Source organism: Zalophus californianus, chromosome 15, assembly GCF_009762305.2.
Source record: "Zalophus californianus isolate mZalCal1 chromosome 15, mZalCal1.pri.v2, whole genome shotgun sequence".
Classification (NCBI taxonomy): domain Eukaryota; kingdom Metazoa; phylum Chordata; class Mammalia; order Carnivora; family Otariidae; genus Zalophus; species Zalophus californianus.
In genome coordinates, this window is record NC_045609.1 from 72044353 (window position 1) to 72170516 (window position 126164).

The window sequence follows — 126164 nt, forward strand, 5'->3', positions numbered from 1 at the left end:
TAAAATGAGGTGGATGTGGGAGGCTAGCTTTACCCTTGATCTTGAGTGGACCCTAGAGGGCCTTTCTGAACTCAGAACCCCCCAAGGCCACTTCCTAATCTCTAATCTCTTGAAAAGGCTTCCATCAAACCCATGCCTTGCTCTCACCTCCCGCAGAACTGCTGTGACACAGCCCACGTGAAGGGATATTATGAGATGGTTTCTGTGAAGGACCTGAGTCGAAGGCTTATGGAACTGAATTTTAATTCCGACAGCACAACGTGTGAACAAACATTACCACGCTGTAATGCTCTAAATCTGTTGCTTAATTCCTTGTTTCTCTACGAGTCAGAAGCCCGATAAACAACTTCTGCAATGTTCCAACAAGTACTTTGTCATTGCAGAGATTCTGAATGATTCATAGTCTTTCTGCTGATCCCAACCACAGAAATACTTTCTGTCTAAAGCATTAAACCTGAAAATCCATATCTCTCAGGGTCACTGGAGGCAGCTGAGAAAAGAAGAGATGCTTGAGGTCATATCCGGAGCTGAAAACTGGCTACCACAAGATCAAATAATAGAAATAGCATTTTTCTACTTGGGGAGCATGAACACGGAGGGTGGGAGTTGTACACTTGTTTTCATATGTATCTTCATGTTGCTTCCGATTTCAAAGATGGAGGGAAGGGCTTACTCTAGAAAGGGAGTGACTGTCTCTTTGGGAACAAGTTGGTCTGGAAATAGAAAGGGGGCCATATTCCTCTCCAATGACGCCCTCCACCAAAGATGCTTATTTCCTGAGTAAATAATCATCACCCTTTCTAAATCTGCACTTATACCCCGTGTTAGAAAATAAGTGGTAGGATAGTCCCTCAAATGTGCGTGGGTGTGTTAAGTGTTCAAATCTGTACCAAGATTTTATGAACAGGATACTCCATGCTCTGGTCCTATATATAGGCAGAGGAGCAGGGCACTGCCTGAGCGGGAGGATGGAGAACGCTGCTTGCATTTATCACCCAGGCCCACACGCCCACACCCAACTGTCACAGAGCCTGAAATGCCTACCATTAGAGTTGCTACTTTTGGTCGAGGCAGAGGGCTTCAAGAAAACCCTTGCTCAAATATAAATATAACAGGCAAGAACTGTTCCGTGACACTCAGTTGCAAGCAGCATCCTATTTCTTTATTTTTCTATTGCAAATTAAAGAAGGCTGGATGGTTTTAAAAGAATAGAATAGGGAACTGGGATTCGTAACTTGACAGTGGTGAAAGCTGGCAGACACCACGTCCACCAAGTGTTGAAGGCTGACATGATCAGTGATGTCACGTGGGTGTTGTGGACCCTCTGATGAGATATGATGTGATGAGAAGAGCACTTCACCCTTGTGGTATTCTTCCCCAGATCCCACAACCCCAGTCCAATCATAAGAAAAATATCTGACAAACTCAGTTTGGGAGACATTCTACAGGATAGTTGGCCAATGCTCCTTAGGATCGTCAAGGTCATGAAAAACTAGGGAAGATAGAAAAGCTGTCAGAGACTGGAGGAGACTGGAGAAGCATGCTGATTAAATGCTATGTGGTCCCTTTGATTGGATCCTGGAACAGAAAGAGGACATGAGTGGAAAAACTGGAGACATCCAAGTAAAGTTTGGGGTTTAGTTAGTATAATAGAATGTATAAACCAATGACATTAACTCTGTGCTGTCTTTGCAACATTTATGTGAATCTGAAGTTATTCCAAAATAAGGTTTTGTAAGGGTCAGGGAGAAGTTCAATATCCATTTTATACTTCGGGGCTCCAGTCTTGGGCTGTAAGGAACCCTGGGAATTTGATAGTGTCCTAAATAACTCTCAAAGTCTGGGGTCAATGCTCAGCTGGTTCGCCTTGCATCACCGTATATACAGTTGACCCTTGAACCTTGCAGGTGTTAGTGGTGCTGACCTCCCACACACACAAAAATCACATCAAACTTTTGATTCCCCCAAAACTTAACTACTAATAGCTTATTGCTGACCAAAAGCCTTACCGATAACATAAACAGTCAATTAACACATATTTTGTATGTTATACATATTATGTACCATATTCTTACAATAAAGTAAGCTAGAGAAAAGAAAATGGGTGGCTCAGTGGGTTAAGCGTGTGCCTTCAGCTCAGGTCATGATCCCAGGGTCCTGGAATCGAGCCCCACGTCAGGCTCCCTGCTCAGCGGGGAGCCTGCTTCTCCCTCTCCCTCTGCCTGCCGCTCCCCCTGCTTGTGCTCTCTCTCTCTGTCAAATAAATAAATAAAATCTTTAAAAAATAAAAAAAGAACTAAAAAGAAAAGAAAATCCTAAGGAAGAGAAAATACGTTTACAGTACTGCACTATATTTATTGAAAAAACCCCACGTATAAATGGACATGAGCAGTTCAAACCTGTGCTGTTCCAGGGTCAACTGTACCTGTGGGTGCGGTCCACAGCCGTCTGTCCAGTGCTGCAGTTCCATCCGAAGTGAGCCTTGCTTGCTCCATGAGCCCAGGCCAACTGGTCCGGATGCTGGCAGGCAGTTAATGCTCCGTGTGCCACTCCTTGCATGCCAGGCTCAGTACCGGGGGACACTTGCCAGGGCTGTCAGAGCCATGCACAGAAGTACCTGATTGGGGTGCCTGGGTGGCTCAGTCATTAAGCGTCTGCCTTCGGCTCAGGTCGTGATCTCAGGGTCCTGGGATCAAGCCCTGCATTGGGCTCCCTGCTCGGTGGGAAGCCTGCTTCTCCCCCTCCCACTCCCCTTGCTTGTGTTCCCTCTCTCGCTGTGTCTCTCTCTGTCAAATAAATAAAATCTTTTTAAAAAAAAGAAGAAGAAGAAGAAGTACCTACCGGATCATTCCCTGGCTTCCAGGTGACCAGCCCATGTCCAGGGTGTCACCTTTCATGAGGTAGTGCCTGCAGACTGGGATGGGCCTTCACCATTTCAAGACCTCGCCTCCTTCCCTCTCCAGCCATCCTTAGAGCTCCACCCCCACCACCCTCCCCTTCAACCCTCAGAGCCCTCGTTATGCCAGTGGGTTGAGTCCTGTCTCCTAGACGGTTGAAAACAAAGGCATCTAATGCTCCCCTGAGACAGAAGTCCAGACATCCAGAATGCAGAACCTGGCCCCTCTGTTGGGAGAAGGAAAAAATACCTCTCATTCTTTCCTGATGAGTTTACAGCTGAGAAAAATAGGCATAGTTCATTTTCAAGCTGGTGATTCTGCCACATTAAATGTTCAGTCTACGGCCTTGAACTCACACGTGGAGAGTGACACATGATGCAGTAAAGGGAAGAAATGGCACCTGGTCCCGTACTGCCCTCCACCCCCCAGAGAGAGATGCAGAAGAACAAAAGGATGGATGAGTCCTTTCCCCAAACCGTCAGCAGGAGCCCTTGCCAAGATGTCAATGAGAATAGCCAACAGCAAGTACTGTGGGTTCTTTACTATCCAGGACTACTCCAAGGTGACCACTCAGCATAGAAATAAGGCTAGCTGTGTCAGAAGGAAGAGAGCCTGGAAATGTATGTGAGAATTGTCTCTCTTGGTATGAGTCTACACTATACCGCCCTGTGAGGCTTATTATCCTTCTTTGGAGGTATGCATGGACTTGCTCTAAAGGTCAAGTCACAGAATCAAGAGCGCCTGCCATGCCCATGGCAGAACTGGAGACAAGGCGACCCAGCCTTGAGGACTCAGCATCTGGACCACCCAGGTGCTACTCCAGACAGAACAACACCAACCTGAGCAAAAGCAACTGGGGTGCATTGGGGGTGGGTAGTTCCAGAGCATGAGGCCCCTTCCATCCGATAGGGTTGGGTTTCCCAAAAGAGGTTGGGGCAGGGGGGAGATTTGCGTAGAGATCTCTGGAGAAGGAGGAACATCCTGAGAACCAGAGGAGCCTGGTTAGGATCTGGGGGCATGCTGGCTAGGATGGTGGCCACTACTCCAGTTTATAGATGTAATAGAATTGGGCTGCTGTTTAGCAAAAAGAGACTCAAAATGTGTTTTTGTTTCCTCCTTCCGTCAGGCATATTAAATAAGCCCATCTTACATTACTTCGGAGCCTCAGAGAGTCAGAAACCACTAGCAAGCACGCAAAGGTTTGCGAGTTAATTATAACAGCCTTTGCTAAGTTCAGCCTGTGGTTTTCCTCTCATAATGAAATGTGAAGAATGGGGGAGGCGAGCTTTGTCGTGTGTTGCTGCTAATGTTTTTAACCAAGGATCTAAGGCTGTTTGATTTTTTTGGCTTCATAATGCCCATTTCCAGTCCCGTTTTGGACATAAAGCAAAGTTGGAGTCCAAAGAAAAGGAGTTTCTGGGCTGCAAAATAGTCTGTTGGTCCAAAGTAAGAAGTGAAATTCCTGAGGTCCCTCTTCTTCCCGTTCTTTTGAGTTGGTTTTTTTTCATTTTCTTGATGCTTCTTGTTTTTTCTTCCCGCCTTAGTGCCGGAGGCCAGTTTCTGCCTCAGTTTATCAGTTGTTTTGTGGCCCTAGATTTCCTATTCCTTCTTGGCACTCTTGTCCTTCAGAAGGGGTATGGGCACCAGAAAAAGATCAAGGTGTTGCCACTTGGCTCTCGGACACCCAAGGAGGGTGTAGCTCCATTTCCCATCTTGCCCACGCCCCATCATATGACACTGAAACCAACAGACAAGGGGTTCCCATGGCTGACATAGCAGACTTGGGCATTATGCTCCTCATTCAGCTTTGAAGTTTCAAAATCTGAGAGAGAGAGATCAAGGGTGGTGATGGTATTATTTTACCCTCTATGGACTAAGGGCATTCTTCAGCACAGGTCGGGAATCCCTAGTAGTAAAAAATACCAATGCAACTTTCTTTACACAATGACAGGTGCAAACTTTTCTGGTCTCTGTGCACTCGTGTGTGTGTGTGTGTGTGTGTGTGTGTGCGTGTGCACGTTGCGTGTATGTGTGTGCAGTGTGTGTCTGGCCCTTGATTTTCACAGAACCCACGTTTGCCTCACTGTATCAGATGTTCAGCCTCTAAGACTGACAGAATCTGAATTTTTTTCCAGCCTCAGTGCAACCCATGTGGCCCAGTCTCAAACCCAGGATGACCTCCAACTTCTTCTGAACCTTCAGACCCTCAACAGCCTTCTGTGATTGAGGAAGGAAGAGTCGGGGGGGAAGTTGTTGAAGGCAAGAGATATATTTTAGGCAAAGCTCCCCAGAAACTACATAAGAAGACAAATTAGGAGTCTTCTCCTGCTTAATGGAATTTCCTATAAAATCCATCGAGCCAACTTGCTATTTTGCATCATCTGTAGATAATGGATTACACTAACCCTGTGCCCAACGGGGTAAATGATTAAGTGAAAATGGAGTCATTAGGGTGGCCCTAATGCAATATGATTGGTGTCCTTAAAAGTAGAGGACATTAGGACACAGAGAGCGAGGAAGACATCAGGCATGTGCTCATAGAGACAGCCAATGGGAGGCCCAGAAAGAAGGCGGCCATCAGCAAGCCAAGGAGAGAGACCTCAAAAAAGAAACAAACCTACCGGCACCTTGATCTTCGGCTTTCACATCCAAGACTAAGAAAATAAATTTCTGTCATTTAACCACACGGTGTGTGACACTTTGTTAATGGTGGCCCAAGCAAACAAAGACAGGCTCAAGGAGGTAAACCCCCAGTGAAAAGCACAGTGAACTTTAGGCCACATGCCCCAATGTGAAAATCCTTTATCAAATAAAACAATTTACTTAAGGGGGAGAAACCCTGCTTCAGAACTGCTGATGTGTAATGGGGCTCTGATTTACTTACTATTTCTTCTCTGTTGAATTGCCCAAGGGGTTATGCACACAGACACAAAGAATGTTCCTTTCATTTCGGGTGCATTTGGTTCAATTCGTATTTACAGTAAAATGTTCCTTTGATCCTAGGCAGCACTGGAAAATAATTCAGGGTCCCCTGTTCCCACTCTCTGTTCGCCCCAGAGGAAAGCTAAAACGTCCCTCCGTATCGGTCTTGATTTACCCAATATTCACATTTCCTATTTGAGACACACGCAAAGCAGGACATTCTGAGAAAAACTCGACTTCTTCACGTGGACCAAATTCCAAATAAAACAGACCCTCGACTCGGACTCACTGCCTTTAGGGGTAACTGAAGGGCACTGCCCCCCACTGCCCAAGCAGGGGGGACTGTTTGCTCCAAGGGGCCACCTTTTAACTTCTCTTCTTATTGCTCTCCCTGCCTCCCCCTTACTCTCTCAGAGCCTGGAGTACCCTCTCTGTCACTTTGCATTCTGAAACGGAAGTGAAATCCGGGTGGGAACAATATTTTGCTCAACAAGCCCATTTCTCCTTTCCTCCCTGCCTCAGGAGGGGACACTCACCAGGTCTCCACTGGGGGACACTTCTCAAAGCAGAGGGTACAAGAGCCCCTCAGTCATGAAGACAGTTTTGCAACTGGTGGCCCCGGAGCCAAGCTTCTATTTGGGCAGAACATATCCCCTGCTGAAAGGGCTAGAATCTGTCACTGCTGGGGGGCAAGGGAGACAGGAGGAAGGACGCTGGAGGATTTTCCCAGCAGGCGGAGATCAGGCACTACCTGGTTAAAATAGTAACTGCCGAAAGTGGTCGTGACATAATCCATGTGTGCAGCCACCGCGGGGGGCGGGGGGGGGGGGGGAATGTCACATTCTGGATTTCCATCTCCGCTCTTGCTAAGGGTGAGCCTCCATGATGATTTGTACCCTGCCCGGTTCTAGAACCAGACCCAAGTGTTTTGAAAGTGCAGGTTCCTGTTCACTAATGTACGTGCCACATATTGGCTGGATTTATCAAAAATATGCCTTGGGGCGCCTGGGTGGCTCAGTCGTTAAGCGTCTGCCTTCGGCTCAGGTCATGAAACCCGGGTTCTGGGATCGAGCCCCGCATCGGGCTCCCTGCTCCGCCAGAAGCCTGCTTCTCCCTCTCCCACTCCCCCTGCTTGTGTTCCCTCTCTCGCTGTGTCTCTGTCAAATAAATAAATAAATAAATCTTTAAAAAATATATATGCCTTGGTGTCGTCTTTGGGATCATTTTTACAGTTTTCAGGATGATCACTGGGTCTTTGTCAATACATGCCCAATTGGCTAAAATTCAAAATCAATAAAGGCTAACCTCAAACCTGTGAGCTTCATGCCAAGTGGAGTCAGCATCTCATACAGACTGTTACATGGGGGCTCTCCCCGCTCTTCCAGTGGCAAATTTAAGTCTGTGGGTCACCAAGCACCATGAAATGAGGTGCGGAGACCCCGGAGTGGGGGGGCGCTTCTCCATCTTCTAAAGAGCCCCCACCGAAAGGTGCACTACCCCTTCCCAATGCAGCACAACAGAGTCCTTAATGGGAAAAAACGTATTTTTCACTCACCGTTGAAAGCAAGTTTGCAAATTTCTGGGTAAGCCTCAGTATTATTCTCAAAGCTCCAGAAATGTACCTAGCTACAAAAGTAAATGTTACTTACACGAAATGGAAATGGCTCCTTGAGAAAATTTCCCCCACTAACAAACGAGAAACCATCCAGCACGGGAGAGACAGAAATGAGAGTGACTTTCTTTCCAGGGAGGAAAGCACGGAGCGGAGACCAGGCTCCCAGGGGCGGGAAGAAGCGTGGTCAGCATCCGCGTGGGCTGCGCGGGACCCGGGCGACGGAAAGAGACGGGCTCTGCGCGCAGCCAGGGGAAGCTGGGGCTCTAGAAGGAGAAAGAAGGCGCAGGGCAGTGATTCCAGCCGCACGGGGAATCTGCGAGTGACGACCTGGGAGGGGACAAGGACTCGCAGGCCCGGCTGAATGAAGTGGCTGGAGGCTCCTAGGGGGAGCTGTTCCGACTCGCTCTCCACTTCCATGGCACCTTTCAAAGCCCAGCCTGGACACCTGGTCACAGAGATGGGAGGCTCGGAAAGGAGGGTGCGGCTGTTCCCCTACATTCCAGCTCTCCAGCCTGCGCTTCCCGCCCCCGCCCCCCTTGACAGTGGGCGGCTGGGCTGCTTTGCTGCATGGGTGGCTGTTTCCAGTCACCCCTTATGGGAAGCAGGAGGAGCCCAGCACCCAGCTCCCGGCTTACCAGGGCAGAGGGTTCTTTAAAGAAGGAAATGAGTGTTCAATATGTTGGGTAATAGAATTTAAATTTAAAAATAAGAAGAAGAAATAAAGAAGGAAATGTATGTGGACTTAATTTGGAAGCCCCTGAATTTGATTTGTCCTTATTGGAAAGCTGGATTTTTCTCTCCCACTTTCTCCCCAAAGCCAAGAAACAGATCCTTTGCTGGAAAGCTCCACTCACAGAGGGAGCGCATGGCCACTGAGGTAATCACTTGCAGAAGGGGCTGGATGGACAGAAAACGCTTTACCAGCATCTCAGCTAACATCAGAGGTTAGCGGCTCATCAGTAAGAGAACATGCCTGTGTCTGGAGAAGGCCCTGACAGATCTGACACCCACAGAGGGCTTCAGACAGAGGTGGGAGGAAGGGGGTCCTGCGGGAGGACACACTCTTCGTTGCCACCTCTGAACTCAACTCCTTCCCACCTCGATAAGGTGTCCTTTGAGACAGTGAGGTCCTGATCATGCCTCTTTACATGAATCCTTTTCAGGCCACATGCCCTGCTGTCACCTCAGCTGGCCCTGCTCCAGTCTCTAGTCAGGATCTGCCATGTGGAAAGAGAGGGGGAAGACTTGATTCTTAAACCAAGGGCCTCAGTTAGCTCTTTGGTTTCTCTCCAGAAATTAGAACAATTAATCAGATGGTTATAAATAATAGAGGGAAAGTACTGTTATTATTAGCAAATTACACTGAATATAATATTATTCCAAATCAAAAAGCAAAACCTGCTGGATTTCTGCTTCATGTGGTGGTGACATGATATTACAGTAGCTCTTTTTCCAGAAGGAGATTTCCTCTCCGCTTATAAGGGCTGCTTGATCGAACCCATCCTGAACTTTCTCCAGATACAGTACAGCTCAGCTAGACCCCAGGAATAAAAAGAACGCCTTCCAGCTCAGACTCAGGACCTTATCCTTTAAAAAATGAAAAATAAGACCGATTGATTAAATCACCCAAGTTTAGTCCAAACGGGCCTCCCAAATTTTGGAGCACTAGGAACGATGCTCAGTATCCCAAAAGAATGATTTCTGAGGTTAAAAAGTTAAAGATTTAGATAGAAATAGAGTGGGGGAGGGGGCGGTTTGAGAAGTGGATCTGCCTGATGTAAGGAGGAAAAACGGTGTCCCAGTGGGCTGGGCACGTCCTTGTTAACAAGTGTCCTGCAACGTGCCTGCAAGAATGTTGCCCTTTCTTCCCAATGTCCAGACTTGAAGATAAAGTTTTCAAAGGTTGGAAAGCCTTTGGTATTTTTGGTTTAGGGCTTTGGGCAACAGTAGAATTACAATCCTGATCTGCTAGATGACTCTAGTGCCTGTCGTCCAGAGCCACAGACTCTTCTGGAGGCTGAGTATGTGGAAGGGCAAGGACTAAAAGTTCACGTTCCAGGAAAGTTCTCTCAGGATCCTGCACACGGGCCACCCTCTCAGTGGTGAGAAGGAAAGGGGGGGTGCACCAAACTGCTGAGGTGATTAGGGGTTTCATAACATTCCTCTGCCACCTAGTGGCATTTAGAGCATAAACTTAAGTCCCACAGAACTTTCTAGGAGCTTCTATGAGGACTAATCTGCAAGGCTTTGATGAATTATCTTTATTTTTTCAAATAAACAATTTCAAAAAATACCTGGTGAGGCCCATCAGAGAGATCAATGAGACTGGACTCTGGGTCTGTGCTGGTGTGTTGGGTGATGAGCCCAAACCGCTTCACCAAGGATACTGTGCCTGGTATCTTGTGGTGGGTAACAGCTCGTTCTTTCATGATAACGTGATCCACAGCACAAAGACTGCACACACACACACACACACACACACACACACACACACACACATCCTTGTTATCTTTATCCCTAGACGCAAGGAGTTCTACAATAACTCTGTGACTATGCCTTTACGATTTGTACTTTTTTGGGAATTCTTTTATTAAAGATAAGGCCATGTCTTTAATTACATCATGCCATTTGCATGATTGCAGCCTTTCGCCTACTGCCTATGACCTTGCGTTGTTTCCAAGTTTGGAAGAACCATGTTCAATGCCGATGTTCTGAATTCTCCACGTTACAACAGCTAACATTTGTTCAGTGCTCACTCTCTGTGACAGTGCATGGCGCACCCTATGCTCATTATCTCATTTGAATCTCATGACAACACCACAATCTCTCTCCCGTCATCATTTTGCATATGAGGAAACTGAGGCAGTTAGATCAAGAGACCAAACCCAGGTGGTCTGATTCCAGAGTGTACACTCTCTTACCCATTTCACCACAGCTTCCTTCAAGTTCATATTAGATCCCTGCTGTTGGAGTTTTTGATGGTGCAAAACTTCTTTTATTTAATTTTTCAGGCTGATCAATTTGTTTGTCCAAGGGTGTCACTACCCACAAATATAAGGTCTTGGACCATAAGAACACCAGCTTTAGTCCAGGAGATGGCTGTCCTATTTGCATTGCCTATCACGTGATGTCAAGGACTTCCTAGCACAAAATCAGTAGCCTGGGAATAAACAACACATGGAAAGACTTGTTGCACATTTCTGACAAGCAAGTCTGGCTTACAATTTGCCAGAACCATTCCAGGGGAAGAACTTGTCAGTGGGAAACAGTGTAAGGACCTGACAACGAGCCCATCTCATTTGATCTGAAGTTGAACACTGAGCCCCTTGTATGCAAGCGAACAAATTAGGAACCTAACTTCACTGATTATTAAAACCCATTCTTTTGACAAAACTAAATAAAATAAAAAAACAAAAACAAAAACACAAATAAACATCAAAACTCAAAACTTTAAGCAAAATGTGACAGCATAAAAATAATACTTCAATTGGGGCGCCTGGGTGGCTCAGTCGTTAAGCGTCTGCCTTCGGCTCAGGTCATGATCCCAGGGTCCTGGGACCGAGCCCCACATCTGGCTCCCTGCTCCACAGGAGGCCCGCTTCTCCCTCTCCCACTCCCCCTGCTTGTGTTCCCTCTCTCGCTGTGTCTCTCTCTCTGTCAAATAAATAAAATCTTTAAAAAATAATAATAATACTTCAATTTACACATTTTCAAGTGCACATAGAATGGTTTTTTAATGATTTGACATAAACAAAATCATTCAGTTTTGTGCTTTCCAATTTTTTAAAGCCACCCAAGGTTTTAATGCTAAGTGTCGCTAATTCTGTTAGATGTTCTTGTCATCTCAGGGTGCTCCTTAAATCATCTGAAATTCATTTGCATTTAGGGAAAGTACGCTTGCTGAGGATAAAGTAATGAGAATGGTCAAAATTAATAAAATTAAGGGGAACATACTCCAGAAAAACTTGTACATCCATCATTTGAGGTTAAAGTTTTTTTTTTCAATTTTCCTCTTTAATGATTAGGTACCAGGCAGTAATTTGTCACATTCATATGATTAATCTATAGATCTCTACTTGAATATTTTTTGTACCTTCTGTGTATCATTTACAAGAGATATTTGATCCATGTCCATTAATTGGTTTAGAATAAGAAATGTCAGTTGGTCAGTAACTGTACTTGGCCTTGAAATCTTGAGTCTATCTGGGCAATATTTTTATTTTACAATATGTAATGGAATTTAGAAATGATAAACCATACTCCCGTCCTACCCAATGAACATTAAAGCTCAGAGAGCTTGTATAATGGGTGTTGGCAAATCAATCAACCAAAGTAGTTAACACAAAAATCTTTTCTGTGTCATTGGATTTTTAGCAAAATTTCTTCCAAGGGAGTTTTTTGGTAGGGGAAACAAAAATTTTTCAAATATAAAAATATATTTATAAGTAGAATATATAACTTAAAAGTATAACTTGAAGCCATCCTCAGACAATGTTGTTTTCTACTATGTATTAAAATGTGATGACAAAGCTCACTTCCTTTCAGTTAAAATGTGGCCAAATATCAAAAGGCAGTCCACTACCAGGACAGGTCTTTGTCTTTGTGGAAGCCAATGTCTACTTCCATATCCTTCTAGCTAAGAAACTGGCAAGGAGTAGAAAGCTTTCCTAGAGACTCTAATACATCGGCAAGAAATACATGCCATTTTTGTATATTATAATCCAGATGTGGTATATCCTTTTTCAATCACCTGCAGAGTAAATTGTACCTTAGGCTGCGCAACTTAATCTGAACTACCCAGAGAAAATGTGACCAGTACAGAGATTTATTGTGATATTGTTTATGTGCCTGTGTTATTTTTTCTTTGGCATTGTGTAGTTGGTCTTCAAACTGCTTAGACAAATAGTAGTTAAGAGAACACTGAATAATTTATCATTCATTCACTTACTCGACAACTGGTGGTTGTGCGTGCTTTTTTGTGCCCTGACAGTATTAGGACTGAGGATCCTGATGATGAGGGGATTTGGTGTCCTGGCTGAGAGCATACACTCTAGTCAGGTGGCCTGGGTGCAAATTCTGACTCTGCCACTTGCTAGCTCAGTGACCTCGAGCACGTTACTTAAACTTACTTAGCTTGTTCATCTCTAAAATAGGTTTTTTGTGGGGCACCTGGGTGGCTCAGATGGTTAAGCGTCTGCCTTCGGCTCAGGTCATGATCCCAGAGTCCTGGGATTGAGTCCCGCATCCGGCTCCCTGCTCCTTGGGAGTCTGCCCTTCCCTCTGCCTCTCTCTCTCTCTCTCTCTCTCTGTGTGTGTGTGTGTGTGTCTCTCATGAATAAATAAATAAAATAGGGTTTTTTTGCATGAATTAAATAAGTTAACAAACATGTTATCTAAAACAGTAACTGATTTAGAGGAGTATGTGCTATTTTCATTAATACAGCAATGAATTAGCACATTGGAGGGGAGGCATTTGCCGCTGCCCTTGTGTAAACCATCAGAAAAGATAGGTGTGAAATTGCTCCTAGTCCATTGTCGAGGGTGTTCGAAGGCTAGTGTTGTCATATTTATTGATTTTATTAAAATTGACCTGTTCAGGGCACCTGGGTGGTTCAGTCAGTTGAGTGTCGGACTCCTGATTTGATCTCCGGGTTGTGAGCCCGAGCCCCGTGTCCGGCTGGCGCCGGAGACTGTTTGGGATTCTCTCTCTCCCTCTCCCTCTGCCCCCCACCCCCTCTCACACGTGCTCTCTCTCTATAAAAACAAACAAACAAAAAACTAAAATTGACCTGTTCAAGGCCACGATCCATACCTCCGAAGCTCTGATCTCACATGAATCTTTTAGGGTAGCGCATGCGCCCTGGGGTATGTAAGGTGCCCGTAGAATTGGCTTAGTTTGATCTGCCTGATCCATGTCTTCTCAACATGCCCTGTTCTGTCTGACTCCAGTTTAGGCCATTTCTTGGAGACACCACCCTTGCTAAGCACCATAATTTCTCACAACACTTTTCCATTAGGCTCACATGCTTCCTAGATTTACCCAGACTCTGGTCCTTTCCCCGTGTGGTCCTTAAAAAAGCAGTGAAGTGGAAGGATGCTCCGAGTGGTGTCAGAGGCCGGATTTCCTAACCCGGCCCTGTTAGGTCTTTTAGTTTTCCCTTGGTCCCCGCAGTCTAGATCCAAGTCACCTTAGTGTCATCTTGTGTGTTACCTTATTCTTGGTACGCCGGCTCAGTAACTGAAAGCAGCTCAAGCAAGTACTCCATTTGACATTGGGTAACAACCAGTTTCCAACTAAGAAAAAACAGATTCCTCTCTTTGGGGTAAAGTATTTTGAAATAATTTCTCAAATTACTTTGAAATTACACTTAGCCTGAATTTATTGCTTCATGCTAGTGTTTTAATCTTTACTAACAATGTCCACTGTTGGTATTCCCAGTATCTAGAACAGTGCAAGGCACATTCGGTAAATATTTGTTGAATGAATTGAAGTGTAGTGGGCATGATTATGTAAGGTTGGAGATATAAGGTTGTTGTGAAAAGAGATGAAAAATTACATCAAGGGTCCCCTGATATGAAGAAGATTCCCTGAACTAGATCCAGAGTAGAATTTACTCACTCATTCACACATACGTGTATTCATTTGATAAACACATAAAGTACTTAATATCTGCCAAGCACTATTACAGGTGATTTATACATAGTAACTAATGTAGCCAATACTTCCTCTCTTTAGGGCCGAATAATCAGATCTTAGAAATTGAAATGAAGTTTGAAAAACAAGAGGTATATAGATTTCTACGGGTATATGGGAAGAAATGTGTAACTGATTACTTATTTCATAGTTACAACAACTTACTGCGTGCTTACTCATTCTAGCAGGCCCCATGCCATATGCTTTATATAATAAACTCCTTTCATCCGCACAGCAAACATATGCTATAGGTGTTTTTACAGATATGAAAACTGGCTTAGGGTTGCTGTAGGTCCAAAGTCCAAAGTCACAATTCGAAGAATTTGAACCCACATATATCTGATTGCAAAGGTTTTGCACACTTGGAAATCATCTGTTTTCTTATTTATTTCTTATTTTCTTTCTTCCTACTCCCACCCTCCACTAGACTGTAAGCTGTACCCATTGGCAAAAAAAGCCTGTTCTTTCACTGCACCGGTCTAGATCAGTACCGGGCATTTGGTAGGCCCTTGAGAAATATTTGTTGCATGAGGAAATAAATGAATGGACTCCAGAGTCTTGCACGGATGCCACACTGTCTTCCTAATACTGCCAGTTTCCAGCAAAGTAATTTATGATGATATACAAGTTTATTTTCCCAATCTAAATTTTTATTAGCTAAAACATATACTTGATATTAGAGACCTCCTTCAGACTTTTAGAAACCAGCCATGTTGAAAGAACTTGGGCTTTGTGAAGGCATACAAATAGCTAATAGAGACATGAAAAGGTGCTCAACATCACTAAACATCAGGGAAATGTAAATCAAAACCACAATGAGATATCACCTCACACCTATCAGAATGGCTTTTATCAGAAAGACAAAAAATAAGTGTTGGTAAGGATGTGGATAAAAGGGAACCCTGGTGCACTGTTGGTGGGAATGTACATTGGTACAGTCAATATGGAAAACACTATGGATGTTCCTCAAAAAGTTAAAAATAGAACAACCATATGATCCAGCAATCTCACTTCTGGATATATATTTCCCAAGGAAAATATAATCGAGATCCCATGTTCACTGACACATTATTCACAAAGCCGAGGTATGGAAATAATCTAACTATCCATTGATGTACAGATGAATAAAGAAAACGTAAAATTCAGTGGAATATTATTCAGCCTTAAAAAAGAAGGAAATCCTCCCATTTATGTCAAAATTAGATGAAGCTGGAGGACATTATGCTAAATGAAATAAGCCAGACACAGAAAGACAAATACTGCATGATTCCACTTACATGTGGAATGTCAAATAGTCAAACTCGTAGAAGCAGAGAGGAGAGTGACGGTTGCCAGGGGCAGGTGGGGAGGAGGAAGGGAGGAGATGTTGGTCAAAGGTTTCAGTTATGCAGGATGAATGAGTTCTGATGACGCAATAGCCATGTACAGCAGAGGGCCGATAGTTAACAATACTCTGTTGTACACTTGCAACTTGCTAAGAGGCTAGATCTCAGATTAAATCTTCACACACACACACACACACACACACATACACACACACACAATGGCAACAATGTACAGGTGATGGATAAGTAATTAAGCTTGATTGTGCTGATCTTTTCACATCGTATACATATATCAAATTGTACACCTGAAATATATACAATTTTTATATGTTGATATCTCCAGTTGTCTAAAAAATAAAACTGATATGAGCGTAAAAATAAAAAGGATAGGGTTATTGAAGACAGGCCAACCTGGGATTAAGTCCTGCCCTACCTTCGCCATAAGTCCTGGAGGGATGGCTGCTTTTCGTTGGAGCCCCAGAGACCAATCTAATCCCTCTCTGCCAGACACAGTGCTCTTATCTCCCCTGAATCCTCCCTTTTCCGGGTTAAAAAAAGACCTTATTCTTTTCAATCATTTCTTAAGAACATGGTTTTCAAAGTCTTCCTCTGCTGGGTCATCTCCTCTGATTAGTCCACACATTTCAGTGTCCCCTTTTAAAAATAATGTCTGTGCTTGGAGCCCCTGGGTGGCTCAGTCGGTTAAGCGTCTGCCTTAGGCTCAGGTCATGATCTCAGGGTCCTGGGATCGAGCCCCGAGTCGGGCTCCCTGCTCAGCAGGGATCTCCGTCTCCCTCTGCCCCTCCCCCCACTCATGCTCGCTCTCTGTCTCAAATAAATCTTTAAAAAAACCAATGTCTGTGCAAAATAAATGTTTGCTAGGATATAGAGCAACTGGGACTCTTATGCACAGCTAGTGGGTGTACAAATCATACAACCACATTGGGAAATTTGGGTAGTATCTACTAAAAATAGACCTGTGTGTATCTTGTGACTTAAGTATTCTAGTGCCGGGCATATGTGCACTAAATATTCATCCGTTTGCTTTGCCACAGACATGTACAAGCATATCATCGCAGCTTGGTTCCTAGGAGCCCCAGACTGGAAACTCCCCCAAAGCTCATCGATACTAGACTGGATAAATTGTGATATAACCACACAATAAAATACTATACAACAAAGGGAATAAATGACCTACAACAATACCCAGCAACACGGATGATCCTTTAAACAAAATGTTGACTCCAAGAATACCTCCTGTACGAGTGCATCCATACAAAGGCCCGAAAAGTGAGGTAAAATAAATCGATGCTATTAGAAGTTAGGACTGTGATCCTTCCAGGATGGGTCATGACTGGGAGCAGGAGGAGGGGTTTGGGGTGAATCAGTCAGGATCCAGTCGGGACCGAGCAAGCACTGGGTGTTGGTTACACAGCTGTGTTTGGTTTCTAGCAATGTCTTAACCTGTATACTTAGGATATGTGCACTTTTCTGAAAGTATTATTACTATGCCTCAATAAAAGAGGTTTTTGTTGTTGTTGTTGTTAATATAATGATTAGTTAATATACTAGTGTGGATGGGACCCCAACCTGTGGCCTTCCATTAAAGCAACTTTTCTGGCAAACTCAATCACTCAGTTTATTGTGTGTGGCATTCAAGGCCGTTCACAGCCTGGCTGCTATTAGATAACTTCCTGAGGTCCCTTCCATTCCTATGCGTCTCATCATTGCTTGATAAATGTTGAGGATGATAAAGGTTGGCCATGCAAAATTGACTCCATCTTGCTGTGCCAAGCACATAATCCAGATTAAGTTCTAGTCAAACAGAACCACTAGCTATTCCTTCTACACATTTTCTGTTCCCACCTCTGAGACACCTAGCATGCCCTGAGCAAAAAGGCATGGTGCCTTCTTCCGTCTGGATTCCCTAGTTTTCCTTCCATATGTTGCGACCTATCCATGAAGGCCCTTCTCAGATGATGCTGTCTCCTCCAGCACGAAGCTGGTCCTCTCCCACCACCCTCTGTGCTTAGACGCTGGTCACTTGCCACCTTGTTCCAAGCAGGGTACTTACACTCCCATGGTGCTTTGCTCATAAATAATGATACTGTATATATTGTTAGATGACAGAATGAGAAGCAATGATATCTTTGTTAAACATTAAGCTTCTGAGTATCAAAGTCAACCTCTTGTCTTTGTGCCTTTTCAGGAGGTTGTCCAACGTACTTCACTCTCACCTTCAGTCTGGGTCCAGTCAGGAGAGAGAAACAACACAGTAGGTTCAGCCAGAGTTTAATACGAAGAATTATTACCTATGATAAAAGAGTAAATATAAGAAAATTCTAGGTGGTACACTAGGGCTCAGGGAGAGTACTTGAGGAAGCACAAACCTGGAAGGGGTTCAGACCTTGCTGGGAAACATGTGGTTCAGCCCACCGGGTAGCAGAGATGTTCACTGGTTTGGCCAGGCTGGAGCTGGTCCAGAGTCGCCGGGCAAGCAGTAGATAGGCTACCCTCCGAAGTGCTGGCAGGGAAGCAGACAGCCAGCAACCAGTGGTGTGGACGTGCAGTGGCTATGCTGCGTGTGACTGTGACTCTCTGGACAAGTAACTGTGTGTAGCCATGCGGGGGCTTTAGTTTCCATGTCAAGAAGGCCACAGAAAGGTTATCACCAAGTGCTACAAGGTTGCAGAGGGATGGCTGGGGCAGTCTCCACCCGCCGTCCTCCCAAGTCTGAAACTCAGCCCCTGCCTGAAACTTCCAGAAGCCTCTTCTTCCTGTAATGTGCCTCCATTGTCCTCTACTGAAGAAGCTTGACACCATGCTCATTTAAAAGGAGAAATGGTTACAGGAATTCTCTTGTTTATCACAGAGCAGGTATTAAAGAATGCATTGGGATCTGAGAGGCAATAAATCAATAATCCACACATCTTCCACCTCAGAACTTCCTGAATGCATTTGGTTTCAAGGATGTACAGAACCAGGAGGGTGTGCAGATTAAATTCACCGTGTTTTAGGCACCATCAGGGGCAGCAGAGTCTGGAACTGCAAGAAAGAGGCTTATTAACGTGTGACCTCAGGTCAATCACTTTCCACCCGAAGGCCTTTTTCCTGATTTTCTTATGAGGGGTTGCACCGGGTGGGTGGTTTGCAACCCAGGCTACAGTGAGCTGAGAAAAACATAGGCAGTGTTTCAGAGCTACACTCATTCAGTTTAAAAGTTTGAACTTTTCAACCACTTTTTTTAGTGATAAAGCATCTTGTCTTTTATGATATTATGCTGATAAGTGCTCATTCTTTTTGATCCCTACTTGGCAAAATAAAAGTCAATCAGCTCAGAATTTTGTTTTTGAAATTTTACTAGTCTGTGGAACCTGAAAATCTGGTCACTCTGGGACTGGATGTTCTGTCTTGGAGCACTTTTTCATCTCTGGGATCTGTGCTTCTGAAAGGCCTACCAGTCTTTCCTGCTCATCGCCTACGTCTCAAGCAGGCAGAAGAAACAGAAAAGGGGTTCCCTTCAGCAGTGGTAAATAAGGGGTCCATCACAGATGATTAGCACGGCCCCTGCACAATGAGGACTCACAAATACACAAACCAATTCATATTTTAAAGATATTTTGTAAACCCTAAGGCAGCAACGAAAACATTTTAAAATGAGGCGTAACTCAGAAGCCAACTGTAGTGATATAATTGTATCATATAAAATATTCAATTAATTCAAAGGGAGGCAGAACATTTAGGAAAGGATGGAAAAAAAAAAAAGAGTTTACCTGTGTGTCTTGCTGAGCATCATGGCCTAGTCTTAGGGTCCGCAAACAGCCTGTTCTACCAAAACACAAGTCATCTGCTTCGGGAGTATTTGAGCTATCTAGACTGCTTTGAAAGCACCGCAGAACCTCAACAAGGGTGTCTTCTGGGGGCGTCTGGGTGGCTCAGTCGTTAAGCGTCTGCCTTCGGCTCAGGTCATGATCCCAGGGTCCTGGGATCAAGCCCCACATCAGGCTCCCTGCTCAGCGGGGAGCCTGCTTCTCCCTCTGCCACTCCCCCTGCTCATGTTACTGCTCTTGCTGTCTCTGCCAAATGGATAAATAAAATCTTAAAAAAAAATAAGTAACTATCTTTAAAAAAAATAAAGTCTTAAAAAAATAATAAAATCCATCGGTGGCATTTGGGCTTGACAGCTTGGGCACACGAGAGATACCAGTAGCCGCTATGACGTCAGAACAACTTGTGAGATTGGATCATCCAGTTTCTCAGGAGGCACCGGCAGCTTGAGCATGGGGAACATCATCCCACCACAGAGCCCGGCTTCCAGGCTTCTGCTTCAACGTTTTTTTGAAAGTTGGTGCCTTGGAGCTTAGAAGACACTGAACCTCATAAAAGTAGAGAAAGAAGGTAAGAAACATTTCAGGCAAGCACTCAAAGCCCCTTTTATCCATAAGTTTTGAATAAAGTATTATTTAAATGTTTTTTTTTGGTTTTTTTGTTTTTTTTTTTTTTTTTGAGAGAGAGAGAGCACGTGTGAGCAGGGAGGCACAGAGGGCGAGAGAGAATCCCAAGCAGGCTCCATGCCCAGCGCAGAGCCTGACATGGAGCTTGATTTCACGACCCTGAGATCATGATCTGAGCCAAAATCAAGTCAGGCACTTTCCCAGCTGAGCCATCCAGGCGCCCCTAAAATATTTCTACGGCAAAGTGAGTTCTGAGTTCCAATCAGGATGCCAGAAACAGAGTCTTTCTGGCCTGTCTCAGCAGGGTCTCCCTCCAATCTTGTCCTAAATTCACACAATAACAATACACAAAATCCAACAGCACCCTCCATTGATTGGCACAGGCTCCTGGGGACCTGGTTTGTGGGGAGATGGGATCTAAGGGGGCTCTGGTGGAAGAACAGACACTGAGAGTGTTTCCCCCATGGGGAGGGCAGAAACAGCTCAAACCTGCAGCAAGGGCAGCCAGGGTGATGGGCATTTCCAGGTGACTCACCTAGTCAGAGCTTATAAAAAGAACCCAAGAAATGACAGGTAGTGTGGCAAGTTTAACTGGTATTTCCTGGGACCAGCAAAGTCGGAGGGTGCTGAAAATACACACAAACACACTACTTACTGCCCTTGGGCCTTTATTTATTAAAAACAAAGACTATAGGGTGAAATTGTGTAGAAAACCACTCGTGTATTTAATATATTCCCCACGTTAATGCAACTAGCAGTTGACTGTCAGTAATGTTTTTTATTTCAGTGGATCCTAAATGGACAATTGAACTATTCCTGCAATGTATTAATGGTAGAGATTCCTCTCTGGAATATAACATCCTATCTCTTTTTTTGGGAGTGCAGTTAGGAGGGGAGATAGCCTATCTGGCAAACAGCGTGACCTTCGGGCAATCAAAAAGTAAAACAAGGCTGAAAATTCCTCAGAAATAGCATACTTCTTAAATGCATGTTTAAAAAAAAACAACCACCAAGAATCAAGTCTCTTACATATAATGTAGGAATTAACAGGGCATCTCTACAGAGGCAGGAACGCCAAGTCTGGTCACATTGTTCTCAATCATTAAAACCTCATTGGTCCTCGTCAGACACAGGTATCCTCTTAAGCTTCTAGTCCTAATGAAGTGTGTCCTCATTCTACATTCATTGACTGGAGCAGTTATTAAGAACAAAACAGACATGGATATAAATTCAGCAGAATGGTCTTTCCAATCTCATGCCTGAGGGTCCACTGACCAGTTAAGAACTACAAGCCAAAATAAAAAATAAAATAAAAAAAATACCCACCACAGCCAGTATCCCTTTCCTTCACTCACTCTCTTCCTGCCTACATTCCTCTCCTTGCAGACAAATCCACAGGCTACCAGAAAGCAGACTATTGAGGACGTCACATAAGCTTCCTCTATTCTTTTAATTCTACTCTTATTCCAAGGATCCTGATTTTAGGGGATTCTTTCCAGTAGTGAAGTCATGAAGGTATGTGGCATAATTTAAGTGTGCTAGAACTTGAGAGAAATGGAAAACAACACGGCATGATGTGAAATAACTACCACACACGTTAACTTCATGAAATTAATGCCATTTCGATAGGTTTTTATTGAACATATTAGATCCTTATTATTAAGGCTAGGTAATTTGGGCAAGTGAGTACATGGATTTGTGGAAAACATGAATATATTACTGGCTTATCAAGTTCAATGAGAAATTTTCACACAGGCATGTGAAAATGTCCATGTGAAAACAGGCATGTGAAAATCTGCCTTTTGTAAAAGGTCAAATTTTGTTACCAATTAAAACACAAATTTGAAATAGAACCTGGCATTCAATTTAATCTGTTTACTATTGTTCAGTGACTTCTAATAATTGGTATAATAAAGATAATTGTGGAAAGCAAAAATCCCTAGTGTGATTTAAAAAGAAAATCCAAGCAATCTGAAGCAGCCTTGCCAACAGTCTGGAGAATCAATCTGTCTAGCAAGTCGTGTATGTAAATAAATAATCAGAGATGCTACTAAAATACAACTTAGTAAACAGGCATTACCTATTTAATAAGTACAATATATACATAGAATTCTCTTGAAAAGCTTCATTTTATACAGAAACATATTTACAAAATGAACAGTGTAATCAAATTAAAGATTATCTGTACAATGCACACGTATATATATATATATATGAACTTTTGGAAGATAAACAAGTTTCATCATTGTAGTCAAAATGGACAGCCATATGCATTTTAAAAAAGGAATCCATCCCAGAAAATACATCTTTAATATACAATTATATTTTTCATTTATCCTCCTGAAAATTCTTCATGTTTGGATACTTTTTCAATTATTTTCTCTTGTTCAGAGCCTTGAAAAATTTCAGGTTTCTAGTGCCACCAACTGGTGTTAAAAATTAACAATCTTAGTGTCAAAAAAAGATTGTTTTGTTTTAAAAAAAGGATATTGAAAAACAGGCTACTAGAGTCAACATTCATAAGGCAAACTAACCATACTGAGTAGCAACATGACTGATAAAAATATTTTCACCACAGTAGCATTTACAATATTAATGGTTTTTAATGTTTTGGTTTCTTTCTACCAGTAAATCTTGGTTTAAATTTATATGCAAAAAATCTTTAGAAAATAATATGCTGGTAAAACAAAGTTTAGGAATATACATGAAAACATGATTAGACTCCTCTTTGTGAGCATCAAGTAGGCATTAACAATTTACTAAAAGGGCAAAAATCAAGTATCTTTTTACGGTCTTTGATTTTTTTTTTCTTCAAGAATAATTAAACATCAAACTGTGACAGTTAAGAGAATGCACAGACCATCGTGAGACCATCTGCTCTCAGCATACCCCAGAGCAAGGATTCATTTCCCAAAGCTTCATGCCACAGTGAGATTTCTGGGCCACTATATGCACAAGTCGATTAACCTCCTTCCTTCTGCGGCAGGGGCTCAAAGAGTGGCTCCTACCGCCTCCCACCATTGTAACTAGACCACAGTGCCATGAGGACAGCATGAGCCCTGTCTGATTTGTTCACCAATAAAACCACAATACCCCAGATGCTGCCTGGCAATAGCAGGTTTTCAATACATGTGTGAATACTAACATGCTGGTAGCCTGATAAAATTTAATTCAAGATAAATCACTTTAAATGGTGATGAAGATAGAAAGTTAAAAAAAAAAAAAAAAACCACACACAACACCAAAGTTCAAACCCATTTCTTTGCTCAAACCCACTATTCTCAATCCTTAACACTGAGCAGGCTAAAGTTTGAAGTGGTTTGGGAAAAAAGGGAGTCACAGTAAGAATTCACTTCAAAATTAAAACCTAGAAAAGCATATGCAGATGTACACACACAAAAAAATAATTTCCTGCTCAAAGAAACCAAAACAGTGCTAAGTAGCCAAAACAGCCTTTGATGTGTATAACTAATAATGAACATATAAATTTTGCCCCAGATCTCAGGTTTATCCAGACCATTTTCCTTTTCTAGACACCCATTCTTCTCTCCATACATTCAATATATTAAGAGTAGAAGACCCTCTAAATCCTTACATTAGCAGCTTTTTGTGATTGGTATAAAGATCTGACATATGCACATCTTTGCACATTACTTTGCTCAGGTCTAATCCATACACAAGAAGATACAGTAGAAACTGAAGAACAAAAGGAAAATAAAAGCATTTTCTTCAAAAATTTTCCATAGCTTGAAAAATAAGTCAGAATGTTGTTTATAATAAACAGCCTTCCTCTAAAGTAGTGTCACCATTTGAGTTCTCCAAATGAATGGTGTAGCACACATGTTAATATTGGAACGTTTCACTTTTGTATGCAATAAAATGTATATATTTTTAGAAAGTGTATAGACATAGGACACTATAGATCTGATCACTACTTGGTCTCCATTCACACATTTTGTGTCTTGGAAGAAAAAACAAATATTGTAGTGTATGAATCTCCATTACAGAAGAAGTCATGAAATTTAGTTATGTTGGCTACTCTAAGGAGTCTTTAGGAATATCAATAGTATGTCTAGAAAAATGGGAAAATAATTCAGATTTGTTTGCACTTACTCCCTCTTACTTTATTTTGATAAATTATTATTGGTAAAAAGAACAAGACACATTATGGTACGACTAACACTTGTTATAGCTATTTTAAAAAGGTGTTTTTGGACTTATATTTCCATTTTGAAAAGATTTTGTTTTTGGATGGCAAGATATAACTTGATTTACAGAAAAAATAAGATGCTGCATTAAATCCTTAGTAAAAATGCAGTAAATGATCTTTTTAAACAATGTTGATTAAAAAAAACGTTAAAACACATTAAAGGGATATTGCCACCATGAGCCCAACTTTTAGAGCCATACAATTCCTTAAAGGTTAATTCATCATCCCAAAGCTTACTTCTCTTAAGGAGAGAAAAAAGGATGCAAAAATCTAAAACAAAAGTGACACTTGTGGCAACATCTGCGTATTATCCAAGGTAACCTATTACAGAGATGATCCGAATATAATGAAATGTGAAAAGCCACACTCAGAAATGATAATAAGTTACAAATTACAAGAGGAAGGAACAAAATTCAATGATGTAGAAATACTGATACTATGACTGGCAACATTTAAGTGCACATCTTAAATAAATATTGTAAAAATCCATCAGGATACACAAATTTGGCTCTAAAATTCCTTTGGTTACAGAGATGTAATTATTTTGTATTTTAAATAAATATATTGAAACACATCACATTGGGGACTATAAGATCACTCCACTGGAATATATAATTATATAATGGTAAGGAATGGTACCAAATGAAATGGTTAACAGAGCCATATGCTGGATCCTCTTGGGAAATGGTTCTTCATAAATATCTTAAACATTTATCTTTACATTTCATGTTAGTAAAACTAAAGTATTCCAGTTTCAAAGAATTCATTATTCATCTCTCTGCTCTAATGACTAATCTATTTCACATTTTAAAATACAACTGAAGTCCACAAATCTAAGTGAGCATGTTATTTAAAATCATATTTTGTGTAACTGAAAAATAAAAAAACTCAACCTTAACTCAAACAATTTGAATCTGAAAAAAACGTACCTAGCACAGATAAAGAAACCTGACAGAGGCATGCAATGTCTGATAACTGCTAGCTACCAAGCGCTGGCTTTCCTATTAGCTTCCATTAAAATTAAAAGATTTAAGGACTCACTGGCATCCCTAAAATACAGTCAAATGTTATACTGGAATGTCAAACAAAATTTTAATCACTTTAGTTTTCTTCATGTTGGAGAAATAGCATATTACTGAATGATTAACACGTGTCCTTTCATGCATAATTTTAAAAAGCTGAATCATTTTTGACATAATATAGTTTCAAAGGAAGAAATATGGAGAAGGGGTTTTCAAAAGCCCTTGCAAAAATGTTCAGCACTTCATAGGACTATTAGCAATTTCAGTTGTTCTGATTCAGTGACAGGCTGTCACTATACAAATACAAATTTCATCAAAGCTCATTCTCTTACAGTATACACAGCAATGCATTTGTATTGTAAAAGGATACTTTTTTATACAGATGAAGCAAAACAATTTTTTACTGGCTGACACACAAAGCAGGGAAAATTTTCCAACAATACTGGGCAGTGGCACCTGCTCCTTATGTGGCTTTTGTGTTTAGTGACCAAGAGCTATGTGTTAGGTTTTCTTCGTCCTCTGTTCTAGTTCATGCTGGTGTTTAATAAGACGTTCTATTTCTGTTCCAAGTGTTTGTAGATTTTCCTTTACCAGTAAGAAAAAGGGGGAAAGAAAACAGAACCATTATCATAAGTATATAGATTCAGTTTGAACTATTTTTGCTTAAATTTTGACACTGAAAGGGTGAGGATTAGTCTTCAGTGCTCTGTGGCATAAACCAGGTGCACAGCAGTTTTCAGTAAGTAAGTCCTGTACATTTCAGAATCTTTACTGAAGCTACAGCAAATTTTAGTGCATAGATTTATTACTAGATTTACAACTTTATTTACTAACTCTCAAGGCCCAAACATAGCACAAATAGAATAGCTGGGTCGGGTAAAAGCTGCAAAAGTAAAGCTGGAAAATACATTAGAAAATGAATGCCTTAAACTTAAAATAGAGTCTCAGCGATTGATTATAACTAATTATACAGGTCAAAGGCCACCCACTGCAAAATAAACTGTCTGTACAATAGCTAAGCTGATTTTTTGCTCTTTCTTCCTTTCCTTCCTAGCTTAAAAAATTTTATTTTTCAAGAAAAACACAAAAATTTTATCTCCAGGTAAAATGGCTACCTTGCATTACAGAACTAGTCCATTTACAGGCTAGCTCACACTATGAAAGAGGCACCATTATGCCATGCTTACTTACTGGCTGTAAGTAAATGAGAAACACAGATACCTTCAAAGTAATATTTTTTAGTAATGTATCCTCCAAAACAGCCTGTAATTTTCTGTTGATCTCCAAAGAGAGGTCCAATGTTAATCCACTATCAGCTGGATGGGATGTATATAAAGATGCCATAATGCCGCCCCGTCTACTTAAATGGACTTTGTTAAAATCAGATGCCTCTGAAGAAAGTGTGCCTGATTCTTCCCGTAAAATGTAACTCTGAATTATTCTGCAAAATAAAATGACACTGTCAGTTATATACTTGCAGAATTAAAAACATTAAAATTTACAAGAGTCAACTAATCATAAGCATGAAGATGATTAACATAAAACAAGTACCTATTAGGTTAATAACAGTAATGTTAGAAAATAAATTTTCTTATTCACATGGTATCTTTTTTTTTTTTAAAGATTTTGAGAGAGCGTGTGCACCTACAAGCAGGGGGGAGGGGCAGAGGGAGAGGAAGCAGCGCAGACTCCCCAGTGTGCAGGAAGCCGGACTTGGGGCTCAATCCCAGAACTCTGGGATCATGACCTGAGCTGAAAGCAGATGCTTACCTGACTGAGCCACCTAGGTGCCCCCAGATGTCTTAATCCCATTTTTGTTTAATATGGTATTTACATTAAAGATGTATAAACATTGTTTTTCTATTTCTTTCCTTATTACTTTAATCAAAATATTTTAAATTTTTTAAAAGAGTTTATTTATTTATTTGACAGAGACAGAGCATAAGCAGAGGGAGCTGCAGACAGAGGGAGAGGGAGAAGCAGGCTCCCCGCTGAGCAGAAAGCCCGATGTGGGGCTCGATCTCAGAACCCCAGGAACATGACCCTACCTGAAGGCAGACACCCAACCTACTGAGCCACCCAGGTGCCCCTAATCAAAATATTTTTGAGCAATTTATTACGCCATTTCAGTTAATATTTTCTATTTTCTTGTTATTAAACTTAGAACTTTATTCATTTTTTTAAAAAGATTTATTTATTTAAGGGTGCCTGGGTGGCTTGGTCATTAAGCGTCTGCCTTTGGCTGGGGTCATGATCCCGAAGTTCTGGGATCAGGCCCCACATCGGGCTCCCTGCTCTGCGGGAAGCCTGCTTCTCCCTCTCCCACTCCCCCTGTTTGTGTTCCCTCTCTGTGTCTCTGTCAAATAAATAAATAAAATCTTAAAAAAAAAAAAAAAAGATTTTAGAGACAGAGCACGTGTACGTGAATGTATGTGCGAGCAGGGGACCGGGGGTGGGGGGAGGTGGCGGCACAGGGCTCAATCTCGAGACACTGAGATTACGACCTGAGCTGAAATCAAGAGTCAGACTTAACCAACTGAGCCACCCAGGCACCCCTTCTTTTTCTTTTAAAAGTCATGGGCCAACTTTTCTCTAAGCCTAAAATTATTTCAAAATAAAAATTAAAAAGTCATGGGTAAAAAGTTGCAATATATAAAAAAATACATCTTAAAAGAATATGGTATTTGTAAGAGGAATTTTGCACAGCAATTTTTTTTTCCTTTTTACCAGGTGAGGAAGGAAGGCCCAAGCCCCAGAGAGCCCAGCTCCCGGGAGGGGAGAACAAGCCACTGGAGGGATGAAGAGGAAAGATCACAGGCTACAGGGTCAGGATGGAGAACCCGCAGGTGAGATGAAAAAAAAAAAAAAAAACAACCATGCCAGAGGCCAGTTAGCAGGGGGACAAAATAGAAAACAAAAGTGCATGAAAATACGTCTCATAAACGTGACTGAGAAAAAGTAAGGTTTCAGAGTACCAAAGCAAAGAATATTAGTGCAAATTAAACGTGTATGGAACACACTGCACGGCAGATTCCAGGCTGTGCTGACCAGGCATCCCGCCCACCTCACGGAAAGCCAGTACCCCCTGCTCAGGGGCCAGGACGCCCTGAGGCCCCCAAGGTCACCGTTCAAAAGGCCAGTTCTTAGCTCAAGGCCCCTGGTGCCCAGCTACTGGGAGCTCGAGAAGCCAGTTTTTGACTTTAGGTCACACTGACCTAGTCCCAGGGGGCCCAGATCCCCAGCTCTTGGTCTGTCACTTACTGGATTAGTGGTGACTCTGGAACATTTAGTGATTTGACCTGAACACCACCAGTTAATTTATTTGTCCGTTTTAAGAAATCAATGAAAGTTTAAAGTCATAGGCACAGAATCTTGTACTTGGCAGGTGCCCAATAAATTACCCACTATATCCTACCCAACAGGAAAGATAATCCACAACCCCATATCTCTCTTAGAGCCACAGTCATGAAAATCAAAAGCTAACAGAGTGCTTTTATTAAACCCAACGTTATTTTAGTATCCTAAAAAAATTAAGATCTATTGAATTCTAGATCACCTTAAAGACCTGTTTTCTTTCATCTCTGTATTCCCAAAACCTAGAACATAGTAAGTGATCAATAAAAGACTGGGAACTGAACGACTACAATTAAGAATTATTTTTTGAGGGGCGCCTGGGTGGCTCAGTCATTAAGCGTCTGCCTTCGGCTCAGGTCATGATCCCAGGGTCCTGGGATGGAGCCCTGCGGGAAGCCTGCTTCTCCCTCTCCCACTCCCCCTGTTTGTGTTCCTCTCTCACTGTCAAATAAATAAAATCTTTAAAAAAAAAAAAAAGAATTATTTTTTGAAAGATTGGCTCTTGATATGATTTTGAAAACAGTAACTTTACCATATAAGTAATGATATTTCAAACACAGATTGTGTTATATAATACATACTTTGTTTTTTTCCTAATTTCTTCCACTAACTGTTTGATATGATCTTCCATAAATTCTATCTTTTCATTTTTCCGGGCATGTGCTTTTTGCAGCCTTACGATCCTCTCAATCAACATGGCCTTGTCCACTTCTGGAAAGTTATCCACAGCTCCTGATGACCCGGTATTTTCTGGAGATCGATCTTCTGCACTGCTTCGAGCATTGAGGGACCCTGAAGACCAAAAAAAAAAAAAATCAGTTTAGGTACTGTATTCAGTCTAGAGTCATCTGCTAATGTCACATATTATTTCTTCTAGTATAATTTGCAAATATTCGCTCTAACAGAGTCGGGCACAGAATACAAGGCATACCTGGCCTGAGTTCTTATTTCGGAATACATGAATGACCTAAGTGCCAAAGGGCCTATTATGTCTCTCAGGAACCGGGTGAGGAAGCAGCAATAGAGAAACAAGAAACTCAAGAAAAAGTCAGAATAACAAGTCTGAAATGAAACTGAGAGCCAGAGCCAGAGCCAGAGCAGACAGCCCACAGAGTGGGCTCAGCTCTGAGGCCTGCCCCCCGAGGATCGAGTCCTACTCTGCCACTTTCTAGCTGCGTGATGCTGGATAAGTTACTTAATTCTGTGCCTTGGTCACTTCATCTTAAAATGGGCAGATTAGTATTCACCTCATAGGACTGTTATCCTCATTTAAATGAGTTAATATATGTGAAGTGCATATAAGTAAGCACTCAGTAAATATTAGCTATTACTTTTATTAACATCAGTGGAGAAAAATTTCTGATCCTCTCTACCCTACAAACATAAGTCTTTTTTCAACTCCATTTTGTAGATTTAAGACAGTAATATACCCTATCCAAGGTCACGCACTAATAAATGACAGACCTGGGTTCTAAATACCTATGTGTAGGGGCACCTGGGTGGCTGTCGTTAAGCGTCTGCCTTCGGCTCAGGTCGTGATCCCAGGGTCCTGGGATCGAGCCCTGCATCCGGCTCCCTGCTCCGCGGGGAGCCTGCTTCTCCCTCTCCCGCTCCCCCTGCTTCTGTTCCTTCTCTCGCTGTGTCTCTCTCGGTCAAATAAATAAATAAAATCTTTTAAAAAAATAAATAAATACCTATGTGTAGTTTCAACCCATGTTCTTCCTACTATGTGATCTTCCCACTACTGTAATAGTTGATGTGCAACTCCTGGGAGGGTGTGTAGTGTCATGGCATGCACTCATTCTAGAGTCTGAGAGTTCTGTCACTGTGGATTTGGGGCAAGTCATGGAACCATTCTGAACCTTCGTTTCCTCATCACTAAAATGCGAATTGTAACACCTCACACAACTATTCTCCAGAGTAAATAATAAGCTTAAAGTGCTTGGCATGATTCCTGGCACTTTAAAATGACAAATACACTGATATTTTGCTAATTACCATTTCCATGATGATATCAATCATAATTTTATGGACTCTATTCATTTTCTCTTTAGACCACAGGCATATTTCATGGGAAAAGCTAAAAGATTTAAACATATGTGTATATATAAAAAATCTTAAAATATAATGATCATTTCATTAGTTTTCAGGTGTTAAAAGTAACATAAAAGTAAAAAAAAGAGAGACCATATTTTTTTTTAAAGATTTTATTTATTTATTTGACAGAGAGAGACACAATGTGAGAGGGAACACAAGCAGGCGGAGTGGGAGAGGGAGAAGCAGGCTTCCCACCGAGCAGGGAGCCTGATGCGGGGCTCGATCCCAGGACCCCGGGATCATGACCTGAGCTGAAGGCAGATGCTTAACGACTGAGCCACCCAGGCGCCCAAAGAGAGACCATATTATAACAAATCTCTCTATATATGGATGGATATATCTAAATTTAAAAATGGAAGAGGAAATTGTCACAAGGAATAAAGAAGATGCAGGTAAGATAATAGGAGATAGGGAGACAGATCATCTAGAATCCCATGACAAACATGAAACCCTGGGAAATGATGAGAACTTATTTAATTGGAAATAATACCACTTTTTATAACTCAAAATGGGAAAAAAAAATATCAACACTTTTTAACACAAAAAAATGTTAGTTCTTTTTACAATCAGTCACTAGATAACAACTGAAACCAGAAATTTTTTTACCTGATGAACTAGAACGACTCCCCATGCTGCTGACTTCTTTATCATAGCTTCCATTCTCCACCTGATCTAATTTTCTTCGTGCTACAGGGAAAAGAAATTACTTGTGACAATTATCATGACCATTTGCCCCACTATTTCTGATTTTAATTGCTAAAATCGCTCAGGCAAAAATGACAAACACAAGAGAAATTTGTGGAATACATACTTTAGACAGGAGGGCTATAGTTGTCACTCATATAAAATGATATCTAGAAATGTACAGGTCAAATACAAAATACAGAGAAACAACACTATGATGACATCACTTAGGCACAGTGACTTAACATTCAGAGTCCTGATGGATTTAGATGACCTCTACAATACCAGAAATTTCCCTTCAATTATAGCTTTAAAAACAAACAATTCTTATAGCAAATATCTGAATATATTAAGTAAATGCTAAATCTCTTTTATCTTAATACTATATTTCACCCAATAAGTAGTGAGAATAGTAGAGATTAGGAAGTCAGAACACATATCTTATTCATCTTTGTATCCAAGCACATAGCACAGTTTAAATTGTTTAAATTTTTAAACGAAAGAAATCTGGGTTCCAGTCCCAGCTGTTAATCATTGTGTTCAGGTCGTTCATAACCTATCTGGGTCTCAGTTTCTTCTAAGATGAAGGGTTAGGGCTCAATGATCTCTAAGGTAGAGAGGTCTACAAAATGGGGTGCAGGTACCCTAGATGCTGCACAAAAAAACTCATAGCACATATACGGAGAAAATATTAGAATTTCCATTTATACTTACATTTCATCTGATCTTTGAAAAGACTGTTTTTAATTTTTATTTTTATATTTATTTTAATCAGATTCTATTTTTCATGTTTTTTAATGTAGTGATACATGTTTTAAATTTATAAATATATATAAATCTGAGAACAAATGCTTAAATACTTTTTACTGATTGGAGTATGTGATCAAAAAAGTTTAGACACTACTGTCCTCAAGTATATTCCCAACTCTCACATTTTAGGGTTCTGTGAATAAATGTCCTTTAGCATAGAAGATGTTATAGACTATTCATGGAACTCCAAGAGGTTTAGCGATTTGGTTTATAAACATTAATACATTAAAGAGAACATCTAGCACTAATCAGTGTGGTAGAACCTGATGTAAAATATTTTTTTTCTATAAATCCTTAATGACTAAAAGATGCAACATTAAGGTCTAAGTGTGCAAGAATTTTATACCTTGCTGGAGTTGTTTGGTAAGATCTTTGACACTGAAGGCATGTTTACGTCTTTGGGTTACTAATTCATCTTTTAGTTCTTCGACCTGGGTACTCAATGCTTTAACTTCTGTTTGTCTACAGGTGAGTTCCGCTTGCAGAGTCTGGACCTCCTCTTTTCGCAGTTCTTCCTCTTTTGACAATCTACTTTCCTAAATATTAAATGAGATCAAACAAAAAACACCAATTTTAACACCTGTTTGTTTCCATTACTGCTCACAGTTTAAAACCTGAAAATTCAAGGTCCTTGATGGTAGATTCTTCCAGAATTGCTCCTTACCACGTTTTGTTTCCTGCACTCCTCAAATTCCTTGTGTGGGAATGCAGGGGCATATTAATGTATTTGCCATTTTATACATGCAAAACAGTCTACGTCAGAGGTCTCTGGTTATTTTGGACTAACATCTCAAATTATTTTTGAGTAACCTGAAGACACTCTGATCACTTAGAAATATTAAACCATTTTTAAACTATAAAAATCTAGAGATTTGAAATACTTTAAAAAATATATAGTAATTCCAAGGGTGCCTAGGTGGCTCAGTCAGTTGAATGTCTAACTCTTGATTTTGGCTCAGGTCATGATTTTGGGGTCATGAGATTGAGCCCCGTGTCAGGCTCCATACTCAGCAGGAAGTCTGCTTGAGATTCTCTCTCTCCCTCTCCATCTGCCCCTCCCCCCCAAAATAAATAAATCTTAAAAAAAAAATACATATATATACACACACACACATATACGTGGTAATTCCAGTTCCTAATGACAAAAACCATGGTTTTCTTATTTTCAAAAGTGAAATACTTTTTCATAAACACTTTAGGAAGGTATTTTATTATAAATGATATAAATAGGAAGGAAAAAGGACACTTTAAACAAGTTAGAAGGAAAAACTGACACTTCTCACAGCATTTGAAATTACCAGAAAATCAGGCCAATAAAAAAAAGAGCTCAACTTTAACTACCAGTAGGTTTATGCTAACAGGAAAATTTAATTTGTGCTTCTTGTATGTCACTTTAAAAGTTAAATGTAGGGCACCTGGGTGGTTCAGATGGTTAAGCGTCTGCCTTCAGCTCAGGTCATGATCCCAGGGTCCTGGGATCAGGTCCCGCATCGGGCTCCCTGCTCAGAGGGGATCCTGCTTCTCCCTCTGCCTCTCTCTCTCTCTGTCTCTCATGAATAAATAAATAAAATCTTAAAAAAAAAGTTAAATGTAAATGTATACTTACCAAATTAGTATTTGTCTGTTTCATTTGTTCACATTGGCTTTGTAACTGACTTTCACTACAGGAAAGTTTATCAAATTGTGACTGCAAAGAATTGGATTCAGATTGGAGTTGCGCATTCTTACTAGTGAGCTTTTCTGTAAATAGTAGTAACTCAGATTCTCTTTTCCTACTGCCTTCGATGTCTTTTTGTAGGTCATGAATCAAAGAATTAAGACTTTCCACTTCTTCCTTCAAATTTTCAACTTCTTGTTTACCTCTAAAAAACAAAGTTTATACTTAAGAAAAAAACTACTAAAAGACATTACATTAATGGTTTGGGATTTTCTTCAAATAAAATACTTCATAAGTGTACTTTTATTCATTCATCCAAATTATTTATTTGGATTTGTAGGACTACCTAATATATGCTAGGAACTAAGACCTATGAGTACAAGAAAGACTGACATGGGCCCTGCTTTCAAAAATTTCCATTAAGTAAGGAAATTACATGTGTGATAAAATATTTTTGATGATGAAAAGCACACAGTGGGTTGCCTAACCTAGTATAAGTGGTGTTTAAACTAATACAGTAGGGGCTAGCAAACTTCTCCTGTAAAAGGCCCAAACTTAAACAATTTAAGTTTCTCCGGCATATGGTCTTTGTGGGAAGTGTTCAACCCTGCCGCTGCAGTGTGAAAGCAGCCATGGATAATTCATGAAGGAATGACAGTAGCTGTGTTCCAAGAAAAAATTATTTACCAAAAAAGGCAGTGGGCTGGACTTGGCTCATGGACCACAGTTTGCTACTTCCCGATCAGAAGAAAAAGTAGGAGTGAGTGAGACAACAAAATATGTTCCAGGTAGAAGAAACAGGATGTGCTAGATCTGGGAAGGGAACAAGAATGACTTTCTTGTTGGTACTAACAAACACATGTTCAACACTGATGAGGATAAGGACAGCACTATATCCCCAGCACTTAATACAGCGCATGCACATAGGAGACAATCAACCCACATTTGTAAACAACTATTGCTGAAACCCAAGAGTGCAAAAAGAGAAAGCACAGAGGGAGAAGCAAGGTCACTAATGATCTTCAAGCCATGCTGTGGCATCTGAACTTACTGGGCAGTCCTTGAGGCAATGGGAAATCACTGAAAGGTTTTAAGATTTCCTTTTTAAAAAGACTATGCTAACTACAGTATAAGAAATGGACTGTAAGGGAAGACCAAAAAAAAAAAAAACCCACAAAAAATAAAACAAAAAAACCAACAAAACCCATTTAGAAGCTATGGCAGCTTTCCAGATAAAAGAACAATGACATCACTGGTGGCGGTGTGAAAAATAAATGAACTTGAAAGATACTGAAGCATGAGCATCAATAATACTCTGTGACTGGTTAGATGTATGAGGGGAAGGAAAGGAAACCAAGAAGGATGCCCAGGTTCCTGGGCTGGAAAATCATGTGGATGCTCCACTCATCACTCATCTCAGGAACATCAGAGGAGCATATTTATGGGTGGGATGGACAAATCAGTTTGGGACATTTAGTCTAAAAGTCTGAGGTACCTTTGACACCTGTATGTCTGGGCCTGAGCCAAAAGGGCTGAAGATAATGACCTGAAGGTCCTACAGCATACTGCAGCAATAGCTGGGCCACTCAGGGTATGATAAAATAGTAACAAAAGAGTTTTATGACAAGGAGAAGGCTGCCAAGGAGACTGAGAAAAGGAGTAGCCAGAAAGTGGGGAGGAACACCAAGGAAAGCATGATATGAAGCCAAAGGAACACAGCACGTCAAGAAAGATAATGGGCTTGCGGCACCTGGGTGGCTCAGTTGGTTAAGCGTCTGCCTTCGGCTCAGGTCATGATCCCAGAGTCCTGGGATCGAGCCCCGCATTGGGCTCCCTGCTTGGTGGGAAGCCTGCTTCTCCCTCTCCCACTCCCCCTGCTTGTGTTCTTTCTCTAGCTGTCTCTGTCAGTTAAATAAACAAATAAAATCTTAAAAAAAAAAAAAAGAAAGATAATGGGCTTAATGGTTTTAATACTGAAAATTCAAGCAAGGCTTACTCTCGGAAGTGTCTGCTAGATTTAAGGAGGCATTAGCAGTTTTTGATGGGATGTTGGGGTAGAAGCTAGACTGAAGTGCAGAGGAAAAGGAGGAAAGGCAGAGGCATGGAGGAAGAGTACCGATGATTCTACAAGGATGTTTGGTTGTGAAGGACATGAAAAAGGTGGGGGGACATCACAGTAGTTTTGACGTTTTTAATATTGAAATGTAGAAAAACAAAAAGTAGAGAGAGGTAAGAGATAAAGGATAAAGAAGAAATAGTCCAGAAAGATCCTGAGAAGGCAGAAGAGCATGGGATCCACAGAAGTAGAGAGAATAATTCAGTTCAGAGGGGAACAGGAACATGTGTTCTGTAATAACAGAAGGAAGAGAAAGAAGAATAGCTGCAGATGAAGGCAAGTTCACCGAAGAGACAGAAAGAGGTTGCGAGAACAGTTACCTGCAGCTCCCACTTCTCTTGTGAAGTAAATAAGAGGTAATCACCTGCCAAGAGTAAATAGTGAGGAGAGGGAGACTGGAAGTGGGAACAAAGAAGGAACGTCTGGAATAGAGGCTTTGAGGTGGGGGAGAGGCTGTAAATCGGAACATATGGCAGGATTAGAGGTCACTAACATTTCCAGTTGAGGTCGCAGCACCAACCTGGATGATGGTAAGGATTTTTGGCAAGACTGAGCAGCAGTCACTGGGTCAGTATCAAAAAGAAGGTATTTGGATTAAGGATGAATTTAGGCTCTGCCAGGTGACGTCATGAGTAGAGTTTAGCTAAATGGTTTTACAATAAGCCAAGGAATAATGTCAGCTCCTAACCTTGCACTACAATACACACAAAGATACAGATGTACATATATATCTACCTTTTAGAAGTAAGTACTGTAGGTAGCATAATTTGAACACTAAAGAATGGAGTAAGAAACTAAAATCCATTCTGTTTTATAAATTGCCACTTCCAATATTTAGGGAATATAAATTTTTAGAAGCCATAATAGGAACTTCAAAGATAATCCAAGAAAGTTCAAATGAAAACAGGAATTTTAAATTTTTTAGCTAGTAAAATTACAAAATTATTCTTATTTAATGTAATAATTACATTTAATAACAGAATCTTGAGATAGAATTAAAAAGCCTATTGATTAGCATAAACAGAAGTTGCTTGGTTTATACCTTTGATGCTGCTCCTGTATCTGATCCACAATTTTCACTTTGTCCAATAAATTCTGAATTTCAGCTTTTTGGCGATTAATAATTTCTTTATATTTGGATAACTCATCTTCTGTTCTTAATCGTTCATCTTCTAGACATTTCACCTATCAAAATTCATAACCAAGTTAGACTATAAACAATATTTTCTTATTCCTTAATTTCTTAATATAATGATTATATATTAATAATCCAAGCTAGGGGCTCAGTTGGTTAAGCGTCAAGACTCTTGATTTTGGCTCTGGTCATGATGTCAGGGTTATGAGATCAAGCCCCACATTGGGCTCCGCACTATGCATGGAGCCTGCTTAAGATTCTCTTTCCCTCCCCTACCGCTCCCCCACCCCTCACACGCTCGCACACTCATTCTCTCTCTTGCTCAAAAAAAAAAAAAAAAAAAAAAAAAAATCTAAGCTAAGTTATAAGGATTAATGTGAGGAAAATAAAATGGGACATCAGCAATGTTAGGGTTCAGTCTCAGATTTCTCGTGATTTAGTCACAGGAGTTTTAGCATGTCACATTATTTTTGCTGAATCTCCATTTCCTCACCTGAAAACAAGATATACCTTCCCCACCTACCTCAAAGAACTGGCACAGGGAACAAATGGAAAGGTACATGAAGGACACTTTAGAAATTATTAAATGATGGCAAATTCAAGGTGGTTACTTAAAAGCCTATTTCTAAAGAAATGAATTAGATATACAATGATATTTCACATTCATATTAAAAGGGATACTATTTTTACAATGAAGACTATACTAGACTGTTAGAAATTAAAACTGCACAAGACTACCCAGGAGAAATATAAAGTCTATTTTCTGTCACTTACAGTTCTAAAGTTCAACTATCTTTCCAATTAATTTGCTGATAAGACTGCCTTACATTAGGGGCCCAGGGATAAGTGACAGAAACAGGGAATGTGCTGTAAAATAGGAATGTCTGGCAAATACTTCAAAGGGACCAAAGTGGAAGACATTATGTTTTCAACAAAAGAATCCATTTTATTGCTAGGAAATCAATATTCTACTCCTCTGAGTTCTTTCACTTTGGAATGAAAGTGTTTCCCCAACACTTAAAAAAATTAGGAGTCCAAAATTAAAGATATTTACCCTTCCTCTGAAATCATGACTAGAGATTTCCTTACCTTTGTTCTCAGTGTTCGTAGTTCATCCATACCCTCCTTAAATGTCCTCTTCAGCTCTTCCAGTTCTTTTATTTTGGCATGATGCATCTTTTATAAAGTTTAAAAGAAACCACAAGTCATTATGTATTAAACAAGACCTAAAATTTATTGCCTTATTCCTTCGAAAAGGCCTTCAAATGGGTGACAGTACTCATTCTTTCTCTCGCTGTTATTTATTGCCCAATCCAGGGTATGGAAAGAGCAAAGCCACTCACCTCTAGCTGGTCAGATTTTTCTTGCATTTGTTTTTCGAGTTCTCCTTTTGTGACTCTAAGCTTGGCATCAAGCTCATTGGATTTAATTTCTTCTGACTCCTAATGGGAAGGAAATGAAAAAAGTATGACTGAATTTTTAAAGTTTTATACTTTGGAAAGTGAAGGCTTTGGCAGCTAGGTTTACAAATTGTGAAATGCATACCTTAGGTATCTAAAAATGACTGTACTGAAAGATTTTAAATATGTCAATTCTGTACGAACAAGAATAGCCCTTAAGATATGTAACATAATACACAGTGGGTTTTAAGTTATACATTTCCTTGTATTCTTCGTTCTGATATTTTTTAGTGTTATTTGGTTAAAAACATCTCCAATAAGATCTCTAGTTAAGCTACAAGTACTTTAACACAGGAAATAACCTGTCATTTATTTACCTGTCCTACCAAATCCATTCCACACTTCAAATATTACAGATACAAAACATTAATGAAGCAAGAGTACTGATATTTGGTGCAATTTTATTACTAATTTGAAAAGTTAAGCATACCTGATATGTTTTTATCATATCCTGACAATTTTTCCGTATCTGATCAGCTTCTTCCTTTGCTTGAGTTAACTTTGTTGTTGTTTCTTTGAGTTTATCTTTGGTTTCCTGCATTGACAAAAAGATAGTGTGAGATAAAGAAAAGATATATATTGGTCTCTGCCCCAGTCCCTGACACAAAGCTCCTAAAACCCTTGTAATTTCCTAAGTCATAAGAACACTAGGAGCATCTCTTGCTGCAGTACCAATTTTGACCTCTGTTCCTGACACAGAGTTCTTGAAACTCTTGTAATTTCCTGGGTGACAGGAGTGTCTTTTGTTCTAATGAGGCACGTCTGGGTGGGCTCGTGGATGCGGGCTGGTCACCAGAAAGACCAAGTCATGATTAGCAGTCTGGAATCCAGCCCCCAAAGAAGGCCTGAAGATGGAGCTGATGATGATCATTCCTTCATAATGAACCCTCCATAAAATCCCAAAATATGGGGTTTGGAGAGCTTCCAGACTGTCAAATACAACCACACCAAGATGGTCCGCAAGTCCACAGGGACAGAAGTGCCTATGTTTGAGACCCTCCCAGACCTCACCCTATATAGCTCTTCATTTAGCTGTTCATCTGGATCCTTTATCATACCATTTAATAACATGATAAACATAAGTCCTTCCCTGAGTTCTTTAAGCAAATCTTCAAACCCAAGGAGGGGGTCGCTGGAATTTCTGATCTATAGCTGGCTGGTCACAAGGGCACCTGGGCTTGTGGCTGGCATCTGAAGTATGTGCGTGGTGGGGGGCTGGGGGGCCTTCTTGTATGACTGAGCCCTTAATCTGTGGGATCCAATGCTATCTCCAGGTGGATGTGTCAGAGTCAAGTGAAACTGCAGCGACACCTAGGTGTATCACAGAGAATTACTGTAGTGGGGGAAAACCTCCACACAACTGGTGACCAAAGTGTCAGAGGTGAAGTGTTCAGTGTAAAAGTAAATGAGACTGAAAAGGAAGAAACACACAGTAGGGAGAAATGGGTTCTTCCCTACACTGGAGAAGGAAAACAGTTTGTCCTTCACAGTGACAAGGTTGGGCCCAGTAATGTGATGAATGGTAAGGACAATGACCAGAGTAGTCCTGGCAGTGCCATTGAGGGGTTAGATACTATTCTAGAAATAACTTTATGCTTCTGACAAAAAACCAAAGTGGACTGTGCAGTTAACTGATAGCCACTAAATAAAGTTAAATTTGATAGTTTTCAGTAAATCACTCAAAGTAATTACTAACCTGGTAAGACAAGAGGAACAAAGTGTTAAACAGCTCTCTGCACACACATAAAAGACCATTCTTTGCTTTCCGGCCACGGTGTCTATTCAAAACTGTCTTATAGGTCCGTGCTACAGTTTGGTTTCTGTTCCTAACCATTCTCCTAAAAGAGCAATTCTGAAGGTTTGTAGGGACTACTCTCTCATCAATTACTTTCTCTCATTTTCTATTCTTGACTTACCTGCTCCAGTTCTGACCACTCCTAATTCCCTGGATATCCTTCCCCTGTTTCTATTACAAGATAACATACTATTTTTCCCTTTCCATTGCTGTCTTTTCTGTCTCAAATGGCTTTCTGCTTCCTGTGGCGATTTTCCAGATAAAGCCCTGCTCTGCAGCTCTTTTTCCACAGTTCTTCAGATCACCCATCCAGTCCCATGGCCTGAGCTACTGTGGATTTGAAATCAGGGTTTAGGTATCACCTCCTAGTAGCTGCCCTTCAGAAAAGGGTAGAAGCTGTTATCTGCCTTCCCATAGACAGAGTCCAGGGCATTCCTGGATTAGAACAACTGATACCCTGTTCTGTAGATTACATGTTTCCTCCACTGAGGACACAGCTTCTGGACAACACCTAGCTTAGTACTTGCCACATATTAATTGTTCATGTAATATTTGCTGAATCTATGAAGGAATCACTAATATAAGCCTTTTCTCTAGGGAGGCTGGTCTTCCTAAACATCAAATACTCATCTCCCGTTTTTCCTTTTCTCTTGCTCTTCCTCCACTTGGAATGTTTCTCTTCCTCTTTTGAACCAACTAAATTGCATCTATCTTCACACACTACTTTTATGTCGTTTTTGGATAAATCTATCACACAACTAACTACTTAGCTATATACTTCCAGTGGCTGGTCTTTTATTAAGAATTTGATTTTTTTTTTTTAAGATTTGATTTAATTGAGGGCGCCTGGGTGGCTCAGTCGTTAAGCTGATCCCCAGGTCCTGGGATCGAGCCCCACACTGGGCTCCCTGCTCTGCAGGAAGCCTGCTTCTCCCTCTTCCACTCCCCTGGCTTGTGTTCCCTCTCTTGCTGTCTCTCTCTGTCAAAATAAATAAATAAAATCTTTAAAAAAAAAAAAGATTTGATTTATTTGAGAGAGCAAGCGAGCTCAAAGGAGCAGGCGGAGGAGAAGAGGGAAAAGGAGAAGCAGACCCCTGCCGAGCAGGAAGCCCGATGTGGGGCTCGATCCCAGGACCCTGAGATCATGACCTGAGCTGAAGGCAGCTGCTTAACTGACTGAGCCACCCAGGTACCCCAAATCCTATATGGTTTTTTTCCCATGTCTTATCATCAATAACTGAAAAACCTTGGTGCACAGTAGGTACTCACTTCACTCAAAAAATAGCAACTGAGAGATTCCTATAATGCTAAGTAATTATTAAATAAATAACCAAATAAAAGAAAAATTTTGGTTAAGAGACTACATTTCATTTATTTAGTGAGCACCTGCCATATAAGGCATTCTTCTAAGCTTCGAGGAAATATTACTGTAAGAAGACTGATAAAAATCTCTACTCTCATAAAGCTAGTATTCTAGTGACCACAGGTAATACATAAAATACTAAGTAAAAATATGTTATATTAGATAATGATAAGTGCTAAGAAGTAAAAATAAAGTGAGGGCACAAGGGGGTTTGAGGGGAGGTACGCAAATTTAGAGAGCTAGGTAAAGTGTCACTGAGAGGTGACGGATGGGTAAAGACCTGAAAGAAGTGAGCAAGAATATTTGCTAAGGGACTGGATATGGTGACTGAGAACTCAAGGATAAGGGTGAACTGCCATTTCTTGAGATGGGGGAGCAACGGAGGGCAGGCACATTATCCACTCCATTTCAGACATGCTCAGTTGAAGATGCCTGTGAGTCACCCAAGACATCAGATGTCAAGTAACCACCTAAATATAAGAATATGGAATTCTGTATATAAGTTATAAATCTAGGAATCTCTAGTTTTCTATGCTATGTTTCCATGTATGTTTTTAAAGTTTCATGTTTTTCAAGTTCACTGATCTTGTCTTCTGTAGCAGCTAATCTTCTGTTAATTCTATCCAATGTATTTTTCATCTCAGACATTGTATCAATTCGGCCTTTTCACAATCTTTTATGTTTTTCCTTAATGTATTCAGACTTTTAATCTATCTTCTTGAATACATGGAATATATTTTATAATAGCTGTTTTAACACCCTTACCTACTTCTTTCATCTATGTCATTTCTGCCTTTGTTTCTATCAATTGATTTTTCTTTTCTTCTCATCATAGGCTATATTTTCCTGCTTCTTTGCATGTCTGGTAATTTTTTATTGGATACCAGACATTGTGAATGTTATGTTCTTAGATCCTGGAGATTTAACTCACTTGAATATTTTGGGCTTTCTTCTGGGATACCATTATTTGAAACAATTTGATTTGAGGCTTTCTTTCAAAGCTTTGTAAGATGGGTCCATAACAGACTGTAGTCTCAGGCTAATTAGTCCTCACTGCTGAAGCAACACCCTTCTGAAGGCCACTGGATGCCCTATTATGTTAAGAGGGCTTTCTCTTGGCTGGAGGAAACATGAACAGGTCCTATTAGCCCTCTGTGAGCCCTAGGAACTGTTGTCCCTACTCCTTTCTGATAGTTCTTTCTCCACCTCTAACTTTCTCATACATATATACTGATCAGTAAGTAGAGAGCTAAATGAAGAACTGAAGAGAACACACTGCAGATCTCCAAATCTTTCTCTTCTGTGGTACTCTGCCCTCCTTTCAGGTCTTTACCCATCTGTCATCTCTCAGTGACACTTTCCCTGGCTCTCTAAATTTGTGTACTACCCCTCTTTCCCCCAAATTTCTGACACAACGTGTAATATACAGATACCAAGAAATGCTTGAAGAACAAAGTCAATTTTGGAGTTGTAAACAATGAATGATAAAATTTAATATTTTTTACAATTTATAAAATTTAACATTCTAATTTAATATGTAAATCACACAAGGAACTATCTTTTCACAATCACCAAATATTCAAGCTCAACCTATCCCACAGAAATCACTGAATTAAGCTTTATGCCTCATTACCTTTATTGCATTTGTTTTTTGTTTTTTTTTTTAAGATTTATTTTAGAGACAGTGTGAGTATGCACACACATGCACACACGCAGGGGGATGGGGCTGAGGGAGAGGGAAAGAGAGTCCCAAGCAGACTTCGTGCTAAGCACAGAGCCTGACGTGGGGCTCTACCTCATGACCCTGAGGATCACGACCTGAACTGAAACCAAGAGTCAGTCACTTAACTGACTGAGCCACCGAAGTGCCCCTGCATTTGCTCTTAAAACTGATTCTAATAATTTTTCCACTGCATTACAGTACTTACCTTGTGTGAATCCATTTCTGCTTTTAATTTGTTTTGTGCCCATTTTACTTTAATGACATGAGAGTTGATATCTTCCTTTAATTTGTCAATTTCTCTGGTGAGTCTAGTAGTTTCACTTTCCTAAAACAATATCAGTAGGTCATATTTTTTCATTTAAACAATCAACCAATTATTTGTGTATCTTTTATAACTCCTCAAAATAATCAATTTAATAACACTATATTTCAGAGGTTAGCATATTATGACCTACATAAACCTAATTCAAAGTTCAAATGGTAAGAGAGTAGCAAAATCCTAAATCCAGTCAATAGACATAAAATGATTAACATATTTCAAACAAATGGATATGTTGCAAGTACATCTTTATGATTCTTGTCAACTGGCTGGCATTAAGGTGAAATACAAATTAATTTTTTCCAGAATTCCTGAGAACAATGACAACATTCCTGAACTAAAAGTTAATTTAAAAAAATAACATTGATTATCAAGAAATGATAACTGACTAGAAATAAGACCATGCCATGAGCCTGCTAGTTAACAGCAAGGACTCTGAATAGCTCAGTAATTAAATTTCTTTGGGCAGCATCTAAAAAGAACATGTTTTTCTACAAGAAAAATATAAATTCTATTCTATGATAAATAAGTGTTACATAAGATTCCAGTCAAATTACATAGTTCTCGCTGAGAAACTATTTACATCTTGAGCCTACTATGTACGTATTTTACCAAAATAAAATGTTCTTTTGGAGCAGGAACTCATTTCTTCAACATACAGATATTAAAAGAAGGTTTTAAAAAAATCTATCAAGAAAAAGTTATTTAATAAACATGTGCCAATATTTCATTTTTTTCCCAGCAAAACCTTTTTGCCAACAGGTAGTGAGATACTAAAGTTACTAAAGCATTCATGTTCTTAGAAGGTAAACTAACAAAAACAACTTTATGTTAAATAGTGACTTCAACCACATTATCAGTATTTGATTAGATAAGGAAAAGCAAAAAGAATAAATTTCAACTAAAATACACCACAAGTTATACCTTTGTCTCATACAGCTGGTGCAACCGTCCTTTCTCCTGAGAAAGCTGCTTAATTTTGTTAGTGTTTTTCTCAGATTCTTTATTCGCATCTCTGAGTTTTCTTTCAAGTATCTCTTTTTCCTTTCGAAGATCTAAAGATTCCTTCTCACCTCTTACATACTTCATTACCATTGCTTCTTTTTCCTGGCGTGCCTCTTCACATTTTTTGTTGGCCTTTGAAAAAATATCCAGCATTAATAAAAAATTTTTTTAAATCAAAATCAAAATAAATCAAAACAAATAATAATTTTCCATAATATTACCAATGTATTTTTTTGGTTTTTGTACATTCCCAGGACCTATATCATGACATTTTTTAATGAAAGGAAAAATTCAAAATTATAGAAAAATGATACAGTAAACAAAATATCACTAATATTTGTGTTTACCCCCTTTTTTTTTTTTTTAACTTCAGCTGACATAGCTGCCGCTTTCTGTTTACTCCTCCAGATCCACTTTCCACTCTTTCCTATCCCACCCTGTGCTTTGGGAAGATGACTATCATGGACCATATCAACAAGTTTCCTTTGCTCCGAACTTCCAGTCAGCCAAAAGGTGGCACTAGGCAGAAGATCAGAAGTACAGGCCAAGAGTGAGATCTGTCTCCTCCAGAATCACAACAGGCTGGCTGAAGGCCAATGCTCAAGTCAGGCGCCCTCACTATACGATTAGCCCCTCCCAGTAGCACTACCTGTTACCTCTCCTTATTCCTTTAGCTCAAGTACCCCAGGACCCTACATTTTCCCTTTGGGCCCCCTAAACTTTGTCTATACCTTTTGTAAAGAGTCCTTTTATTAAATTTTCAAATCAGCAGTTTCTGTTTTCTGCCAGGACCCTGACTGTATGGCTGACAATTCCTAAAATCTAAAAATCTTAGCTCCCTTGCAAAAAGTAAGTAACCATATGCTAATTAATCATTTGATTTTGGGTATATGAAAAGCTTTGTAAATTATTTCACTTAATGAGGTGCCTGGGTGGCTCAGTCAGTTAAGGGTCAGGTCATGATCTCAGGATCTGGGGACTGAGCCTGTAGGCAAGGCTCCCTGCTCATCAGGGGATCTGCTTTCCCTCTCCCTCTGCCCCTCCCCCTGCTCGTTGCTCACTCTCAAATAAATAAAATCTTTAAAAAAGAAAAAATAAAGTATTTCACTTAATAAAAAATACCTAATTGGACTAAGTGTAACATCTAGACACACTTAAATTAATATAAGTTGGTACTCCATATTCTGAAGTTTTATGCAATGAAACTTTTACAGATAACCCTTCATTTAAGTACATTTAAATTCACAATTTGCAAATATGATGGAGCACATACTAATGTTATAAAAGACAGAACCTTAAACTTTAGGGATTTTCAATGGTATCTAGTGGTAAATGCCAACCAATACTATAACTGAATTGAAGACGATATAATGTTGTGGGGTTTTTTGTTTTTTTAAGGATTTTATTTATTTGACAGAGAGAGAGAGACAGCGAGAGCAGGAACACAAGCAGGGGGAATGGGAGAGGGAGAAGCAGGCTTTCCGCGGAGCAGAGAGCCCGATGCGGGGCTCGATCCCAGGACCCTGGGATCATGACCTGAGCCGAAGGCAGATGCTTAATGACTGAGCCATCCAGGCACCCTGAAGATGGTATAATGTCAAGACAATGTAGGAAAAGTTCCCAACTCTGATGAAAAGTAACTGACAAAGAATGTTTCATGAAGTTCTGGTACAGGTGATAAGCACATCTAGTTGACACTCAGAATACTATACAAATATTTTTAAAAATTGTCCCATTGGGATTATTTTTTTCCTCACTGAAATAGCCTGCTAATTTTCAAGAGAAATTAAGGGAAACATTGGAAGAGGAAGGTCAGAGATCCTTGAGGATTTCACAATGTAACTGTGGACAAGGACTGAGAAAATTGGACTGAACTGGTTAACAGAATTAGCTATATTTTTTAGATAGTTGAATAACTGTCCTTTAAAAAGGTAATTAATGATAATGTCAACTTAAAAAGAAGTCTGGTTTCATAAGCTGATGCTTAGACAACATATTGCCTTTTAGAAACACGAAGAGTAAGTTGTGGCTTCTGTCCCAGAAGAGCTCACTACTTAGTAGGATCAACACAGAAACAAAACATTTATACAACACCACATTAACAACATATATACATATAATATATAAAGAAATGTGCAAATGCCTAAAGATATAAAATAGCATGATTTTTTGGAGGATACCAAGACATTTTGTAGGATTTATATTTGGTGTGTTGGTTGGATTGATGAGTAAGTAGTTATGAAGTGGACTGGAAGAGATCAAATCTTCAAAGAAAGGCTTCTCTTATCATGCTAATGAGTTGAGATTTTAGCCTATAGGCAATGGGAACCCAAAAGATTTATAAATTGGAACCTTTTTATTAAATGTCTGTTTTAGTAAGATAACTGGTGGCAGGATGGAAGCTTCACTGAAATTGAGAGATGAGAAGCAGAAAAACCAGAAAAGAGACAATTAAAATAGATAAACTATTACAAGGTTCTTGACTACAGCAGGGATGTCCTGTTAGCCAGTCATCCATGAATCAGCTGCAAAGGCATAACCTAGGGTGCTAAAAGTTCAGGTTTCTAGGTCTCAACCCAGACCACAGCAGCACTTGCTTCCCAGAACTCCTGGGAGTATTAAACATGATAAAGTAACTACTACTTAAGCTTCCATAAAAAGTCCATCTACTGTACAGATAAAGGAAGAAGAGCCGGTAAGTCTTCGGATTTGACCAGTTTAAGATGTTTATCATTGACTTGGATGAACATAAAGAAAGCATGAATAAGATAATCAATAGGATTCAACAGCCAGTTAAAATTAAGATAAAATGTAAGAAGTTCTGCTTCTTGAAATATGGCAGATAAACTATCCCCATTCAAAACACCAGACGTTTTAGATGAAATACAACAAACACCATTTTTTAAAGATTTATTTATTAGAGAGAGAGAGAGAGAGAGCCCGCGTGCACGTGCGGGGGATGATGGGCAGATGGACAGGGAGAGAAGCAGACTCCCCACTGAGCCTGAAACCCACTTGGGGCTCCATCCCACAATCCCATGTCCCTGAGACCACAACCTGAGCTGAAACCAACAGTCGGGCACTCAACTGACTGAGCCACCCAGACACTCCACAAACATCCTTTTAATAAACAGTTGAGCTCACAAGAAAGTATGAGAAAATCCCCAGGGCCAAAGAAGCTAAGAGGAAGCAGGAATCCAGAATGGTATGCTAAGCCTGAACTCTTGATTGCCCTGTACACATTTCCCAATACCAGGCCATGCGGGGATAAAGGGAACATGCTGTAAAGTCCCTGAAAATCTGTAAGTCTACCACCCTCTTGTAAGTTTGAGGTTCAAATTCATTCTACCTATCTAGTCCAAGAAATGGAAAAACCTCAAGCTATAAAATTAAACTGGGGAACGTACTGTGTGTGCATATGTGTGCACGTGCACACTCATGTTGGGAATCTATTCCTAAGTAAAATTTACTAGGTTTGGTGACTCTACGTGAAGGATAAACTAGTGTTGATTTTACTATTCTTTCACCTTTTTACAAGCTTGAAAACTCTCAAAAAATTGAGAGGAAAAGGTAGGGGTAAAAAGGAATGAAGCAGATGTAGAAATATTTAAATGAAATAATCTCCAAAATCTACATAATACCCACCTCTTAGCGTCATTGTGAAGATTAAATAAACTGTAAAGTGCTTTTTAAACTGGCCTGGCACATAGGTAAATCTCAATATATTAGCTACTATGAATAACTTCACCTAGGGGCACCTGGGTGGCTCAGTCGTTAAGCGTCTGCCTTCGGCTCAGGTCATGATCCCAGGGTCCTGGGATCGAACCCCACTTCGGGCTCCGTGCTCAGCCAGGAGCCTGCTTCTCCCTCTCCTGCTCCCTCTGCTTGTGTTCCCTCTCTCACTGTGTCTCTGTCAAATAAATAAATAAAATCTTTAAAAAAAAAAAAATAACTTCACCTAGATTCTTCACCTTTATAGAGGAAACAGTTACATAGTAGTGAATGCAACACGTTGCCATTTATTAAAAAGGGGTGGAATGGGAGGAGGAAGTCCCAGGAATACATACATGCTTGTCTGTACAACAAACATTTTGGGAAGAATACACAGGAAACTTGCATCAATGGTTACTTCTGGGAAAGGGAAAAATGGAAGAAAAGGTTTGGAAGAAGACTCATTTTTTACTCTGAGTTGTTATTGCATATATCCAACTACTATTTTGTTTTTATTCTAAAATATAATAAACTACAGAGAATATATTGTTTAAAAAGCTTACCAGACGGTTCTAATTATCAGCTTTGTTTGAGTCTACTAAAAACTGACATCTTAAGGTCTCATCCTCTTTCTCTTCAATTAGTACAAAAAGTTTGGGAACTAATAGCATAGGTTTTAAATGATCATGTTGAAAAGAATCACAGAAGTAAAGGTTGAGGATACTGCTTCCTAAAGTTCTTCCAGAAAGCTACCTATGCTAGTAGCTCCAGGGCAGAGAGGACAGGGTCCATCCCACTAACCGTGTCAGCAGTCAGTCAACACTTGCTGATTCAACTCACCATAAGGACCAACAGTCAGGCATGGTGCTAGGAAATGAAGATGACTAAGATTCCATACTTGAAAGTTCAGGGGAGCTTGGGTGGCTCAGTTGGTTGAGCATCTACCTTTGGCTCAGGTCATGATCTCGGTCCTGGGATTGGGCCGAGAGCCTCAGGCTCCCTGCTCAGCTGGGAGTCTGCTTCTCCCCTCTGGGCTACACATGCCCCCCACCCCCAGCTAGTGCACCCACATGCAGCTCTGTCCCAAATAAAATTAAAAAAAGAAAAAAAAAAGGAGTTCCAGTAATAATAATACAAAAACAATACTTAAAATGATCTCTTCTGAACTCCACATATACCAACTCAAAAAGATGATCAAGGTGTATTAAGTAGGAAAAAAAACCCAAAAAGATACACAGTAAGATTCTAATCAAGTAGGAGGAATAAGTATATGAATACATACACATAAGCTTGTGTGACTTATACATGTATATGTGGTAAAATACCAAAATTATCAATAATTAGGGTCGAACAAGGAATGGAATACCAGGGATTTGGGTGTAGGAAGAGAGAGGTACAAATGAAGGAGGATTTTCACTTTTTGTTCTGTATACTTTATTTTTATTTTTTAAAGATTTTGTGTATTTATTTTGACAGAGAAAGAGAGCGCGCACACACAACCAGGGGGGCAGCAGAGGCAGAGGCAGAAGCAGGCTCTCCGCTGAGCAAGGAGCCCGATGTGGGGCTCAATCCCAGGACCCTGGGATCATGACCTGAGCTGAAGGCAGACGCTTAACCCACTGAGCCACCCAGATGCCCCTGTATACTTCCTTAATTTACTAAAAATGTTTTTGTAGTTAGCATGTATTTATGTATTGCTTCAGCATTTTTTAAAAAGATAATTACCTATTCTTAAGATACCACTGATACCCAAAATAGTCTAACAGATTAGTTTATATTAAACAAGAAAGTCACCAGAATATAAAGTTAATAATGATAATGATTTGAAAAATACCTGTTCCATCCGATGGGCCATCTCTTTATGCAACTGCTGAACTGCATTTTTAGCTGCAATGTCTTGAGCTACTAGTTTATCTTTGGAAGTCTTAACTTCTTTACTGAGTTCTTCTATTCTTGATTCTAACTGTAAAGAAAATTATTTCCAGATTTTTATAGCTATACCAAACAGACCACCAACTCTTCAAATAAATATAAACAATGAAAGGGAACATAGAGAATGCAATGAATATACTTCAAACAGAAATCAAAAGTAAATGTTAACAATGTTTCTAAAACTCATTAGAATTAAGGTAGTATAAAGCTGATGCAGATTCTGATAAGATGTATATGGTAAGCTCTAGAACAATCACTCAGGAAATAACTCAAAAAAATATAGTGAAAATATGAAAGAAATTTAAATACTATTTACTTAATGCAAAAGAAAGCAGTGAAGGAGGGATAGAGGAACAAAACAAACATGAGACAGAGAAAAGAATGGCAGACATAAATCTGTCAATAACATTAAATGAGATTGTATTAAATAATCATATCAAAAGCAGAGACTGTCAGACTGGAGTAAAAACACAAGATCCAACAATATAGACTGTAAGAAAAAGGATGGAAAAAGACACTGCAAGCAAATAACAACCATAAGAAAACAGGAGTGGCTATACTAATATACAAAATAAACTACAAAATAATGTTACCAGAGAGAAATATTTCATAATGATTAAATGGTCAATCTATAATAATTCTAAATATATATGTACCTAATAACATAACACTAAAATACATGAACCAAAAACTGACAGAAATGAAGGAGGCAATTCATAGTTGGGAGACTTCAGTACCTTTCAATAATGGACAGAATTAGAAGATTAACAAGGAAATAGGAGACTTGAGCAAAACTATAAAACAACTGGATCTAACACATCTATACAGCATTCCACCCAACAACTGGAGAATACACATGCTCATCAAGTTGTTCTCTAGGACTGAATATATGCTAGGTCATAAAATAAACCTCAATAAACTTAAAAGATTAAAATCTTATAAAGTATGTTCTTCAACCATAATGGAATGAAACTAGAATCAGTAGCAGCAAGAAATATCAGAAATTCACAAACATATAAACAAATATGTAAACAAAAACATTAAACAACAATAACCAATGGGAGAAATCACAAGGAAAATTAGAAAATATGAAGAAATTAGAAATATAAAGATACAACATACCAAAACTTAGGGGATATATCTAAAGCAGTGCTTAAAGGGAAATTTATAACTATAAACACCTATATTAAAAAAGAAGAAAGCTGTCAAATCAATAACCCAAACTTTCATCTTAAGGCACTGTAAAAAGAAAAAGCAAACTAAACCCAAAGCCGGCAAGAAGAAGGAAATAATAAATATTACAATGAAAATTAAATAGAAAATAGAAAACAGAAAATTCAACAAAATGGTTCTTTGAAAAGATTAACAAAATTGACAAACCTTTAGGTAAAAAAGAGGGTCGGGGGGGGGGAATCAAATTACTAGAATGGAAATAAAAGAAGGACATACTGACCTTACAGAAATAAAAAAATTGGCCATTTTAACATGGGTGAAATAAAAGGACAATTCCTAGAGAGACACAAACCACCCAAACTAGCTCAAGAAGAGACAGAAAATCTGAGTAGACTTATAAGTAAAGAGATTTAATTAGTAAAAAAATAAACAACCAAAACCTACCAAGAAATATTCAAGCCCAGGAGACTACACAGATAAATTCTATCATATATTTAAAGAATATCAATTTTTTTTTTAAGATTTTATTTGACAGAGACACACAGTGAGAGAGGGAACACAAGCAGGGGGAGTGGGAGAGGGAGAAACAGGCTTCCCACGGAGCAGGGAGCCCAATGATGGGCTCGATCCCAGAACCCCGGGATCATGACCTGAGCCAAAGGCAGACACTTAACAACTGAGCCACCCAGGCACCCCTCAATTCTTTTTTAAGACATTATTTAAGAAATCTCTATACCCAACATAGGGCTCAAACTCATGACCCCAAGATCAAGAGTCACATGCTACTGAGGCAGCCAGGTGCCCTGAATTAATACCAAATCAATTTTTCACAAACTCTTCCCCAAAAAAGAAGAAACACTTCCTGACTCATTCTATGGGGTCAGTATTACCCTGACACCAAAACCAAGAAATCACAAGAAAAAGAGCTATAAGACCAGTATCTCTTATGAATATAGACAAATTCTTTTTTTTTGTAGAATTTTATTTATTTATTCATGAGAGACAGAGAGAGGGGCAGAGGGAGAAGCAGGCTCCCAAGGAGCAGGGAGCCCGATGTGGGACTCGATCCCAGGACCCCGGAATCATGACCTGAGCCGAAGGCAGACGCTCAACAATGGAAATTATAGTACTAGCAAAACAATCCTGCAATATATAAAAAGAATTATACACCATGACCCAAAGCTATTTATCCTAGCAATGCAAGGCCAGCTTAACATCCAGAAATCATTTAATGTAATGCACCATATCAACAGAACAAAAACACACTACCACTTCGTTAAACACAGAAAAAGCATTTCAACTCTTTCATGATAAAAACACAGAGCAAAGTAGGAATAAAAAGGTACTTCTTCAACCTGATAAAGAGCATCTATGAAAAACCCATAGGTAGGATAACTTAATAGTGATAGGCTGAATGCTTTCTCCCTAAGATCACGAACAAGAGAAGGATATCCATTCTTGCCACTTTTATTCAACACCATATTGGAGGGTCCAGACCAGGCAATTAGATAAGAAATGAAATAAAATGCACTCGGATTGGAAAGGAATAAGTAAAACTCTCTATTTGCAGATGACATGATCTTGTATACATAAAATCCTAAGGGCTGACTACTAGGGGATATGGGGTTTCATTGTGGGGGTGGGGGTGGTGATAAAGTATTCTAAGATTGTGGTAAAGGCTGTACAACTAAAAACCATTAAACAGTACACTTTGAAATGGGTGAATTGCATGGTATTTAAATTATCTATGAAGGTGTTGAAAAAAACCCTAAATGTTAGCTTACAGAATATGCGTATTTTCCTTATGACAAAATTACCTAGAGTGACACTGTCCAATAGAATACAAGCCATATGTGTGATTTATATTTTCTAGTAGGCACATTTTAAGAAGCAAAATGTGAAATGAATATTAAACTTAATATATCCAAAATATTATCACTTTGATAATCAACTTGAAAAACTGACAGATTTTACTTTAGACCAAGTCTTCAAAATTAAGTATTTCATACCTACAGCGTTTCTTAATTTGGACTAGCCACCTTTCAAGTGCTCAAAGGCTTTATGTGGCTAGTGGCTGCCATATTGAAAGGTGGAGATCTAGAGATAAAACTAAGAAAAAAAAATCCTGCTATACTGGCTAGCAAAAGAAAGAATCCAATTTTCTCCTTAATAAAGGCCCAACCACTAACAAGCTTATGAAAAGAACAGCCCCGGTTCTCTCCCATTTATTCAGTCTGAAGTTTCTGGTCACCAGCAATAACCTGCCTACCAAAATGTGTCTTCCATCCATTATTAAGCCTTCCCTCACATTTTAAAATTCTAAGTTTGGTTTACTGTGGTATAGCTCTAAAGCATGTAAAAATCAGGATTAAGTAAAATTTACAAATACAATCACCCTCCAACCATGTAATGGTGCATTAAGTATACCAAGACATAAGTGAAACTTGGTTTAGTTTTTTATTATCGATTGTTCATTGTGTTTTTTTTCATTATATAGTTTTTGGTGAAGGATGAGACAAAAGGAAGGACTTTTAAGGCTAAAATGCTTCTAATCCTATACACAGAAGAAAAAAAGCAGCTCAGAAAGATAAAGAGCAGCTCAGCTTTGCCACTAGTCTGAATATTCACTTTGTTGATCCATATATCAGAGTTCATGTTTAAAAAATTTTAAGGGGCACCTGCGTGGCTCAGTTGGGTTTTTGGTTTTTTTTTAAGATTTTTATTTATTTATTTGACAGAGAGAGAGACAGCGAGAGCAGGAACACAAGCAGGGGGAGTGGGAGAGGGAGAAGCAGGCTTCCCGCTGAGCAGGGAGCCTGATGTGGGGCTCGATCCCAGGACTCTGGGATCATGACCTGAGCCGAAGGCAGACGCTTAACGACTGAGCTGGTGGCTCAGTTGGTTAAGCATCTGCCTTCGGCTCAGGCGATCCTGGAGTCCCGGAATCGAGTCCCGCATCGGGCTCCCTGCTCAGCAGGGAGTCTGCTTCTCCCTCTGACCCTCCCCCTTCTCGTGCTCTCTCTCTCTCTCTCTCTAATAAATAAAATTAAAAAAAAAAAGAATTTTAAAAACTTTTAAAAGGAAAGAAAATGAGGAAAGACAAACTGGGGAAGCCAGCTAGCCAGATAAAATCTGAAGCAGGAGAGCCAGTCTTCCAGTGTAGTACACAATAAGACTGAGAATGGAATCATCTTAAACGATAAGCTTAGAAATATTCTAATGCTAGATATAAACTCTTAAGGTATATGTTGCTTCTTTTAAGTGGTAGAAAGTCTGACTGCCAAATCAAATCTTTTTTCCTCAGATTTCTATTATATATAGAATACACTCACACATATCCTAGAAAAATACAAATTTACATAAAAGAAAAAATCAGGCTATGATTCCCATTTCATAAAAAAGAATGCTTTACATACCAAGCAATCCTCTGCAATTAAAATACAATTTAGCTTACAGAACTTCAATTTATACACAAATTTTCAGGAATGTGTTTATTTTACAAATTGAAGTATAGTGTTTAAAGATTTTTGTCTTTTTACCTGTTTAATTGTACTCATATGCTGCTTCTCTGTTTCTGTTCTCTTTTTTAGTTCTTCTCTTAAATTGTCTTTTTCTGAACAAATGTCTAAGATGAGCTCCTGATGCTTCTTATTTTCTTTAATTAACCTAAATATAAAAAGAGCAGTATAAGTAAAACATAATTAAAAATGGAGATGTGAAATAGGATGTTTGCAGATTATAGATACTTATGATCAATACATCAACATTCCTAAGTAGTCCTTTTGTAATGATATATTATACTTTATAAAACATTCTCTGGCAGTCAGGCTATTAACTTCTTCCTAGGAATCTGTATATTTAAAATCAAGTGAAATATAATCAGATAAAGAAAATCACACTCTTTTAAGTTTACCACTTTGGGTAACTCAGCTATGCACGTCATCCCTTCAGTATCTGAACTCCTCCAGATCAGTCCTCCAATCAGTTTTCTCAATCTGAGGCAAAGCCCTTCCAGGCATTTGCCTGAAGACGTTTTTGGTTGCCACAACAGGGGTGGGGCTTGCTATTGGATTCTTTTGGGTGGAGGTCAGGGATGTTGCTAAACCTTTTACAAGGCACAGTACAGTCCCACCACCACCAAAGAATGATATGCCCCCAAATGTCAACAATGCTAAGGGTGAAAAATCTTTAGATTTTATGAATATTTCAATGATATTCTAAAAATAGTTACAGAAGAAATTTAAAAAATATATAAAACAAAAAAGTTCAAGGAGAAATTTCGAGTCCCCTAGAAAAATACAAATAAAGCCTTAAAAATTACCTGTGTAGTCTTCAGAACTATAAAATATGACACGTAACAAGGTTAACAGCTAATATTTTGGAATTACTAATAGCAATAGCTATTACTTAACACTCACTTCACAATTAATATTTACTAAGTTTAAGTGCATTATTTAATATTCAGGTTTATGAAATTAGTAAGTCTATGAAATGTTTTATGAATTAAAAAAAAAAAACTTGAAGCCCAGCACTTGTTCCAGGTCACACAGCTAGTAAGTGGTTGAACTGAGATTTAGACCTAGGTCTAGTTCCATAGCCTAGGCCTTTCTCCTACTTTGAAGATCACAGACAAATGCTTACTGGGTACCTACTATGTACCTATACTTTTCTGTGGGTTGAAGTATGTCAGCAAACCATCCCTGCCCTCATGGTGTTTACATTCAAAGGGAGAAAATGAAAATAAACATAATATCAGGCAGTAATCATGTCCTATTAAGAAAACTAAAGGAGGGCAAGAAGACAGAGAGCGACTTGAGCGGTGATTTTATTTTTTTAGATTTATGTATTTGAGAGAGCATGTGCGAGCATGGTCGGGGGGGGGGGGGCACGTAGAGGGAAAGAATCTCCAGCTGACTCCCCATTGAGCCCAACAATGGGCTAGATCTTACCACCCTGAGATTACCAGTGGAGCCGAAGCCCAAGTCAGGTGCTCAAGCGACTGAGCCACCCAGGTGCCCCTTGAGCAGTGCATTTAGATAAGGTAGTCAGGGTGGGCCTCTCTGAGGAACACAGGACCAAAGCAAGGAAGCAAATCATGCAAATGTTTGAGAAGGAGAAAAATGCAGCTTGCAAGTTTATTCAAGCCTTTTTGGCAGTGGTTAAACTTAGATTATTTGATTCGGTGTACACTCAAGTTGTTGCAGAAAACTACCTGCAGCGTAAGAATCCTAGCTGTAGTTCACAAGTAAGGAATTTAGAGAGGCAGCAAACCCTCAAATTGTCACATCCAATGCACAACTAACGGTTCTTAATTAAGAATTCCGGTTGGGACCTTGGACAACACACTGATGTTAGAAAATAGAACAATGGATGTATATACAACATCTGGAAATAGATGCATGCATGAAAATTTAAGCCAAAGGAACTGAAAGGCAGTTTTCTTTATAGAATATTAAATGAAGGCAAAAGAAAAAAAAATTAGTGTTCTAGAGGTAACCTGAGTCACAATTATGCTATTATGTGTATATAACAAAAGATTAACTTATTTAAAATAGTATCTAATATTTTTATAATGCCTTAATGTCTATAAAACAATTCCGTCAAGTATCGTCCCCTTCAGAGATGACAAACTTTGATTTAGAGAGGTTGATATGAACAACAAATCAGAATTTGCAAGTGGAAGTGGGAATCTTCCAACTGCAGGCTTCTGACCAAAAACTGTGCTTACCCCAGTCTACCATGCTGCCACAGTTCTGACAGGATGTGGCAAAAAAGAATTTTCTATTCTATTCCTAATATTTTGATAATGTTAACAACTTCTAACTAGTTCATTCAGATAACCACATTGAAAAATCTTCTAAAGCCAGACTAACTAGGCTCAGATTTTAACTGGGGCATTTAGTAGCATGTGACCTTGAGCAAGTTTCTTAATCTCTCTGTGCTTTAGGTACCTCATCTGTAAAATGGGAGTAATAGTTCATACCAGAGAGGACTGTTCTGATTCCATGGATATATATATAAAGTGCCTGGCACATAATTAACAGCATATAAATTATTTGCTATTATTTAATGTACAACATCTTACAATTTACAAGAGAGGCATTAAAGTGATGAGTCCAGATCTAAGGTAAGTGGGAAGAGGCATCAAGGACAATCTCAAAAAGAAATAAAAGATCTGAAAGAACAGGTACAGATAGGAAAATGAGGAAGTTACCCTAAAAAAAAAGTGGTAAAAGCACTAATGGGGGGCGCCTGGGTGGCTCAGTTGGTTAAGCGACTGCCTTCGGCTCAGGTCATGATCCTGGAGTCCCAGGATGGAGTCCCGCATTGGGCTCCCTGCTCGGTGGGGGGGTCTGCTTCTCCCTCTGGCCCTTTTCCCTCTCGTGCTCTCTTTCTCTCTCTCAAATAAAATCTTAAAAAAAAAAAAGCACTAATGGTTTAAGTTCAAAACCACATAGTTATTCATAATAGCAGCATTCCAGCAAGGATATGAATAAAAGTAGCAGCCATTAATTTTGGAGCAGTATTAAGGGCTTTGAGTCTCAAGAGGTATTTGTACACTCATGTTCACAGTATTAGTCAAAATGTGGAAGCAACCCAAACGTCCATTGACAGATGAATGGAAAAGCAAAATGTTATATACATACAATAAAATGTTATTCACCCTTAAAAAGGCATTTCTGATAGATGCTACAACGTGGATAACCCTTGAGGACATCTGCTAAGTGAAATAAACCAGCTGCAAAAAAACAAATACTATGATTGCACTTTATATAAAGTAACAATAGGAAACTTTAGAAAAAGAAGTAGAGGGGCGCCTGGGTGGCTCAGTCCTTAAGCGTCTGCCTTCGGCTCAGGTCATGATCCCAGGGTCCTGGGATCGAGCCCCGCATCGGGCTCCCTGCCCGGCGGGAAGCCTGCGTCTACCTCTCCTACTCCCCCTGCTTGTGTTCCCTCTCTAGCTGTGTCTCTCACTCTCTCTCTCTCTGTCAAATAAATAAATAAATAAATCTTTAAAAAAAAAAAAAAAAAAAAGAACAGTAGTTGTCGGGCTGATGGCAGGGGAATATGGAGTTGTTTAATGGGTAGGGAGTTTCAGATTTGCAAGATGAAAAAGCTATGCAGATTGGTTGCACAAAAATGTGAATAAACCTAACACTACTGAACTGTACACTTAAAAATAGTTAAGATGGTAAATTTTATGTGTATTTTGTCACAATCTAAAACAAAAAATAGAAAAAAGGAAGAGTTCTGGATGCTTAAGAGATTAAAGTTCACTGGATAGACCAATGAAGGGTAAGCTGGTTTGGGGAAGACTGATTTACTGAGTAAGAAAATCTAGAAGAATAAACACTAGAAGCAAGGAGATCATTAAAAGCCAGTTACAGGGGCGCCTAGGTGGCTCAGTTTGTTAAGCATCTGCCTTTGGCTCACATCATGATCCCAGGGTCCTGGGATGGAGTCCCGCAGCGGGCTCCCTGCTCAGCAAGGAGCCTGCTTCTCCCTCTCCCTCTGCCTGCCTCTCCCCCTGCTTGTGCTCTCTCTCTCCCTGTGTCAAATAAAATCTTAAAAAAAAAAAAAAAAAAAAAAGCCAGTTACATATCTAGCAATTGTTGGATTATGGTATATTTTTTTCTGTCACCCTCCTCTAGTATAGAGACTTCCTCCTCTGCTTTCTCTACATACATACCTCCCATTCCAAATTTTTTTTAAAGTATCATTTAAAAAAAAGAATCAGTCTGTATTTTAGTGAAGGCTAGCATGTTTCATTTTCCTTTCTTAAACGTTACAAAAAACTACCTAGGGGCATCTGGGTGGCTCAGTTAAATGTCTGCCTTTGGCTCAGGTCATGATCCCAGGGTCCTGGGATCTGCTCCCTGCTCAGCGGGGAGCCTGTTTCTCCCTCTCCTCCCTGCTCAAGCTCTAATAATAAATAAAATCTTAAAAGAAAAAAAAAAGACAACCTAAACATTTGCAACACTTAGATATAAAAATCTGGAATAAAAATACAGGATGATATAATACTATTAGAAAAGGATAAAATAAAATTAAACTATTAAAATAGAAACTAACTTCAAAAATCCAAGGGAAGTCTAAAAATATGTTAATTACTGATAACCAACTCTTCTCTAAATTTTAATTTTTAAAACCAATGAACTTACAATGGGAATTTTAAGAAAATCTTTTTAAATTGTAAGACTTCTCATTTTCTTTTGAATTTCTCATAGTTTTAACAATATTATGCTCTACATTCTTTCAAAACTGAAAAACTTGAGTTGTCTTTATAAATATTTCCAGATGTTTAATGAACTCACATTAGTATTTCTTTTAGGCATATATTAAATAACTAAACAAACTTGACATTTGCTCAATTACTCAGTAAATACATATTTGTTGATCAACTACAACAGGCATGTCTATTGTGGAATTAAGAATGGACAAGATGATAATTTCCTTTAAAGAATTCAATCTTTAATCCCGGGAGGGGAAGAAAACCCCCCAAAATTAAAAACTTACTTCTTTATGGTGTGCTCTTGCTGTAAATACTTCTCTTGCACACACTTTTCAAACATAACTAATGCATGTTCTCCCTTATTCATTCCATTTGGTACACGGTGTTCTTCCACAAACTCTGTAGATAAGAGCTCAGATTCTATTTCTTCCAACAAATTCTCTGACGCTGAAACGTTCTTTATTTTTGAAATAAGTTTTTTGGTGCAGTCTGTATCGTAGGGACTTTCTGAATAAGTCTTTTGATTTGCTGCTTCTGTAAATGTAGATGACCTTAATTCCGCCAATATTTGTGTTACTGTCTGTTCCGTTTCATTTGTTTTTGAAATTTGCTTTGTAAAATCTCCACCAGGAAAATTACCTACTTGTTCAGAATTTTCTGGGCATATGTCTGTTTTAGCACAAGAATCCTCACCTCCACCATGATCCTGAATACAATTTTCCTGTGCTTCAATTTGATTATGTTCATTAGGCTGACATGACCTCTTATCAAAGTTTAATGACGACAGTTTAGACTCATTTTCTAAGCTGCTGCTTTCATCAACAGAAAATGAGTTGCAGAAGTCTTCCTTTAATTCAAATGTTTTCCCAATATTTTTATCAGAGGAAATGGAGGCTATGTGCTCTGTCTGTGACATGCTGATTGACACCACTTCACTCTGCATTTCTTCAAATCTGTTCCTGATCTTCGTTTTACATCTAAAAAAAGTCAAAACATCAAAATTTAAAAAAAATAAAGTTTTTTAAACCAAGACCTCATATGTATTTGCACAAACTCCATGATGTGGAATAACTGAGGCCACAAATTTTGCCACTAGTAACTCTTTTAAAAGACTTTCTTGGGGCGGGGGGGTAACAGAAACCAAATAGGACAGACAATCCAAGTGTGCCACTATCAGTAGGGTCCTACAAAGTCTTACTCTTTCCTCCTTTAATTCATTCACACAACTTCACTTCAGCTGCAGTTTGGCATTCCTCAGTCACCCCCATAAGATGTTGGGTATGAAATATCTACAGTTTAAATTGTTAGAGTTCAATTGTTTAGAATTCTTCAGTCCATGAGTGGCAAAAGACCATTTCAAGAATCTATAAGAAAATATGGGGAAATAAGATAGCAGTGGAAACACTAGAAGAGAAAGATTATAAAATACATATTAATGATGATAAAAATTTACTAAGAAGGAAAACTAAATAACAAAACACAACTATCTATAGCCCAGGCACCTAAAGCTGAGCTAAAAGAAGTCTGGGTGTTAAAGATCCCTGACACGAATTTGTTTTCCATCCAGGAAAAAGTCCAGGAAGTACCATGGTATCTCCAAACATTCTCATCAAGAATAAACAATGTTCAGTGCAACTCAAATGGAGCTCATATGCACTGCCCAGGTCATAAAGGAAACACTGATTAGTTCAACAACTAAAATACATTTTTATGCTGTTTATTATGATGGTTATTTCAGCTAATTTCTGAAAATTAGTCAACTTCAAAAATTATCCTAAGACAGATAAATATATTCCAGCAGTCTTGATGAAAAAAACTTATCTTCTTTCATCACATATCAACAAAGCACATATAGGGTTGATGAGTTATCAGTGTCATATAAGGTTGGATAAAAAAGGGGGCAGATGAGAGCTTTGAAAAACTAGAAAAGAAATAATTTCAGATGGAAGGTGTACTTATGGAAAATAAAACAAATATAAAATTTTTGAATAGAAAGATACATGTTTTCATCAGTCTGTGATAAAAGTCCTGGTTTGGGGGGGCGGCGGTGAAAAAAGGTAAGAGAAGACTGTCAGGTAGAATCCTCAGAATGATATGCAGAAGTGAATTTTATGACAATAAATCATGATAGACATGTATACTTTATTATACTATAGTTTCTAGCACACAGTAGATTCTCGGGTATTGAATTAAAGTACAGAAGTGATAGGATAAAACTAGTATTTGAGGAACATTATTCTAGGAATGCAGAAAATGGGGAAGAACAATTCTAAGAAAGGAAGTATACAGACTTCCTCCTCTGCTTTCTCTCCCTTTGGGCCATCAACTAGTATAGACATTGACCTTAATACTACAAATTACTAATCTGTATATTTCCAAACAACCAAATAGAAATTATCATTATCTTGTTGGATATGTTATGTTATATACAAGACAAAGCCCCTACTGGTATTAAAGGCTTGATTTAGACAATACAAATTAATGCAATAAGTTAATAAAAGGCCTCATAAGCATGCTGTATCCCAAAATCAAGGACAAAGTAAAGTAATTCTCAGATAGGGGTATTAGACTATATAGTTCTCCCTAAAGTAAGTCACTTTAAGATATAACTTGTGAATGTGTCACTGAATTTGAAATCTTATTAAGAAATCTAAAAATGGTTTTAAACATCATAACCAATGTTAATAGCAACGGGCCAAAATAGATAACAAAGAATCTATTTAAATGAGAATATATAAAGGGATTATGACTCTCTAGCATAAAGCAAGTAAGAAGAAACTATCACTAGGAATGTGTGCCATGCTTTGTCAAGAGAAAACCACCAAATGTAAAGAATTATCCTTTTATCCAGCTTTCATATTTTCCATTCAGTCTTCAACTTTATTTTCCCTCCTAGAATTCAACCACTTTGATAATTTGAACCAACAACTCCTAACTGATATCCACATTAGTTACTTTCAGTCTTATGTTCTTGAGTTACAGATAACAAATTACCTGTTTGCCTTCGCTCTATGTCCACATGAAAATCTTCACCTGAATATAGACATTTTGAATGGATGTTCCACAATAACCTCAAACTCAAAATGGCATAAATCCCGAAGCAAATTATAGCTCCTATAACTGAGCACTCCCAGTAAATCCTTTTGTCTGTCAATGGTATTTTTTTTTTATAGATTTTATTTACTTGAGAGAGCGAGCGAGCACAAGTGGGGCAGAGTGGTAGAGGGAGAGGGAGAAGCAGGCTCCCCACTGAGCAGAGAGCCCGACGTGGGGCTGATCCCAGGACCCTGGGATCATGACCTGAGCCGAAGGCAGATGCTTAACCGACTGAGCCACCCAGACGCTCCAATGGTATCATTTTTCTTAGTCATGACTCCTTCCTTCCTTTGCCCTCATATTCTTTTACCAATTTCATGTCTCCAATCATACCCTCCTTTCTACTGCCACTGTCCCCTACCTGTAACCCAATCCAGGTGTAATCACTTCATACATGGAACATTTAAAATGCTGGTTTCTCAATCTTACTCCATGAAATGGGCAAGTGACTTGAGACAGCACCAGGTCAAGTGTCACCCCATCCAGAGAAGGGGTTGAAGTGTGTACTACAATGGCTCTGCCAAGAGGGAACAGGAGATCCCCCATGAAGTGGGCTGGCCCTCGATGGCAAAAGGGACCAGGGAGCTACAACACTGCCCCTAAAAAATCCACACACTACCTCCACAGAGACCTCCAACAAATGCAACCAGACGAATCAGACTGAGGCCAGGGCTATCTCTTCCCTCTTTAGAGATTCCTGTAATAAGAATTCTGCTTCCACTGGCTGGTCTTCTTCCCCCAACTCCAAAAGGGCTGGCTAGAGAAAAAAAGAAGGGACATATTTTAGAGCCAAATTACCTCTTCTTTAATCCAAGCAGCTGTGAACTAACACTTTCAACCTTTCTTCAGGTAGAACAAGGAGTTTGTGATTAATGTTTTTTGTTTTTTTTTTAAATGATTGAAACCTATCTTAATTTCTTGAATAAATTTTCTCTAGTAATCAAAAGTGGCAGAAAAATGACATCAAATTAGTACAATAGGGGACTATATTTCAGAGGGAAGTGGCGTTTTACACAGTATGATGGGAGACCCAATAAGGAAAAACTAAAACCATTTTATGTTTACACTTCAGAGTTGCAATTCCTCAGTAAACCAATCATACTACTTTTCCAGTCTTCTCTCTCAACACATTCCTAAAATCCTAGGACTTCGCTATAATCTACTAGTCCCTGACCAGTCTACTCAAGATTCCTCCAATCTGCACATTAACATTTCCATGGCTTTGCTCCCACCTAGAACATCCTTCTCTTCAGTCTATCCAGAGCCTAATTATACTTAAAGGTCCAATTTTAACGCCTCATCTTCCTCCAAATTTTCTCATTGTAAGTACAAAAATACTCTCATGTAAATGAAAACATACTGCATTTGTACTCATTAAGCACACAGTCACAGCCTCCCCTGTGACACTTCTGAACAGTCTTTTAAATGATCTCTCTACTGGCAAGGAGGAACATCACTCTGAACTGAATCAAACCTCTTAAATCTCCAGCAATAATGATAATAAATCAACAAATATATTCTCTACTACATTTGCATTCATTCTCACAAATGTTAAATGCTGTTCAGTTCTCAATGAAGGTGGGGTCCACTGGGTTTATACAATGATCTGAGACTTGTAATGTGCAGAATAAAAGTTTGTCTCATTCTGCTGAATACTCGTCTAGGTTAAAAAAACAAAAACAAAACAATAAGCCCGTGTTTATGATTACCTCAGTTTAGACTTTTATATATTATCCTTCTGTAAATTAAACTAAGTTTAACTTCAAAAGACAAGTACTTTCTATACTGTTGATCAGTAATATGCCCCTGACCTTTGAAAAAGTCTTCACATAAATTTTCATCTGGTAACCACTTAGCTTGCAAACTGAGTTTTCTGATGCTCAAATGAATACTAGTTGGACACAAAAGGAAAAGGAGATGGGTTAAGGGAAATCTATGTGTATATATACAACAAAGCAATCACCAAAGATTAAGTAACTGTAAAAGATTGGTGGGGGGAGGGGCACCACAATGAGTTTGATTATATCCATAATTAACCAGGTAATAAGAGGGGGGAAAAAACAGTCAGCTGAGTCCTCTTGTGGGCCTCCAGTTGGCCATACAGATGTGGGCCAATGTGGTTGTGTCCAAGTTTTTCTTTGGGGGACAGGAGTAGTTGTCATCAAAATTACTGAGGATCCAATAGCCTAAGAGTAGTTTAAAGGGAGAGGATATAAAACTAGGCATTTGTTTACAAGACTGTTTTAAATAAGTGCTCATACAAATCAAATCCATGTTCACATATAAAGATATAGATTACAACATCTATTCCTTTTTTGAGGTTAAAAAAAATAACAGGTTATTTGACTTTTTAGCAACTCTTACTCATTAGGGGAAAATACTATATTTAACACTTAACAGTCACAAAATTCCTCTCAGTTTAAGCACTTTTTTTCAGAGTTGTTTCTGACACAGTACTACAGGACCAATTCACACTTCAGTATCAGAGAAGTGAGAACTGGTTTCGCTCTTACTGGAGCTCATCAGCTGTAGGCAACTGGTCAAGAAACATTTATTTGCCTTAAAGCCAACCATTATCCTCTGTTTTATTTCTTAATGCAAGAACTCACATTTCTACCAAATTATTTCCATATTAAGAGCCTTACAAATAAAAACACTGTCTTTAACAGTTTTTAGTACAATTACTTTTTTCTTAGTAATTAGCAGTATAAACAATAAAAAAAACAGGCTTACTCAATAAACTGCAAATACAAATGAATCCAATCCACAGATATTTGGCAACAGTTTATCAAACAAACAAGCCTCATAGAAAAGTACCAAGTTACAAATACATTTCCGAACTATTAATTCATACACCAAACATGTACTGCGCATATTATGTGCAGGCACTGGTCTATGCGTTGGGAACATGGCAGTGAAGAAAACATGCATCCGTTAGGGAGTTTACATTCAGGTATAGTGGACCAATATATATAAAAGCTCTATGTTAAAAAAAAAAAAGCTCCATCTTAAATCTTTTACTCTGTGTGTTTACAGCATTTTAATATGAACATCTGTCAGTGTTCCCTCAGAAACTATGTAAGATACACATAAGTGTTTTAAAGCCAACAAAAATCTGGCTCAGTTCAGCATAAATATTATTTACAACAAATTTTTAAGTTACAAACTATACCATATGAATCTCAAACACCACCTGTATATTTCTTAAAATCATGTCCACTAAGATACGAAAGTTGAGTCTGTGAGAGCACTCCTGTTCTTCACTATAATGGTTTACTGTCCTTTGTAGGCCAAGTACATTAAAAGGTTTTTCACATATTCCCCAAATAAACTTTAAAAGCAGCATGAACAAAAGAATAATTTATCTGACCAGTTCTAACAAGGTTCTGATATGGCAATTAAAATCAGAAGCAATAAATTGCATCAAAAATGCATCCATAGTCCAACATAATCTGATCACGATCCCAAGTGATTTTTGATGGAGGTTACCTTTAAAATACAAACATATTCCTGAATAAAGTTTTTAAACAAACTAATAGAAAGGAACCTGTGTAAGAAACATGAAAACTGGGACGCCTGGGTGGCTCAGTCATTAAGCATCTGCCTTCCGCTCAGGTCATGATCCCAGGGTCCTGGTATCGAGCCCCGCATTGGGATCCCTCTCCCACTCCCCCTGCTTGTGTTCCCTCTCTCGCTGTGTCTCTGTCAAATAAATAAATAAAATCTTAAAAAAAAAAAAAGAGGAAACATGAAAACTGTTTCACATGATGAAAATATCAGACACTGAAGTTAACAGGTGAATTTATGCAAATCAGATTAAAAACTAAAAAAAAAGACTAAACTAGCAATTTCAAAGAACTCTAAGTTCTATCAAAAGGGAGAAATATTTTGTATGGTACTCACATTCTAATTAAGTTTGTAGGTAAAATTTAACCTTAATGAGTTTCCTTTTTGTGAAACATACCACTAGATTTTAAAAGTTGCCATTATTCTACCAGTTAAAAGAGTATGAAGCCAAGGTCAATTATCCCTGTGGGGGTTTGTTTAGCTTTGCACCTAAGATTCAAGGCAGAGTAATTTTTACAGTTATGTGCACCACATTCCAAAAAAAGATGTTAGAAAGACAGACTCAAGGGGTGCCTGGGTGGTGCTGTCGGTTGAGTGGCTCGTGGTCTCAGCTCAGGTTGTAATCTCAGAGTCCTGAGATCAAGCCCTGCATAGGGCTCCATGCTCAGTGCTGGAGTGGGCTTGAGATTCTCTCCCCCTCTCGCTTTGCCCCTCACATTCCTGTGCTTGCTTGCTCCCTCGTGCTCTCTCTCCTAATAATTAAACAATCAATCGTAAAAAAAAAAAAAAAAAAAAGACTCAGGGCAACAGACGCAGCAGGAGTCCACCCCCCCCCCCACAAATAGTACCAAATCCTGTGACAGGATAACAGGAGAAAAAGAAATTATGGTCCATCAGGATTCCAGGAAAAAGAGGTAAGTGGCCATACCATCTACCACATTATCAAGTTATCTGTCATATTATCAGTTTACTCTTAGACAATGCAATTTTATAACTCTATTAAGTTTTAAAGGAAAAAGTTCTTAAAACAGAAATCTTACTCTGAAGCTATCTGTAGAGCACTCACTATATGAACTTTAACGAGTCTCAGGAAATACAAAAAGTATTGTCTAATATTTTCCCAAATCTGAAAATTAAAAGAAAAAAAAAAAGACTGACCTATAGTTTCCTTTGCAAAAAGGAAGACTAATAAAAAAAATTAAAGGTAAGTTGTAAGTCTGCCTTCTATTAAGGGGTTCTGGTTAATGTTCAAATTTTGAAACCTTACCTTTGGCCTGCGTTCAGTTAATATGGTATGATATAGTTTACCAAAAACATTATTCATTAGTACTTACTACATAATCATCCCTACAGCAGACTATCAGTTCATGTGTCTTAATGGACAAATATACTCACAATCCAATAATCAATACTTTCTTTGGTGGGTTTAATTTTGACTTTGTGTCTATTGTCCCTTCATGTCAATATTTTTCCTTTTACTTACTTAGTCCAAATAGATTTTTAAAATTTCAGTAGCTAAAAAAGTTCAAGAAGTCTGAAAAAATGTAAGATTAGAGGGTTATTTGTAAATTTAAATGATCTATCCTCCTACTGTTGCCCTGAAACACTAAATATAACATTTACAATACCCTAAGCCCAGTGAATGTTCATGAGAAATTCAAGAATCAGCTTTATTTTTTTAAAGATTTTATTTATTTGAGAGAGAGAGAGAGAGCATGAGCACAAGCTGGGGGAGGGGTAGATAAAGAGGGAGAAGCAGAGTCCTGGCTGAGTAGCGAGCTCCAGGCTGCTTTACTCTCAGGACCCTGAGATCATGTCCCAGCATAAATCAGACAGCTGACTTAGCCACCAGGTGCCCCTCGGCTTTATTATTTAAAGCCAGAAATAAGGGATAAAAGAAAAACCTAAATTTTATTGAAAGAAAAAAAGCAGACCTTGAGGTAAAGGATTCTTTCACATGAAATTGTTACATGAATTTGGAAAACTAATACAGATTACTAATCATTCTTCAAAGAGAAAGATGATTTTTCTAAATTTCTAAAAGAGGCTGCTTCGACCTATTAATCTCTTAAGAGTATTCTGAAAAAAAAAAGAGTATTCTGTACTGTTTTACCCCACTTGCTGATGTCAGCATGTAGATGTAAATAGACATTTTTAAACTGAATATACTAAGAAATTGCCATCAGCTATGCTATCATTGAATAGTACTAAGGGACAACTCTTGCATTTACGAGTGAAGGAACTAAAAGGTCACAGAGTAGTTACTGTGCTATACCACTCCTTTCATGTTAGCAGTAAGACTCTGAAATACCAATGACACTCTCTGGAACCTTCACTGTTTAAAGAAACCTCTAGGTTTATATGCTGGTATTCTGAATTTGACAAGATTTCAAAAATAATAACATCAACATAAACACAATCCATGCATTTCCAGGGAAAAACACAAACACAAGCCAGGCATTTCCAGGTAGATTCTTGAGTATATGTTTGCCTACTACAATGCAAAAAGGAGTTTTAATTCTTTGTAAGATTTGTGAACTACTCAATACCTTTACTGAATTTTAAATAAAATGAAAAGAGGCCAATCATCACTTTTCTATTTTTGCAATGATGAATAAAAGTTGAAAAGTAGCTGTACAGAGAAAAGACTTCACTCAAAAGGAGATAGTTCAGTTTCACTGTCAATGTCTCTTGAACCTTAATCTTTCCTACAAGATTACGCAAATATGAAGGTGTAGTTTGTAGTTAGGAAGGCTACACCCACAATCTGCCTACCTACACATTAAATCTTTTTTTTTTTTTAGTGACTACCAGTACACCTTTTGAAATACTGTTCCACTGATTTACTGCACACTTTTCTTACAAAAACTTCCAGCCTATCATTTAGGAAGAAGTAAAAACGCTAGGCATCAAGGAACATCACAAACACACACACGAAGAAAACTGCCAAATGCCTGGCACTGCATACACCATTATTTTTACTATACTAATCCCCACAGGTAACAAAACTATCAAGTTAAAGACGCAGATTCTAATCCAGATGCTCCGACTCTAAATCCAGGCCTCTTTAAACAAAACCAAGATGTGAATATTAGCTACAGTTGTTAAATTGCTAACAGCTAAGCATTAATTACACCTGCGCTATCCCCCGGCTTGCTGCTGGGGGACACGTAAGAGGCTTTCCCATGTTACAAGTTTGACCAAATTTGAAATATCCTTACCAGCCAAGGTTTATCAAATGCCTGACGTCCTTGGAAGAAAGGCAACAAAAAACCAATAACAGTATCTCTCAAAACCAAAATCCCAAAGAACCATCTTTAAGTTACTTAAAATCACAGTAACGGAAGAGTTTGTAAGACGGCAAAAAGTCGCCACAACAGTAAACATAAAACACACACACACAGTCAACTTGAAAACGGAAAGAGAAATAGGCAACTGAGTGAAAAATAGCCGAGCAGGTGGGGCTTAGCTACCGTTCGCGGTGGGAGATCAGGCAATCGGCCCAAACTAAGCTGCTCTCCAAGCACCGCTCCGGAGGCGCGGCCCCCGATGCCCGCTGATTCCTTGGCCGCCTACTCTCCAGTCAGCCCGGGACCTAGGGAACAAGGCAGGGAGGGGAGGGATTCCTAACTCCGTCCCCCAGCGCACGCCGGCCTCCACTGCCCGCGAGAGACGCCAGGCGGAGAGCCGACCCGGGACCTGCAGAACCGCGGGGGAGGTGGGTAGTCCCTCCGCGCCGCCACCGCCACTGCGGTCGGCTCCCGGCTCCCGTCAAGCACTCACCCCACTTCTCCGAGCTTCAGGCCGCACCCCTAACGAGGCCGCTGAAGCTCCTGCTCAGGGCCTAATTTCTCCATAGCGGGGTCCGGCAGACCAGGAGGCGGGGGGGGAAACAGCGACCACGGACAAGCCCGACACCGCGCTCCCTCCACCACGGCGTCCCCAAACCCCCGCGGAGCTGACACATCAACAAAGATGGCGGCGACGCTGAAGCCAGCCCCACTACAGCTGAGGGGGTGGGGCTCCCTGAAGGAGCCAATCAGCGAGGCGCGGGCGGTGTGACGCGACGCACCTCGGGGCCAGGGTAACCGGTCTGCAGTGGGCGGGGCCGGGGCCGCACCGCCTCTTGCCTCCACAGCGCCTCTGGGCACCCACGCCCCGACTGACTCGGCTAGCCAGCAATCCTGCTAGTCCTGTCCGGTCTCTCAAGCCACTCCCACCCTAAGCCTGTTCTTTCTTTCTGTAGGACGCTCTCATTGGGTATAAACCCACCTCACTCCCTGACTCTTCTCATATTAGTCAGGGGTATAAAGCAATAAAACAATTCGAAATTGTGACTTCCCAACTCTGATGCGCAAACCTACCTGACGTAGGCGGAATTAGCAGGAGGAGCCTACCTGTCCGTCTGACAATTCATCCCTGGGAGAGATTCCGGGGGTTTCCATAACACCGCGTTCGTATCTTCAACCTGGCACACACTGCCATTGTTTAATAATAAACTGTTCTTTTAAAAAATAATAATAATAAACTGTTCGTGCGTTCGTCCCTGGCACCAGGCTGTGAGCGCCTTGAGCGCGCTAAGTGTCCTCTCTCCCGGTTCGCAGTGTGGGGATTGACATGCAGGAGCTACTCAATAATTAGCAACAAAAAGTGTATTGGAGGAAAAAGTGTGTTGAATACAGTTGCCTAATCGGGTCCAGATAAGTAAGGGGAACAGTTTCAATCTGCGAATTGAAATCTACGCTGTCCAGTGATGTTCTTTGGTTTAGGACTTCCTACTCACAACTCATGAGTGAAAGTAGTTAATTCTGTCAAGGTGTCAACGTGAGAGTTTGTAAAGCAAAGCTTGTTCCTGTTCTGTTAAGCTTCTTTGACACTAACACAACTGCTAGTGTCAACTTCTTTGACACTAAAAAAATTCAACATTGTGTCACTTTGTTCCTCTTTCCTTTTCAACAGGAAATGGCACCTCTTTCCTTAAATGAAAATACTGCAGTGAAACACACTTTGCAGTTAAAGTGTTTTTGACAGTGAAGTAATAAATTGTTAAAAACAGTCAATCGACCAAACATTCCTAGTGAGATCTATTTTTCCAAGGGGGAAAAAATGTAAGCCTTTTTCACAGCTTATGTTGTTAGTAATAACCTTCACAGTGTTATTTCTGAAGTATATATTAGTTTAAAGCATTTAATTATGTTTCTGGATACCACGATTTTCATTATTAGAGAAAGGAAATACAAATACAAAATCAAAGAAATTAAGTAAAAATTCTGCAATCCTAAATTTGAATTTAGAAATATCAGTATGAACTCATGGTATTTTTTTTTTCTTAAAAGTGACCACTGAAAAGGCCTGGAATAACAATCAGCACAATACACACCCCTATCCTCCATCATTTCTAAATATAATTTCCAACAAAAAGTAATTTGGACTCCCCTTGGGAATCAGGGACTGATTCTAAGTCTGGAGCAGGAAAAGTGCAAGAAAGTCTAAGATATGTGTATCAGAAAGCAAAGAAGAAAAATAATAGGAGTTGTGTCAAAGACTCAGGAGACAATTCAAAAGTGTGCCCACTGGTCAAAGGACAATTTAACATTAAAAATAATAACAACAGCATTTGAGACTCTTCTAGTGTGTCAAAAATTAATGTGTGTTGATTTTTTTAAAACATCACCAGTCACCTTTGGAAGATGCCAAAGAATCATCACAGTCTGAAAACTGGTAAAAGAATCAAGCATCCTAACTTTCCTGTTAACAAACTGAATCTCAAATAGTCAATGTGGGAAAGTTCTTTATAGAATTCCAGATAATAAATGCAAAAAACAGTATCAGCAGTTCGCAAACCCTAATGAAATAATGGATCTAGGTAACAATCATCGGTGAATCTAGAATCCTTAGACAAAAAGCCAGTGGAAAACTTTATAATGGGTAGATGGGGCTGACATAACTTGAAACTGCTAGATCAATTTTAGTATCCTCCAAAGAGAAACAACTAGATATTGTCTTCTAATGTGATGCTATAGAGGCACACAATACCACCTGTGAAGTATACTTGCCAGAGGGGATATGCTCACAACTGAACTTAAGAAAAACTGCCATTACTTCAATTTAAAATTATAAGAAAAGGATTAAAAGGAAATATCTTTTTAAAATACATCACTAAATACAAATATAGGATCTTGTTTGGAGCCTGATTTGAACATACCAATTATTAAAAATCATTTGAGACTCTCTGGATATTTTAAACACTAATTTTATGATATTAAGAAGTTGTTAAGAAAATGTTAAATTGTTAATTGTTAAGTTTTGGTGCTGCTTTTAAAAGTTATTATCTTTTAAAGATAAATATGTATAGATAACAAGATATAATATCCCCAAAAGTAAGTAATAAAAAAAATCCCCCAAATAAATAAAAACAAAAACAACCCCACATTGAGAGCTCCCAATGACCAAAACTGGAAAAATTTGAGCAAGGAAGTGAGGTAGTGTTGGATTATAACCCAAAGTATAAAATAAACATGAGTTCATAATAATACATATACAGTATATATGATCAAATATATTAATAAATGGAGAAGAGACAAATCTCCTATGTAAACAAATTTGAAATAATTTCGGTATCTGGCCCTTAAGGAGGGGGAGCATAACTTCTCTTTCTTAGGTGTAGACTGTGTATAATAACTTTCTTCCAAAGTGTATAATATGCAAAGGGAGGGAAAACAAGAGTCACTTTAGAAACCTGAAGAACACTAGTCAGGTGGTAGTGTCTTGAGCATGTTATAAAGGTGTGTACACAAGTTGTGTCTTTCTGCAATGTCAGCTTTATTCAATCATAAAGTAAGGTTAATACAATTGAAAGCAGGTTCAGGATCCTAAACTCAATGACATTTCACTATGCATTTAATTTGGCTTCATACACATCACACAAAGTACAATACAAAGTTATGCAACAAACAAGATACAATAAGGGTAAGAACTTAATGAATCAGTGACACCTGGGTGGCTCAGTCGTTAAGTGTCTGCCTTTGGCTCAGGTCATGATCCCAGGGTCCTGGGATCGAGCCCCACATTGGGCTCCCTGCTCAGCGGGAAGCCTGCTTCTCCCTCTCCCACTCCCCCTGCTTGTGTTCCCTCTCTCGCTGTGTGTCTGTCAAATAAATAAATAAAATTTTTAAAAAAAGAATTTAATGACTCAAACCAAGTCAGTCTGAGCACAGTTATGATGAGGACTTGGTCAGGTCTAGGCCAGCTCTAGGCACTTACTGATATGTTCAAAAGTGGAGGATCTCTCTTATGTTCAGAGATCAATCAGGCACAGTCCACAGCAGTTGCCTTTTAATGTGGTCAGATGAGGAAGGGTCAGTGTCTAGAGAGTCTGGCAGTTTGCTGTAGAAATCCTCTTTTTACAAGAGTTTAATCAGTCTTGTGCCTTTGCAGGCCTCTTTTGGCTCTAGTGATTATCAGCTCCTAGTTCTTCTAGGCCTTATGGTTTATAGTCCTTAGTACTCCCAGTCTATACTGGTTTTGGTGATATTTGGTCTTAGCTGCAATATCCTTGGCTTCTTTTCTGATTATATCACTACTTGACACGAGTGACACCGTCCTGCTCCCTACAGGTGGAAAATGTCAACTGTCATGAGTCATTTTCACAGGATGTACACTTGATATGGTGCTATATAAATGGCACTTTACCTCTATAGCCTTCCTTCCCAAAACCCTTAACTCCAGTCTTATCATGAGAAAAACAAACTCCAACAGTGGGGCATCTTATAAAATGCCTGACTAGTACTCCTGGAATCTATCAAGATCACCAAAACAGGGAAAGTCTGAAAAACTGCCACAGCCAAGAAAAGCCTAAGAAGACATGACAACTAAATGTAATAATGTAGTATCCTGAATGGAATTCTGGCTCAGAGAAAGGACAATAGGTAAAAACTGCGGAAATCTAAATAAACTCTGCACTTTCAGTAATAATATATCAATATTGGTTCCTTAATTGTAGTTAATGTATCCTACTAATGTAATATGAATAATAGAGGAAACTGGGTATGGTTAATCTGGGAAACTGTAGTATCTTCTCAATTCCCAGTTTTTAATCTAAAACTGTTCTAAAAAAAAAAAAACCTATTACAAAGAAAAAAAGATTCAAGTCAGAATTTGCTTCCAAACAATGGGAGAAGTGTGTGGGGGGACAGATGCAGACAAGACTGACAGTGAATTGACAATGTTGAAACTAGTTTATAAATACATGGTGGGGGGTACAATTTTTCTCCCGAATTTGTCTGAAAGGTCCCCAGGCCCCTCCAAAAAAAGGTTCACAAATATTTGAGAGGCACCAACATATAACCAGGTGTGCTTAGTCAGCGAAAAAGTGATCACCTGTGTTTACTTTTCAGGCAGAGGTAGCGGATTATTTTGAAAAACCCTGTGAGACTTTAAGTGGTAAATGCGACCTAAGTGACCATTACCGAGACCCGGTCTGCGTCTTTGAGCTCGAACTCCGTCCGAGTTCGCAGGGCCACATTTCTAGAAGCAGCTGGAGTAACTATATTGTCCCAGCGGAGAAACTTTGCGAGCCTGGAACCCTGGGGTACAGCGCCGCCCCCCGCCCCGAGGCACAGCGCGGCTTCCCCCGCGCGCAGACGGTGTGCGTGGGCGTCGCAGGGCGCACGTGGGAGCGAACTGCGCAGGCGCCACGCTGGCGCAGGGCTAGCCCTTGGAGGTGAGGTGAACGCGGAGAGCGAGTTTGGGAGGCGAGGCTGCCGGGCACGGGCGGACGCCACCACGGCCAGCCTTCAGAGACGGGTCGGGGTCAGCGGCCCTTTTGGCTCCTACCAGGTCAGGGTTCCCAGGCGCGTGGCAGGGAGCGAAAGGGACTCTGTGAGGGCTGCGGGGTTTCGGTCGTTGGGGACCGGACGTTGGGCGCTGGACGTTGAGGTCGGGCGTTGAGGTCGGGCGTTGAGCGGGCACCAGGGGCCTGGAAGTGGAGAGGGGATGGAAGGGTTGGAGGAGCCCTTGGCGCCTTGGCTGGGGAAGGGCAGGTCTAGGGTTGAAGGTTGTGGTGGGGGAGGGGCAAGAGACGTGAGAATTGAGCCCCTGGGGAAAAGGAGCCCTGTAGTAGGTATGGAAAATGGTACCTCCAGGCACGACTCTCCAAAATGTGAAGTCCGCTGGCATCCCGATAGAGGAGCTCTTTGGTCTCTGAAAGAATCTAGTTTGTGGATTCAGTCAGTGCTTTTGTTTAACTCAAAGCTTCAGTGCGAACAACACTAACACAGAAGAGACTTCCCCCCTACTTCCTACCTTCTGTAGGAAAGGTGGATGCACCACGGCTTTGGCTAGGTACGGGTAAACCAGCACTGGTTCACGTTGCATGTGTTTGTAGCGTGTTTGCTATGTGCCAATTGCATTTCTTGGCACTTGGGTCCCTGCTATAAATACGTTGGCCCTGTTGGCCTCTAGAGAATGAGAAGATGCTTCTAGGTCCCTTGTTGAGCCCTCAGGGTATTGAATGGGAAGTGGCATGGCCTAGGAATTGGACCTGGATTTTCAGCTCTGCTGTGTAAGGGCCCTCGCCCTGGGGGGGTTGGCAAGTTACTTCACCTGCTCCTGTCTGCCTTACTTACCTGGAGGAATAAAGGAAATAATGCTTTAATTCTCAGATTATTTCAGTATGCAAAGTGCTTACACATGAAAGGAAGACATTCTTTGCGGTATAAAAGTAAAGTTTAATAGCTGCCTCCAAAGAACTTAGTAAGCACCGGTCACTGTGCTAAGTAGTTTACATACATTCTGGAATTTAATCATCACAGTTAAGAGTTATGAGGAAGTTACTAAGATAGGCCACATTTTACAGAAACTGAATCCAAGAAAGATGAAGTGATTTTGCCTGAGATAGCATAGCTAAATGAGGAAGATGAGACTCTGCTCAGATTTGGGTCTGACCCACTTTAAAGCTCATGTTCTGCTGAACCATTGAGTTCCATAGCTTTAAAACTGAATGTTTCCTTGGGTGTTGAGTTTGATAAGTTCTATAGATTTTTGGATTCTAGCCCTTCAGCTGATAAAGCACTTGCAAATATCTTTTCCCATTCTGTCGTTGTCTTTTGGTTTTGTCAACTGTTTCCTTTGCTGTGCAAAAGCTTTTTATCTTGAAGAAGTCCCAGTAGTTCATTTTTGCCCTTCCCTTGCCTTTGGCGATGTTTCTAGGAAGAAGTTGCTGCGGCTGAGGTCGAAGAGGTTGCTGCCTGTGTTCTCCTCTAGGATTTTGATAGATTCCTGTCTCACATTTAGGTCTTTAATCCATTTTGAGTTTATTTTTGTGTGTGGTGTAAGAAAATGGTCCAGTTTCATTCTGCATGTGGCTGTCCAATTTTCCCAACACCATTTGAAGACACTGTCTTTTTTCCATCGGATATTCTTTCCTCCTTTGTTAAAGATTAGTCGACCATATAGCTGAGGTCCATTTCTGGGTTTTCTGTTCTGTTCCATTGATTGATGTGTCTGTTTTTGTGCCGGTACCATACTGTTTTGATGATTAAAGCTTTTTTTTTTTTTTTTTTTTTTTAATATTTTATTTATTTATTTAATTGACAGAGAGAGAGAGAGAGAGACAGCGTGAGAGGGAACACAAGCAGGGGGAGTGGGAGAGAGAGAAGCAGGCTTCTGGCGGAGCAGGGAGCCCGATGTGGGGCTCGATCCCAGGACCCTGGGATCATGACCTGAGCCGAAGGCAGTCGCTTAACCAACTGAGCCACCCAGGTGCCCCGATGATTAAAGCTTTTGGTAGAGCTTGAAGTCTGGGATTCTGATGCCTCCAGCTTCGGTTTTCTTTTTCAACATTCCTTTGGTTCTTTCGGGTCTTTTCTGGTTCCATACAAATTTTAGGAGTATTTGTTCCAGTTCTGTGAAAAATGTTGATGGTATTTTGATAGGGATTGCAATGAATGTATAGATTGCTCTGGGTAGCATAGACATTTTAACAATATTTGTTTTTCCAATCCATGAGCATGGAACATTTTTCCATTTCTTTGTGTCTTCCTCAGTTTCTTTCATGAATATTCTATAGTTTTCAGAGTACAGGTCCTTTACCTCTTTGGTTTGCAGCAATGTCCACAATAGCCAAACTATGGAAAGAGTCCGGATGTCCATCGACAGATGAATGGATAAAGAAAATGTATATGTATGCAATGGACTGTTACTCAGCCATCAAAAAAATCTTGCCATTTGCAATGATGTGGATGGAACTAGAGGGTATTATGCTAAGCGAAATAAGTCAAGCAGAGAAAGACAATTACATGATTTCCCTCGTGTGGAATGTAAGAAACAAAACAGGAACATAGGGGAAGGGAGGGAAAAAGAATACAAAATCAGAGAGGGAGACAAACCATAAGAGACTCTTAACCATAGGAAACAAACTGAGGGTTCCTGGAGGGGAGGAGGTTAGAGGGATAGGGTAACTGGGTGATGGGCATTAAGGAGGGCACGTGATATAATGAGCACTGGGTGTTATATACAACTGATGAATCACTAAATTCTATCTCTGAAACTAATAATACACTATATGTTAATTGAATTTAAATAAAATTAAAAATAAACAACAACCCCAGAAAACTGAATTGTTTCCTTTGAGTAGCCATTCTTTCTGAATGCGTGTGGTTACCAGGAAAACAAAAGCAAACATTAGAGAAGAAAAAGAAAATTATAGCTATGTATCTGCTGCAAGTACTTTTGGTATTAAAGGAATTAACTCTGTGATAAGAATTAATTTTACTCTAGCTTCTATTCTTCTGAGAAGGAAGGAGAGGGCTTACAGTCACTGGTTGCAGGTGTATTGTGGGATGCTCTTGGCCAGATGGTGGAGGGGCAACAGGAATCCAAGAGAGTGCAAGAAAGGGTTTGCCCCTTTGGGAGCTTCACATTTTATTGGTGTCAGATCAGGAAGCACAGAACAAAAGAACAATACAAAGCCAAGGCCTTCTGTTTTCCTGTAGAACTATACGGGGAGTGGGAGAGGGAGAAGCAGGCTCCCCACCAAGCAGGGAACCCCGATGCGGGGCTTGATCTCAGAACCCTGGGATCATGACCCGAGCCAACGGCAGACGCCCAATGACTGAGCCACCCAGGCGCTCCTATAAATACATTTTTATTCATCACCAGTAGCATGTAAAATCATAGTAGATTGTATATAGGGGAAACTGCTTGTTTTAGAACTGGGTAAGATTAGCCCATGAGGTATCATGACCCTTGCAGTGGTGTTGGTAACACACCCGTACCTGTATTCCAGAAGTCAGCCGCCCAAGGTTGGGAAGCACAGCATTACGGAATAGTGTCTGCCCACTCCAGATTCAGATATGCCCAGTGGTTGACACAGGATGCAGCTGAGTAGGGATAATTGCAGTTTTCTTACAGGTGTTTTTTAACGTTGAAATACATGTTAGAATTCATAGGACTGTAAGTCAAAAGAAAAGCAATCTTTATATGATAGACACATTTTTTTAAAAAGTTAAATTCCAAAAGATGTTAGGTAGCTGCAAGTTTTATGTGTACTCACAGTAGTCCTGGTTGCTACTCCAAAAGCTAGTGTGTAATTTTAAGTAGTTTTCAAACTAAGGGGTAGTATGATGATTCTGCTGACCGGCTGTTGGCTCTCATCTTTAGTCCTGTGCTCAGTTAGGAGAAGGATGTCTATGTGAGGGTTTCTGATGAACTAGAGAAAAGTCCAGACTTGTGAGGACCGTGGAAGGTGTTACATCAGCTGGTGAAGGACCTGGAGGAAAGTGGCTATGGTAGACATCTCAGGTAATTGAAAGGTTATGGAAACAGCAACAGGAGTCAGTCAGTTGGGCAGTGAACCATTTTATAAAGAAGAATGCAATACAGTTGGCTGTCCAAAATTATTTTTTTTAAAGATTTTATTTATTAGAATGAGAGAGAGCACGAGAGGGAAGAGGGTCAGAGGGAGAAGCAAACTCCCCGCCGAGCAGGGAGCCCGTTGTGGGACTCAATCCTGGGACTCCAGGATCATGATCCGAGCCGAAGGCAGTCGCCCAACCAACTGAGCCACCCAGGAGCCCTGGCTGTCCAAAATTAAAGAAGTTAGAAGCTTCTAGTTATAGAACAGGTCTACACGTCTATTTGCCCTGGGCGTTGTAATGAAAATTCCTGAATAGGGTGAGGTAAGTGAGGTGTCTTTCTAACCTACATATTCCACTCTAGGTGGAGCTCCTTTTAAGCTTAAATCCTTTTTATTTGCTGCTTAAACTTCTAAGACTGTTTTTTCTGAAGTCAAATTTATTTACTAATTTTTGGACTTGGAAGAGTGGATGTAAGACTTGAAGTTTTGCTATTAAATTTCAGAAAACCTCATAACGTGATGTAATTTCAGACAGTGAATTTCATTTTCACTGTCAATTGTCCTGAAAACAGTGCAATAGTGCATTTTAAGTATATCGTCATAGAAATCTTTTGAATGCCTCATTGTACAAAACATCATGGTAGGTGCTATGAGAAATCAGGGTATTTTTTTTGTTAATGTTTCTAATAAAACCTGGTTTCTGCACTCAAGGTACTTAAAATAATCCAGAACACAGACATAACTGTCTATAGCTAACCGTGCTACAGGATAGAAAGGAGCTGATTGTGGATTGACTGTCAGCCCTACCAAATAAGGACAAAGGAAAGGCTATTTCAGGAGTTAGCTGTTATGTATTGGGGGTCCCACTGGTGTCTTGAGAAGAGGACTATATCCTAGTTTTGTGGTTTAAATATTGATCCTTTACTTGATTTAGAATTAACCACACTTGAGGAAAAGTAGGCCTAATTTAAATGCAATATTAATATTTTAATCTTTAAAATGCTTTTTTCTATTAAAGTAACTCATTTTTAAACATAATTTGAGGGGCACCTGGGTTGGTTAAGCGTCTGCCTTCTGCTCATGTCATGATCTCAGGGTCCTGGGATTGAGCCCCGCATCTGCTCCCTGCTCAGCGGGAGCCTGCTTCTCCCTCTCCTTCTCCCTCTCCCCCTGCTTGTACACTCTCGCGTGCGTGCTCTCTGTCAAATAAATAAAATCTTTAAAAAAACAACATAATTTGAAAACGAAAAAGAGTGTAAAAATTGCTTTTGTCAACCTACTTCCCCATAACACTTTTAAAATTTAATGTATTTCATTGATCTTGCTTACATGGAAGGGTTATTTTTTTTGCAGTTATTATACAGTGTTTCTGATTTTCATTTGCTATTCTTACTATGTTTTACGATGTTTTTGAAAACTAGGATTCTAAATGGTAGTGTTAATATTCTGTCTAGTAGAGGTATCACAGTTAACTTTTTTGTCCAATTTTTTTCACTATTTTAAATAGGCTTTTTTGATGTTCAGGATTATTATTTGAGAGGGGAGAGAAGGAGTGGGTGGAGGGACAGAGGGACAGGCAGAGAATCTTAAGCAGGCTTCGTGCCCAGCATGGAGCTGACACATGGCTTGATCTCACAACACTGAGATCATTGACCTGAGCCGCAGTCAAGAGTTGGACGCTTAACTGACGGAGCCACTCAGGCACCCCAATGTTCAGGATTATTTTAATGGGATGATTTCTAGGTATAGGGTTACTGGGTGCATGGCTAGAACACTTTTAAGAATACATGTATACCTGGAGTGCCTGGGTGGCACAGTTGGTTAAGTGTCCAACTATTGGTTGCAGCTCAGGTCATGAGATCAAGCCCTTTGTCAAACTCCCTGCTCAGCATGGAATCTACTTGAGATTCTCTCTCTCTAAAATAAATATATATATATTTTAAAGATTTTATTTATTTGAGAGAGAGAATGAGATAGCATGAGAGGGGAGAGGGTCAGAGGGAGAAGCAGACTCCCTGCTGAGCAGGGATCCGGATGCGGGACTCCATCCCGGGACTCCAGGATCATGACCTGAGCCGAAGGCGGTCGCTTAACCAACTGAGCCACCCAGGCGCCCTAAAATAAATATATATTGAAAAGAAAAAGAATACATACATATACCTTAAGCATATATATATTTATAGGGGCGCCTGGGTGGCTCAGTCGTTAAGCATCTGCCTTCAGCTCAGGTCATGATCCCTGGGTCCTGGGATCAAGCCCCGCATCGGGCTCCCTGCTCAGTAGGAAGCCTGCTTCTCCCTCTCCCACTCCCCCTGCTTGTGTTCCCTCTCTCGCTCTCTGTTGAAAAATAAAATCTTTAAAAAATATATATTTATAGACATACATGCAGGTGTGTATATGTATATCCAAATTGTCTCCCCATAAGAACATACTAATTTATATTCCATGCAATGAGTGTCCATTTTATTTTATTTTCCAAAGATTTTATCTTTATTTTTTTTTAAGATTTTATTTGAGAGAGAGCATGAGCAGGGGGGAGGGGCAGAGGAAGAGGGAGAAGCAGGCTCCCTCAGCAGGGAGCCAGACCTGGGGCTGGATCTCAGGACCCTGGGATCATGACCTGAGCTGAAGGTAGATGTTTAACCGGCTGAGCCACCCAGGTTCCCCTTATCTATTTTTATGAGAGAGAGAGAGAGCGCGCGTTCGCGTAAGCGCCTGTTCCTGTGAGTGGGTGGAGGGAGGGGGAGAGAGAGAGAATCTCAGGCACTCTGCACTGAGGACAGACCCCAGTGCAGGGCTCAGTCTCACAAACCTGAGATCATGACCAGAGCTGAAATCAAGTTTGTTGCTTAACCGACTTTGCCACCCAGAGGCCCAATAGTGTCCTTTTTAATCACACCCACACTGGGCAGAAAATAATACATAATTATTTAATTTTATTTTTTTTATTACAAATGAAGCTGAAGGTTTTCCCCCTTATGTTTATCAACTGATCTTCATCTTTTATGCATTCTGTTCATGCCTTTTGCTCACATTTTATTGGTATCTGTGTCAATTGGGCAGCAAATAACAGAAAACTCCTGGGTTTATTTGATGCCACAGTGAGTCTATGCATAGGAAGATCAGGGCTGGTGTTCCGACTCAAGGATACCGCCAGAGATATCAGATGCTTTCCTTTTTCCGCTCTACCATCCTTAGGGTGTGCTCTCTTCCTTTTTGCTTATTGCTTCCTGATTACGTTACACGAAGAAAGGGGTGAAGGATCCTGCAGCCAAATCTCTTCCTGTTCATCGGGAAAGGACAGAGAGCTTTCTGAGAAATTCTCAGAAGAATAGTGATGGCCAGTATTGTCTCTAACTCAAGCTGGCAAATCAGAGGTAGAAGATGGCCTTTGGGTCAGTTACATTGTCTGCTACAGTATCTGAATGTTTTTACTGTTTATCCCACATTTTTAAAATTTTGATATAGAATTTTCCATCTTTGTGTTAATCTTTATTTTCTGGCTTCTTTGCTATTTTTGTGATCTTTTGTTTCATATAGTCATGTTTGCTAGTTCCTTTGTGATATTTTACCACTTTTAAGAACAAAAACAAAACCCTTTACCTGCTCATGTGGTTGTTGTAGGCTGATTCTCTGGGAAGCAAAATTTGAGATGGAGATTTGTATACTGTGGTGAATGTGTTTTTGCATGGCTTTAGTGTTTTTGGAGTTAGTTGAGGTGGCTTTTCTAGTCCATTATGCCCAGTGTTGGAAAAATGAATGCTCTTGATTGTATTGGTCCTTACTAGATCAAATTTATCGTGGTACTAAAATATCACTTGTTTTCTGTCTGTTGACCAGTGTGTAAGGCAGATGTGGCCTTATTGTGGCCTCAATTTCTCCTCCTTTAATCAGTGTTTGTTTTATGGATCTAGGGACATTGTGGTTCACTGATTTTTGGCTGATCGCTCTCCTCCAGTGTTTTTCATCCACATAAAAAATTGAGTTCTCTTTTATCGGCTATTAATATTTGTGTTCCATCTTTTTTTTTTTTGGTTATTTGCATAGCACATCTTTTAGTTCTATTATTTCCAGACTTGCCATATAATTTTGTTTAATGTGTGCCTCTTGTGCATAACACCTACCTGGATGTTTTTCTCCCTTTTTTCTCTTTTGAGACTAAATCATTGATAATTGGATTACTTAGGTTTCGTTCTGTCATCTTATTTGATGTTTTCCATTGACCGTGCTCGAATCTTTTTTTTTCCTGTTAGACTGAGATTTTTTCTTCTGTAATTTTAAAATTATGCAGTTTTTGTTCTTCTGATAGTTACCCTAATATTTTAATGTGCATTCTTTATATTTCTTATACATTGGAGTTACTCAGTATTCCTAAGCCCACCCAGTTTTCCCTGGAAGTTATTTATTTTCCTTTTGTAACTTCATAGTATTTGTCTCTTACTGCACCCAACATTCTCCTCACTGGATCTGATCCTTGTGTGTTTGGGGCGGGGGGGTGTTGCTTACTGCCACACGTGTGCTTTCCCTGGCAGCTGCAGGATCTCCCATCATAACTGCCCATCTGCAGCCTTCCAATTAGGGATCTTCCCAGGATCTGGCCCATAGAGTTTCCCTCTTCGAGTGTGCCTGTGTATTTCCTTCTTTTTTTTTTTTATTTCAGTATCTTTTCTGTATTGTCATGGATTAGGGTAGGCCTAATTTAAAGCAAAAAATGATATGGAACTTTTAGGACACCAGGAGGGAGGATGTTTCTGCTATTTCTTTATCTTCCCTTTAAAACAATGTTAAACAATATTTAGATACTACCCATACCAGTTTAGCATTCTGTGGCTTTTTTTTTCCCCCTTGAGCAGTTTTGGGACCATAGGCAGTTTTACCTGTGGTCAGCAGACAAAGATGTAGGTCACAACCTCAGAAAGAAAAGTTGTCCACTTTTATTACTTCCCTTGGGCAGGACACTTAGTATTCTTTAAGAGTAATAGCAAAACAACAAGCTAGCATAAAGTCTGGATAGAGGTTTCTGAGAGGCACTTTGTAACAATACATGTACCTTATTTTGAGAGAAGAGTGTATGCAGTTAAGTCCTTAAAAGCAGTAGGTACAAGTTACAATTTATGGAAGCTCAGCTGGAGATTATCAAAGCAGAGGACTTGGGAAAAACAGAGCAAACAGAGGTCAACTGAGGCAAACCATTAAGTATGACTGGGAGGGAAGGACTTTGCGAGGCCAATGAGGAGGAAGAGAGGACATTGCGAGCTGGGTTCAGCATATTCAAGAGCCTAGTGTCTAAAGTAGGAGCAGGTAGAGGGATTCTGAGGGCTAGAAAGGTAGGTGATGACCTGATTAAGACAATACCCTCTATTGTATTTCACCATTAAGTTGCATGCTCTGGGTTGGAAATATTTCTTTTTAAAACATGAAAGTCCTTTTTTTATTCCTGTTGTTTCAAAAGCCTTGTAAAGTAAAAAATGGTGTCGCATTCTGAGATTACTCTTTTGATGTCTCTTGAGTTAGCCTTTTGTCTGTGGTTGAATTGTGTGAAACTTGGGAGTTTGTACTTACGGATAGAGAATCTTTCTGTTTCTTGTGCCTTTAGGCCAGGCTGTGATATCACGGTTACCTCTGCTTTGGAATTATTCATGAGCATTACTTGTTACATAAAAAGAAATCATCTGGAGCTGCAATGCTTCTACTTTTGTAATTAAAAATTGCCTTTTAAATACACTTCTTCCCATAGACTTCTGTGAATGTTAAATTGCCACATCATATGATGTCAAGAAATAATTTGGAGGCATCTACTTGTAAAATGACAGAGCCATTTAATTTTGAAAAAAATGAAAACAAGCTTCCACTACGTGATTCTTTAAGAAATCCTGGAGCACATGCTAACCACCCTAATTTCCGGTTGAAAAGCCCAGAGAATGGAAATAAAAAGAACAATTTTTTGCTGTGTGAGCAAACCAAACAGTATTTGGCTAGTCAGGAAGACAATTCAGTATCTTCAAACCCTAACAGCATCAATGGAGAGGTGGTTGGATCCAAAGGAGACAGGAAGACGTCAACAGGTGAGTGAAAACTACAGGCTTACTACTTCTTGATTCTGGTGGTTTCTTTGGCTTATCACAGGTATGTAATCACACACCCATGTACTATTAACAGAACAACTAAATAGCTACCTTATAATATTTGCATTTAAAGATTTAGAAGCAAAAGCCAGGTGCCAAATAGCTTCATCACAAAAAAGATTCTAGAGGAGAGAAGGTCTACAAATGAGCTTTTCCTCCCACAATGGGAGACCTGTACTAGGAATGTAGAAAGGACATCTCTGCCTTTTTAAAGATTGGCATATTAAAAAATACCATGCAAATTGTATGCTTACAAAGATATAATAAGATATTAAATTGTTTCATTAGATTTTTAAAAATGTTCCTTTAGTCCTAATTCCAAAAACCTGGTTTTGAATGGGGAGGAGGGGAGGCCTAGTGAGTGTATATCAGATATGATGTTTTAATGTTATGGTGATGTAGTTCTGGTGCATGGCCTTTGGGCCTCTGGGGTTTCCCAAGAGGTCAAAACTATTTTCCCGATAATACTAAAATATCATTGCCTTTTTTGTTGTGCTGACTTTACACTGATGGTGCAAAAGCAAAGGTGAGTAAACCAATAATGCCTCGTTAGCTCCTACCTGCCTGGGCTAGTGGTCGTTGGGTTTTTTCATTGCTGTGAACTTGTGGTTAAGACAAAGCCAGAACCTTACTGAGTGAGGGCTGTCCTTGACAAAGCACTAAGAATTACTACTAAATCTTGACACCTGTGTACAGATATTTTTAGTATTTTGTGTAAGAAAATAGGAATTACCCCTAACTTCTGCTTCATAGGGAAGTATGAAAAGTGTGTGTGTGATTGAGTTGTAAGCTGTATGTATGGAAATTTTTTCTTGGAACATCATTTTTACTTGAAAAGAACAACAAATTCTCGTTACTCAGATTTAGGTATCTAGCATTCATTTTCTCAAAAATGAACAAAGTGAGCCTGTCACTTCAAGGAAAACACCTGACAGTATTTTGTTGCTAATGATAAAATTTAAGCTTTTGAGCAAAAATGAGAATTTCAGGAAACCCATATCTGCCACTCTGTGTGACAGCTTCTCAATACCTAGACTTTTCCAGTGAGATGCGTGGTGATACTAACACACATGATTTTTAAAATACTGTGTAATGAAATCTGTCCACATTTGGAAGATCTGCATAACTCAGAGTTTTTCAGTCTTATCCAAATGACCAATGCATGATGTTGCACAGTCATGCATGGGTAAAAATCTACTCAAAGTGCAAGATAAATCAATGGATTCCAATGTCACATTATGAAAAAGTTTTAGATTCCACATTGCAACTACCCCTCAAACTACGACCTGAGTTTTGGCATGATGTTAAAGGAAAATACCCATAATTATCTGAGAAGGCTGTTAAATACTACTTTTTGCAACCACATATCTGTGAGAGGCCAGATTTTCTTCATATGCTTCAATGAAAGCAACACAAGGGGATTGGCTGCAAAAGCAGATATGTGAATCCAACTACCATGAGTTAAACCAAACATTACAAAAATGTAAAACAGTGCTACTCTTCTCACAATTTTTTTTTTTTTTTGCTTTGGAAAATGTAGTTGCTTTAAAAACAAAAATCATGTTAACGTAGTGCATTTATTTTTAAATAAAAGTTTAAAATTTCTAATTTTAATTTCTTTTTAACAGTTTTTTACGGGGAGGAGGGGCAGAGGGAGAGGGGGAGAGAGAATTTTAAGCAGGCTCCATATCCAGCACAGAGTCCCACGCAGGCTCTATCCCAGGACCCTGAGATCATGACCTGAGCCAAAATCAAGAGTCGGATGCTTAACCAACTGAGCCACCAGGTGCCCCTACATTTTTTAAGTAATCTCCATGCTCAGTGTGGGGCTTGAACTCATGACCCCGAGATCAAGAATCACATGCTCTACTGACTGAGCCAGCCAGGTGCCCCTTAATTTCTAATATTGGTAAATATTGACAGACATAGGCCATATAAACAAAATCTCTTTGAGATTCTCAATAATTTCTAAGTGTGTAAATGAGTCCAGGTTCAAAAAAATCTGAGAATTGCTGCCTCAGTGAATGGAGATAAATTCATTATAAGAGGAATAGTAATTAAGTTTCAAACAAATCCTTATTTTTCATTAGAAAAAGTAGGTTATTGCTTATTTATAGTGTAGGTTTAAGACCATTATGGTATAGCTTTATTATTTGAATATTATATTGTACATTTTCAGGAATAAAGTAATATTTGACTTTTATGTTTTCTCTCTCCAGGAAACTCAATGTCACCATTAAATGTTGGAAACAGTTCACCACCCAAAGAAGTAAATAGTGTAAGGTTTTGTTTTTTTTCTGTTTTGTGTTTTTGTTTGGGTGTAAAAGATTCCAAACATATTTTGTATTGTGTTAATGAAGAATTACTCAATTTTCAGATATTACTGAAGGTCAAGCTTCCTTTTCTTTATCCTAGTATCTTTAAAAAAAAAAATCAGTTCTTTTTAGGTAATTGTAGTATGCTATGCCATTGTAAGTGCAGCCCTGCAATTGACATGCAGAAATAATACAGATCCTGTGTAGCCGTTTTGGTTTCTCCCTGCGTGATGTGCTGCAGAATTTAGTATATGACAACCAGGATGTTGAGAGTGATACTGTCAAGATACAGAACATTTCCATCTTTCCCTTACATGTTTTTTGATGGTCATATCCATTTCCCTCTTGCCCCTATCACCTCCTTAAACCATGGAGGCTACGAATCTAATCTACATCCAAAGTTTTGTCATTTCAAGGATGTTATATAAATGGAATCCTACAGTATGTAACTTTTTGGGATTGGATATATTTACTCATAATTCCCTGGAGATTCATCTAGGGTTGTTGTATCAGTAGTTCTATTTTTATTGCTGAAAAGTAGTCCGTGGTTTGACATTCACATATTGAAGTGCCCCTGCACGGTTTCCAGTTTTGGGTTATTACAGTTAAAACTCTTATAAACCTTCATGTGCAAGGTTGATGTGAACATAAGTTTTTGTTTTTGTTTCTGCTCTGGGTTAAATGCCCAGGAGTGCAATTTCTGGGTCATGCAGTATTGCATATTTAGTTTTTTATGAAGCTACTAAAGCATTTTCCAGCAGAGCTGTACCATTCCGTGTTCCCACTAAGAATATCTGCAGCATCACACCAGCATGTGGTGCTGGTGGAGTTTGTATTGTTCCCAATCTCATAGACGTGTGGTGATATTTTGTAGTGGTTTTCATTTTTGTTGCCCTAATGGCTAGTGATGAACATCTCATGTGCATATTTGTCATTTGTTTCATTTTTGATGAGATGTTTACTCATGTATTTTGTCCATTTTCTAATTTGGATTTTTTTTTTTTACTCAGTTTTGAAAGTTCTTTATATGTTCTAAATTCTAATCTTTTGTCAAATATGTGATTCACAAATGATTTCTCCCAGTCTGTAGCTTGTCTTTTCAATCTCTTAACCAGAGTGTTTAGCAGACCACAAGTTTTTAATTTTAATGATGTCCTGATCACTTTTCCTTTTATGGATTTTGCTTTTGGTGTCAGGTCTAGAAATTCTTTGCTACTTCAGATGCAGAAAATTTGGGGCTTTTTTTCCAAAAAGTTTTATAGTTTTATATTTAGATTTGTGGTTCATTTTGAGTTAATTTGGTTTGTTTTGTTTTGTTTTTCTCCAATTTCTCCACCATTTGTTAAAAATGTTATATTTCCTCCACTGAATTGCTTTTGCACTTTTGTCAAAAATTAGGCGTATTTATTCTATTTTCCATGGACCTGTCTATATATCCCTCCACCAGTATCACACAGTACTGGTGCTATGTAGTAAGTCTTGAAGTTGGGTACAGTGATTTCTCTCACTTTTTTTTTTTTTCAAAATTGTTTTAGCTAGTATATTTCCCATGCCATCCAGTATACATCTTAGAATAATCTTGTCCATATCTGCAAAAGGCTTGCTGAGATTTTGTTAGTAATTGATTGGTTTTTTTTTTTTTTTTGAAGATTTTATTTGTCGGAGAGAGGGGGAGAGAAAGCGCGCACACGCACAAGCAGGGGAAGAGGCAGGCAGAGGGAAAAGCAGGTTTCTTGCCTAACAAGGAGCCCAGTGCAGGCAGGACTCAATCCCAGGATCATGACCTGAGCTGAGCCAAAGGCAGACACTTAAACGACTGAGCCACCCAGGCGTCCCAATAGTAATTGATTTAAACTTGTATAAGGATTGAGGATTATCAGTATCTTTGCTTTGTTGAATCTTGCAGTCCATGAATGTAATCTCTCCGTTTATTTAAATCTTCTTTGATTTCTTTCACTTTGTAGTTTTCAGCTTATATGTTCTATGCAGTTATTTACACATAGGTTTTTTTTTTTTTTAGTGATTGTAAATGCTGTTATAGTTTCTATTTCCACATATCCTCAGGTTCGTTGTTAATATATATAAATATGGTTTTGCATGTTTCTCTTGTACCCTGTGACTTTGCTGAAGTCACTTATTTTGAGAATTTTTTTGTAGATTCCTTGGGATTTTCTACATAGACAATTGTATCTTCTGCAAATAGGAAGTTTTATTTTTTTTTCAGTATACTTTATATGTCCTTTTTTTTTTTTTGCCTATTGCACTGGCTGGAACTTCTAGCACTATGTTGAGTAAGAATGGTGACAGTGGGGCACCTAGGTGGCTCAGTTGGTTAAGCGACTGCCTTCGGCTCAGGTCATGATCCTGGAGTCCCGGGATCGAGTCCCACATCGGGCTCCCTGCTCGGCGGGGAGTCTGCTTCTCCCTCTGACCCTCTTCCCTCTCGTGCTCTCTATCTCTCATTCTCTCTCTCAAATAAATAAATAAAATCTTTAAAAAAAAGAAAAGAATGGTGACAGTGGATATCTTGCTTTATTTCCAAACTCAGTGGAAAGCATTGAGTCTTTTCACTATTAAGTGTACTGTTAGCTATGGGATTTTTGTAGATGATCCTTATCAACTTGTTGAAATTTTCTGTTCCTATTTTTTTGATAGTTTTGATCGTGACTAGGTGTTGAGCTTTTCTAAATGCTTTTCCTTCATCCATTGATACCTGATCTTTTAACCTGTTAATATGGTGGATTACACTGATTTTTAAATTTTTAAATTTTTTAAAGATTTTATTTATTAGAGCACAAGAGAGAGCACAAGCGGGGGTTGGGGGGAGAGGCAGAGGGAGAAGCAGATTCCCCACTGAGCAGGGAACCTGATGTGGGGGTCGATCCCAGGACCCCGAGATCATGACCTGAGCTGAATAACTGACTGAACCACCCAGGTGCCCCTTTGTTGATGTTTTAAAATATTTAACCAGTCTTGCATCCCTGGAATAAACTCCACTTTGGCATGGTGTATAGTTAATTTTGTATATTGCTGAATTATATTTGGTATCATTTTGAGTAGGAGTTTTACATCTGTTTTTATAAGCAGTTTATAATTTTCTCTCTCTTACTATCTTTGTGTGGTTGGGGAACCAAGGTAATATTACTTTTCTGAAAGAGAAGTTGTATAGGATTGGTGTTAATTCTCTAGACATTTGGTATTGTTTTCCAGTGAAAACCATATAAGTGTGAAGATTTATTTTTTTGGTGTTTTAAGATTATTCAATTTCTTTAATATTTATAGGACTATTCACATTATCTTTTTCATATTGTGATAATTTGTGGTGTTTGAGGAATTGGTCCATTTTGGCTACATCATGAAATCTGAATGTGTAGAGTTATTCAAAGTATTCCATTATTTTTATGTCTTCAGGGTCTGTAGTAAGGTATACATTGTTTCTTTCCTGATATTGGTAATTTATCTTGTTTATTTTTCAAACAGTCTTGCTAGATCAGTTTTATTGATGTTTTTTTAATTTTATTTATTTGAGAGAAAGAGTATGTGTAGGAGCTGGGTGGGTGGGGGGAGGTAGAAGGAGAAGCTCTCTCCCTGCTGAGTGGGGAGCCTGACCTGGGGCTTGATCTCAGGACCCTGAAAGCACGACCTGAGCTGAAGTCCAATGCTTAACCTACTGAGCCACCCAGGTGCCCCTTTTTTGGTCTTATCAAAGAACCAGGTCTTTCTTTCGTTGATTTTTTTTTTCTCCAAGTTTTTATTTTTAATTTCATTGATTTCTGCTTTTATCTTTGTTTCCTTGCTTCTGTTTGCTTTGGGCATGTTTTTTTCTTATTTTTTAAGTTCTTAAGATGGGAATTTAGATTACTGATTTGAGACTTTCCCTCTTTTCTAATGTGTGAACTTAGTGCTATAAATTTACCTCTTGGCCGTCCTTTAACTGTGTCTTAAAAATTTTGATTTGTTATGTTTTCATTTTCTATGAGTTCAACATTTTTTAATTTCCTTTGAGACCTCCTCTTTGACTCCTGAGTTGTTTAGAAGTATATCGTTTTCAAATATTTGAAGATTATTTGTTAATTACTGTTGTTTCTAGTTTGAGACCACTGTGGTTGAAAAACATCCTGTGTGATTTAAATTTGTTGAGCTTTGCTTTATGGCCCATTGTGTGGTCTTAGTATACGTTCTGTTAGCACTTGAAAAGAATGTCCATTCTGTGGTTGGGTAGAATGATCTATAAATGTCTAACAGAATCCGTTAGTTGATGGTGATCTCGAGTTCTTCTGTATTCTTACTGATTTTCTATGTAGTTCTATTAATTGTTGAGACAGGGATATTAAGGTCTCTAACTATAATTATATATTGTCTATTTCTCTTCAGTTTCATTTTACTTCATTTTTTTTCTATTAAGTCTATAATGCTTATTGTATTTTTGCTTAATATGTTCTTCCTTCCCTTTTGTTCCAACATTCCTTTATTTCCTTTATGTTTAGAGAACGTCCTTTAGCCATTCTTTTTGGTTAGGTCTGCTGGTGACAAATTCTTAGTTTTCTTTCATTCAGGAATGTCTTGATTTCTTCTTTATTCCTGCAGGATACTTTCCCTGGATAAGTTTCTAAGCTAACAGTTCTTTTCTTTCAGCACTTGAAAAAATGTATTACTTCCTTCCGCTCTCTGTGGTATCTGTTGAGAAATCTATTCTCTTCTGAATTACTTTTTCCCATGTAAGTAAGATGTCCTTTCCCTTTCTCTGCTTTTAATCTTTTTTGTCTTTAGCTTGAAGAAGTTTGACTACATGCATCTTGGTATGGATTTCTTTAATTTGGTCTGGGACTTGCTCAGCTTGAATTTGTAGATTTATATCTTTTGCCAAATTTTGTAAGTATGGGGCATTTTTTGAGAACTACTTCACCCTGCCTTTTTCCTCTCCTGGGACTCCAAAGACATGAATGTTAAATATTTTGTTGCAGTCCCATAGGTCTCTGAGGCTCTGTTAATTTAGTCTTTTCTCCACTTTGTTTTTTCTCTCTTGTTAGACTTGGCAGTTTCTATTGTTCGGTCTTCAAGTTTACTGATCCTTACCTCTATTCTCTCATTCTGCCATGGCGTCCCTCATTGTGTTTTTTTTGTTGTTATTTTACTTTCCAGTTGTAAAACTTCCATTTGGTTCTTCTTTATATCTTCTATTTCTTTGCTGAGACTCTCTTCATTTGTTTCAAGCGTGCTCATAATTGCTTATTGAAGTATTGATGGCTGCTTTAAAATGTTTGTCAAACTTTTCTGTTGTCTTGATGTTGGTATTTTTTTTTTCATTCAATTGTGATTTTCCTTTTTCATAGTAAGACAAGTTATTTTCTATTGAAACTGGCACATTTGGGGTATCTTATTTAAACTTTGTTTTAGCTAGCTTCCTCTGACCCTATACCAGAGGAAGGTGGGTGCTGCCAGGTGGGAGTAGATGTCCAGGTGCCCCACTCAGCCTCAGTTGGCACTCAAGATGGTGCTCTCCCTTGCTTTGGGGTGAGGGTGGGAGTTCCAGCTTCCAGGTAGGCCTCATGTGATACCTCCTCCCTGACTGGGAGTTATGAGTGCCTCTTTACTGATACGGAAGTGGGATGGAGTGGGAAGAGGGTAGGTGGGCCAGGGAGGAGAATTAGAGGGGGAGAGTTGAGACACTCATTACTTTTGAATGGTGGTGAAAAGTTCTCATTGTCCACTGGGTCTCCTCTTCCACCACCCCAATGATGGTGTTGAGGTAGAGGGGACACTTGTACCTGCTGGGTGGAAGTCCAGGTTCCCCACATGGTCTTTATGGGGAGACTCCCAGAGATGAAGTGCCAGCTCCCTGCTCTAGAACAGGGCCATAGTGTTTTCTGTGGTGTTTGTCTAGGGTAGAACAGTTACTGGTTTTCTGTATTGCTGGGCTGCCCGTTTCCTGGTCTTTTGGCTAAGGAGAGTAGACTTTCTGTTGGGGACTTTATTGTCTGTACTGTTTGGCATTTTGGGTTGCTGGCTTCTCCAGCACCGTGTCTGGGATATATGAAGCAAAAAGAAAAATCAAGAAACTCATTGTCTTGTTCTTCTCTGGGTCCCAGGTTTCCTAGCCTATCTGCTGCCTTCTTGTCAAAATCAGCTTATGTTTGTTTATATGTAAGTCCAGGGTTTTTTAGTAGCATGTAATGGGAGGAATAGGGAAAGGTACATCTCTTTTATCTGTCCAGAAGAGGAAATCCCAAATACGGTATTTCAAAAAAATTACTACCAAGTTTTAATATTGCTCTTCTCTTTTCTTAATAGGAGCCTAGCAATAACATGCCTCCTGCAAAGTCAAAAAAAATACACAGGTTGGTTGAGAATTCCTTGTCCATAAATAATTCAGCACTCTTCAACTCCTTAGGACCTCCTTTTCGGTCAACAACTTGCCATCGCTGTGGCCTGTTTGGTAAGCATATTTCCCTAACATGTCTTTTTCACACATTTGAAAATATTTTTATTATGGAAAGTTCAAAAATATTAAGTATGAACAGAATAGTGTATCTGTGCTCTATACCTATCTCTCTGCTTCAGCAGCTACCAGCATCCTACAGTTCTTGTTCATCCATCCATACCTTTCCACTCTTGCTGCTTCCTCACTCAATTATTTCCTGTAGTTTTGTTTGTGATAAAATTTACATGCATTGGCATGCACAAACTCACACGCCTATCAAGATACAGAATATTTCCATCTTCTTAGAAAGTTCCCTCCTAGCCCCTTCTAGTTTCTCTAGATGCTAGAGGCAACTGCAGTGGGGTTTTTTTTTAACCATAAATTAATTTTGCCACTTTTAGAACTTCATATAAATGGTGTCTTATAGTATTCTTATGTGTAAAGCTTTTTTTTTCTTTTAGAATAGTATTTTTGCTATTAGTACATGTTCTACGTACGCTATTTTTTGTTGCTGAGTAGTATTTGTATGATTATATCACAGTGTATCTGTTTTGTTATTGAACATTTTTGCTTCCTTTAAGTTTGTGTTAACTTTTGGCTATTATGAATAGAGCTCTCTCCACATTTTTGTACAAGTCCTTGTGTGGATATAGGTTTTCATTTCTCTTGGGAACATACCACGAGTATAATTGATGAATCAAAGGGTAGGTAACAGCCAAGCCATTTTCCTAAGTAGTTGTCCCATTTTACATTCCCAATGATAATGAGTTCTGCGTGCTCCGCATCTCTGTCATTTGGTGCTGTTGGTCTTTTCAACTTTAGCCCTTCTCATGGGTGTGTACTGGTATCTCATTGTGGTTTTAACTTGCATTTCCCTCATGATCAGTGAATGATCTTGAGCAGTATTTCATGTGCTTACTGGCTATTTGAATATTTAGCTTTTTTTTTTCTTTTTTTGAGTAGAAGCATTCGAGCCCAGCCTTGTTTTTTGTTGTTGTTTTTTTATGTGTTTTTTTTCTGCCTGTATATTCATAGGATTTTTTAATACTTTATTTAAAAAACCACCTGGGTTTTTCTGGGTGTGATTCCCTTCATTGGTTTTTTGTTTTATATATTTTTTTTAGTGGCATGAGGTAATAAGCCATGTCAGAGTCTGCTTGCACAAGTCTGTTTTCACTACCACACAATTTCTATTTCCTTTGATTGTTCCTTTTATAATGTGTTCTGGGTTCTCCTTTAAGATAGTTAGGTTTTCAGTCTGTCCTCCTTTTCATTTTCACCTTTGCATTCCTATTTGCAATTTGAGAGAGCTTTAAGAATTTAATCTTAACGCCTAATCATAAACAGCATAATCCTCTTCAAGTAATCTTGACGTGATTAATAGAATGGTGATTGATATGTCTGGTCTTTGAAAATGTCTTGCTCTCAGCAACAAATACTTGGAGTAAAACACTGGTGATGTTACGGGCTGTGTTCTGTAGGATCGCTGAGGTGTTCACAGTGCAAGCAGACATACTATTGCTCCATAGCATGCCAGAGAAGGGACTGGTCAGCACACAGCATCGTGTGCAAACCTGTTCAACAAAAGTAAGTATAATTTTTATTTATTAGAGAATATTTAAAAGGATTTTTTTTTGATGGGGTAAAAATCAAATGAGGTAAGCAGGCCATAACTATGCAGAAGTTATTTTATTTACTGAGGTGTAACATAAAGGATGCAAATCTGAAATGAAGAGCTTACAAATTTAGGACTGAGTTTTCATGAATATAATTTTATTAGTACATACTCAGAGTTAGAACTTTTAAGTTTGTGTTTGTAATAATTAGAGCTTTAGGATGCCTTTTAATCATGTGTTCTTTCCTGAATTTTGATAAGGTAGAACTGTCACAGTGCCTCATGAATTATGATTTTAAAATACGAAAATCGTACTGGCATGACATATACCAGTTTACAAAGCAGTTTCACATCTATAAGTTCATTTGATCCTCAAAACCGTTGAGGTCACGTAGGGATTATCTCCATTTTGTAGATAAGAAAGCTGGGGCTTGGAGATTGTGGCTGTGTATGTCCCTTTAATTAGGTGGCTTTGGAAGAGGCAAGCCCGCACACAGGGTAGACTGTTGCATAGCCAGCCCTGGACTATTTTGCTTTGTTACTACTGTGATACTCTGAAGGAAGCTGTTTTTCTTCTTCTGGATTTTGATGATTGAGTCTCAGTCATTGTGGCCCCTACTCTTAATTGGCTCTGTACTTATAAGTATTATAATCAGCTGCTTTATTTCAGTTTCCACAAATGTGAAGATAGTAAATCACCTTTTGAAACAAAGAACATGCAAGTGAAAAATGAGGTATGATGTACTTTTTGCCTTTAGAATTTTGAATGGTTTCCTTTTATTGAATTAAGAGGACTTAAGCTAAATAAAATACTTACAGCTTCTCCATTTCACCAATGATTATTCAAGTGATCACCAACCCCCAACATGGGGCTCAAACTCACGAGATCCCAGATCGAGTTGCAGTCTCCTCTGACTGAGCCAGCCAGGCGCCCCTGCACCAGTATTTATTTAAAAACAAAAGTTTCCTGTTGAATAAATCTGTACACCTTAATGATCAATTGGGTGACTATTAGGGATTTTTGAGCATTGTGTGTGCCCAGCACTTCCCAGAAGGACTTGCGATGAGATGCCTGTGTCTCGGTGTAAAATCATTGGATTCCTGAGAGAGCTCCTCTCTGTGGTCCCTGCATGCACATGTTCTCTGGCTTTGTGTACTGCCCTCATATCGAAGGAGCATTTTTTTTCTGTAAATCCCCCCTTCCATTTAGATAACTATGTGGGCTAAATCATTCATAATCTGAAAAATATCAGTAGTACTCAGCTCGTCTATAATTTTTAGGCTTCTGTAGCTGGTCCTAGCTTCTACTTAAAAAAATCTGACTTCCTTAAATATTCATTCTTTTAAAATGTTAACAAGTGCAAACTTAAAACACTAAACCCCCCTTTTTATTTTATAAACTCAACATTATCACCATTATGGTCTGATTCTTGAGTGCTCCCACGGCTGTGTACACTGCCTATGGACAGTGGGTTTTATTGGTTCTTGAAGGTATACACTGTTTCTCTGCTCTCTTATTCAAGCCTCGGGGGCTATTTTGGCCTTAATTCCAGCAAATGGTGGCCACAGTACCACTGAAACATGCGCTTATGTAAGTACCTCACTCATGCATTTTGTTTTTTTTTTGAAACCCAGGGTGACTATCCTCTTGGAGTTACTAAAGAAATAGCCATTTGTGCTGATAAAATAATGTTTTCTGATTTGAGAAGTCTACAACTCAGGAAAACCATGGAAATAAAGGTATTTGTTGTTTAATTTCTATAGACAGAGATCCAAAGGACTATAGACTTTTATTCCTTGTTTTCTGTTTTTACTTTGAGCTTATAACTTCAAAATGTAACTGATGAAATTGATTGCAAAAACTATCTTATAACTTTTTTCAATCTTGTTAGAAAGCTTTAAGAAATTCACATTTGCTTGTATTCTCAGTGAATTATTGCACCTTTTGTCTCTTGAAAGGGTACAGTTACTGAATTCAAACACCCAAGTGACTTTTATGTGCAGTTATATTCTTCAGAAGTTTTAGAATACATGAACCAGCTCCCTGCGAGTTTAAAGGAAACCTATGCGAATACAGCTCAGGAGGAGGATTACATTCCTGTTAAGGGGGAAGTTTGTGTTGCCAAGTACACTGTTGATCAGGTAACTGCGGATGAAATGAATTATTTACTATGATGTTTTAACTTACTTTGGTCCTATAACTCAACACCAGAGCTTTTAATAATGCATTTGCTGGCTTAACCAGAGGCTGTGGTCACATTCCCATTTCTGGTCCTGTCAGTATTGTAGGTCTGTTGGGTGACCCCCTCCAGCTCTGTTTATGGGCTCCTCTTCTGCCAGTTACAGACGATGGCGAGTCCTGCAGCTTGTGTTTATTTCTGTAGCTGGGGCATTAGTGTATCATAGTGTCTCCTGGGCTAGACTAACCCGGGAATAATTGTGCACATTAAAGTCTCCTAAATAGACAAGTTTAGGGATTTCTTAGCCAGATTCTTAGAAGATTAACTTGTTAATTGAGTGCCTCAGAACAGAGCTATAGCCTTTCCTTTGCATGTTCTGTAGATTGGCTAAGAGTTTTTAAGCCTAAAATTGTGAAATATGGTTTTGAAGCAAAGCACCATTATATTCCACTTTCAGACCTGGAACAGAGTAATAATACAAGATATTGATACGCTGCAGAAGAAGGCACAAGTCTTATATATTGATTATGGAAATGAAGAAATAATTCCAGTAAACAGAATTCACCAACTAAATAGAAACACTGACTTATTTCCTCCATGTGTGAGTCTTTTTTACTTTCTAAATTCCTAATAGGGTCCCCAGAGAGCTGTTTTTAATGTTTTGATGGTCACAATATTTGCTCTATTCTGTGATGGTTATTATAAAAAAGTACCTATTGGTATATTTTTCATCTTTTACTAAATGTAGATAAATACTCATTGGCTTTCTTGGACGCATTTAAGAAGACTTATTTAGTTAATACTTCCTTAGATGAGAAACTTACATTTTTTAGGGACTTCTTATCCATCTGTTCTTTTAAAACAATCATTTTTATGTTACGTTGTCTGGAAGCAACCTGAATTTATATGTATTTGAGGGATAATTATTCTTTCATGAATTTCTTAAGCTTCAAGTCCCAAAAGGAAAAGCACTGTGGATAGCGTAGCACAAGAGACAAATAATTACACATAAAATTGTTTATTTGCTTAGTTCTTGAAGATTTCTGATAAATTTTCAGTGTCAAATATATTATGTTTAAAAAATCTTCATGTTATTAGAAAAAATCATTTTCAAATACTAAGTTTTTAGTAACTCACGTAAAATCTTTCAGGCCATAAAGTGCTTTGTGGCCAATGTTATCCCAGCAAAGGGGAATTGGAGCAATGAATGTGTCAAAACTATTAAATCACTGTTAATGGAGCAGTACTGCTCTCTAAAGATTGTCGACATCTTAGAAGAAGAAGTGGTTACCTTTGCTGTGGATGTTATGCTGCCAGGTTCAGGTAAGATCTAAAATTTTCTTAGATGGAGCACTTAATATGTTGTTTAGTCTTCACCTGTTATGCAGAGAAGAAATAGAAACATGAAATGAGGCCAAGTAAGCTCCACTTGGAAGTCCTTCAGGGTGTGATGAAAGTACGGCTTTAACCCTGCTCTTGCAGTCGGCAGTCTTTCAGAGACCCAGCATAGGGTCATGGAGCTGCTGGCTTCAAAGGCTAGATGCAGACTTACTGTGGGGATGACTGTGTTAGCCTTTTGATATGGCCATTATGATCACCATTCCTGATTTCTACTCATTTATGGAGAAAAATTCAAGAATGTCCTTATGAAATTGTCCATGCTTTCACCACCAGTGCTTTTTCCTTGAAGAATCTTCACAGAACTGCGTTTGGTTAGTATTGAGACTGTAAGTGACTAGTATTGAAGTGTGGAGGTGGAAACCTTTCTTTGTGTTTGAAAAGTGACTTCTGACCGTGTGCTTATAATTGCATCTCAGTTTCCAAGGTATCACTCTTCTACTTTTAGAGACCCCGGTGTCTGTTGGTGACTTGGTAGAAAATTCAGTTAAATCTTTTGTGAAATTAAATATAAAATCTATCTTCTTTCTTTCCTGTGTATGTTTCGTATTATGACTCAGGCTTCTGGATGGTATTTCAAGGAATTTGAAGTTTATGTCATGTTGGCTACCCCTTGTTTCAGCCATACTTTATGTCTGAGAAAAAGTAGTCTTAGCTTAACACTAAATTTTTTTTTCTCATAAATGGTGGCCATACTAAGCATGCCAGTGAGGTGGCAACTAAACCTGTAATTTATCCAGAATTTTGAGGTGAAATATTTTTATAAAATTTTCTGCCACATGACAATGGGAATTTTGTCTCAATTTTTAAGGCTGAGCATCAGTAAACTGTATTTTGCACACACAAACTGAGCTGGTAAGAAATAGGCCAGTGTATTAATAACTATAATCTCTAGAACACATGGTTGTGATTCATTTGTTTCATGTTTATGCCTTTCTTCTAATACTTGGTATAATATCTCAATGGGGATACATTTTCTTAATCATTTTTAGGAAAACTCTTAGATGATGTGCTCATAGAAATGGGATATGGCTTGAAACCCAAGGGACAAAATTCTAAGAAGCAAAGTGCAGATCCAAGTGAGTATACAGATTAATACTGAAGAGTATAGTGATTCTAGGTACTGAAGAATATCTTCTCTACTAAACATACAAAGGCAGAGCTGTCACAGTGTTGCAGTTAATGGAAATGATAGCCATTCTTTAAACTTTATGTAAGAAAGATACTTTTTCATGTAGTAGTACATTGTCTAATCTTAGTCTTCCCTGCCTGTCTTCCATATTAACCCCTGACATGATGATCATCAGAAATCTCTAAAGTACTAAATATCATGACACTTTGAGTTGAAGGGTTTTTAGCTAACATTTTCTTAAATTTTCCCTCTCTGTGGTTTTTCCATGTAGTATAACAAGAGAAGCAAGAAGTTTTGCTACCAGCATTTTATTGTCTCATTGCCTAGTTTTATGTGTTGTTTGTTGCCGTGTTTTCTTCTTTCCCTTGTTCCTTTACCGGTTACTTTGGATGCAGACATACTTCATTGTCTCTTGCTCATTCATCCAGAGGTGATTGCCAGGCTAATAGTGCTGTGATAAGGTACATCCTTCCATATAAACAAGGTTGACTCATCTTTAAATCTACCTTATCTTTACCTCCTGTCCTTTGCCTTGTCTGATTGGTTGCCAAGTCTTCATTGATTCTTCTTCCTGAATATCCTTTGTATGTCTTTTTTCTTTTTTAAAATCCTTTTTTTCCTTACTGTTTTCTAGTTCAGGAATCCTTACCAGTTGTGGATTATTGCAACAACCTTCTCTGACTTTACCTTTTGTCTGCTGTTTTCTTATAGTACTGCATACACGATATCTCCAAAACACGAATTTTGGTATGACAACTCTGCCAAAAAGTTTTTAGTAGTTCTTTGCCATCTAGAGGAGAAAACCAAACACTTACTGGTCTAATAGGAGTCATGGTTGAAACCATAACTGCCGGTGGTGTCTTAGGGAGAGTGTTGAGTCAGGGGAAAAAAAAGGGGAGATAAACCTGGGGCCTACAATATCGAGTGAGAAGCCATGATGGGAGAGGTGGATAGAGAATAGGGACAAGGGGCGCCTGGGTGGCTCAGTCGGTTGGGCGACTGCCTTCGGCTCAGGTCATGATCCTGGAGTCCCGGGATCGAGTCCTGCATCGGGCTCCCTGCTCACGCGGCGGGGAGTCTGCTTCTCCCTCTGACCCTCCCCCCTCTCATGTGCGCTCTCTCTCTCTCTCTCTCTCATTCTCTCTCTCTCAAATAAATAAAAAAATCTTTAAAATTGGGAAGTGTGAGTCTTTAAAAAAAAAAAAAAAGAATAGGGACAAAGTTGCCAGAGCAACAGGGGGGTGAATGCTTCCAGGAGGAAGTTATCAGTAATAATAGCAAGTGTTGCAGAGGTATCCAGTGGAAGGAACAAAAATCTCCTGGGCAGTATTTGCTTCACTGAGGGGGACTGTGGAGGTGCCTTCATGGAGGGTATTCTGTGGTCAGTGCAGACACATAGAGAAGAGATGAGAAAGGAAGTGCACGCAAACTGCCTTGGGAGCACCTGGACAGCACCTAACCTGGGTTAGGAGAGAAGTCTTTTCAAGGTGACACTACACTGAGCAAGAAATAACCAGGTTGCTGGGGGATTGGGAGTGTGTTCTGGGAAGGAAGAATAACATGCGTTAAGGCCTAGAGGTGTTGAAGGAACATGATTGGGCCTGAAAAGCTGCAAAAGTAGATTAATGAAACAAAATGCCTTGGTTTTTCTCTTAAGATGATCTTGAGGATGTTGGAAAAATGACAGCTGAAAACAAAGTTGTTGTGGATAGAAGTGATTTAATCCCGAAAGTGTTAACTTTGAATGTAGGCGATGAGTTTTGTGGTGTGGTTGCCCACATTCAGACTCCAGAAGACTTCTTTTGTCAACAGCTGCAAAGCGGACGTAAGTAAATTTTCTTGATTTGTGCTGTCAGGATAACCTATGTACTTCAAGAGACTCAACATGTGAAAAAGAAGATGATGTGCAGATTTGTATTTGTGTTTAAGATGTGATCTGTATCTACAGATAAGCTCGCTGAACTTCAGGCATCCCTTAGCGAGTACTGTGGTCAAGTGCCTCCACGCTCAGATTTTTATCCAACAATTGGTGATATCTGTTGTGCGCAATTCTCAGGTGAGGGAAGAGTATTACTGAATTTTTTTTTACTTACAATGAAGTAAAAATAAATGAAACAATCTTCAGTTTGCACTGGATGGCTGCATTTGAAGTTTGACAAAGCACACCAGTCATTTAAATATGTACAGTTAAACTGAATCCAAGTGTGCAAGGGAAGAGAGCCTGTGAATCCTGGAGGAGTTGGTAAAGGAAGTTTCTGTTGTTTTATCAGCCCTTTAGTTTTGGGGACTGGTGCAGATAATGTTGTTTACCTCAGGATGTGAATGTGCAATCTTCCAGGATCCTGTCTTCACCAGTTTTCCTGGGAATAGCAAGAGGGCCTGGAAGCACAGAGCCGTCATGGCACAGCTGTGATAACTGGCTTCAATTCTTCCCTGCTGGAGGGAAACAAGTCAGTGGCCTCACAGAAGGGGAGATGCAAAGTGGGCCTCCAGTGAACAGATTGCTTGGTCGGTGGGGTCTGGTTGACCCGCACTGCCAGGTATTCTAAAATTAGCCCTGCTTGACGCTTAGCAAATTGTTCCTGTTTGATCAAGGCATCATTGTGGATTCGTTCACAAGACCCAGACACATTCTCTGTCCTAATGAGTTAACTGTCTGTGGGGGAGACAAAGCCTGTTGTAAGTCATGACCGCCCAGGGCATGAGTGGTCTAGTAAGGTGTGCATAAAGGGGAGATTCTAGGAGTTGAAGGCTTCTGAGCAGCAGAAGTAGCAATGTTGACTAAGCATACGTTCAATAAAGCCTGATATTCTATTAAAGTAAACCCTACAGATGAGCATCTCTGAATTTGGGAGGGAAAGTTTTTGTGTATATCTGCACTGGAAAATCATTTGAGATGGATCTCTCCTTCTTTCAGACGATGATCAGTGGTACCGTGCCTCCGTTTTAGCTTATGCTTCTGAACAGTCTGTACTGGTCGGATATGTAGATTATGGAAACTTTGAAATCCTTAGTTTGACAAGACTCTGTCCCATAACTCCAAAGTTGCTGGAATTGCCAATGCAAGCTATAAAGTGTGTGCTGGCAGGTATGAAATGTTTGTGGTCACTGTATTCTTAAAATACTAAAACCTAAAGTAAGAGCATTAGGATTGAAATTAATTAAACTACCCAGAAGATAGAATGTGTTTGGATATAATTTCTCTTAATGCAAAAATAATCCTTAATAGAACATTTCAAATATACAGGACCACTTTGCTATCTCTAATAAAATAAAATTGAATGTGCCTCTGGTTATAAAATTGAGTAATTTTGCTATTTATAGTCTGTATTATTGATAAATATCATAGAAGCCAATTCTTTACACAAAGTAGGGCAAAACCTGCTTGTAAAAACAGTATGTTGGAACATATGCTTAGAAATTACTGTTTATAAAATTTATCCCACCAGGAGCCAGGGCTTCTTTCCATGTTAATAAATTGGCCTCTTAACCTTAATTCACATATACCGTAATTGAACTGGTATCTGAGTATCAGAAGGATATTTCCAGGTTTTTGCTACTAGCACTGTTCTTTTTTTTTTTTTTTTTTTTTTTAAGATTATACTTCAGACAGAACACAAGCCAGGGGGAGAGGCAGAGGGAGAAGCAGACTCCCCACTGAGCATGGAGCCTGACCTGGGGCTCCATCTCAGGACGCTGCTGAGATCATGACCTGAGCGGAGGCAGTTGCTTAACCCACTGAGCCACCTAGGCACCCCATAGCAGTGTTCTTTTAACTACAATTTGCAACCTATCCAAGATCATTTCCTTAGGATAGGCTGCAAAATATAGTTGTACTACAGAAGTCCTCAGGTGAAATGGAGGTGTCTGTGGGTATGTTTCTTTTCATGTTTGTGATATATGTTATGATTGTTCTGCAGAAAGTGTAGAACTAGTTTACACACCTACCAGAAAGATAGCAGGGGAGCCCATTCCTTCACACTTTGGTACACCAAATAGATACCTCTGTATTAGTTCATGGTGGCCAGTTTTGATAAGTTTTAAACTAAATCATTTCAATTACTTTATTACCATGAGACTGAACATTTTTTTCATAAGTTACTTGCTCTTATGAAAAGACTAGGCATAACCTTGGGTTGTTGATTTGCAAGTGCCTTTGCAGTTTAAGTGCTGCTGATGTTTTTTTTTTAAAGATTTTATTTATTTATTTGAGAGAATGAGATAGAGCACGAGAGGGGGGAGTCAGAGGGAGGAGCAGACTCCCTGCTGAGCAGGGAGCCTGATGCGGGACTCGATCCCGGAACTCCAGGATCACAACCTGAGCCGAAGGCAGTTGCTTAATGAACTGAGCCACTCAGTCTCCCCCGCTGATGTTTTTTATGTCATTGTAAGGGACCAGTATTTCTTCCTGGATTGTTTGATACTTTTGTTTATGATTTTCTTAACTTACTGAGATATAATTTACATACCATAAAATTCTCAGTCTTAGGTATACAGTTCGGTGATTCTTAGTAAATTTACTGAGTTGTATAGACATCACCCTGATGAGGTTTCTTATCGCCATCAGTAATCCTAGCTCCCCAGGCAATCACTAATCTGTCTTCAAGATTTTCTTTTCTGGACATTTCATATCAATGGAATTATTGTTTGTTTACATAGAAGTAGAGCAGTTTTCTATAGGTTTTTTTCTTTGTAATTTTGCCTTTATTTTAATCATTAGGAAATCCTGCTCAGGTGGGACTTTTTGGTTCTGGTATTTGTCAGCTTCCTTAAATTTAACTTTGTGGAAATTAGAAGCTGAATTTCTAAATGCTTTTATAAGAAGTATTTTAATATTCCTTTAAAAACTCTTTGATAGGAGTAAAACCATCATTAGGAATTTGGACTCCAGAAGCTATTTGTCTGATGAAAAACATTGTGCAGAACAAAATGATCACAGTGAAAGTGGCAGACAAGCTGGAAAACAGCTCCCTGGTGGAGCTTGTAGATGAATCTGTGACGCCTCACCTCAGTATTGCTCAGGCGCTCAGAGATGCCGGCTTTGCCGTCCGGGAGACTGGGATGCTGGCTGAGAAGCCCAGTGTTGTGAAAGAAGCCAGCGGTGAGTAAGCTCTCTGCTCGATAATGTCCATGCTGGAATCCAGATGGCTTTTTGTGGGTTCTCATGCTCTGAAAAAGAATGGATGTTGAATGTCTTCTGTCTTTTTGAATCAAGCATTCATTTAAATACATTATGAGTGTGTTGGAAAACTGGAAGAAAAAAAACAAAAAACCTATGGGTCACTGGCAGCTGAAGGGATCAATCAGAAATGTGAATTTGAAATTCAGTGAGGTAATTTTCGCTAATTGTAATACCAATTAACTTTCCTGTAAAGTCACTAAAAGTCCCTGGAAATTCAGTTCTTCAAAAGCAGATTCCTCACCAGCCCTACCTCCCCTCCCCACTTTGACCATTTATTTTGCAAAAGTTCATTTTTTTTTTCCACAGTTCCCTTGGGTATAGAAGCAAAACTGAGTCCATTGGAGTGGACATGGATTGAACTTGCTGTTGACCAAACAGTAGATGTTGTGGTCTGTATGATGTACAGTCCTGGAGAATTTTATTGCCATGTGCTTCAAGAGGATGGTGAGTGGACTCTTCTCATTTATTTTTCTTACAGATACATTGGTGTGGTAATAACTGAAGAAGAGTTTATTGAATAATAAAAGTACTGTCTTTCCAAGAAGGGCCAAGTGAATATTTCTACTTATAAGAAAGATTTGGTTATACTTCATTGCTTTTTATTCCATTTTAAGCCATTATTTCTAGTTTAAAAAAAATCTCTATTTAAACCAGTTTTGATTTTGTAGAATGTGTTCTAAATTCATTTTTTAAAAGTAAATGTTTGATTTTATTAAAGCATAATATGAATATACGTAAGTACACAAATAGTTCAGCATAACACATTATCACAAAGTCAAAACACTGAATAACCAACATCTAGGTCAAGAAATGAAACGTTACCAGTAAGCCAGAAGTTTCCTCCTTGTCTCCTTTGATGATTACCCATTCTCTCTTTAAAAAGTAAACACTATCCTGCCTTCTAATAGCATAGTTTTCCTGGTTTTAAACTTGTTGTAAATGTGATCATATAGTATGTGCCTTCTCACCTTTTTTTCACATTGTGAGATCAGTTCTTCATTTTTATATGTAGCAGTAGCTTGTGTTCCACTGTGTGAATGACACTGCAAATTTATTTCTTTATAAAGTTGGACATGTGGGTCATTTCTAGTTCTGATCTATAAAATTATATTGGTGTGAACTTTTCCATACAAATTTGGTGCACATGGATATGTGTTTCTTTTGAATATATACCCAGGAATGAAATTACTGACCATATCCTAAAAGGTATTTATATTTTCAGCTTTGATCACTGAATGTCAAAGTTTCCAAAGTGATTATGACAGCTGTTGAGATTTTTAGTCACTCCACATCCTCACACTTGTATTTTCCTTCTTTTTCATTTGAGCTATTTTGGTGAGCATCCTTAATTTTAGTATTTCTAAATCTTGGTTTTCTTCTCTATCAAATAAGGACATTAAACTAGGTGCCTGAGTCACTGTCTGGCTCCCAGTTTGTGAGATTTGTCATCCCTCCTTTCAGAATCATCTAGTAGATTGACCACTATTTCATATCGCATAAAATTAAAAATTTTTAAGGTCAGTTTTTATTTTCATAGGTGATTATACAAGCATATGTACAAAATCCAAAAGTTAAAAAGAATGTATAGTGGGAAGTTTCCCAGTCCCTTTCTCAATTTTCTAAATCTTTTCAGAATAAATAATAAATATCTTTTCTATGTGTATGCTTGTATGTATGTATCCCTGTTTGTGTAGGCATAAATGGTAAAATATTATAAACGATTTTTGCACTTTACGTTTATTTTCCACTATGTCTTATCCACTATGTCTAAGTTCACATGGTCTTTTCTTCTTTTTTTTAAAGATTTATTTTTATTTTGAGAAAGAGAGCATACAGGGGGTGGGGGGCAGAAGGAGGAGAAGAGGGAGAGAAGCAGACTGCCTGCTGAACGGGGAGCCAGATGTGGGGCTCCATCTCAGGACCCTGAGATCATGACCTGAGCCAAAATCAAGAGTTGGACACTTTACTGAGCCAGCCAGGCACCCCTCAGCATTTTAAAGCTCTCCATGGTTTGTTTCTTTACCAGCACATGGTTGTTGTGTTCTTCAGTGGTTTACCTTCCCTGCTTTGCCAGACTGCTCCTGCCAAATAAGTTTTGGCTGCTTAATTCTGTACTTTGCCTCAGAGCTCTTTATTCCTTCTGGAGTACCCTCTCCTTGTCTGTACTCTTTCTCTGTAAAAACTGTAGTACACACAGCTCTACTCTCTGCACTTCCTTAGCAGACATCTGTGCATCCTGTTAGTGCTTATGTGTCTTCCTTCTGGACAGCTTGTATGTCAGTTTCTGTACAGGCTTCCACACAGTTTCCTTAGACCTGTGCAAAGCTCATGCTCTGGTATGCTGATGACAGTGCCATAGTAGGGGGTTACTAAGAGCATTGACTAATAACGACTTATTTTCCCAATTAACTTTTTAATAAGGAAAAGAGAAAAGCATATGGTGTGTACTTTATAGTTGCTTGGGAATGTACCTGAGATTGTATGATCAGAACATTTCCCGGCTTTAGAGGAAGATTTGTATTCTGCATGCATTTTAAATATTGAATGCTGTATGTGTATTCTGTTTTCAGCTTTAAAGAAACTCAATGATGTGAACAAGTCATTAGCAGAATATTGCCAGCAGAAGGTGCCCAGTGATTTTAAGGCAGAAATAGGACGACCATGTTGTGCTTCTTTTGTAGGTAAGTTGCAGTTGATAGAATCATGACTTCATTGATAGAGACTTTTGTTTCCTGACATTCAGCCCTTATTTTTTAATGTGTATTTTCTTCCTGATGTTTAAGTAAATACTTCTCACAATCAAGACTAAATGAATGCTTAAAGTATCATGTTTTCTCTTCTCTTCGTAGCAAGGAACCTCCAAATGAAACTTTCTTACCTCAACTTTGTTAAAATTTGTTAAATGCTTTTCTTTCCAGAATTTCTGATATTAAAGTAAATTAGATACTGGGAAACCTATTCACTGCAGGTTTATGGTTTTTTCTGGTCACCCTGTGCATGTTTAGTTTGAAAGTATATTTTATGAAACACCTTAATTTCATTGTATGTGTTTTTCTATTTGCTCTTTACATTATTTTACTAATAGCAAGTAAAACAATTTGTCCTTAGTTATGAGAGTATCGTAAGATTTCCAGATCGACAGATATGTTCAAGCTTATGAAGTCTTCCCTTCACTTTCACATTCTGTTTATTGGATACGTGATGAATGGAATCTTTAATTTACATCTGATGTCAAAACGTGGTGCTATAAAAATTTTGGATGTATTCTAAAAAATGGATTTTGAGAATTCTGAGGATTTCTGAATGAAAAATTAAAGGCATCATCTGGAGAAAGAGAGCAAATTTATTTAGTTACTTTAGACAAGGATTTTTTTTTTTTTTTGAAGATGAAGACTTCAAATGTTAATAGAGGGGAAATAATGTTCCATGTTTTACAAACTTTGTGTTAATTATAGGTGATGGTAATTGGTATCGTGCTTTAGTCAAGGAAATCTTACCAGATGGAAACTTTAAAGTCCATTTTGTGGATTATGGGAATATGGAAGAAGTTACTGCAGATGAACTCCAAATGATCCCATCCAAATTTTTAAAACTTCCATTTCAAGGAATACGGTGCTGGTTAGTAGGTACGGTGCAGAATAAGAAACTTTCTCAACTATCTTCTAATACTTAGGGTATACTTACTTTTAAATATTAACATCTATAATTTTAACATGTGACCTAGAAGATCCTGCTTCATATTATACAATTTAGAAATGTACTTTTGAAGGTACGGGCCGAAATGTTCAGTGTTGATGTTAAAGTAGGAAAGCAGCTGCTTTTCTGTGCTGGAGATGGGAGTGAAAACCAATGTGTTCTCTTGAAGGCATTTTGCAGGATATCTTAAGAGCTTCAAATATTCCTACCTTTTATCTCAGCATTTTTACTTGTAATAATTTATCCTAAAGAAATGATCTTGGAATTTCAGTTTACCTACAAGGAAATTCATTATACTGCTGTTAATAATAGCAAAACCACCTAAATAGCCAATTACAGAGGATTGGTTAAATGATGATCCATATAATTGACAGTAGTAGTACCTATTTCAGGTGGTTGTTGTGAGGATTAAGTGAATTCTTAGTAACAGAATTTTTCTGACATGCAAAGTTCGATTTAAGTGTTTCCTCCTACCACACAGTTTTAAAGTGATGTTAACCATGGGTTATTAGTATGAAGAATTGTTTATGAGGTACATAAAACATGCATATTGTAAAAGAGATACAGGACGGCATTGTGATTACAAGGATAGGTTCTGGAACCAACTCTGCTACCTACTGTGAGAATCTTAGGCAAATGATTCAAACTCTCTTGTGCTTCTGATTCTTCATCTGGAAAATAATAGTATCTTCCTCAAAGAGTCATTAAGAATAAAAGAGATGAAAAATATAAAGCACTTAACACTACCTGGCATATATCCATAAGAGCTATTATTATTGAAAGGTTTCTTTATGAAAGAAACTCGTATGTGCGTGTGGGTCTTTCCATATGCACATGAATATTATGGGAGGTTGGATACCAAAATGTTAATAGTGCTCATGTGTGGCAGCATAGATGCTCTTTATTTTTCCTTTTGCATGTTTTCTTTCTACTTACTACACTAAGTATGTTTCAGATTATTTTTAATTACCATGTTTTATGTCCATGCTTCTTAAAATGTGGCCCCTAGGGTGTCTAGGTGGCTCAATTTGTTAGGCAACTGCCTTCGGCTCTGGTCATGATCCCAGGGTTCTGGGATCGAGTCCCACATCGGGCTCCCTGATCTACGGGAGCCTCTTTCTCCCTCTCCCTCTGCCTGCCACTCCCCCTGCTTGTGTATTCTCTCTCTCTCTCAAATAAATAAATAAAATCTTTGAAAAAAAAAAAATGTGGCCCCCAGACAAGCAACATCAACTTGAGAACTTATTCAAACTGCAGATTCTTAGTCCCCAACCAAGATCTGCTAAATTGGAAATTCTAGCGTATGGCCCTGTTTTAATGAGCCCTCTAGGTAATTGAGTTGCACGCTCAAGTTTGAGTTCTTTTAAAAATAAGGGTATAAGCCAGAATTATCAGAAAAAATAATTTTTGGTTAAGTAGTTTAAAATAACATTTTAAAATCACCATTAGAAAGCTGTCCACAGAAGTGAAGGTGTATGGTTGAGATCTTCTACCAGCATAATTAGTAACTCAACATCTTATATATAACAGAACACGGTAGTGGCTTCTAACCCTATTTTTCCCTATTGGAAAAATGCCAGGTAAAGATATATTAGTGGGGAAAATAAGGAAAATTTCTGAGGCTCCTAAAACCCTAGTAGTATGTATACAAATGCGTTATCTGTAACTCAGGCATAGAAGATGTAGAAATGTAATTGAACATTGCAAAAAAAAAAGATACTCAAAATCGCTGACCCAAATGGAACACTTGACAAGGACCAGTCCCAGATACTGTTGAAGCAAAATTGCAGCTTGGGCACAGAATTCTTTTTAATGCTATTCTTATTTGCCAGATATACAGCCTAGAAACAAACACTGGACTGAAGAAGCCATAGCAAGATTTCAGATGTGCGTTGCAGGGATAAAACTCCAAGCCCGAGTGGTTGAAATCACTGGACAGGGAGTGGGAATCGAGCTCACTGATCTCTCCACTTCTTACCCCAGAATAATTAGTGATGTTCTGATTGATGAACATCTGGTTTTAAAAACTAGTTCGCCACGTAGAGACTTGACAAATAATAGACCTGTTAGTAAACGTGATCTTCAAGTTGATGTCCTGGGGCTTCAAGGTAACATGTTTAAACCATTGATTTGTTATTTAAATTTGTTATCCTTTGCTTTTATAGGCAATGAAATTTTTCTAGCCAAATGATGCAATTTTTCTGTAGGAAAACATGCTTTGTGGAAATAGGTTAATAACAGGTTACTAAAATTAGTATTTATTGAGGGTGCCTGGGGGGAGCTGTTGGTTAAGCGTCCGACTCTTGGTTTCAGCTCGGGTGGTGAGAGACTTCAGGGTGGTGAGATCGAGCTCTGCGTCTGGCTCAGTGTGGAGTCAGCTTCTGATTCTTTGTCTCCATCTCCTCTGCCCCCCACTCCCCCGCTCATGCAAACTCACACTCTCTCTCATAAATAAATCTTAAAAAAAATAAAAATAATATTTATTGAAACATAGTTTTATTAAACACTGTACTCATTTTTATTGTAGTTATTAGGTAGTCTTGCATCATACAGTTATGTATCCCCTAAAGTGTGAATCAGTTATAAGTTTTATATTAAATATACTATGGAATTGGAAATATATTACAGAAGTAATACATGAGTGCAGCAGGTCAAAGATTCTCATTCTAGATTGGCCTTTTTGGTAATGCTCACAGAATCCCTCAAACTGAATAGATTGTTTTGTGAAAATACAGATTTTCATTTTAGGAATTTGTGAATGTTGATTCAGTTGATAAATAAATTGAATAAACTGGGAGAGAATAACAACTATGATCTGTTTTATACAAGATCTGTTTTGTGTGTTTTCAGCCATCTCTTCAGCTGAGCAGTGGAGGACAATAGAATTGCCAGTTAATAAAACTGTACAAGCAACCATATTAGAAATCGTAAGCCTACACTTGTTTTATGCTCTACCAAATAAGATGCCAGGTAAGAAACCAAAATTTGAAACCTATTTATGCTTATCTTTTTAACTGTATAATGAAAGCACTTATCCGAATTCTTTAGGAAGTAAGAGAGAAGAGGGGAGGCTGGTGATTTTTGTTTTATTCAATGTTTTAAGGAAGAACTGGCCATCATAACACTTCAGACATATTTAGTTACACAAACACAAATGTGAACATGAGGGAAATGCCCTGCATTTAGCACCTACCCAACCCAGTCTCATCTCCGGCTTTTTATAAGAAAATAAGTTTCCTTAATTGTTGTATAATTTCTTGTTTAAAAATAGATACTATCACAAAAAATAGATACTATCTATATTGAATTGCATTTACAAAGCTAACCATCTACGACCTTTTAAGAAAATTTGTTACATTGAAAAAGTACTTTATAAATCAGTCTATAATACTATAGCTTAGAAACTTAGAGAAATGTTTTATACTGGGCCTAATCCTGAAGAAAAGTAGCATATAAATGTTTTCTTTCATGAAAGTTTATAATTAAGAAATCTCTTCAATATATTTGAGTTTATCCTTGTAGTGTCAGAAGGAGAGTTAGTGCAAGTTGGGTGATGGCTATTCAAAATAATTGCAGGTACTTGAAGGTTGAGAAAGTGAACCTTTGTTTCAAATTGTAAGACCACAAATTGTGATACCAACAAGTGCTCTTAAATCTATCTCCAGTATTACAAGTCATCATCTTTAATCTGTGTAGTGAAAAGCAGGGATTTAGGGTTGTTGAATCCTGATGAATTAGAAGTACTTTGTTTTATCTCATTAACTATAACACATTTCCTGAAAAGTATACCGAAAAATTGTGAAAGTACGACTTAATAAGTTTCTGTAGTGTGAACACACTAGTAGAACCACCCTGATCTAGAAATTAGCTTTCCAGAAGCTTCCATCTTACTCCCTCCCAGTATTAGATCCCTTTTGTACAAGGTAATCACTGGTGGTTTTATGTATTCTTAAAATATAAATGTAAATAGGTTTTTTGAGTGATTCTATTTGACATTGTTCTTGTATACTGTCTAAACAGCATTGAAAATTTCTTCACAAAAGATTGCTTTTTTATGTTTCAGAAGATCAGGAAAGATTTTGTATCTTGACAGCTGAATTGTTAGAATACTGCAATACTCAGAAAAGCCGAGTGTCTTACAGACCCAAAATTGGAGATGTGTGCTGTGCCAAATACACAAGTAAGGTTCTTTTAGATAAAATATTAAAGGGGAAATGTTCTCTTTTACGTGAAATCTTGTGTATTCTGTTATATTAGGCGCACATTTCATTTTGTTAAAAGCAAGGTTGTAGGTTTAATTCATGTGCTGGGATCATCCAACTTTTCTGTTTTATAAACCATAGATTATATTTAGGTAAGGATATAGGTAGATAACTACAGATCTGTCAGTACTTTGAGATAGTCAGCTCTAGAAACTCTACTGTATATGGTTGACCAATAACATATTTTTATATGGAGGAGTTCCAAATAATTTGTAGAACTTTATGAATGTACTAGAAAAGGAATAAATGCCTTAAAAAGTCAGACTTGTTGAATCAGGTACACTTAAGAATTGTCCTGTTGTTTAATATTTCATGTTAACAAATTTCTTTTTGTAATAACAACATTTGGAGTGAATATTCTCGGGCAGAAACTTGGGGAATTCCTGAGTCAAAGGATATAAATTGTTTTGTAAGTTCCGGAAGCATATTGCTCTGTAGGCATCTTAAAGAAATGTCCATATGTGCCAAAAGTTTGTGAGTGGGCCGATTTCATCTTCCTCTTGCCAGCGATGGATTTAAAATGCTTTCGGTCTGTTGCCCACAAAGAGTTCATTTAAAAAAATTTTTAATTTAAATTTATTATTTTTTTAAGATTTTATTTGAGAGAGAGAGAAAGAGAGCATGAGAGGGAAGAGGGTCAGAGGAAGAAGCAGACTCCCTGCTGAGCAGGGAGCCCGATGAGGGACTCGATCCCAGGACTCCAGGATCATGACCTGAGCCGAAGGCAGTCGCTTAACCAACTGAGCCACCCAGGCGCCCTTAATTTAAATTTAGATTTACGGTTAAATGTATTATGTTTAGTTTTGCTCTTCTTTTGTATGATAACGGGATCTACACTTTCCCTCCCTTTCTTCCTGATAGAAATATGTCACAATTTTTGGTTAGATAAGTATTCTCTGTTACTTTCTTGGAATTGCATAAACACTATTCACAGCCTAGCCACGTAGTACAGTACAATATTGTTGTGTTCTGTATACTTTCACTGATTATCTCCAGTTCTCTGCATTGGTGCAGATTCTCCCATTGAAACCTCATGTACTTTACCAGCTTTTGTTATATTACCAGCGCTTGCTGCCTTCTGATCTTCTAGCCAGACTGCGTGTCCTCCAGACGTGAGCCATCACCCTGGACATTTCCGTTTATCATCTTACTGGGGTTGTTTCAACACTACTCCCTCAGGTTTCACAGATTTCCCTCCCACCCCACCATGTTTTCTCAGTTTCTCCCTCCCTCATCTCACCTTGTTTTCTGAAATCCTTACTTTGGATTTATTCTAAAATTTGGGTATATCCCATCCTCCAGAAGCTGAGAAAAGGTTACATGTAAGATAAATTTTCTGTTATCTCCCTATGTTCTCCCATGTTTGAAAAAGGCTTTATTCTACCTTAATAGTTAATGGATAGCTTGCCTAGATCTAGAATTCTAGATTGGAAATCATCTTTCCCTTAAAATTTTGGAGGTACTGCTTTTTAAAAAAATTTTTTTTATTAAGTAATCTCTACATCCAGCATGGGGTTCAAGGTCATAACCCCGAGATCAAGTCTCAAGCTTCACCAACTGAGCCAGCCAGGTGCCCTGCTTTTATGGTTTCTTAAAGCTGTTGATGTTACTGGTCAAAAGAGAGGTCATTTAGATTCTCCAAACTTTGTACGTATTTTTCCCCCCTTCCAATTTATAGTAATCTCTTCATTCCATGTTTTGAAATTCATGATGGGACTTGGTATTAGTTTTTACCATTGTGTTGGGCACTTTTAATGGGTGGGCCCTTAAGTCTAGGAATTGATGAGCTTCGGTTTTGAGAAAGTTTTCTGAATTTTTTTTATTCACTTCTTTCATTTTCTGTTCTGTTAGAAACTCCAAATATTCTTTTTTTTTCCTCTAAAGATTTTATTTATTTGACAGAGAGCACAAGTAGGCAGAGTGGCAGGGAGAGGGAGAAGCAGACTCCCCGCTGATCAGGGAGCCCGATGTGGGGCTCGATCCCAGAACCCTGGGATCATGACCTGAGCAGAAGGCAGACGCTTGATGACTGAGCCACCCAGGTGCCCCAATACTGACTTGTTCTTATTTCAAGGATGGAAATCAATTTGTCTGGGGGTGTTAATATCTTTCTTCTAATTGTCCCTCTCTTCTCCTTGTTTCTTTGAGTTCCTTTTTGGGTTGGTCTTCTCTGTCATGTTGGAAGCTTTCTTCAGATGCCTGCTGATCCTTTGCTGCTCACTTCAATGGGGCACTTAGTTAATTGGAAGCTGCTTTGTGGGCAGATCTTGTGCACTGGTGGCCTCTACTATTGGGTGATGGGGCCCTGCCATTTCCCTGGGGACTCCTGCTGTTGGTATCTTGAAGTGCATTTGCCTTGGGATGGTGGCCTCCTGCTTGGTGTGCACAGGTCACCCAACAGTGTTCTCGGTAAACTTCCTCTGCGCTGCCTCATGTTCCTGAGTCCGGTAGTCTACCTGGTTCATCCTCTCCAGAGAAACAACCTCTAGTCTTCTGCCCTTGAGCAGGAGCAGATGCCTTGAAATGGGGAGGGCATTCTAAGTTTTATTAAAACATGTGAACATAAAACTGATCATCCTCTTTAGCAACTTTAAAAATAAGTATTACCTATAAATGTGTTTGTAAACTAAAGTCTTTTCAGTTGTCTTGGGAAATAAGTTTGCTTTCTTTACCCAGTCCTCATTTTCAGCTCCATTCTTACTACTACTTTGGAATGCATTATTTATTAGGACTTGGGGATTTAAGATGCCAAGGAAGATGCTGCTTTGCTTTCCCATAGCCAGCTTTGGTTGAGCTCTGCTAAAGCATTTCCATTCCTGCCATCTACTTTCCAGCTTCCAATATTATACTGTCTTCTCTCTTGTCCTCTATCCTTGTGGTTTTGTGCCTTTTTCTTTTTAATCACGTAATTGTCTTTTTAGTAGGATCTGGAAGGACCGTGGAGGTGATGCTTGTGTTTCATCTGGACTCTAGCCAGAAATGTTGGCATGAATTTCTCACTGATGTAAATGTAACTGTGAATAACCATCTTAAGGGAGGGAGGGGGTCGTTGCATGTAACTTCTTACCTGAGATTGCATTCTATTTTCAGGTGACGACTTCTGGTACCGTGCCATTGTTCTGGGGACGTCAGATGCTGATGTGAAAGTACTCTATGCAGACTATGGAAACATTGAAACTCTGCCTCTTTCCAGAGTGCAGCCAATTTCCACGAGCCACCTGGAGCTTCCTTTCCAAGTTATTAAATGTTCCCTCGAAGGTAGGCAGTTAAGTCACTTCCCAATTGGGATATCTGTGTGATTTTTTTTTTTTCTCTTCTGTTTTATAGCTCCGTGTCCGAATCAGATGGGCATTTCAGTAACTGCCCAGGTTTCAAATATCAAGCAGAGTTTACAAAAAAAAATTCTTATCTTTCATCCCTTATTTCATTCTCACAAAGATTACATTGTTACCCACTGTTGTTTAGAGACTGTGTGTGGCCCCAGGTTGCACAGCTAAAAGTGGCAGGGCCAGGGGAAGTGGGCCATCTGACCCTTACCTGAGGGTCTCTCTGCTCTGTCACGGCATTCTCTTGAGAGACCAGAGATGACACCATTTGGGACTACTTTTCTGTGTACTGTATCTGCACATGTTCAGCTCTTCAGCTGGTGTTTGAATAAAGCGAATGGGAATGCTAAAGTAGCTTTTTACCTTTACTCCTGATTTCATTACCTAGTGGTCCCAGCAGATAAGCGCTCACTCGTTTCCTCGTAGTCTGCTTTGGTTTTGACTCGGAGAGAGAGTTGGAAAATTTTATTGTTTGCTTCTCCCATTATAACAGACATATGTCCATGGCAGCAGGGAATTGTCTTTTTTTATGCCCTCCAGACCTAGATTAGTGCTTGACACATAATAGGGATCAGTGAATATCTATTGAGTGATTTTTTTTTTAATGCAACAGCAATTGTATATCAAAGCATACCTAAGCCCAGCTAAAGTAAGTGAGACTTTCGCTTATTGTCTTTAGATGATATATGTAAATATTTATCTTTTTTTAAGGGACTCAAAGATTAATACTCAGTTGTTTTCCCAGGACTAATGGAATTGAATGGAAGCTGCTCTCAATTAGTAATAGAACTACTAAAAAATTTCATGTTGAATCAGAGTGTAATGCTTTCTGTAAAAGGAATTATCAAGAATGTCCATACAGTGTCGGTTGAGAAATGCTCTGAAAATGGTACTATCAATATAGCTGAAAAGCTGGTGACATATGGTCTGGCAAAAAACATCACATCTAAAAAGCAAAGTGCTTTAAGTACAGGTATTTTTTTCAAGTTTAATTAATGACAGATGTAAGTGTAATTAAAAACATGTAATCAGTGTAGGTGACCTGGTTTTTCCTTACTCTCTGTGGTCACGTTCCCTTTATCACCCCCCGCCCCCCCCGGCAAATCCAGTGGCAAGCTGCGACTCACATTGCCCTCTGAGGGGATCCGCTGGATAGAAGTGGGCCTCCCAGGCCAGGTTTTCCTTAGCTTAGGCTCAGCAGCATAGTTGATCACATTGGTGATAGCATTGATGTTGAGAGCTTCAGAAGTGTCTTGCATTCAGAATTATTTCCAACTTATTTTCGATCCTGACCAAAGTGAGAGGAGTTTGTATTTTTGAGATTGGATCTTACAGAAATCTCATAAGATGATGATTTGATATATCATATATGGGATATAAGAGATATCCCATATATGATAGGCAAAAGACTTAAAACCTTGGAGATGGGGGCGTTAATTTGGTGAAACCCAGGGTGCAGTAGTAGAGAATATTAAAGCCCAAATGAGAAGTTAATCGATCAAGTCCTTTATAGTTAGAACCCATGCCTAATTTGTTTTGTTAGCTATGGTGTGTGTTCTCTAATAGCTTTTTGTATTTGCTTTTAGAAAAGACGTGCAGGATGAATTGCTGTTGCAAAGAGTTACAGAAACAAGTGGGTAGAATTTCCCTGAAGTGAAATTGTACTCCTTACATTTTTAGAAATTAAATAATACTATTTTTTCTTCACCCATAGGTTGAAAAACACGAACAGATTCTTCTCTTCCTCTTAAACAATCCAACCAATCAAAATAAATTTATTGAAATGAAAAAATTGTTAAAAAGTTAAGTAAGTTAAATTTGATGTTTTCACCACTTCTGTAACCATCAGCAGGACATCTCTAGGCATGTTAGGGTAGAACTGATGATGTGTTCTTTATTTTGTGACCTGATGATCTGAGGTCTGGTTGTAGTGTTTTTGCTGTCTTCCTAGATTTAATTTGATAATCTTACTCTGGCTCTGCTAGTGGGACCGAGTCCAGGGGTGTTCAGGTTGCAACCACTCAACCTTACTGTTGTTTGATTCTGGATGCTCCTGTTATTGATAACATGGAGGGACTTGTAAAAATTGTTGTGAGAGAAAGCTTTGCCTCAAATTCTTTGTGTCTAGATGTGAAATTAACTCACTTGTGCATAATGCTATAAAAATGTTTAGCATTTTTCTTTTTAAAAGATTTATTTATTAGAGAAAGAGCGCATGGAGGTGGGATGGGGAGGGAGGGAGGGGAGAGAGATTCTTAAGCAGACTCCGCACTGAGCGCAGAGCCTGATGCGGGGCTTGATCTTACAACCCTGAGATCATGACCTGAGCCAAAACCAAGAGTCAGACGCTACACCCAGGTGCCCCTGTTTAGCACCTTTTGTGAAGAGGTTCTAAAGGGCCAAGAATGGAAAATGGGCTGCGCTGATAGTGTATTTCATTTCCAAATAAAACCTCCTTTGCCTTGGCTGTGGTGATTCTAGTGCTTACAGATAATTCATGAGTTTTAAACAATAGTTTCCCCTGCTTTTTTACTGTCCGGGGTGCTTTGTTCCAAGATAGCCCTCAGAAAGTACTTTGTGATTAGTAGTCAATTAGAATTTCTGATTAAAATTAAATTGTCCTTCCTGCCTTGTCTAATTGATATAATTCCAGCCAAAAGCAAGGGATCTTTTGATTTACTTCATCCGTGCACTCTTGTTGGCTGAAGCACAACCTGTCAGCCCACTTGCAAGTTCCGCTCTGGGTGATACTGCCCTCTGGAGGCAGGTAGCTCTCGGGCGGGAGGCCTGCTGTGTGCGCGAGACGTCTTCTCTGTGGAGTCATGCACCGTTGTGTTGTTTCTTACTGAGAAGAAGTCTAAGCTGAGTGTCATTAACACTAGAGTAACAGTTTTGAGCCTCCTGATGTATTTGCTTTACAAGTTTTGTGTTATTTCTAATAAATGCTGACTTATGTTGCAGTTACAACCTTCAGCCCTTGTTAATACATTCAGTTCCAGTACTGACTGCTGTCTTGTGTACTTGAGTTTAAAATCTTAAATTAAAAAAAAAAATTTTTAAGGTAAAATCTTAAATTTAATGACAGTTTCATAAATTAAGGGACATGCAATGATATGAACTTCTGGAATTTAGTCCTAGCACCAAATCATCATATTTTTTATTTGTGTCTTTTTCATAAGGCTTCTGAGAATACTAACACACGCAAGATGAAAGCTAGATTTTCTTTTGTTTCTACATAGATTGAAGACCTTGCTTTAAAAAAAAAAAAACTTGATTTAAAGCATAGTAGTTGAACTGGCTTTTCCTTAACTGTGGGAATACATATTTCACCCATATTAGAATATAGCAAAACACCTTATATATTAATTTAAAAGCATTTGAACATCTAGGCACATATTTATTGGTCACAATACCCCTGAAAAGAAAGCAGACCCCATTTTATAGATGAGGTTGAGACTCAGGGTTTGCACAGCTGCACAGGATCTCTCTTTCTCTCTCTCTCTCTCTCTCTCTCTCTCTCTCTCTCTCTCTCTCACACACACACACACACACACACACACACACACACACACACACACACACACACACACACCACAGCCCCTCCCATCCACCCCCACCTCGGTCTTAGACCCTAGGCTGCTCTCTCTGCTACAGTGTCCTTAGATCAGTTCTGGAGGTCATGGGGCCCCAGGGGGTTATATTAGAAAAAATTGCATGCATGGCTGCTTAAGCATACTTTATTTTGGTGAAAGTATGGTTGAATGTTTATGCTCTTAAATTGTTCTTCCTAGATACAGAGAAAATATGTTTCAATTGGAAGTGTTTAGTCTCTCCTGGAGAAATTTGTTAATAACTGTAAAATTGCCCCACTAGGAGTGCTGTGGTGATGAGAACAGAAAACTGATAGCTGTGGCTCAGATGTGATAAGTACTTCAACACACACATTAATAGAAAATTGTCCATCTGAAGGGAGAGTGCAGCTATGTTTTACATTCGTCGAGGGGAGTGCAAATGGCTGTAGCTAACACGCAGCGCTGGGGTGGGGGTGAATTCCTTGAACATGTTACTTTCAGTTAAAAGTTAATTGTTGGGTTTGCTTGCACTTAAGATAGAAATTAAGAACCATAGTGATGGAGTTTGTATATAAGGCATAATGACAGTTGATTCTCTTCCAGAAGCAGTATCCCTCGGAGATGGACACTTAGGAGAAAGGAGACTGAGACGGCTGGACTTACAGGCAGCACAACATCTTGTGTCTTTGTTGATGGGGAATATTGTCTCCTGTGCCTCCATTTTTGTTTGCTTGCCGCTCTTCTGTTAGGTTGGGTAGTTTTATTTTTCCCTCTGGGTTCTTCCTCCCAAATAAATAAGTCTTGCATGAAAGTTTCATACCACATTCATGGGGGATATTGGGGAGGGATACACAGGGGCTTTCTGCTGTATATATAAATTTTTAGGACTTAGAGGTACTGAAGAAAATATGGCTCCATGTTACTAGCAGATAAATCTAGTTGATAGATGTGTAGGAGTTTTATTTTTTGGTTTTTTCTGTATGTTTGAAATACTTCATAATAAAATGTGCCCTGCTCTCACTGCCCTCGTCTGCCTCTTCCACTTAATAAATGTTGTTTGTCTTGTTGCTTCAGTCCTGGCTCTTCTTTTCCTGTCTACTCTGAGCTCATCAGCTTCTTTCTCTCCATCCTAAATTGGATCTCTTTTCCTTTGGCCTTTGGGCACGGTCTGTCCTTGGTCTCAGCCGCTCCAAGGGGAGGGAACTTTCTCTTTTCTGCTCCTGCCATCCATACCCTTCCAAATCTGTAGCCACTTAGACTTTGTTATTGTAGGTAGAATTTACATTTCCCGAAGTACAGTTAACAACGTAAGTTAAAAATTGAAGTTAGAGTATATATTTTTCTTGAAGTACATAAAGTAATCTTAGTTTCTACTAAGCTCACATATGCAGAATTATGGACCAGCTGACTTTCCTGCTAACCTGTAAATTTCTGTTTGGGAATTTTTCCATGATTTAAGTATCAGACTCTGATAAACCTAAGATGATGTCACCAACTCAAAGAAGAAATTAGAGTTTTTGTTTGTTTTTTTTTTTTTTTTTGCTTTTACTGGTAACGTCAGCCAGATTAAAAGGAATTTTTCCTCATGTAAAATTTGTTCAAACATTGATGTGCTTTTATTGGATGAAAATGTATGCTGCTTAAAATCCTTTGACTTTTTCAGCCTTGTGTTCTCATGGCCACTGTTTTGCTAACTTCCTTTTATCTGTACATACTAGGAAAACTGGATGCCTAGTTTGTGCATTCTCAGTTTAATTCCAGCCACCATGAAAATGCAGATGAAACCTATGAAATCACAAAATTGGCCTTTTCATTGTGGAACATTAGAGAAGCAAGTCAAAGAATACATAAAATCTAAGTCAGTTTCTCAGATTCCAAGGTTTTATATGCTACTGGAAATTTGAATACAAAGAGTTTAATATTACTCGGTGGTTCAACTATTTGTCTTGTCCCCCAAAAGAGACTAATGCTATCTATAGCACTAGTTTCACAAGAGATCTGGATTTTATATAATCCTCTACTGGACCTACTTTAATTAGCATTATTAATTAACATGATTCAAGTATTTATTGACCTCTCTACTTGCCTGGGATCAGGGTAGGTGTGCTGTGTTTATTGTTCATTAGGGTCATGAATAATCTATCACACCTGTTAATTTTGGTGTTCAGTTTCCCTCAATATATGTAGTTCAGTCAGATAAGTACAATATTGCTGAAGCTGTATAACCAAATTATTCCTTGGCAGATGCAGTGTAAATACTGAGATGAAGTTGTGTGTGGAGGTATATTCAGTATGCCTTTTCTTCTGGTAGAATTCTTTTGCCTGGGGCAACTAGAAATGTAAAAGTCACAGAACTGTGAATGAGGGTCATTAATATGCTGAACTTGAGCTCTCATGCTATATAGTAAGCACTCCAGAAAACCAGTAGGCGAGGATCCTTATCTGCAGGGCCCTAAACAGATTCCAGGAGAGGAATTAAGTGATCATGAGGTTTGCTACTGAGTGGCTGGCAGCCCCGAGCAGTAAACCATTAGTGTAACCGATGGGCTCATCGCTGACACAGCTCCTGCCGGGACTGGGAAAATCAATCCCTTCTGGGGCGGGCCGGAGAATAGCCCCGAGGCTGCTCACCAGTGCACGTGGTTCTGTAGCGGGTGGTGCACCCAAGCAGCCTTTACTCAGTACACAGGATTCTCACGGATGGTTTTTGCTTTGTTTTTCCAGATGAAAGGAATTGGAGGGCAGCCTCTGGTTCCACACACGCAGTCAAGAGTCCTGGGGTGAAATTGCCAGAATTAAAGCGAGATTCAGTTACTGTAAGACGACTGCATGTGTGCCCAGGGTGGGAGTGGCAGAGGCTTATCCAAAGATCTGCTGACACATTTACTGCTGCCCTGAATGTCGCTCAAGTTTCCACTTAGGCACTGCCGAACATCTTCCCTGGGAAGCCTCTCGAACCTCAGCTGTAGCTTTCAGATAACCTGAAATTGATTTCATTGAAGACTTGAGCTGCCCAGCCTCATCCATTTTCCTGCGCTTTCCTTTTTACCTTGAGACCCTGAGGTGATGCCTCTTTTAAGACCGTGTAGTGATAAGCCTTCCAGGAAGTGAGGCAGACAGGCTTATGTCAGAAGCCCTTCTGCCCCCAAGGGTGTGTTCAGATTCCTCTCAAAATGCATTCAACAAACAGTAAGGCACAGTCATGCATTTGTGAAAACTAAAGATACAAAATTTGGAAGTGTTGGCAATTTGAAGGAGGAGAGTGCTTACAGGTTTTGGCTGTTGACCGAATGACTGAATGACGTTACCCAAGCAAGCCCTTGCATTTGGAGACATCCCATGTTTCCTTGATTCAGCTAGAAAGCATCACATTTCCCAAAAGCAAATCCAATAATCTTGTGTGTGATTCTTCTGTCTTAAGGAGTTGGGTTGTATTCTTTAACCTTTAGAGCAGTTGGTGCCTACCCCAACCCTAAGGGTCTCTAGCTTTGAGATGCAGTATTTCTGTTGCTCATGTGCCCCTGCCACAACTTTGTTCTGTCATTGCCTTGGCTCCATGGTTTTTGCCCTGGTTTAATGTGCTGCCTGTGGAGCACTTGAGAATCAGGCCCTTTTCCTCTCAGCTGGTTTCTTGGCTATTTTAATATGCAGTGTTTCCTGTTCTTTCACTTCTCAAGAGGGTTCTGGGAAGTCTACATTTGTAGCTCTATAACCTATCCTCCTTTGGGTCTTTTCATAACGTGTTCCACCTTGCTTTCATCATTTGGGGGGCTAGGTACAGAGAATTTGGGGCATCCACAGGTTTGGAAACCATTGCACTCATGAACCTTTAACTTTGTAGGCCAGAAAATTGAGCAAACATTAAGCATCTTTGCTCTGTCCCAAAGCCAGTAGGCAGGAAAGCTGGATCGGGAACCCCAGATTCCCTCACTTCTAAAGAGATGGTCATTCCACAACACTGGGTATTACCCGCTATGTGTCACTGAGTGCTGAAGTCCCCAATTAATCTCTGATGAAACTCCTAGTCTTCATGCCTTGTGTGTTCCCGGAGACACGCTGTACAGGGCAGCTCACATTGTGAAAGGGCACTTACTGCATGGAGCTAGCAAGCACTGGGGCTGTAAAGATGAAGGTAAGTCCTTGGAAGCAAGGGGCTCACGAACTCTGGGATGATGGTCCTTCATAATGCCTTTATTTTTTAAATGTCTACAAATCTTCACAAAGGAGGGTTTGCTGTGGATGAGAGGAGTAGCTGCCCAGTTTCTCTCTGTGTACAAAGCCTCCACCCCTTTCCACTCTCCACAGCCTGGGCCTCCTGCCTTTCCTGGCTCCCTGCATGCACATCTGCTAGATCTGATAGGCATCTGGGGCAGACTGCACTGTGATGTGAAGAAGTTTGAAGCAACTGGTCTCTCCACCAGTATTTATAGTTTTAGCCTTTTACTTCTCAACCGTGGAATGAAAATGTGAAATGCCCCCTTCAATTAAAGCCATCAAACTGTCAGGAACATCCAGAATTGAAATTTGACTTGTCTAAGGTAAACCTGATTAGGTAAAGGTGTGCTGGTAAATGTTAGCAACCAGGGCTAGCCCAGCAGAGAGGGCTGTCAGCTGGGAAATTTCCACTTTTGGCAGGACTTGGTCTGCTCTTCTCAAACCTCTGGAGTGGCACAGGCCACTGACCACATGTGGCTATTGGACACTTAAAACGTGGCTAGTCCAAACTGAGATGCGCTATACATGTAAAATACAGGATTCTGAAGACTATAAAATATTTTATGTTGGTTACACAAGATATTTGGGATCTGCTGGGCTAATAGTAAGGTTCACCTGTTCTTTCCACTTCTTAAATGTGGCTGTGGGAACATTTAAAATGACCTCTTTGGCTTGTATTACATTTCTGTGAGACAGTGCCCATTCAGATGTAGAGAGGAGCCCCCCTTCTGCCAAGCATTTAGACCTGCTAAGTTCCCCTGCACTGGGGCTCCTGCATGGCTTATGCTGCTACGTTTTTACAGTAGGGTGCTCAGTAAGTGTCGAAGGAATTAGGTGAAAAATGAGTCCTCCCCCCCCTTCTGTGAAGTTAGCAACATTTACTTGCCACAGGTCACTTTCACTGGAAGCTTAATGTTGGGAGAACCAGATAGTGAAATGTTTTTAGAATTTTTTTTTAATATTTGAGAGCGAGAGCACAAGCGGGGAGGAGACGGAGAAGCAGGTTTCCTGCTGAGCAGGACCCTGGGATCATGACCTGAGCCACCCAGGTGCCTAGAATTTTTTTAAAAAGGAGAAGTGTAAAAAAAATTAGTCTATGGGACTGACATTTACAAGAATAATGGGGCGAGAGGTATGGAAAAGAGGAAACGCTCTTCCTGGAGGGCAGTTTGACAATACACATTAAAAACCTTAAATTACATATATCCTATAGGGTCCAGAAATTTACCTTTTTTCAGTTTACTCCAAGTAATTGGACAAAAGCAGGAATATCTAATTGCATGATTAAAAGTTAATGTTCAACAATAGGTTAAATACATTAGAATGTTAAGTAGTGGCTAAAAGCATAAATGTTCAAGAAGAGAAATAGAAAAGCTGGTTATGTTACAGTATGTATGGACTGAAGTGAAGATGTAAATACATATGTAAATTTAGTGGAAGAACATACACCATAATGATAACAGTGATTATGGGTAGTGGAATAGGTGTGGTTTTGCAAGT

The 126164-nt window shown here is 39.2% G+C and overlaps 2 protein-coding genes across 3 annotated transcripts; one reads left to right on the forward strand and one right to left on the reverse strand.

Moving 5' to 3' along the window:
- Window positions 1-21958: 21958 nt before the first annotated feature.
- CCDC186 (coiled-coil domain containing 186) lies at window positions 21959-70362 on the reverse strand. Of its 2 annotated transcripts, XM_027596298.2 has the most exons (17): window positions 70153-70362; window positions 63422-63559; window positions 59991-60683; window positions 55013-55139; window positions 50203-50331; window positions 44577-44789; window positions 43539-43658; window positions 38883-38987; window positions 38336-38434; window positions 38082-38168; window positions 36900-37042; window positions 33691-33946; window positions 32431-32620; window positions 31197-31277; window positions 29075-29285; window positions 26361-26580; window positions 21959-25724 (listed from the first exon to the last, which is right to left on the reverse strand). In XM_027596298.2, exons 3-17 carry the CDS (start codon window positions 60647-60649, stop codon window positions 25641-25643), a joined length of 2724 nt encoding a protein of 907 aa, XP_027452099.1. In that variant the 5' UTR covers window positions 60650-60683; window positions 63422-63559; window positions 70153-70362; the 3' UTR covers window positions 21959-25640. The 2 variants fall into 2 exon arrangements, with proteins under 2 accessions (XP_027452099.1, XP_027452100.1); XM_027596299.2 differs by lacking the exon at window positions 63422-63559.
- TDRD1 (tudor domain containing 1) lies at window positions 70345-121522 on the forward strand. Its single transcript, XM_035724136.1, has 28 exons — window positions 70345-70425; window positions 74766-74959; window positions 75012-75207; window positions 84963-85290; window positions 87570-87628; window positions 93957-94101; window positions 95568-95673; window positions 96372-96435; window positions 97337-97441; window positions 97661-97843; window positions 98339-98482; window positions 99033-99204; window positions 100272-100358; window positions 102069-102236; window positions 102360-102467; window positions 103329-103499; window positions 105270-105512; window positions 105900-106037; window positions 108164-108274; window positions 109049-109219; window positions 111122-111397; window positions 112140-112259; window positions 113353-113469; window positions 116642-116809; window positions 117623-117850; window positions 118464-118510; window positions 118592-118679; window positions 121053-121522. Exons 1-28 carry the CDS (start codon window positions 70345-70347, stop codon window positions 121196-121198), a joined length of 4164 nt encoding a protein of 1387 aa, XP_035580029.1. The 3' UTR covers window positions 121199-121522.
- The last annotated feature ends 4642 nt before the right edge of the window (window positions 121523-126164 follow it).

What these genes read in the sequence shown, in the direction of transcription:
- CCDC186 (XM_027596299.2), bottom strand. Translation starts at nt 60,649, where the DNA reads ATGCAGAGTGAAGTGGTGTCAATCAGCATGTCACAGACAGAGCACATA. An exon ending in ACCAGCTGTATGAGACAAAG is followed by an intron (nt 43,659 to 44,576) that starts GTATAACTTGTG and finishes ATATTGTTTTAG; the next exon opens with GAAAGTGAAACTACTAGACT. An exon ending in ATACAGGAGCAGCATCAAAG is followed by an intron (nt 33,947 to 36,899) that starts GTATAAACCAAG and finishes TTTGTTTTTTAG; the next exon opens with AGGTAAACAAGAAGTTGAAA.
- TDRD1 (XM_035724136.1), top strand. Translation starts at nt 70,345, where the DNA reads ATGGCGGCGACGCTGAAGCCAGCCCCACTACAGCTGAGGGGGTGGGGC. An exon ending in TATAAAGTGTGTGCTGGCAG is followed by an intron (nt 103,500 to 105,269) that starts GTATGAAATGTT and finishes ACTCTTTGATAG; the next exon opens with GAGTAAAACCATCATTAGGA. An exon ending in ATGTTGTGCTTCTTTTGTAG is followed by an intron (nt 108,275 to 109,048) that starts GTAAGTTGCAGT and finishes TGTTAATTATAG; the next exon opens with GTGATGGTAATTGGTATCGT.